Source organism: Grampus griseus, assembly GCF_964374135.1.
Source record: "Grampus griseus genome assembly, chromosome: 18".
Taxonomy (NCBI): Eukaryota; Metazoa; Chordata; class Mammalia; order Artiodactyla; family Delphinidae; genus Grampus; species Grampus griseus.
In genome coordinates, this window is record NC_139012.1 from 77,353,192 (window position 1) to 77,497,370 (window position 144,179).

The window sequence follows — 144,179 nt, forward strand, 5'->3', positions numbered from 1 at the left end:
CCCTCTGCAGGGCGCTGCTGGCTACACGCAACCCCAAACAAAACTGAGAGAACACAGCTATTTCTGTCTTGAGGAGGAATAGTTAATGCCATTAGAAACTAAGATAAAAAAGAAAGAATCCTCTGTCTTCACAGATGAATCATTGAAACCTGCTTCAGAAGACCACCCATGGTTCCGGAGAAAGTATTTTGCTGGTTAAGTTTTTATCGTTCAAGTCTCTTGCAAAGGCTAATTTGAAAGCAGCCAGAAATCACACTACTTCACATGCCACTGGTGGTTTACGAAAGGACCCGGCCCTGGCCTGCTGAGTCTCTACGGCAGAAACCTTGCCACCTTCCTCTGGCTGAAATGTGACATAAGCAATATTACTGAGAGCTGACGGCTGATTGGGATAATTACGTCTTTAGAATCATCCACCGGGTCTTCGTGAAATGTCCTCAAAATTCTAGAAGATTGTGGAAATTCTCAGATTGCCGTTTAGCTTCAATATAACTGAACGATACATTTAAGCTGTACTTTCCTACCTTCTTGGGTGCCAAATACGTTTTTAAAAAATCAGACAACTTCTCAAGTTAAAATGCGACAAATGGACATATTCAGAATGACAAGTGGACAGCTGCAAACAGCCTCGTCATAGTTGTAGCCATGCAAATGTGTCACCTGTGTGATGACAGAATACTTTGGGCCTCCTGTTAGACCCTCCTAGGAGCTGGGCTACTTTCCCCAGAGAGCTGGTGGTCCCCCAAGGCCCCCTGTCCCAAGTCTGCATGGACACTGGGAAAGAGGAGAGAAGCTAATGAGTGTCCTTCCCTCACGGAGTCCACAGGGACATTTAACACCAAGCTGAGAGAATACGGTGACACTTCAAATAACCTATTTTGGAAAAAGAACCTGAAAAAGAATAGATACATGTATATGTAGAACTGAATCACTTTGCTGTACACCTGAGACTAGCATGACGTTGTAAATCAACGATACTCTAATATAAAATAAAAATTAAATTAAAAAAATAAATAAATAAGCCATTTTTTTCCAGGAAGTCTAAATTCCTCTCAAAATCTAGGAACAGCTTACAAAGCTTTACTGAGGGAAGGAAGGGAAGGAAGAGGGGGGCTGAGAAGGGAGAAGGGAAGGAGCTGGGAAGAAACAAGGGCTCTCACGGTGACCAGCGCTGCCCTGTGCGCATCCCTCACTCCCACAGCCCACCTCTCCCAGGACAACGCCCCACTGACCTCAAAAGAGAATGAACGGAAAACTTCTCCTTCTTCAGACCTTCCCTCTCGGTGTCACAAAATGAAGGAAAAAAAAAAAAAAGAGGTCATGATAAAACCTTGATACTAAAGCTTCCCAAATAACTCAGTACATTTTTCAGTAGCTTGACCAGCCTGAGAGATGTAACCAGAGGATTCCAGATCTCCCTCCTAGAGACTGAAATCCAGAGAGGGATACATGGGGAAAGAGATCTTAGTGAGACCCTCCATGGAGAGCAGGAGGGGAACACATACCTGCATTCACACCATCAACCACTTTCTCACCAGACGTGTCGATAAGAATACCAGGTAACAATTTTATTCACAAATAAAAAAAAGGTCTTACAAAACTAGTTATGTAAGAAAACCAACATTTACAAATGTATCAATTCCAGTATGCAAAACAGTCATGATGGGGTCTAAACTGATGCAAGCTGACTGCCTTAAAGCAATGATGGATAGTTTTTCCTTTTCTATTTTTTTTTTTACTAGCACAGACAATAGTGCTTAACCTAGGTAACGGCAACATTAACACTTTAACTAAAGTAGAAAAATCTACATTTGAAAAATACATTCCATACATACAAGATTAGAAAACCCCACGCCTCTATGTGCTTGTTCTCCAACCCTGATCTCATCCTTGTCAGTGAGCGTCTGCAGTGCCGGGAGTCTCGAGCACCCGCACTCCCAGCCCTGTTATTAGCTGATGGCGGTTCCTGGCATCAGCACCCTAGCAGCTGAGTTCTGCAGGATATTGACATGAAATGCCAGCTGGATTGTCCTCTACAGCATTGACAAAGAGTGCAGACTATAACATCATTGTATGCTTCCATAGCACATGGTAGTAAACTGTCTTCCTCTGGATAAAAATAACCGAGGATCGGGACTTCCCTGGCGGTCCAGTGGTTACGACTTCGCCTTACAATTCAGGAGGTGTGGGTTCGATCCCTGGTCAGGGAGCTAAGATCCCACATGCCTTGGGGTCAAAAAAAACCCAAAACATAAAACAGAAGCAATATGGTAACAAGTTCAACAAAGACTTTAAAAATGGTCCACAACAAAATAATCCAGGATTTTTCAAATGCAGAATCAAATGAAATCAATTTTTTAACCCTAAGTGTTTCTCTATCGGTCAAAAGTGATGTTTCAGGATTTGTGGCCAAAGTCTCATTCCCATCAATCTCAGCTTTCTCCTGCAAGGGTTTTTGCCTTTGAAGTTGAAGAGGGCTCTACGTGTGGAAAATATACTCGGGTTACAAAAAGGAGCACAGCCCTGGCCTACTTGGATCACCCCTCTGTCACCACAAAAGTGATCGGATTACAAACTACGAACGGCACACATGTGACTTACAGTGAAACTTGCATTTTCGTGGACCTCTTGTGATCAGGTCCTAAATACCTTACATATATTTCCTAAGGGCAAGTCTCAGAAGAGTTGGTGAGTACCAGAGCTTAGGAACCACTGGTTTAGGCTAAAAAAGGAAGAGAAGAAAGAAAGTCAATCAACTATGACTGGACACCAGGTAGACAGGAAAGGCTGTGCCTTACCATGAGACCCTCTAATTTCCCATTTCAGTCAAAGGCACGGAGGTCACGTGCACGACATACCGTGAGCTCATGTCCGCACAGGGATCCTGAGCTGCAGATGGAGGGAGAGTCCCAGCACGAGGAAAAGGCCTCGTGAGAGCTCACTACTGCAAGAGAGCAAAGCACGGGGCAGTAAGAGGGAAGATAAAAATGTCCTTGGAAAAGGCAGATTCCTATTGCGGGATCTTAATTCCCTGACCAGGGATTGAACCCAGGCCCTCGGCAGTGAAAGTGCTGAATCCTAACCACTGGACTGCCCAGGAATACCCTCTAATGCTCACTTTAAATGTCAGGTGGAAGACTGATTTGGAAACAAGATATCTCAGCATTCTGTAACACAGGGATGTTCAAAGGTCTATTTCTTTCTTAAGTGCAAATGGGACAGAGCTAATAGTAATCACTTAAAAGACAACAGCCAGAGCTGATCACGTACGTTCAAGCAGGAAACAAATAAATTCTGCTCAAATAATTCCTCTCCAGGGTGCAGAGGCGAGCCAACGAGCCATCCCCTGGTTCATGACTGAGCGGGGTTATTTCTGTCTCAGCTCTAGAGCTAATTCTAGTAGGTAAATACCAAGGTGGTAGGGGATGGACCGCCTTCACAGAAGCACCAGACTCTTAAGTCCAGCGCCGTTGGGCTACGGTGGGAATTCCTGTGCTGAAGAAGCTTAGGAGATTGGTGGGAGCCCCGTATGGCAGTTATAATCCATTCACCTAAACGCTGCCTACAAGCTGTGCTTTTTCTTCTGGTCCTAATATGCAGAGTCTCCTAAGACTACTCACCTGGTGTCATGCTTCAGTAGCAGGGAAACCTGATATGTTGTCATTTCTAAAGCCTTTAATATAAAATACGATGCAAATAAAAGATCATTATAAATACCGATTCTCTACAAAAGAGAAATTCTGGATCTTTTAAGCTCAGTCCCAGGGACAGAAGTAACAAATGCTTCCGTATCAATGGATTTTCACATAAATCTGCTAATCTAGGATGCGCACGCTAAGGGGTTTTTAACTCAGAGGGATGGGCAGTCCTTTCCCAAACACATGTCCTAACTCAGGCCCCTCTTGTTAACTAATTCAGCCGCTGTTCACAAGACAGTGGCTGAGGCGAGAAGCTTCAATTCTGCAAGATTTGGTCTCTTCTGATTCCCAGTTAGGACAGTTAACATCATCTAATAAACCCAAGACTCAGGCAGGCCATGTGAAGTCAATTCTAACCTCCTATGCTAATTATTTAGAAGATGAAAAGGTGACCTTCAGGAAATAAAAACACTCCCTTTTGAACCCATGCTACCTAAGAACTAAGGTAACTCGTCTGATGCCGACTTTTAGTAGGATATATGAAATTATTTCTGGAAAGAAAATGTAAATGAAAATTTACACTCAGGGTCTTCAGTCTTGGCAAACCACCTCCACCGTGAAAAGAAGCGTGAATGCATTTCTGTTTCTCGTTATATCCCTAAGCTCGGTGGCTGCAAACTTGGCCCGTCAGTCTCTGAAGTCAGCCTGTAGCGTAGAAGCTTCTTGTGTAGGAAAGATGCAAAGTCTCAGAAGTGCCTGGAGTGTATTCCTTGAGGTCTCAGCTTACAGCTGGTCTGGCTCAGAAGCAACCGGTTGAAAGGCTTAAAATGCCATCAGTGTGGTTCAGATTTACTTTCTTCCCCCAGAAGCCATGCGAGGTCCAGACGGTGCTGAGTCCATAAGCAGAGGAGTGGTTGCCCTTTGGGCTCCATACGACACTTCACTGCAGAAAGAAGCAAGTCCTTTCGGCCTCCTGAAACGGCGACAGAAGGACAGCTTTGAACACAGCGCCTGACAAATTAAAGCCCTAAACTGGGACTGTAAACGTTTACGGTGCTTAGCTTCTACTAATTGCGCACATGAATTTTATAATATATGGACGAGAAGTTCCTGTCAGGGTGTCCCAATATCAGGTACCCATGTACTCTGAGAATAAAAGCAAAGATTTCCTAACAACCCACAGTCACTCCATATGTGCAGACCTTAAGAGATGAAAATGTGCCCCAAACAAACTGTATCAATGAACAATTCTTTTGCTGATTTTCAACCTCAGTCAAACACTTAACGCTTGTTTCTGTGTTGCACTCCTTTAACGCAACTGTAGGTAAAGGTTTTAGGATTCTTTAGTCTATTCTTTAAAAGAACAAAGATGGTTAATAATTAATGCTACTCTTAGTCTTTGAATTTAAAACTTCTGTGAAGTCTTGGAGAAAGTTTAGAAAGAGTCTGGGAATGAGACTTCTCTTATAATGACCTCCCTGGAATATTCACACATACGTCACAGGGCAAACGTCCTCGGGAGAGAGCAGCCTTTAGATCTGTCCCTTATCACAAAAGCACAGTGACCTCACTTTGGCAGGGGGTGAGGCTTGGGTCACCTGCGTGTTATTGTACGTGAGTGAAACCTTCATTCACGTTGTAACCCTTCATTAACTTACCACTAATTTGGCATTAGTGACATATCAGACACGTTTACAGAAAAAATTTTTTTCAAAGGTCTAAGGAGATTATCTAGAAATAGAAACTTCTGAGGTTCTCTCAATAATAAGATAGTTTTATCAAATATGTTGATCAACTGATATGATAATACAACCATATTAATGCTACCAGGAAGGAAAATTATACTTAATTGGCCAATAAGGAAAAAATAGAGCTGTTGATAGACTGAGAAACTAGAACCCAGGTCATCTCATATCTTTTCTAGCATTCCTTCCATTATTTCATGTTGACATTTAAAATGTTGGTTAAGAAACACCACCAAAGAAAACTTTTCCTGTTATTAAACAGGCTGGCTTCCTTCTCCCAAATACCTTAGCAAGTGGTGTCTCAGTATCTTAGACCTGGTTCCCTTCTGGGGAGGTGTGTTCAGGGAACATTTGATTAAAATGGAATCATACAGACTAAAGACAGCTCTCACCCCTATTTGCTTTATCCCGAACCATATCATTATCAGACTCTGGGTGGCATTAAACTACCCACAGGAAGACTACCATGTAAAAATAAATTTTCGGAAACAAATGCATCACACGTTAGAGATCTGAGCCTCACACCAAATACGGACAAAAGTCCCCTGGTGCCCTTGGCAATAAATCGAATCATCACACTGTACACCTCTAACTTCTGCTATGTTATACGTCAATTACATCTCCATAAAGCTGGGGAAAAAGAGTGAATAGAGGTTAAAATACAAGTGAATGAAACTTGTATTCACGTGAAATAGAGGTTAAAATACAAGTGAGTGCCTGGGTAGGAATTTGAAGTTTCACTGAAAATAAAATAGAAATAAATTGTTTAAAAAGGGGTAGGGCTGTTTTGGCAACAGCTGCCCTCATCCACCCCCCGAACAGAAAACAGTGCCCTCCTGAGTTAGGAGTGAGCCCACATCAGGGGCCAAGCTCACTGCACTTGAACTTGAGGAGCCAGGAGTCCTGCCCTCTGGTCCATTAATAGAAAGCTTCCGAAATCAAATTCTTTTTTTTTTTTTTTGCGGTACACGGGCCTCTCACTGTTGTGGCCTCTCCCGTTGCGGAGCACAGGCTCTGGACGCGCAGGCTCAGCGGCCATGGCTCACAGGCCCAGCTGCTCCGCGGCACGTGGGATCCTCCCGGACCGGGGCACGAACCCGTGTCCCCTGCATCGGCAGGCGGACTCTCAACCACTGCGCCACCAGGGAAGCCCTGCTATTTTTAATTATATGGAGAAAATGGAAATGATTTACATTTTAACAATCCCTTTCCTGAATTCAGGATGTCTTATTTAGATTTGCCAAAATTATCTAATAGTTATAAGACAACACATCTTGGAAAGCCTATAAAAACCTTTCATTAATAAATTACATGGAGTGGGGCTTCCCTGGTGGCACAGTGGTTGAGAATCCGTCTGCCAATGCAGGAGACACGGGTTCGAGCCCTGGTCCGGGAAGATCCCACATGTCGCGGAGCAACTAAGCCGGTGCACCACAACTCCTGAGCCTGCGCTCTAGAGCCCACGAGCCACACTACTGAGCCCGCGTGCCTAGAGCCCGTGCTCCACAGCAAGAGAAGGCACCGCAATGGGAAGCCCGCGCACTGCAAGGAAGAGTAGCCCTGCTCACCGCAACTAGAGAAAGCCCACGTGCAACAACGAAGACCCAACGGAGCCAAAAATAAATAAATAAAATAAATAAATTTATAAAAAAAATATTTGGTGATGTCCTTAGCCACTGAAAACTACCTCAAAAATAAATAAATAAATTACATGGAACAAGCAGAATGTAACATTTCCTCATTCATCTTATATGTAATTATAACTTTCCATCAGACTTTGAGTTGAAGGTATCTTTATGTAATCATAATTACCTTGACAACGCTCTATGAAAAGAATTCACGTCATGATGCACCAATCGTACACACTGAACTACGTTTCCACACTTTTGCATCCATGTAGCTGGGACAAAAGGGCTCATCCACCCTACCTCCACCTCCTCCATAACACAGACAGGACAAAGGGCAGGCTGGGTTGCTTCTGACACGACGTGGCTTCGAGATGCTTCATTCCTTAGTTTTAGAATTTACACCACAAGATTGGGGACAAGCTACAAAATTAAGATGAGCAGTAATTCTATTTACTGACAATACTCGGAAGAACTGTAGCTAGTGCGATGGTAGCACCGTCACTGCAGCCACTCAGACTTTCTTCTGACAGTGGATACACGAGAAGGTGAAACAGATAATTCGTGAAGGTAACACAAGCAAGTTTGTCATCAGAACCAAGTGACTTGATGGAAAAGAAACTTCAGCACTTTGTAATGAAAACGTGACTCAGATGAAATAGTAAGTGTCCTAAGATGTTCATTCTAGAGTGCGTGGCAAGGCTTCCGACTGGGATGTTGGGATTAGATGCCAAAGGGCCCCGTATCCTGTCTTCTGCGTCCTCCTCTCACCCGTTCTCGGGGCTTGTTAGCTGCTCTGGGCTGCTGGGGGTTCTCTGTCCAAAGGTCTGTGGGCCACGTCCATGCTGAGACCTATATGCACCTAGGCCAACTCTTAAGTCTTTTCTTATTATCCTCATGAACAGTGTGAAAATCAGCGGCTGGCCCCGAAGAACAAGGTCAGTGAGTGAGCTTTCCAGCCACAGAGCTGCACAGTCTGGGCTCTTTAAACGGCCTCATTTGTTTGATCTTCCTCCGTTCATGGATCTCTTCTTCATTTCCGTTATTATAAGAAAACCAACATGGTTTTTTCTCCAAAGCCAACAAATGTTTTCAGTACAGAATTCCCTGTACATGCTTTATAGATTTTCTTCATAGTTAAAAAAAAAAGTACTGCAGGTTTAGATGCACATAAACCCACATATGCGTTCTTAGAAGGAACGATCTCCGTCCACACTGACTTTAGACTCTTTCTGACTTTATTAGACAAAGACAGGACGTCTCAAGGAAACAGAGGTGTTATCCAGGAGCCCGCGCAGCATGCTTGTGGCCCATCGGCCGCGTCCCTGATCTGGGGCAGGAAGGACCGAGGATGAGAGCAGCCCTGTCTGTGCAGAACAGGGCTTGCGGGGCCTGGGAGCCCCTGTTGCTGTGATTCTGCCCTTTCATACTCAAGGCCGGCATCGTTCTTCCAGAAGAACGTACACCAACAATGTGTGTGCTCACATTCAGGGAACGCTTGTACACACCAAGCCCAATTCAGCAAAGGCCACCTCCTCACCTGGACGAGAAGGCAGGGACAGGGCCCAGGGGCCCCCGGGGTCAGAGCCCACCTCCCTTCAGTCACCACCTGCCCCACCCCAAAACCTGATGTCAGACCCTTCCATCTGGAAGGATCTTCCGCTGTATTGGGTGCCAGATCACAACCAACAATCAATTTCCAACCAAACTGATCAATCAGTCAAAGCAAAGCGATCTAGAAAAACCAGTGAAAGAGAGAGGAGGGGAAAGGGTAGCCGTAGGGGACCTGAATTCTCATTAACTTGACCGTGAATGGACAGCATATAAGTATTGGGCATAAGAACATCACAGGGGAAGACAAAGGTGAGGAACTGCTTCCAAGATGCTCCCATAACTAATTCATCTCTCAGCCAGGATGGTGCTGGGGTGCGGTGCTGGGTAGCTGGAGTGACAAGAGGAGAAAAGAATGCGGCTGCCCTGGATGGCCTTAGAGATAAGCTGTTAGTTAAAAAAAAAAGACTCCTGAAATTTAATTTAAATATATTCTCCTATAACATACAAGAAGTTATGAAGGATGGAAAGACCTCCTTCCCAGGTTCCCCCACATTTAATGGAGGACAGAGTCCTGTTCCCTCTGGGCTTCCTTAAGTCACTGCTGTGCCCACACCGAATCCATCGCTGCCTTACCTGGGGTGACGGCTGAGTGGCCAGGTGATGGGCATCTCCTCTCTCCTGAGCCAGCTGATTTCTGGCAGTGAGCGCGTCCTGAGTTAGCGCTGGTTCTGGCACTGAGTTGTTGAGTCTCGATAAATCAGTAGTTTCTGTAAAGCTTTCAGGGTGAGCTTGAATTGGAACTGCTCCGCCCCCCAGACCCCGACTACTGTTTGAGTCTAAGGATGCTGAACTTGCACTCTCTGGATTGAGAGAGCGAACGTCTTCTCCAGGGAGCTCAGGATAAGAAGCGCAAGAAGAGATGTCGTCACCACAGCTGGGATTCTGCATCAGAGGCCAGGCGTCCGAAAACTCGCCACAGACGGACCTCGAAAGGGACCCAAAGAAAGTCGGCACTGCTTCCCCCGCTGGACCTGTGTCTCTGGACACATGTTCGAAAGAGCTGTAAGTACTCTACTGGGAGAAAAACCTACTACAAAGCAACATTCCAGCTATGCTTTCCAGTTTTCTAGATGAAATAAACAAGTTATTGAGTCAGAATTCTCATGCTTCCTTTGTTATAAACTTCCTTCAATACAGTAAGTTAAATTACTACGTTTACTTTAAAACCGAATTTTTATACCTACTTCTAACCAATATAAACTTAATCCGATGTCTAAAATAGGCAGTTTCCTGGGTCTTAATTGAGTTCCTTTGATTGCTGTTCTAAAATTCTCTGAGTATGTGACATGCTAAAAATTACTTACGGATGATGGAAGTGTCACAAATCATGAATATAAGACAAAAACAAAGTTAGTGGAATATAAAGGATAAAGAATGTTACCCTGGCTATCAGTAACCCTGAGACGCTTACCTAATTCTTGCCAAAGTTCCCACCCCCTACAATGTCTAGAATGTCATTAATGATACTAAAAAAGTGATGTCCCATAGTTTCCCATGAAAATTGGTACACGAGTAGCCTGTATATTTGCACGCGGGAACACGAAATTATATAGATTAGAAGCACCCATTTACCTGTCCTGAAGAATGGCCTTGGAGTGCACCCTACAAGCAGGAGTCTCCCGGCCGACGCTGCAGGCCCCGTCACAGCACGGGGATGGGATGAGATGCACGGGCCCTAGGAAAGCCGGCAGGGCTGTGAGGAGCAGTGCTTGTTTATACCAGTTCAACACTGCTCTCGAAAATTTAGCTATTCCCCTTTGGGTGACTTTCGGGGGGAAAGGGGTTATGAGGTTTAATTTTTTCTCTTTTTTCATATCTTAAAAATGATGGACCACTTCTATGAAGGACCCAGAAGAGTCAAATTCCTGGAGACAGAGAGTAGGATGGTGGGTCCCAGGGGCTGGAGGGCAGGAAGAATAGGGGGTGAGTGTTTAAAGGGGACAGGGTTTCAGTTTCGGGTCGTGGAGAAGCTCTGGGGATGGTGGTGATGGTTGCACAACAATGTGAACGTGCTTAATGCCCCCCAACTGTACACTGAGAAACGGCCAAAACGGTAAAGTTAAGGTGATGTCTATTTTACTACAATGAAAATAAGGATGAAGAGGAATGATGAGAGGGTACGTGAAATGAGACTTTCACCTGTGGCTGACGAGGGCGGAAAGAGCACAGGGTTTCTGCAGAGTGGGCTAGCCACGCAGCACAGAACATACACGTCTAAACCCTTTAACTCCACACACACAACTTTTTGGTTTTTTACTGCTAGGAATGTATCTTAAAGAATAACTATCTACGTCCACACAGCTTTGCAAACTATTATGTTCCCTGAAGCGGTATGTATTTTTGGTTACAAAGATAATACACATTCACTGAAGAAAAAAACTTTAAAAATAGAGAGATTAGATCAGAAATTAAAAAATGAATCTTCCTTAATTCCATAAGCTGCAAGACACTGTCCACATTTCTGAACAGCCTTCTAGACTTCTCTCTCTACATATACAGACATATGTAACTCTGATTTTATAAAACTATAGATATAGTAAAACATACAGACAAAATTAGGAAATGAGCATTAATCACACTGTTGTGTAAGAGAACATTCTTGCTCTGAGGAACCAAGCGCTGAAGTAAAGGGACACCTTATCTGCAACAGATTTTTCTCTTTTTTTGGCTGTACCGCACAGCTTGTGGGATCTCAGTTCGCCAACCAGGGACTGAACCCAGGCCACAGCAGTGAAAGCCCAGAATCCTGACCACTAGGCCACCAGTGAACTCCCTGCCACTGATTTTTAAATGGAAATTTAAAAACTGTGTGCATGTCTATGTAAAGCACACAGTTGGTCCTTGAACAACATGGATTTGCACTGTGTGGGTGCACGTATTGGAGGATTTTCCTCAACAGTAAATACTACAGTGCCACACGATCAGCGGGTATTTGGTTCCGAGGATGTAAGACGGATACGGAGAAACCGTGAACACAGGGAAGCCGCAGATACAGAGGGCCAACTATAAGTTACAAGTTGATTTTTGACTGGGCGGAGAGTGGGTGCCCCCAACCCCCAAGTTGTTCAAGGGTCGACTGTGTACACCCACCATACTTAGAAAGAGATAAAAATGATAAAGCAAATGTGGACATGACATAAAATGTTAATACTGGGGGAATGTAGGGACAGGGTATGTGGGAATTCTTTGTCCTATTCTTTCAACATTTTTGTAAGTCTGAAATTATGTCAAAATAAAAGTGAAAAGAAAACAGGCACTGTCACTAAGGAAGAAGCAATTTATATGATTAGCACACTGAACCTGGGCGGGTGACAGCGGGGGCGGACGCTGTCCAGTCTCTGCATTCTATTTCAAAAACGTGCAACAAAGCCATCCACGTATTTAATCTTTCTTTTCAGATAGAAGTGACGATGAGGCAGAGTTTGCACAAAGCTGTACTTGATCACATTGAAACCCAAGTTTCTCTCTCAAGCAATCCTGTTTGCTAACTCTGATCTAGGGGCGGTGCCTGGCGCAGCATCTAGAAAATGCGGTGCTTGGGCCGCCTTGAGAATCACCAAGGCATCGGTGCTGCCGGGAGCTGAGTCTACGATCTCTGCAGGCAAAGGCAAAGCCAGATCCACGCATGCCATGGCAATCCCACGTTTTGTTCTTAACCCTAAAGCAGAAGACAGTAGTGGCCAGTAGAGAAATACTTACGTTGAAGATGCCTTATCCCACGTATTAAATATTAGACTGAAAAGCTGAACCCTTCAATTTCTTGAAAAGAAAGATCGGACAGTTCTGAGACAATAAGCAATTGAATTGGGACATGTTTAACTTCAAGGAAGGTTACAGGAGACAAAATGCTGCTGCGCTATTGCAACCACAGGTGCCGGGGGACCTGTGAGGGGTGGATGGGGCAGGTGGCGGGCAGGCTTCCGGAAGGGCTGCAGCCGCGTCGATTTTTACTTTGCAGAGGAGGTGAGTTTGTGGGGACAGGGGCAGGAAGTGTGCCAGCTGGTGTGACCTTTGCCCGTTATTGCCCACGTTAGAAACCAAGTCCATCTGAATCACAGGCAGACGTGGCTGTGTCGTGCCTCACAGCTATTGCTTTTTCCCAAAGTGAAGGTTCGTGGCCACCTTGCGTCGAGCAGGTCTGTCAACAGCATTTTTCCTACAGCATCTCCTCACTTTGTGTCTGTGTCCCATTTTGGTAATTCTCACAATATTTCAAATTTTTCATTATTATTATATTTGTTCTGCTGATCTGTGATCAGGGATCTCTGTTACTACTATACTCGCTGAAGGCTCAGACGACGGTTAGCATTTTTCAGCAATAAAGTATTTTTAAATTAAGGTGTATACATTATTTTTTTAGACATAATGCTGTTGCACACTTAATAGACTTCAGTACAGTGCAAACATGACCGCTATATGCACCGGGAAAGCCCAAAATATCACGTGACTCGCTTTATTGCAATATTCACTTTATTGCAGTGGTCTGGAACCGAACCCACAGTATCTCCGGGGTCTGTCTCGACTTCCCTAAACTTTCACTTCTGTCAATAACCCCAGAGGCAATTATGGTTTGTGGAAAACCCTGCAATAGGTCTCGCTCATATTATTTTAAATCAATTCACCCCAAAATAAAGGCAAACTTGCTTAAAAAGTTACTGAGAAATTCTAGAATTTTAATGAGATGCTTCTTTTCTGTTAAATACTTAAGAGACACAAAACACCCAAAACATCAGGGGACAGGGGAGAACGACTGAACTAGATTAGCTTTAACTAGAAAACTGAGTGGGAGCAGTTCTTTGCAGCTTCAGGGCCTGCATTCCTAGTGGCCCCCAAGCGCTGAACTTACCGCAGGTCTGGGCCAAGTCCCGGTGGCACTGACAACAGGCGTGGGGCGCAGGGCCGCTGAGCCGAGGTCTGTCGAAACAGGACAGTTCAGAACCGTTGTACTGCAGGTCCTGTGCCCTCAGGGACCCTGCGGAGGCCGAGAACTCGGTCAGCAAGACAGCTTCCCCAGGAGGAGCCCACAAACATCCCAGTGCAACCAGAACTACCCCGGCTTTTGCAGTTATAAAGGAAAGGAGAGCTGTTGTTCACATCTAAAAATACTTCTTACACGGAAGCAAAGATGTGAAACAATCGGTCAAGACAGCTCGAGATGTAAGGTACTTGTGTTGCCAGAGCTCAGACGAGCTGTGTTTCTGCCAAGGGGCGGGGGTACCCCTGCCTCCTCAGGTCCCCGGGAAGTGATGCTGCCCGGTGGCCACGCCCTCAGCCCTTTTGGCAGGAGGCCTCTTGGGGAGCAGGCCCCTGGGACGCCTGTTTCCACGTGCTCTCTCTGTCCCTTTGGCTGCAACCTGACTCTCCTCTTAGGTTCTCGTCAAACACCCAGATGGCAGTGATGACCAACACCCTCACCAAGATGCTAAGACACAGAAAGGGCTCAGAACTCACAGCTGGGTTTCTTCTCCATAAACTGCCGCTTACAGTATATGACGCAGAGGATGAGCAGGGCCAGAAGGACGGTGGCCAGGGCGCTGCAGATCACGGCAGCCAGGGCCGTGTCCCGTGGGCTGGAGGCCGTGGACGGGATCCTCACCAGGTTGACCTTGCTGGTACCTGAAAACCACGGGGATGGAATCAGCACATCTCGACCACCCAAGGGACTCAGGTGCTCACACTGTACTCGGGGTCCCCTGCAGCAGTGGCCTTCATGCAACATCAATGAGACCAGGGGGAGGTGTTCTAGAGGGCTCAGACTCTCCCTCCGCCTGGGAGATCGCTTGAATACTGCACCTCTCCCTGCGACTCTCCTCTGCTCCCATGACACCAACCACGCGCAGCCCCGACACGTGTGCTGTCGGGCCCGTTGGACCAGAACCATCTGCGAGTTGGGAATCTGTCATCTTGCTCTTCCTCCCCAGCACTTGGCAGTGTGGGCCGCAGAGCAAGCACTCGATATGCACCCTTTAATTGGAATTAGACCTTCTACAGTTTTAAGCAGGCTGAACTAAAGTATGCTTTGGGGGTCCACTTTAGGGGAAAACCAGGACTTGGATCATTCATAACCTCACAGCAGGCCCCCAATTTCTGAGACAGGGAACATTTTTTAACGCCTTAGCTGTTAAATTACTGAACAACACCTAAGTTTTGGAGAAAAAAACCGAACACTGTTGTGATCTCAGATTGACAGCACTTCTCAGTTTGGACGAAGCACATCTTGAGGGCCGTTTGCCCCTGTGGCTCACGGTGATGGTAATGGACTTGGCAGCCCTAGAGATGACGGGCTGGTGTCTGCATCTGTGCTGCACATGGCACAAAAGGCCACCTGGTACTTTCTCCCCACCCCTGAGTGCACAGGCCCCACCCCTGAGTGCACAGGCCCCACCCCCGACTGCACAGGCCCCACCCCCATCCCAACCCCTGAAGCCTGGTTTCCACTGTACGACCCCTGCGGCTAGAGCCAGAGAGAAACTTCAGGGTTGATATTATTGAATCATAAAAATACGACCGCAGGAGCGATCGTTTTGGAATGTTGAATCTTGGTGTATCTACACTCAGTGATTCTGGGCCACCCTCGTACACGTTTCTTATTGCCACTGGGAAAGGCACATAAACCATATGCCTTGGACCTGGATGAATAAGAATCTTAATCCAATCATACATTTTGAAGGATATCTGTTTGTAAACATGTTTTAATATTCATAAACAAATAGCGCTTCTAGCTATGTAGACATAGTGTCATAATCAAATCGCACACGTTAGATGTTCATCACACAGCAAGTTAAACAGATTACACCTCTGACCTGATAGAGATGAAATCTAAACCTGAAACAGCCTCTGTCCGTGGACAAATTCACAAGAGGACGTATGAACACAAGCACAGCTGTGCAAACACTGGTAAGTAAACACACGAATAGGAATTTATATCGAATGCCAGTAAAATCGTGGGCTACGCTTGGGAAACATTAAGTATTACCTATTGCGACCAAATGGTGAAGTTGATTTATGTTTGTGAGAAAGTGGTTTAGTTCAGAGTGAGATGAGGCCCCTTAGCTGAAACTTTCCACCAAATAACCAAGCTCTAGTCAATACCAGGCTTCAGCAGAACTGTTATCAAAATGAGACTGAATACATTATTTGAGTCGAAGATAAAGTTCCTAACTACGATGTAAGGATTAAGTTAAACTCATTGATCAATGGACTATTAGATATTCAGAAAAACCCTACGAGGAACCAGGAATTCAGGTTAAAGTAGAACAAGATTAGAGTCTTCTGGGTTCTTATGGTTTAAAACCTTTCTAAAATGGATGAGTCAACTTCCTTGCCTTCACAGAAAAGGAACTGTTTCTAACATAAATCAGCTGAAATGCCCTCAAATGGGTATATTTTTAATTTGGTGGTTGGTGACTCAGGGCTCATTTTCCCCAAGCCAATCAGGAAAGTCTTGGTAACATGTATCTTTCCAAGGAAGCGCACTAATACTGTGATATCAGTGCTACTGAGTTGTCATAATGACATCCATTTTAAACATAATTACACCAAATAAGCTACTTCTCTATGCATTTCCCAGGCAGGAGCATCTGAAGACGAACAAGAAAATACAGACATTTCACCTCTCAGTTTCTGACACCTATATACGAAAAGGCATCTTGTTAATGCAAACACCCCTCCCAAGAGTCCCCATGGGAAGCACACTCTGAAAGCCACATTCTTTATTCTCGTTTATATGGACAAGTTTATGACAACCCTGACAGCAAACACCATCTTTTTTTTTTTTTTTTTTATGGGAAATGGGTTCATCATTCTCAAGTTCGTCACATCAGCAATGCAGACATAACTACAGAAGCTATGAGAGACTGGGCCGAATATCACTAGATTTTAGAACCACCCTCAGAAACTCATTCACATCAGCTCCCGATAAAAGCCTATCTTCTTATCATTCTTTTGACTTCAGCAGTAAAAACAGAGGGGAGGGAGCGGTACCAGCTGTATGAAGTGGCTTCTACCCTACTAATTTCTGGCTCAGAAAAGGACTTATTGACTACAAACCAAAAAAGATTGCTGCTCTGACCTGTCGTTGCTGCCATGATACTGAGATTCACGATTCTTTCCACCCACGGCTCTAACTCAATTCCCTGGCCAAGCACCTCGATGCCTACAAGGCACCTCACCCTCACCTTGCTAGGATCCTGAGGGTACTTCCGAGGAACCAGGACTAGGACTACCCGTATTCTCTGGAAAGTTCTAACTTTTCTGGAACACAAAGGCACGTCTTACCCTCACCAATTATCAGATTCCTCCCTGATCTCAGCACTACCCTTTGGCAAGTTACTTCAGAGTGAGAGCCGTTTCTTCGCTTAAATTTCACGTTACAGGACACACTGTATGTGGGTTCAGTTTCACACGGAACATTTCAGTGGGCTCAGCTCAACTGGACGATGATGTATGAGTGTCTGCAGTGACTAAGACGTCTCAGTCCTACAAGGCTAAGTGCGGATCTGAACAGATGAGAACACGGGCGTCATTTGCAAGGCCTGGCAAGTGTTTCTATAAGGTCTGCTCCCCGCTTTGGAGTGGGACAAGGAGTGAATCCGAGTAGCTGAGACGCCCTCCTTGCACCTCAGCCTCTAGAGAGCTTCGGAACGCAGCTGGGGAGACGTGTGTGCCGGGGGGAATTGTTGCCGGGCTCCGACTGCTTTCGGGAATGTCCGAGCAAGAGTTCAGGCCGGAGTGGACCTTTCCTCCACCTGACGCTGACATGCACCTCCGGCGACCCCACCCTCCTGACGACGGGGTGAAGTCCGTTGACCACCCTCTATTTATAGAGGAGAAAACCCAGACTTTGAGGGACTTGCTCAAGGTCACACAGCAACATGCAGGCAGCTTGAGAGCCGGAACCTGGCCTTCGGATCCCTTCTGGTGGACCACCCTGTCCACGGATGCAGGTAAAACATCTGTCAGGTAACGACGAGCAGAATGTGGCTCATCTCTGTGGGGAGAAGCTGGCCGGGCCCCAGAGAGACCACAGGCCTCCTGATCACAGACCTGTCCACGTGTCCAGGTGTGCAGGTGTCCAGGTGTGCACGGAAGCTGGTTCCACTTGAGGGCCTCTGGCCCAGCGTGGATCTCAGTGTCGCACGATGAGCTGGGCAGAGGGGCAACTCTACGGAGGGGCTTGAGTCTGGAATGGATTCAAGGGCGAGATGGCAGGAGGGGCCGCGCCCAGACGCCCTCCACTAGTAACTGCAGCTCTGCTTCCTCTCAGCCCCCTGCTTGTTCAACCTCACGCCTGAGTAGGCTGTGTTTAAAAACCTGCTGAACAAAAGCTCCCTCGTCCCAGAGCCCACTCTCCACAGAGGGTGCTAAACAGGGAGGACGGAGCTGGTTGGCACCATCTGGCCCCTCCCTGAACCTCAGCCTCCCCAGGGACGATTACACAGGGGCTCATACGTGGCACCGAGATCCACTGCGAGGGCCCATGAGAACTTCTCTCAGGGCGGAACGAGCTTCCATGCACGCCTGCACACCGGACAGGTCTGCGGTCAGGAGCCCGTGACCTCCCTGTGGCCTGGCCGGCTTCTCCCCACGGAGATGAGCGTGGTCTTTACAGCAAAGAACAGGATTAGGTCAGACGCTGCATGTCACTTCTCTGAACTTTACATTCCCAGTCCAAGCTGCTTTCCCAACTCCAGAGTCACACACCCAACGGCCAGCTGGACGTCTCCACGTGGATGGGGAAGCACCTAAGCCCGGCATATCCAAAAACGAGCTCTCCACCACCCCGCCCCACCCTCTTCCCAGCACCCGCCCTGCGCCCCATGAATCCCTCCTCCCTGCCATGGCCTCGGCCTGCAGCACCCTCCCCGGGCTGCGAGCATCACCCCTCCACTGCTGTAGCTCTTTCCTCAAGTGTCACCTACTCAGTGAGGCTTCCCTGCCGAACTCCTTAAAACTGTCACCTCTCTCCAATGCCCCCCGGCTTTCCTTTCCTCCCCAGCACTTGCCACCATCTGACGTTTCATATATTTAACTTGGGTGCTTCCTTGTCATTCTCCCCTGTGGTGGGAGCAGTACAGCCCACTCTGCTTCCCCAAACCCACCCCCTGCCTTGTGCTGAAGCTGGTCCAGCAAGAGGCTACACTTCCCAGCCTCCTTTGTAGCCAAGTGTGATACGTCCAAATCAGAGTCAAGGGGGCCCGGGAGGACGAGCAGAAGGGATGGGGTGGCATCTGTGTCATCTCCACTTTAGGGACAAATTACTCCAGCGCCCCCTTCGCTGGGGCTGGAGCAGCATGTGGCAGCAGCCCAGTCTGGGTCCTATGGGTGAGGAGGACAGATGAGGAAGCTACCCAAAGGCTGGCAAAGCAGCAGGGGCCAGGCGCTGGGCCTCTGAAGGACACCTGCAGCACAGCTGCTCCACCAGCTGCACCACCTGCACGGTTACAGAACAGAGAGGACCTGCTGCCTTACAGAGGCTGCACTACTGGGGGGCTTCCCTGTTACAGCTGCTTAGCCTTGAGCACAACAATTAAATCCCTCCCCGAAATACAGGCTCCACAAGGGCAGAGATGTCATAGGTTTTGTTCACCACTGTACTGATGATACTTACAAGAGTTCTGGGCACACAGCTGGTGCCCAATAAATATAAACGATGACACGAATGCACGTCTGTGAAAGAGACTGGAAAACCCTAAGCGTTCCCCGAAGTTTGTTAAGTGGCAAACGTCCAGTCACTGAGACGAGATTATACCCACAATGCGTGTGTCCTTCATCCCTCCACCTCTGGCTGGTGACAGTACAGGTGCAAACAGCTGGGGGAAATAACAGTTTCGTCTGCAGGCACTCACTTTACGTTATGTTAACTTGACTCTGGGAGAAAAAGCAAGGGTTGCTCAGACTTATCAATACACAAGCCTTGAAGGTCATTGGCGATAACCTCAGAATGAGAGTGAAACAAAAATTTATCTCTCTCTATTCAATCTGAATTAGCAGCCCATGGACTCGTCAAAAAGGGATCTTATTTAAGTGATTATCCCCCAAGTGTAATCTTAGTTAAACATCCACACTTAGCAACAACTGATTCACAGTGAATTACCAAAGAAGCCAGAAAAGGAGAGGACCTTCAGGGGCTCAGTCACATCTCCCAACAAAAGCTGCTTCGGTGTCAATTTCAGAAACTGACTGTTAGGCAAACTGGATCCAGGGAACGATTAAATCGCATTCCTATCATTTTACCAAATTAGGCATCTTTATCTTACATTTTCACCCACGCCTTCCCCCTAAAACCACTCAGAGGGATGGAGAAAATTACATGAACATTTAGAGATCTGCCAACAACAGAAGCCCGTGAATTTTTTTTGTAGAAAGTCATCCAAATTATCATCAACATTATCACAGACACCACACACCAAACACCTACAGAGGGCCGGCCTCTTGCTACCCACTTTTGGAATGTCATAATAATCCTTCACAGCACGGGTTTTACAGATGAAGATGTCTGTTCAAATCTATAAACAGTCTTTCATTTAAACCACCATTGGGTATTCATATTCTGGAAAGCAAACCAAACTACAGGGCTCCTTGGTCCGTACTGCGTTTGGCTGGCTTCTTTGATTTCAACGTGAGTATATTTTTACAAATTGATTTCTTTCCTCATTTTCTTCAACCAAATTTACTGTAATATAAAGTATTCAACAATTTGAATACAAGATAAATTATTTTTAAAAAATGAAGACATCTGTACAAATCTTTAAACAGTTTTTCATTTAAACAACCATCGGGTGCTTGAATCTAGATTTAGGCCCGATTTGTCCGTCTGCTCTTTTTAAAAAAATTAAGCTATGCTCCTTCCAATATTCCAACAATATTGCTTACAGCAAAAAATATACTATGGTGTGAAGGACTGCTAGTTCAAATTTTGTACAGACCAGTAAATTCTACTTAATTAGCTAACATATACAATATAACTTGACCTAACTTAAAACAAACAGAGCTTCACAAATTCAACCTCTCTTGCCCCAAGATTAAACAGGCTCTTGCATGTTATTGCAGCGAAAAAGAACACATGGCTCCTTAAATTTATTTTTTAAATGTTCTCTGTAAGGTCTATATGGTAGAACTAGATGAGTGTCAGATAAATAGAGTAGGGAAGAACCAGTTGTAAATGAACTAATTATGCTTTCTGTCTGGGCTTCCATGTTTAAGATCTCACTGATGCCTTGTGTTTTCATCAGAGAGTTCACATAAGAAAATAATACAGCAGGTGTCACACTATGTGACAGATCACTGTGGAAACTCCAACAGAATTGGAAACGTGAGGCTTTTCACTTGTCGATGACCATGCTTTGGCACATGCAACTCAATTAACAATTAGTTCAGGAAGATAAACTTACAATTTAGACGTTTGCTAATAATTTTCAGTAATATATTTTATCTTTGACTTTTATATTTCTTTCAAGTAGAGTACACATCAATCCATTGCCTTCTGTGCTCTTTCATCACCACAACCACTACCAACCAAAAAACCCCATGTTGAATAACTGTTTAACAAATTTAAAACCTGATGAATCGATTTCTAGCTATGTTCTTTCATTAAAAAAATATATTAATAAACAGCATTTTGCAATCTTAACTGAGGCAAGGATACAGTCCTGGAGTGTAAGGTTTATCTTGTTAATCTAAACTGGTTAAACAAAAATACCTACGGTAACACTCAATGTATGAATTCCAGATGTACTACAGAAGTCTGCCAATAAGCAAAATAGTTGGATTTTTTTCCCTCTTCTAATTTATTTGTTTATTGAGGTATAGTTGATGTGCAGAATTGTATAAATTTCAGGTGTAACGATGTAGTGATTCACAATTTTTTAAGGTTGTATTCCATTTATAGTTATAATAAAATATAGGCTATATTCCCTGTGTGGCACATTATATCCGTGTGTCTTATTTATTTTATGCATAGATCCTCTTCTAATTTAGATGAGGGTATTGATATGCAATTATGATTTACATTTTTTTTTCACCTCCTCCCCTTTCTCTTGCCCTGCCTGCCCCTAGTTACAAGGGACACACACATTAAAAGAAAGCTTCTATTCTTTTTTTTTTTGGCATTTGAAGTATCCTTGGTTTTATTTAAAATAATAATAATGATGATGATAATGATGATGAAGGAGGGGCAAGAAGCCATGATTACATTTTATTTGACATGCTAGAATAGCACTGTTCCTTTTTCTTTCCAAGTGGAATCTGCTGATTATGGATAACAAAGGAACATGTAAAGAAATAATATCAGTAATTTATTTCTGAGAAATGAAGATAGAGAGTATCAAAAGTGTCCCTGAGTATTTTCTTCTAATTTTTTTATAGACCTAATAAAACTATTTCTTACTTTTCTAAATGCAAAGTATAAAGAATATAAGTAAATATAAAATATGGTTCTTAGCCTCAGGCAAGTTATAATCCAGCTGGGAGGAACAAACTGTGTAATTTTTATTCATGGAGATATCCTTACCTGAATGTGCCCGGGTTGTTTTTTTTGGCCAGCCATGGGGATAAAAGTTTGTTAATGAGGACGTTGGAGTACATTGTAGAGGAGGCTTGAATCCTCAGTGATGTCAAATACGAAATGGAGTATCTAAACTGAGGGTGGGCAAACTTTTACTGGGAAGGTTTGCAACCACTCAACTCTGCTATTGCAGTGAAAAGGAGCCACAGACAATGTGTACATGAATGGCTAGGACTGCATTCCCATAGAAAGAGCAGTCGTTTACTGATCCCTGCTCTACATCCTCTGCACTGCCTACCACCAGATTTCATTTATCTGTTGAGATAAACCCTTTGGAGTTCAAGCCACCGGCATATTCCTCTGAAATAAACAATAAATAAAACAGTCAGATTTTTAAAATCCATTTTATATCAAGCACTCTGACACTGGATGTAACGTAATGTAAAAGAGTGAGTCTTCATCTTTTTACTTATCTTTCATTTTAAACTTTGGTCTTTGAACTATGTGGTTTGTTTTTCAATAACCGATAAAAAAAACATTATTTGAAAATGAGATTTTTTTCTGTTTGCACAGAAAAAAATATATTTTTTAAACTGAATTGATTTTTTTTTATTGTGGTGAAATATACGTAACATAAAATTTACATTTAGTGACACTGAGTATATTCACAACATTGTGAACCATCGCCACTAAAGTGATGGTTGTCCTCCCCCTTTTTGCCCGTGTCTTGGTAAACACTAACCTGCTTTCTGTCTCTATGAACTTGCCTACTCTGGGTATTTCATATAAATGGAATCATAAAATATCATGTGACCTTCTGTGTCTGGCTTCTTTCACTTAGTGGAATGTCTTCGAATTTCACCTACGTTACAGCGTGCATCAGAACTTCACTCCTTTTTATGACTGAATAACATTCCACTGTATGGATGGACCACATTTCGTTTACTCATTCATCAGATGGTGGATATCTGAGTTGTCTCCACCCTTTGGCTACTATGAATAATGTTGCTATGAACATTTACGTTCAATCTTTTCCCATATATGTTTAAACTTTTCACGAAGGTACACAGCAATGGTTCCACACGCTATCAAAAGGTACCTTATTGGTATTTCACTAAAGAATTCAGTTAATCAGTTTCTCACCTATTTAATGTTACTACACTAAAGCATTAAGTTAATTAGTAAGTCAGGAAATAAAAATAATTCCTGGGCAAACCAAGAGAAGAGTGGAAGGAGACAGCGCCAGAGAACTGGTCAGGATCGGTGCATGTAGGGATCTGTAAACCATAGTGAGGAGTTTGAATTCTAGTCTAAGAATAACAGGAAGTACTCAACGATCGCAGAACACATTTATAGCAGCAAATGTCTACATTTAAAAAGATCTAAAATCAATAACCTAATGTTTAACTTTGTGACATTAGAAAAATAAGACCAAACTAAACCAAAAGCTAGCAGATGGAATTAAATAATAAAGATTAGAGCAGAGACAAATAAACAGAGAAAAACAATAGAGGCAATAAAACCAAAAGCTGGTTCTTTGAAAAGATCAACAAAATTGATGAAACTTAGATTGACAGGAAAAGACGGGAGAAGACTCAAATAACTAAAATCAGAAATGAAAGAGCAGACATTGCTATGGACTTAACAGAAATAAAAAGGGTTATAAGAGGATATTATGAACAACAAATTGGATAAACTAGGTAAAATAGAAAAATGCTTAGAAATACACAAGCCAACAAAACGGACACAGAAGTGACAGAAAACCAAAACAGAGAGACTATTATCTCATATTCCATCTCATGACAAAGAGATGGAATCAGTAATCAAAAACCTCCTGACAAAGAAGAGCCCAGAACCAGATGCCTTCACTGGTGAATTCTACCAAATATTTCAAGAAAAATCAACACCGTTCCTTCTCAAACTCTTCCAAAAAATGAAGAGGAAAGAAGAGTTCCTAACTCATTCTGTGAGGCCAACACTACCCTGATACCAAAGCCAGATAAAGGCACTAGAAGGAGAGAGAACTACAGATCAAGATCCCTTACAGATATAGATGAAAAACCCCCAACAAAAATAGTAGCAAATCAAAGTCAGTGCATATTAAAGGATTATACACCATGACCAAGTGGGGTCTATCCCACGAAGGCAATGATGATTAATCATAAAAAAAATCAATCAACGTAATACACAATAAAAAAATGAAAGGGAAAAAAACCACATGATCATCTCATTTATGCTAAAAAAGTACTTGACAAAACCCTAACCCTTTCACAATAAAAACACTCAATATATCAGCGAGAGTCCTTGCCTGCGTCTGCCCCAAGCCGGCGGTTCTCCGTACACCCAGAACCCAGCACCCAGAGAGACGTGCCGTGTGCCCACAGAGCAGATGCGGGCAAAGCGGTGGTGGCCAGGCTCAGACTGGGCTGCTCCGATCCAAGCAGATTTGTTCAAATCCAACAACTCTTGTAATATTTTCAGGTCCTCCTCTCAGAACACCACAGCTGCCCCAAATCCAGCGAGTGCCACCACGAGGCAAGTGGCCGTGCTCTGCAGTCCACAGCCGGTCTCTTGGGGATCTCCTCCCCCCTTCCATATCTCTGCTGTTAAGAGACTCAGGCCTGGAAACATCTCCACTCCCCCATCTTCTAAACCCAAGACAAACGGCATCCAGACGTCCAGTATGGCAAGGATGAAGCAGGTCTTCATCGAATCTGCTAGTTCCACACCTTATTTTATTGACACAGAAATGTTGAGGATCCCAAATTTGATTGCTTTGAAGAGCATGATGAATGCCAATATTAAATTTGCTGGAGTTTTATGTACAAGATGAAGACAGACAACATTTAAAATTACTTAAGATATGATTTCTTTAAATGTGGCTTAAGAAATATGGACACTTAAAACTCTACCTTGAAATAAGAATAGATTCTGTCTTACCTAGAGATAAAGGATGGAATGTGGAACAGAGATTCAGTTTTCATTCGGTTCATTAAATCTGTAAGGCCATAAGACAAGTAATAGAAAAAGCTTCCAGGATTCTACTTATATGCACATTGGAAGGAACGTCCAGGTGTTACTGCAAATCTTCAAGGTACTGTTTCAGCAGTGCTAATTTAATGCTGATACACTCTGGACAAAGTTTTACACTGTTAAGCTCTCACTGCTCTCTTGGGGACGGAACTCTTTCCTCTGAGGCTTTGGATTTGACATTGCATTTGATGATTTATGTGCCAGGGCAATGATGGTTTGGAATCTACCCCAAATACAAGCATAATGAGTAAATTTTGCTCATATACTTCTCACCTATTTCTGGTCCACAAGAGCACTAGATTCATTTGAGCAAACTGATTCCAAAGAGGTTGCACTGACCTAACCCTAACTCTAACTCACACGTGTATGGTCAACTGATTTTTAACAAGGGTGCCAAGACCATGCTCTTCAATAAATGGTGCTGGGAAAACTGGATATCCATGTGCAAAAGAATGAAGTTGGATACTATCTCATACCATATTAAAAAAATTAACTCAAAAAATGGATCAAAGATCTAAGTTTAAGAACTAAAGCTATAAAATTCTTAGAATAAAACATAGGGTAAAATCTTCATGACCTTGGATTTGGTATTTGGTTCCTTAAATACCAAAGCATAGCATAATAATAAAATAATAATAATGGGAAGGGATTGGAGGGTTTTAAACATGGAGGGTGACAGACGCTCACACTTTAGAAAGATAACCACCTGCTGGATGCTGAGGTGAAGAGAGAAGGACAACAGGTGAGGCGGTGTGCAGTGGTCTAGATGATGATGATGATGGCTTGGGTAAGACTGTAACCACGGAGATGTTACCAAATGGTTACGTTTGAGAAATATTTGTTGTAAGAGCGACTGGATGTACTAGTTGTGAGTCATGTGCCGGGAAAGATGGAACCAACAATGATATGAGGTTTTGGAGTGAACCCAGAAGAACTATGGTGCCATTTACTAATGAGGACGGCAGAAGCTTGAAGGGCACTGCGTTTGCTGGGGGTCGGGAAGGAAGGGAATTCTGTTTGGGAGATGTGAAGCTTCAGGTACCTGGTACCTGTCTACCCGGAACTGCTGAGCTGGCAGCTGGACATCCCAACAAAGCATGGAAGAGATTGCAACTGGAGACACAGAGGACTGTAAGATCACCTACATGCGCAGTGTAGATAAAGAAGAGCGCCTAGGACAGAGCTCAGGTACACTGTGAAATTAGGAAATCTGATGGAAGAGCAGGAGCTAGCCTCTGAGATAAGAAGAAGAGAAGCCTGAAAAAGAATGCATTTCAAGAAAGAAGTGGTAAACAAAGGTTAATGGGATGAATTCTTCCAATTCTCAAATAACTAAGCAACATCAGGATTTATTTGGGGGATTGGTTACAGAAAGCAAATTTCAACAATTCCAGGGGAAAGTTAAAACAGATCTGTGATTTTTTGCCCCCTGACTCCAGACTATACTACAAAAGCTACAGTCATCAAAACAGTATGGTATTGGCACAAAAACAGGTACATGGATCAGTGGAACAGCACAGCCCAGAAATAACCCCATGCACCTATGGTCAATTAATCTACAACAAAGGAGGCAAGAATATACAGTGGAGAAAGACAGTCTCTCCAATAAGTGGTGCTTGGAAAACCACATGCAACAGAATGAAATTAGAACATTTTCTCACACTGTATACAAAAATAAACTCAAAATGGATTAAAGACCTAAATGAAAAGACCATAAAACTCCTGGAAGAAAATACAAGCAGTACTCTCTTTGACACTGGCCTTAGCAATAGTTTTTGAGATCTGTCTCCTCTGACAAGGGAAACAAAAGCAAAATGAAACAATTGGAACCTAATCAAACTAAAAAGCTTTTGCACATCAAAGGAAACCATCAACGAAACAAACAAACAAAAAACCTACTGAATGGGAGAAGATATTTGCAAATGATATGACTGATAAGGGGTTAATATCCAACATATATAAAGGACTCATACAACTGAATATCAAAAAAACCCAAACAACCTGATTAAAAAATGGGCAGAGGACCTGAACAGGCATTTTTCCAAAGAAGACAACAGATGGCCAACAGACACATGAAATGCTCAACATCACTAACCATCAGGGAAATGCAAACCAAAACCACAGTGAGATATCACTTCCCACCTGTCAGAATGGCTATCATCAAAAAGACAAGAAATAACAAGTGTTGGTGAGAATGTGGAGAAAAGGGGACCCTCCTGCACTGTTTGTGGGAATGTAAATTGGTGCAGCCACTATGGAAAACAATAAAATGGAGGTTCCTAAAAAATTACAAATAGAGCTACCATATTTTTAAAAAATTACTGACCTTGCCCATTGCAGCTGCCTACAAATTTATTGTTGAATGAATCTCTGAATTAAAATGAAACTAAAATGTGATTTCAAAATACGATATCACAAAGTAAAAGAAGAGGCGCGAAGCTCAGTGGGAGTTTGTAACAAATAGTAATCACAACTCAAGCAAGATCTCATTACTCACTAAGCAAGATTATTTACATTAAGAAAGTATCATTTTTCAAAGGAATGATAGAAGGATTACACTAGGATTTGCATCTTTTTTTAAAAGGAATCATTCTGACCTTACTTTTGAAGCTTCACCCAAATCATTTAACTTGACGTTTCTGTTTACCAGAATCTGAGCCTAGTAAACATTGGCCAGACCATCTTCTAACATCTGTATTTGGGGCAGTCAGTTGTGTGCAAGTGAAACCAAAAGTTCCTCGTGTCACACCAGTTTTCAAACATGCTCTGAGTGCTGAGTTCCCAAGTTAGTGCCCTAAACTGTTTTTATTGATTTTCCTTTTTGAACTGAGAGCACATCAAAAACAGTGCAGCTAGGCAAGCATTTTTCCTTTGTTGAGCAATGTTTTAACATTTGTTTATAAATCCAGAACTTCTGAGCTCGTTTCCTTCTTTTAAGTTCCCTTGCAGGCACTGCCCTAATTACGAGTCCTTTCATGACTTAAATGCAAGTGAATCAAGGCAGAACCCCAAGGTGGCCTCGAGCTTGCTTTCTTCTAACACGAATACAGATGAGTCACAAATATGGTATTATCATAAGCAGAACCCACCTCTGAGAAGTCAACTCTTGTATCTTTATTTCCCACTTGGCCAAGTTGGGCTAACCACTGAGGATAAGTAAAGTGACATGTAAAAGCTGAAAGGCTACAGAACCAAAGAAACCCAGGGTACCCTGTGATGGCACAGCTGGGCGCCCTGGTTGTGGGATTATGGGATGGCGGCTCCTCAGGTTCCTGAGAGCAGGAGACCCTGAGACCCCCGTGGAGGACCTCTGAGCCCTCTCTCCATCTGCCATTCTGCCTTGATCAATTTCTGTTTCCCTCTGGGCTGCCTGCCCATCGCTGCCTTATTGCTATTCTCCGCTTGTTAGCATGTTTGTTGGGAGGAAACTATGAAGAAGATGTGAAGTGTCCTGCTGGAAGCTGGAGGGAGCGGGAGGGAGGTGGATACAATTCTATGCATTCTTAAATTTAAAGCCTTTAGAAGTGTCCTTCACATTCGTGTCTATTCTCATAATCTTTATATACAGTCTTTCCTTTAGATTATTAATACACATTACTCTCTATTACAAGACATTTAAAAAGATACGATTATAGTCAATATTCCAAAATGGTTCCAATTATTCCATTATTTTCTTTTGAATTGAAGAAGGAAAGTCCGAATCTTGCAATGAAAACACTAGTGATATGAATCAAAGTTCCGTTTTGTATTCTGGAAAGCTTTCATCAAAACATTTTTCTGAATTTCTTACCCCAGAAGAGGTGTGTGATTAAAAGAAGAGGTGTGTTATTTAAAGAAACTTCTTTAAATAACATGCCTCTCAGTTCTTATCTGCAACATTATCTCTGCTCTTAGAAAATCTTTTTTTTTTTTGTTCTTACTTTTTAAAATATTTTAATTTTAACGGAGCACTGTTGATTTACAATGTTGTGGTAGTTTCAGGTGTACAACAAAGTGATTCAGTTATACATATGCATATATTCATTCTTTTTTAGATTCTTTTCTCATATAGGTTATCACAGAATATCGGGTAAGTTCCCTGTGCTATACAGTCGTCCCTTGTAGAAAATCTTAACTAAAGTCAGTGGAGAAATGAGGTAACTGATTGGTAATAGTTTGGAACTGACAGAACACTATTACCAATCAAAGGGTTACAGATGAGAAGAACGCAGTATCAGGATTTTGATTATGTAGAGCAACTGCATGTAATTCGGCCTACTGATGGAGAAGCAGAAAATAGTAGCAGTGACCATGCAGATAAGTTAATACACATAATAACAGACAACTAGCAGATTCTAGTGGACGTCAGCTCATATAAGTGGAGCTCATGCAAGTCGTGCTCACATGAACCTGATTCTACTGAGAATTAAAATAGCAAACACACAGCTCTTTCTCCTAGAGCTGCCGTGCAGGTGGATGCTGCTGGAACTAGAAGCACTGCTGGTTGATGAATTCACTTTGCTGCTGACGGTCCAGAGCTCAACTTTTAAAAAGGATTGGACAGAAGCCTCCCTCCACTGGTCCAAGTGTGGTACGTGGACATCTGCGGGCCTTTATCCTTTTTTCCTCCTCTCTTTTCCTGGCTTTAACATTTACTGTAAAATGCTGCACATACTCTTTTATTTTTTTCTTTTTAACATCTTTATTGGAGTATAATTGCTTTACAATGGTGTGTTAGCTGCTGCTGTATAACAAAGTGAATCAGCTATACACATACATATATCCCCATATCTCCTCCCTCTTGCGTCTCCCTCCCACCTTCCCTATCCCACCTCTCTAGGTGGACACAAAACACCGAGCTGATCTCCCTGTGCTATGCGGCTGCTTCCCACTAGCTATCTACCTTACGTTTGGTAGTGTATATATGTCCATGCCACTCTCTCACTTCGTCCCAGCTTACCCTTCCCCCTCCCCGTGTCCTCAAGTCCATTCTCTACGTCTGTGTCTTTATTCCTTTCCTGCCCCTAGGTTCTTCAGAACCGTTTTTTTTTTTTTTAGATTCCACATATATGTGTTAGCATACGGTGTTTGTTTTTCTCTTTCTGGCTTACTTCACTCCGTACGACAGTCTCTAGGTCCATCCACCTCACTGCAAATAACTCAATTTGGTTTCTTTTTATGGCTGAGAAATATTCCATTGTCTATATGCCTGCATATACTCTTGTATGTAACACTAGCTGTGTTACCACCGGCAAATGACAACCCCAGTTTCCTTATTGGTAAAATCAGGAAATAACAGTATCTACCTCATAGGATTTTTGTGAGACCTGAACGACATGATGCACATGGAGGGTTAGCATGGTGCCTCCCACAGAGAACCTTCTATGTTAGCCATGCTTCCTCCTGTCATTACTTGGAACCAGACATTATACTCTAACTGTTATTATGTCAGAATCTGGAGTGTCTTTTAAACCAATTGAACCACCTACATAGTGGGCAGGCCACTGAGTACACTGATGGGACCGCCTGGGTCCTTGTGACACGGCCCTAGAGGGCAGGAAAATTCAGAAGGAAAATTCACAATGAAGACAAACCAACATGACTCTCCCCAGAAGTTTAGACGCGTTTCTTACAAAAGAAACAGCTATCACTACTTCTATCTGAGTACCTCAAAGGGTCCCACCATACGATCTCCCAATGGTAACAGAAGCAGTGTTATATAAGAATAAGCGACCATGAGCAAAATAACTCAACCTCATGGAATACTGTGAATGAAATGGGAAAGCTATTACTAAGAAAAGCCTTTGGGAAAAAGAACTTTAGGCAAATCAGAAAAATATGAATGGTCAGGCACAGAGATAGTTCAGAGAATACAGAGCAGGGGTACACCTGCCAAGACTCTGAAGCAACCCTCTGGTCCCTCTCTAGAGGCATGTGGCACACAAGCTACAGGACCTGCCCTCACTGCTTCTTACGTACACTGGCGGAGCGTTCTGTGTGGATGAGACACAAGGTGAGAGTCCCAGCTGAGTACAATGTTTGTCCAAGATCGCCAAGCCTCTCGCAAAGCCTTGCATTAAGCACTGTTGGTACAGGATCTGGAGAGAATAAACTAAAACAATCTGCTTCTTTCTATTCCAGCTCCTTGAGCACTAAGACCACAGTTTGGACTTATTACCGACATACAGACAGATAAACAGAAACAGACTCTAAGCATAAACAATGATACATATTTAAATTCAATGCATAAAAAAGGGGCATTGCAGGAAGAGGGATTAATACAAATGACTGTCTGAAATCTGTATTTTGTCATGTATGTACCTGCCTGGTTCTATTGCCAATATTTAGATGGTCTGGCCTCACTGTGAAATTATAGCAGAAAAAAAGGCCAGTTCCATGGGTGTGTGACAACTGTCTTTGTGGACAAAGGAATTTAAATTATCCTTTCCCGAGGGTGGATGGTCATGCTCGGTGAGCATCTGCAACCTGGTGGATAGCCAGCGTGGGAAGAGAGACCCTCTCATGTGAGAGGAAGAGGGGTAAAGGGGAGACAGTGAAGAGGAAGCAGGCTGGACCACTACCTGGCCGGCACAGCGTCCACGACCAAAAAGACATGCTGACCGACGGGAAATTCTACCCAACGTCGGGGAGGTTTCACCCTCTTGTCTCTCCTCGACCTTACCCGTGACCTTTTAGCTGAGAGTCACTCTTGCTCCCGCCTGGGGACACCTTAGGGTCAGGAAGTCGGTGATGCATGTATTTGCAATAAGCTGATGGTGTGAACTGAAGGAGGAATGTGGCGGGTTCAGATTCTCACCAACACAGCTACCCAACTACATTTTCTGACTTCAATTACTAACCTGTGTGGTTAGAAAACATGATTTTTAAAAATCGGCGGAAGTCACCAAGTCTCCGCTTGGTGTGTGTAGAGATGGGCTTGGTTCCCTGTCCAACTGAGGCCATATTCTCCACTGCGAACCTCATCCGCCTAAGTAAATGGGCTCCCACAGCATGTCTGAAGGGAGTCTTGGGAGCCCAGCACCTTCTTCCTGAGAGACGGCACCAGCCAGAGCGTCTCCGTTGCTCCGTCCATCACCAGCCGTGTGTTCACCGGTGCAGACGCCCTCGGAGACACCGAGTGAGCTGACAGCCCTCAACCCCCGAAGGACAAAGCACTGTATCCTGCCAGCAGGGCTCTGTTTTGTTCTAAGCTGAGAAGCCACAGTACCATCACTCCCTCTGACCACAATAATGAGTACTTTGTCTTTCAACGGCCAGAAGAATAATGGTTTAAGGATGTCCTTTCTCACCCAGCAGGGTACGTACTGCTTTGAAAACTGGCCTTCCAAATACCTGGATCTCTGTCGTCTTCTCCCTCCCACCAGCCTCCACTTGATTCTCACCCACCATCTCCTCTGCGCCCTGCAGACCCTGCCCTGCTGCCTGAATCTGCCAGCAGTGGTTGCTCTGCACTGAGCCACCAGCTTCCACCGACCCCGGCCGGGAGCCCCGAGGCGCCAGGGGAGGACACCCCAGCCGGGGGTGGATGCACTGAGCCCCGGCGTGGTCCTGGCGGGAGGGCTGAGGAGCAGCTGGGAAGCGAGCCTCGTCCTCACCAGGCCTGTTGTTCCCCAAGGGCTCTGGTCACTGAAGCTGGCCAGTCACTGCTGGTCGGCTGTTACCAACAGGGAGCGGTAAAGGTTTTCCTTTTCTCGTTTCTCTAAGTTTGCTTTGGATCTTATTAGTACCAAAGGTCAATGTTTCTATCCAGAAAATGAAAATTAACTACCTTTATAAGGCGTTGAGGACTTCCCTGGTGGCACAGTGATTAAGAATCCGCCTGCCGATGCAGGGGACAAGGGTTCGAGCCCTGGTCCGGGAAGATCCCACATGCTGCAGAGTCCCCTGGTTTCTGTTCTTAATCTTGCTTCCAGATCACTTGGCTTAGAGACCTGTCCCCCACCAGAGCTGTGCCACATATTATCATGCATATCTTTGTGGGGAAAAGAAGGGAAGGACAGACAAGGCAACTGTCACAGCAGAGTGGCTGGTGAGACTGGGATGTGAACCCCAGGCCACCACTGCCCGCAGTTCAACCGCGCGATCGACCAGCGACTTTCACCGCCTGGTGCTGTTTGGAGAAAGTCTGTGATGCCCAGAGAGAGCTCGGTACTTTAGACTTGTCTTTGGCACCGGGTGGATTATAACTGTTTGGTACCGTAATTATGATAAATACCATATTTAACACTGAAAAAATTATAAAGCCCACAATGGCCGCAGATTGTCTATAGCATTCCTCTGTAAACAGAGTAAAGAAAAAGATTTTTTCCTGCGTTCAAGGATGTTTTTCTTCCTTTTATTGTCCCACAGTCCCATAAGGTCTTGCTGCGTTTATTTGACTGATGAAACAATGAAGCTTTTAAACTTCTACGCCAAGAAACAGAAAAGACACCATAAAAGAAACATATTATTATGGCCTCAACCATCTGTGCTGTAGGATACACAGGCTCAAAAATAGTTTTGCTTCAACTGCGACTAACAGACCGGGTTGCCATCTGGGAATTGGAACAAAGACATGAAACTTGGGCCCCTGCCCTCCTAGTTCCTGCGCAGGACTGTGCTTAACCCCTTGAGTGCCAGGCTCCACTGGGGGCCCTGGACTCCGTGTTCCCGTGAAAGCACGACCTTGTTCGTTAGACCTCATCCTCGGGAAAGGCAGCGTCCAGCTCAGCATGCTTCCACCTAAGGCCTCTCCTCCTGAACTTCTCAGCTTCCCTGTTATTAGTAAAGTGGATAATTCTTAGTTACCTCACTGCAGTATTGAAAGAAGTAATTTTTTGTTTTTGGCTGCATTGGGTCTTCGTTGCTGCATGCGGGGTCTCTCTAGTTGTGGCGAACGGGGGCTGCTCTTCCTTACGGTGCGCGGGCTTCTCATTGTGGTGGCTTCTCTTGTTGCGGAGCACAGGCTCTAGGTGCGCGGGCTTCAGTAGTTCTGGCACACAGGCTCAGGAGTTCTGGCTCACGGGCTCTAGAGCACAGGCTCAGTAGTTCTGGCTCGTGGGCTCAGTAGTTGTGGCGCACAGGTTTAGTTGCTCCGTGGCATGTGGGATCTTCCCAGACCAGGGCTCGAACCCGTGTCCCCTGCATCGGCAGGCGGATTCTCAACCACTGCGCCACTAGGGAAGTCCCTGAAAGAAGTAATCTTCTGTGAAATTACTCTAAAATGATGAAACTCAAATTATTTCCACCCATTAACTTCCAACTAAGAAAAAAAAAACGTGTGTATGTCTCTGCCCAGTTTCATGTGGCTGGCTCTAGACTGAAGAGAAAATCTGGATTTGGACTGTGTTTCTTGCTGTCTCTGTTACAGCACAATTGACCCTGCTCTTAATTTATTTATAACCTGACAGTTGACAGACCTTATGGTAAAGAACCCAAGTCTGGGTTAGGTTGGAAAGAGCACATATGTCTTGAGGTTTGGAATGTGAAGCAGATTCAGGACTTCAACTGGGGGGGCTTTATTTCCTCTTTTAAACCTATAAGAATCTTCCTTTGGTACATGAAAAAACTGGGACACAGACAAGTTAAATAATTCATCTGAAAGTTAGCTGTTAGGACCAGGACTCAAAGGCAATCTCTTCATAATGAAGATTAAATGAGCTAATCCACAAAAACATCAAGTAGATATTGGTTGGCATTAGTCTTGGGATGATCAAACGAGGTAGTTATGTGAGTGTCCTTTCAGTGCTCATGAGCAGTAGAAGTAAGAGAGAAACTTCCAGGATCTTATTTTTTAGAGCCTTCTTGTGTCCCCAGGGCCTAAAGTAATAGAAAACATTTATCGTGCAGTAAAATCTTACGATGTGATAGAGAATCGTAAGTCCACCTCTTCAAAATTTGTGTTTTGCCCAAGTTTAGAAAAAAATCAACTGAACGCTATTCTTCTGTAATTTGCTTTGACATCACAGAGCAGGTAGAATATAACAAATATTATTACATTGTTAATACACGCAGCCAAAAAAAATTAACTCTTGAGAAACGGGTGGAAAGCCCGTTCTAAGTGCACCTTTTTATTGAAGCAGCTAACCCGTTGCATTGAACTGGTGCCCCGCCTCTTCCCTTGCTCTCCTGAAGTCCGCCTCCCAGACGGTGAAATGCAAAGCCAGATGGTGTCGCTCCTGTAGTTAACATTCTGCCTCAGAGGACAGCGTCCTCCTTGGTCTGCACGGTTTCCCAAGGCCCTGCACCCACTGGCTGGGCTCCCGCCTCTGCCCATGCTCTGCCCTCCTCCCTGCATCAGGGACCCTGGGACAGGCCTTCTTCTGACCACCTTATCTTACATAATACTCCCCTCCCCCGGAGTATTAGGGCGTCGACTCCTTGATCACCGGGAATTTAGTCTGTGTTTTTCACTGCAGGGTCCCTGGTGCCACGTCAGTGCCCAGAGTAGGATCCAGTACATTTGTCCGTGAACAAGAGGACAGACCGGTCGACAGTTATCACATCAGAGAGCTGTCTGTATGTCCTCTGCTTTCCAGACTAGCATTAGGCCCCCAAAAAGGACTCCCTGGGAGACTTCCTGAGCTAAGCAGCCTAACACCAAAAATTTGAAAAAGTAATTTTCCTCATTTTAAAGAAAAGCCTGCCTCTATGACCACTGGAAAGCTTTCCAGGGATGATGGAGTTTCAGTGCACTTCTTAACTTTGATACTGGAGATTTTGCAGAAAATCATTTAAACACAAAATTCGACATTTCACACCATAACCCTTTGGTCTCCACATAGAAAGGGAAACGTGGACAGAAAACAGTAATATATGCATACATACATTTTTTTTAAATGCAAGCGAACAAAAAGATGTCTAAACCCTATCTTCAAGACAATGGTAAGTATGATAAAGAGAACCCTTCTGAGGTGACTCCAGGCTCTGCTTGAGATGACTCCCCTTTGGGAAGACTTTCACATCTTCCCTGGGGCAGATGATAACACAGCTGTGCACATCTGTCAAAACCCACTGAACTGTGCATGTAAAATGGATGCCTCTCCTTGTACGTCAAGTACATTTCAATAAAGTTAAAAAATTACTTTGGAACAGTTAAAGACAAAAGAAACACTTCTTCCTTTTCCTTATAATTGTACAGTATTGAGAAAAGAAGCGTCCTGAATATTTAAGAAAATGGATACATGATTAGTATATAGACAGAACCCTCACAAACGCTTAATTTCTCTGATATGGTCAAAATAATAAACGAAGCAGTTAAAATACTTGTTTAAACACCTGAAATGGTATATTATTATTTTTTAATTCCTATTTGATATCTGAGTTTAAGCTTCCAAGTTTTACTTTCTACTACCTTTTCCACCCTTTGAGTTATTTTTAAAAAAATTTTTTTAACTTTTTATTTTCCCTTTGAGTTATTTTACATTACTTTTTCAAGTAGGATGACTCAACTACATTTCAAGTATAGTTTCAATGTTTTTTCCTTAAGTTTGAAATTAAACTCTTACTCCTGGTCCTTCCGACCTGGCCTGGAGACGCAGGCCCGACTTGGGCGCCCGTCCTGCCTCTCTGCCCTGAGACCACCTCCTGGCTCTGTGAGGGCAGCACAGGCTGCGGGACGCGGATGGAGTGTCGTACCCTCCGGAACTCAAGCCCTGCTTGCTATTTTATTTATTGATTTTAATTAATTAATTTATTTATGTTTGGCTGTGTTGGGTCTTCGTTGCTGCACACGGGCTTTCTCTAGTTGCGGGGAGCGGGGGCTACTCTTTGTTGTGGTGCGCGGGCTTCTCACTGCAGTGGCTTCTCATTGTGGAGCACGGGCTCTAGGCGTGCGGGCTTCAGTAGTTGTGGCACGTGGGCTCAGTAGTTGTGGCACATGGGCTTAGTTGCTCTGCTGCATGTGGGATCTTCCCGGACCGGGGCTCGAACCCGTGTCCCCTGCAGTGGCAGGTGGATTCTTAACCACTGTGCCACCAGGGAAGCCCCCCTGCTTGCTATTTTAAACTCTCCTGATGTTTCTCTTTTCCCTCCTCAAAGCAATGTTCCTCCAATGACATCCCTCGTCAAGCAGTTGGCGTGGGAGGCAGCCGGGCGCTCACCCACGTTTAAAGACAAAAAGACCCCCCCTCTATGGGGGCAGCTACGTATTCCAGGCGCCCTTGGAATGTGGCCCCTGAAGGACCAAGCGCTGGTTTCCAGGCAGCAGGAGCCCTGGCACAGCACCTCCTGAGAATAAATACTCTGCTCTAAGAGAGGGAGTCATCGCTAAGCTGCAACTTTGAGCGTTTCCACTACGGGTCCGGCATAAACTGTGAGACGGCTTTTCTCCACACCTATTTATTTCAAGCGTTTAATGGGTACACACACAGATCACTGTACCCTTTGTAAAAGTCCACAACCTAATGAAACAGGCCTGTTGGATTTTATATTTTTTAAATAAACTGCACTTAATCTAACATGCATTTAATTTAGGGATGGCCTTTAACAAACCACAACCTGTTTCTTCGTGAGCAAATATTTAAACGAGTTCATTGACTTTAAATGTCTGAAAGAGACTGAAGATAAAGGCGGAGAAGCTAGATTTATAGCCGACTGGGTACTAATCAACCGCCCCGCTCGTAGGGCGGGACCAAAGCCTTCAGCGTCTCCAGACCAGGACTCTCCCACCTCCCGGACGGCAGCCAGCTGACCAGAGCTCTCAGAGCATCTCCAGACTCAGGGGCCACGGTCCACGGACCCAGCGGAGGCAGCTAAACTGCCCCTTCCTGTTCTTCTTCTTATGCGGGACCAAGTGAACGGCTTACAAATATTTGGCAATTTTGTATCGGGAGAAAAGAATGCACACAGAGCGCATGAGTGTAAGAAACATCTTTCCCTTGAAAGTTTTTGATTTTTATAACCTTAATGAAGCTAGGGCTAAGGAACGATAAATACCCGCAACAGCTAAATAATCGTTCAAAGCAGCTGCAGTTACCGTGCACTTTTTTCTCTCTAAAGAGGCCAAGATGTTAAAACTGCCCTGCTACTTTTTCAATATCCTTGGAAAACGAGGAGTTTGCTATAATGAACTGTCAACCTATGTTTAGCAAACAGTTGTTTACCTCCAGAAGCAAATCTGCTTAAAAAACAGGTTAACCATTAGCAATGGAAATCATTTCAAAGAAATTACAGCAGTTTTTCTGTTTTCTGAAAAAGATTTCAACAAATGTGATGGGGTCTCCCCTCCCTTACCCTTTCTGGGTCCAGAGCAATAATGAAAACTGCAATGCCTGTCGTGAGTGGCATTAGAAAAGCCCAGGGGGGTCAGTCGTTGAGGTGGAATTGGTCCCTCTGCTCTACACTAAATGGCACAAAGTCACGGCGTGCTCGGCGCTCTGTGGCTGCCCCGTGGGGTCCTGCGTCCTCCCTGCTACAGGCTGCCCTTGAGCTTCTCCCTGCGTCCATTTCTCTGCCTGTCTCAGCTGCTCCCCCACTTCCTGCCCTCTGCCAGGCTGGCTGGGCCGACAGAGCGTCACCCACAGTAAAGCCTAGGTGGACCCCACGGGGGCTCACGAGGCGTCCTCAAGGCAGGACATTCGTGCCGGGACCCTGCAGGGAGCCCTGGTGGATTTCTGTCTCTTTGGTTCCCCCATAAGCAACCTTCCGTGACCACTGTTTTAGACGGTTTGTCAATAAAGTAAGGGAATCACATAATACTGAGAAAAAGAAAGGGAGGAAAAGCAGACAACTAGGGAAAGTGGAAGGAAGAGAGGAGAATGGTTCCCTAAACCAAAGAATAAAGAGTGACCAGCACGGGGAACCTGCTTCAGATGCCTGGGGAGGCTGTCCTGTAGCCCAGGCTGTTTTCTTTGATCTCATTGTTCTCCTATTCTCCACCCTGTTCTGTTTAACAGGAAAGACCCAAATCTTGAAGAAGCTGCCCTTCTCCACCATTTAGGAGGTCCAGGAGCCCCCATCTGTCCTGAAGCAGTCTGGAAGCCGGGCTCCACCAGCACACCCAGGGCACCAGACCCCCCGCCCGACACTTAGAGTCACAGCCTGAGGACCAGAGACTCCGTGAGCATCCTCTGTAAACTGAACCCTTAATTAGCACAGGGCGGCTTTGTGGGCCTGTCCTGCAGAGGATCCAGGAAGGACTCCAGGAAGTCAGGCCACTAAGTATTAGCAAGCCCAGGAGAAGAACTCTCTGTTGCAGAAACAGAAAACACACACAGATGCAATAACATCACATGGTGTTTCCAAAGCAAATGGATTCGCTATAACTCTTTTGGATTGCATGCATCTCTCTGCATCTCATTCTGTGTCACTCACTCTGATCAGATTCAGTGAGTGTTTTAGTCCCCGGTAGTATGAAGAGTCCTGGGTGCTGGCAGGATGGCAGGAACTGGCTTCTGAACCTCAGGGGTTCAGCTGAAACACAGGTGGCAGCTGAGGTCGCCTGTGTTTCACCACAAGTAACTGGAAAACCCATACTGGCATCGATTTCAGGACACTCCCCATTATTTCCTTTTAAATTGGTTTTCTTTAAAAGAGGTGTTTACCAGGCACCCTTACTTCAAAACAATTTAGCATTGCAGATCAAGAGAGAAAAACATCAGTGCCTTTGGACACACAAACACCTGTGGGCATCCATCCACCTGCCCACCTGTGGAAGGGCTCATGCACACGTGGACAGAGCAATGTGTGTGGCAGAGACAGCCCTGAAATCCAATCCACCTGAAGTCCAAAGCCCACGCCATACTCACTCGAAAATATCATTAACGTTTAGAATAGTACGTGAAAAAATATACATCTCAAGTGGAAAAAGGACACAAAATTCTATGTACAGCATCATTACACCTATTTTAAAAAAAGATCAGTAGTAGAGATAGAAGAAAATAAATGAAAGCCGTCAGAAGGCTGTATTTTGTTTTGTATGTGCTAATGCTGGAAATGTTTTGTTTATGATGTTCTCCCCTTCTTTTTTTCTATTAAACTTTAAAAACTATCTTTAATGAGCAAATAATTCTTTTAAAAGTTTACTCTGAAATTAGTTTTATTCGTTATTTACAAGACAGTTTGAGTTTCCTTTGGAAAACAATCAATCTTTCCTAATGTGATGTATTACTTACTGGTGCAGAGATCTGCGGGTTTTCTGAGAGTACTGAGTCATGTAAATTCCTAAACAGTTGCAGGTTAGCACAGCTCCTGACTTTCCTTCTCCCCCACCAGCGACTTATCTGATCGCTTATCTCTTGGGAATCACGTGGCTCGTTGAACAAAGCAAACATCTAGGTTAAACACCCTTAAATAAAAACCGCTTTGAATTTTTTCAAAACCATTTGTTCCAACTACAGTTCCAAATTAAGTAAACAGGTCTAAAAGAAATCACACCAAATCTGCATTTCTTATCAGGCCCGTGGCAGGACACAGTTCTAAAATTTCCTGGTGTTTTCCTCTATTTCTCCTAATGCTCTAAACAGCTGCACCTGATCAGGAGGTGAAGCTATGATGAGGGGCAAAGCCTGAAGCAGGGGTTTCCACGTAAAGGTCGCCACTTACTTATCTGCGTCTACAGCGATGTCAACCAGACTTCCTCATGAATTAATGCTACAGGCAGACTAGCTGACGTTCACGCGTCCGTCGTTACTTTGTGGGGAGGAGAGCTTCAGGTCATGTTGGCCGGGCAGCGGGCATGAGGCCTTGCGCCATGGGACAGAGAGGAGAGCAGCCGGCCGGAGTAGGGACTCTTCGGCCAGCCGAGTAACCAAACGCAAAAGTCCACCGCAGCCCCTTTCTAGGTAACCTTCACTGCTCAGCCCCCAGTGCAGGGGGAGGACCAGCAAGGCAACATCACAGCCAGCTGCATCTGAGACCCTCCCCGAGTGGGGCAGTTCCCAGCCCCCATACCCCGTGAAGGGTACACCTGGGGTGGGCGGGGCCGCAGGCACCATCGGGAAGAAGGCTGGTGTGCTTCTGGACGCGAGTCCGTTCAGTTCTATCTAAACTCGGCCAACATGGCATGCTTAGCCCCATTTCCCAAGGAGAAGTGGAGGTTCAAAGTGGTGAGCTGACTTGCCCGACGCGACACCATCGGTCCAGGCGGAGCCTGGTCTCAGGCTGTGTCCTACACTCTGCTGCTGGTAGACGCCAAGTTTCCGAGGACTCCTTAAGACTGGGCCAATATAAAGAGTCAGGGGGGATAGAAATTTCCTTCTAGCTTTTTTTTTTAATATTTATTTTATTTATTTATTTTTATTTTTGGCTGCGTCGAGTCTTAGTTGCAGCGCGCGGGCTTCTCTAGTTGTGTCGCGCGGGCTCTGTACGTTGTGGCGCACGGGCTTAGTTGCCCCGCGGCATGCGGGATCTTAGTTCCCCGACCAGGGATGGAACGCACATCCCCTGCATTGGAGGGGGGATTCTTTACCCCTGGACCACCAGCGAAGTCCCTCCTAGTTTTTGAAATCAGTTTACAAGGAATACAGGTATGCCCTACAGAGAGAGAAACGCCTGTTGAGACACCCTTGATCACAAATTGAAGCTGCAGAGAACAGATCTGTCATCTGATGGCTAACGTGTCCTCCATCTCCTGTCACCCCCTGTCCAGCTGAGCGGGGCGGCTTCCCACACTCACTGCTGGTCTTTGAACCACTGCCTCTGCTAAACACCAGACCCCCGGGCAGGCCCGCGGCCCTTTCCCCAGGCAGCAATTTCTCCCAAACGCTAGGAGGTGAGGCCGAGGCACCAGGAAGCACCGCATGGTAGGAGGGGCAGGGAAGGGGCTGAGAGCTTGGAGCTCCTGCCCGCCCGGACACCGCACAGAGGATCCCAGACACCGACCAGCTCCTACTCACATCAGCCTTAGCGGGGGGGGGGGGGCACCCCATTTTACAGACATGAAACCCAGCCCCCGGGGAGTTCAGTCACCCGCCACAGTTACACCAGCCAAGACAGGGACGGGCCTGGGTGGCCCTTCGGAGAGTTGACGGAAATATGGGAAGTCGTCAGTCTTGTGCTTTCTGTTAAGTTTTCTCGTAATCTCGCGAAGCAAATCTTCGGTTTGCTTCAGGTATCATAAAAAAATGTCTTTACAGTCATTTAAAATTATTCTGGTGTTATTAACACAGACAGTCATCCTCTTTAAGGACTCCTTTGTTGCTTGCTATAAGCTGTGCATTTGGGGTACAATTTAGGTATGTCTTGTGGCAGCAGGACCCCTACGGATATCACAGCAGAGGCAAACAAGGTCTCACCAGGACCACCAACTCCAGCGACCTCGGTGCTCCTGGGAAACCCACCGCTTAATCTAACCTAGTCCGTCCACTGTCTGGGATGAGACCCTCGGCCACCTGTGCCTGTCCAGCCTCCGCCGGCAGAGGGGCACCTCGTGCTTGCCGCACACACGGCCAGGAACGAGAGCGCCTCGCGGGACTCTGGACGCACAAGCCCGGCTTCTCGCCCACCTGCGCCCCGCCCAGCCCTGGTTACAGCACGGAGCCCTCGCCGCCACCAGAGGCCGACCCTTCTCTGGATCCTTCAACAAACCTCACGTGACATCATTCTTTTGTTCTCTCACATAGAACAGTCAGCCTCTCTCAACTGGACCTTCCCCTCAGCCTGCAAACAGGCAGATGTGTCTCCTGCCTGCGAACAACATAAAACAAAACCCCTGCCCTGCCTGCACCCTCCCGCGCGTCACCTTCAAGCCAGAGCTCTGGACCGAGTGGCCTACCGTCGGCTCTGCTGCTCTCCTTGCACAACCTCCTACATCACCGTCATCTGGCTTCTCTTTCCATCACTCCCTAAAATGGCCGCCAAAGACCTCCGGGGCCAAGTCCAAGGGCACTTCCCGCCTCGGCGACCCACCCCGCCCCTGCCCCAGCTTCCTCCTTCTCATCCTCCCCTGGCCGATCCTCAGGTCACAGCTGGAAAGTCACAGTCGGGGCAGCCCCCCTCCGGCTCCCGAGCCATCACCCATCACTTCTTCTTAAAGCCGCGCATCCTCCCAGGTGGGACTGATCCACCAGGTGCATCCAGGTGTGCGGCGCCTGAGTGACTCGACAGCTAGCCGCCTGCACCCTACGCTCCATGAAGGGAAAGGCTGGGTCTACGTGTGTCCCGTGGTGTGCACGCTCCCAGCAGGAACCCAAGTATTTGTTCAGCAGGTAAGTGGGAAAGGCTGCACCTCCCAGGACGACGGTGTTTACCTGCACCGATCGGATTCTCTCCTCCAGGAGCCTGACCAGGGAAGTACACACCCCAGCAGCCCGCTGAGAGTGTTGGGGGGGACGGGGGACTGAAGCAGAACCTGAAACAGTAGCTGCGGGGAGCGTGCTGCTGCAGAGGCCACAGCCCCCAGACTCCAGGGCTGCCGCTGGGCCTGGGGAGGCCAGCCTCCCGCTGCCACGTGTATCACTGAAACAAGCCCCATCGCTCCAGGTGGCTTGAGAGGCGCCACCACCTTCGAGCTTAGAGTCTAAATAACACAGCAACTCCCCGGGGAAGATCACCGAAGGAGCAGTTTTTCGTGGTTGAGTGGAAAAGCCCGAAGTAGAAGAAATGAAAACATAAGGCGCCTTACATAATGTCCCCCAAAGACCTCAAGATCTCTTTTGAAGAGATTAGCTGCGTTCTGGAATTATTCCCAAGAACTGTGCCAAAGGCAGCAAACTATCCTTCCAAGTGATAAGCATTAAGGCTCAGGAAAGACCACCAGACAGTGGTTTCATAATTCCAAAAGCTATCAGCTGTGTGTACTGCATTTCTGACTCTGAAAAATAATTTGTACTTCTTTGCTTTCTAAAAAGTCTCATATAGGGAGAAACATATCTATACACATAAATTAAACTAGCCAATTTTCTTTTCAAATTATAACTTACGGCTCTACAAGACATGAAAGGTTAAACGTGAAATCTACATTGACAGGCTAAGTTATGATGTCCAAGCTACGCCAGACCCCCAAGGCAAAGGATTCCAGTGCCTCAGACTTACGACTAGATTACATTAAATTTAAACTCAATAAATTAAAGGGGAAAAAAACCCTCTAGGACTTTCCAACTCTAAATTGGGCAATACTGATTTCTTCCCTAAATCTTTTTATGGGCGTTTAGCAGGAAGGGCATAATCTTGGCCTTCTGGCCAAAATGATGGCTGAGCTGAGCCATGGGCCAGACTAGGTTGCGGCCACATTTTAACTGGCAAGGGGACGTGTCCTTTTATGGGCTGTGTAGCAAAAAGAGACTCTTTCAGTATCTCCCCTATGTTAGATGTTTAGAGTTTTTGTTAAGTGACAAACCTCAAAGCAAATAATACAGGAAAAAGTCAACATGGAGTGGATTACACCAGCCAACAGAGGACAGACTGGACAGCTGGGTTTTTCTAGCGAGACAGGAGGGCGTGGGGGGGAAGAACGCAGTATTTGGAGTTAGACCTGGGATTGAATATTGTCCCTGCCCATCACCAGCCAACAATGGGAAGTTATTAACCCTCTGGACCCAGTGTCCTCCATGACGAATGCGAGCTGATGAGGACATTGAGAAAATTAAGTAACACAAATTGTCACCAATACATAACAGGTATCCAGTACCGCATCTGTTCATTGCAATGAGTTATTTGGCGAGCGCTGACCTGTTACAAAGATGGGGAGTCAGGGTGCGTTTCTATAAAAGTTGGAAAGGGTCAAGTTCTTTGCCTTTCCGTCACTTCAGATGTAGAAAGTAATGTGCTTTGGCAAAGGACGTAATAGTAGGGGCTGCAAAATGCCATGATGTTCTTGGAAACAAAAGTACCATGTGACCTTATCAAATAATGCAATGACTTTCAATGGATTAAAGGGGGCTTCTGTCACAAAAAGAAGCAAGAGGTCAGATCCCATGCATGGAAAATTATACCAGACTAATCCCTAAATAAACATCTGTATTACTCATGCTCCCCGAGAGTGAAGAGCAACCCATGCAGGGATGGCGCCCTCCTCCAGCCTTCCTCCTGGACCTCGCTGCTCCCACAGCTCAGGAAGGCCCTGCTCAGCGGAGACAAGCCTGCCCTGAGCACACCTGGGGGCCGGGGTTGGGGGGCGCCTGCCCTCTGACTTCTCTCCTGGCCCCTCACCTGTGGGTTTTCATTGGCCAGATTTGTATTTAGGATTAAGAAGAGTGAGGAATCACTCTTTCTTATTCAAAATCAATGCAGGTTGATAACCTGAATCAAACGCCTTTTCCATCTAAGGAAAAAATATGGTCAAAAAGTTCAAGTAATGTTAATACAAAGAAGAAAAGGCACAATTTTCTCTTTACCAGCATGTAATGGGTTTTCTCTTTTTACTTATTTGTTAAATGAGAAAAGTGAAGGAGGGAATGAAATGAACTAGGATGCACACTCATTCGGCAGGTGATTGCCATTCCCCGAGGGGGATGTCTCCAGAAACGCCTGGGAGCCACCCCACGACAGCGTCTGGGGCCTAGGAAGAGCCCGGCACAAAGACACGACGCAGTAGGATGTGGACCTCCTAGTTAACTGGAGTTGCCTGAGTTATGATCTAGAATGAAAGATAAGAGTCTGGGGCTTCCCAGGTGGTGCAGTGGTTGAGAGTCCGCCTACCGATGCAGGGGACACGGGTTCGTGCCCCAGTCCGGGAAGATCCCACATGCTACGGAGCGGCTGGGTCCGTGAGCCGTGGCCGCTGAGCCTGCACGTCCGGAGCCTGTGCTCCGCGACGGGAGAGGCCACGGCAGTGAGAGGCCCGCGTACCGCAAAAAAAAAACAACAAAAAAAAGATAAGAGTCTGAATGGGACATGGCAGCAGCAACGCCTCTGTGCTTCACCCGAGATTCTAATCAATGGATGCAGTTTGCTGACTGAGACGCACAACAAAAGGGCTTTCTGTCCTGCTGGACTCCCGATAAAAGGCCACGCACTCTAAGCCCCGCAGTAGAGAGAGATTTTGTTCCATTTGTCCACTGAAGAAACGTTTTTAAAAAGGCCCAGAGCCCCTCTGCTCTTTGTATGGCGTTACTCACAGTGTGGCTCGTAGGGGGGCGGCGGGTCTCCGCAAGGCACACACTCCATGTCTTGAAAACCAACAAGTTTGGTCTTCCTGTAAAATCTAGAAGAGAAAGGGAAATAATCCTTGTTAGCATTTTCATCTAAGCTCACAGTTGCAGCAAACAGACTTATGTGATAAATTACTGGCAGTCTCCATTACCAGTTCTAGCGTTTCAAAAAAGGTTCTCAAAGGCTTAACTATAACAGCAGACAGACACATCCTTAGAAAGGTCTCTGAGCATGCAATGAACGCTTAAGAAGTAACAATTCACTAAATGTAACTTTGTAGGTTCTACTCAGTCCCACTTTTCGTACACTGAGGTGGGGTGCCCGTGAGGGCGTATGAAATCTGGACATTTCTATTGTCATTTAAATGACAAAATGCCTTGTGAAGTGCTAGTTTTTAACCTTTGAAATTCGAAGGCCAAAAATGCTAAGCAAACCATAAAACCATTGGAAAAATGCAGGCAGATACTGATACAATCGTGATAAAAGGGGGCATGTTTCTAGGCATGACAAGAAACCCAGGAGCCAGGACGATAGAGATTAACAGCTTTGAGCACACACACACACACACACACACACACAAATACTAGAGGCATCTGAAGAGCAAAAACAAAGCATCATCAACATAGTGGGCAAAAGAAAATTGGAAAATAGTTCTAGTCATGGTATTGTCTATAACTTAAGACTATAAGATAAAACTTAAAAATCATTATGGTGAAGTGAACAAGGCAACTGAAAAACAGGCAAAAACACTATTCCCAAAAGAAGAACATTTCATAATTTTAAAACTTCACAATTAAAACTAAAAAGATGATGCAATTAAATTTTAAAAATTAACAGTAAAATGTTTAACCTCATTACTAACAAGTAAGTGCAAATTGCAGTGAAGATATACCATTTTCACTTAGAAAATTGGGAAAGTGTTGGCGTGAGCCTAGGTAAATAGGCACTTGTGTTTATTGTCAGTGGGCATATAAATTGACACTTTAGGAGGGCAATTAGCTGTAGGCCATCAGAACTCAATAGAATAGTTTACATTCTACCCAGTAATTTCATTTTTTGAAATTTATCTTCAAAAAATAATCAAGTGGGTGAAGCTGGATGTAAAGAGTGTAACCACCGCATTGCTCATAAAAGAAAAAAAGCCAATGAGGCACAGTCCCATACCCAAAGCAGACATGACCAGCCATGGTAGACACAAGGCTGTGGAATACAAAGGGGCCTTTAGAAACAATGATGCAGATCTACATATCTATTTTTTTTAATTCATTAAATATCATTAAGTGGAAAAGAAAGAACTGTGAATTATATAATGCCATTTTGCACAGACACACGCTTTTGTATAGATTGTTTCAGATCATTTATTTACCAATGCAGCTAAGAACAATTTTTGTGCATATATTTGCATTGTAAACAGTTTGGAAGGATATTCTATGCCACATATTAACTGATTATTTCTAGATGGTGGGAATTCAAGTGATTTTACATGTATGTATATCTTCCAACTTTTTCATGACGAAAATAGTGACATGGAGAATAAATTACAGATCACGTTCATAAAGACAGGTAGATGCAATTATTTTGTGGAATTGATAATGTAGTAGCAAATCTGTGTGATCTGTGGTTGAAGCAAAATTTGCATTTGAAACTAGATAATTAGACCAAATGTCCAGACACACCCAGCACTTGCTCAACCTTCCATTTTCATCTGACTGTGAAAATCTGTTTAAATGATTGTAATATGGTGACTTTCCACCAGAATTTATAAAAAATATTTATTTTGGAATTTATAAAGTAAAAGTTAAAGAACAAAGTTGGAGGATTCACACTTTCTGATATCAAAACATATTACGAACTCCCAATTATCAATACTGGCATAAATGCAGACATACAGACCAATGGAACAGAACAGAGAGCCCAGAAATGAACCCTCACACATATGGTCAAATGCTTTTTGACAAGGGTGCCAAGACCACTTAATGGCTATAGACAGTCTCTTCAACAAAAGGTGCTGCAAAAACTGGATATCCACGTGCAAAAGAATGAAGTTGGATCCTGATCTTTCACCATATACAAAAATTAATTCAAAATTAATTAAACATAAGACCCCAAACTACAAAACTCCTAGAAGAAAATATAGGAGAAGTTTCATGACATGGACTCTGGCAATGATGTCTTGGATATGACATCAAAAGGCAACCAGAAGGCATGTAATAAATAGGCAACAAAAGCAAAAATAGACAAGAGGGAATATATTAAACTTAAAACTTTTGTGCATCGAAGGATACTATCAATGTATACTTATTCCCAAACTCATGGAGTTGTATACAATAAACATGTATAGCTTTGTCAATCATACCTCAACGAAGTGGTTCAAAAAATGCCACAACCAAAAACAAAAAGTTTTAAATTATAGTAATAATAGTTTCTTTGGTGGTTAAAAAAAAAAGATACAATGAAAACAGTGAAAAGGCAACCTACCCCTGTGGGAAAAAATATTTGCAAATCACATATATGATAAGGGGTCAATATTCAGAATATATAAGGAACTCCTACAACTCAACAACAAAAATCAAATAACCTGATTTAAAAATGGGCAGAGGACTTGAATATTTCTCCAAAGAGGATATATAAATGGTAAGCAAGCACATGAAAAGACGGTTAACATCACTAATCATCAGGGAAATGCAAATCAAAACCGCAGTGAGTCATCACCTCAAACTCATTAGGATGGCTGCTATTAAAAAAAAAGTGTTGGTGAGAATGTGGAGAAACTGGAACCCCTGTGCACTACTGGCAGGAATATTAAATGGAGCAACTGCTATGGCAAATGGTATGGAGTTTTCTTAGAAAATTAAAAATAAAACTAGCATAAGATCCAGAAATTCCACTTCTGGGTATATACCCAAAAACATTTTTTTTAAATTCTTTTTCTTATTCATTTACTTATTTTTTGGCGGTGTTTGGTCTTTGTTGCTGCACGTGGGCTTTCTCTAGTTGCGGCAAGCGGTGGCTACTCTTTGCTGCGGTGTACAGGCTTCTCATTGCAGTGGCTTCTCTTGTTGCAGAGCACGGGCTCTAGGCGCACAGGCTTCAGTAGTTGTGGCACGCGGGCTTCAGTAGCTGTGGCTTGCAGGCTCTAGAGTGCAGGCTCAGTAGTTGTGGCACACGGGCTTAGTTGCTCCACGGCATGTGGGATCTTCCCTGACCAGGGCTCGAACCTGTGTCCCCTGCATTGGTAGGCGGATTCTTAAACACTGCTCCACCAGGGAAGGCCTAGCCAAAAGAATTGAAACCAGGATCTTGCTGAAGAGACTGTCTTTTCTCCATTGTATGTTCTTGCCTCCTTTGTCGTAGATTAACTGACCATAGGGGCACGGGTTTATTTCTGGGCTCTCTGTTCTGTTCCATTTTTCCATTTCTTTAATAATCTTCAATTTCCTTTATCAATGTTTTCTAGTTCTCAGTGTATAAGTCTTTCACCTCCTTGGTCAGGTTTACTCCTAGGTTTTTTTTTTTTGGACACGATTTTAAAGGAATATTTTTAAACTTTCTCTTTCTGATATTTCATTGTTAGTCTAAAGAAATGCAACAGATTTCTGTATGTTAATCTCGTATCCTGCTACCTTGAGGAATTTATCAGTTCTAATAGTGTTGTGTGGAGTCTTTAGTGTTTTCTACATAGAGAATCATGTCATCTGCGTATAATGACAACGTGAATATACACTACTGAACTGTACACTTAAAAAATGGTTAAGATGGTAAATTTTATGTTACATTTTTTTACCACACCTAAAAAATGCATTAAAAAATCTAAAAATAGGTAAAAAACCATACGACAATATAAGGGAGCTTTCTTAGATGTACTTCTTGCTAAACATTGTAATATATACGGACTAATTCTCTTTATCTCAGACAGAAAACATGCCAAATTATAAGTTGATTAAATTAAATATTGAGATAGTCTAATATAGTTTTTAAACAGAAAAACTCTTTCTATGTAAATAAGCTAAACAAGTGCTGGGAATCAAATGTGGACATTATTGAACTTTTTTTTTTTTTTTTTTTTTGCGGTATGTGGGCCTCTCACTGTTGCGGCCTCTCCCGTTGCGGAGCACAGGCTCCGGACGCGCAGGTCCAGCGGCCATGGCTCACGGCCCAGCCGCTCCGCAGCATGTGGGACCCTCCCGGACCGGCACACGAACCCGTGTCCCCTGCATCGGCAGGCGGACTCTCAACCACTGCGCCACCAGGGAGGCCCCTGAACATTTTTAAAATAATGAATTCTATTTGTGACAAAACAGTTTGGAGGTCTGAGCTCTCCCTGAAATTGAACAAAATATATTTGCCAAAAATATAATTATTAAAATATGTGATCAGTTTGGGGGCTGTAACACAAATGAGGCTAGCAGGTGAGAAAATCCCATGTTTTCAATGACCATTAAGTCTAACTAGAAACCCTAACTAGATAGGAAGTTGGATGGGCCTGCCTTGTTGCCACTGCTCACAGGAGAGGCGATACTTGGGCATGATGCTCATAGCAGCTATCAGCAGCGGTACAGAGATTATCCAAAAGCATTCAGGACCTGCTCTGCCAGCTTCGTCATTACAATGGCTGGACGGCAGAATCTAAGATGTTTTTTAACTGCTACGAAATTTTCAAAGCCATCAACCGACTCTCACTTTTTCCACTTAGTACAAATGAGATTAAGGTCTGAATCCTAAAGCACAGAATAATTACTGAATCACCAATTATGTATTAACGATCAAAGACATTGTTTTTTTATTTTTAAAAAGTCTCCTTAAAATTATCATCCAATTTGAAGATGAAGATACAGAAATTAGAGTTTTAAGATGTGACAAAAGATTAAGTGGGTAAAGAAATCTATAAATCTTTAAAAATTATTCTTCTCTCTATTTTGCTTAGATTGCCAAGGTTTGGGGGACATAGATAGATTTGCAACTCTGCTCCTGACCAAATGAGACAGGACACAAATTTTAAAAAATTAAATAAGACAAAAGAGAACAGAGACATATACACGGTGTCTGGTTAAACTGCTTTTTATCGTTGAACTTTAAATTTTACTCCGTGCTTTCAGCTAATGCAAAGAGACAAAAGGAAACCACATTGAATTTTATCTAATTTACTGTCTGATGAGATGCAGCATATAAATACATCTATCCACCCAAAATATTCCCCAACACTGAATGTGAAGAGGCGTTTTTAATTGAGCTGAACCCAAATAATACTACTTAGTCTAATGAACACCAGCTTGATAACTGCTATTTTAAGAAAGCCTGGTTGCAGACACTAACTCTTCCACCAATGAACGCTTTTCTGCAGGGGGATGACAGACCCCAGTCCAGCCCTGGTTTCAGAACGATCTCCCTTAATACAGGTTTGAATGCAGCTGCCACGTCCTGTGTGTGACATCAGGTCCCATTTCCTGCAGCGCGTCTGCCGGGGGCGGGTGACAATTCTGCCCTCTCCTACACACCCGTGGGCTCCGTGTTTGTGCTGGAGGGTCAGCCCCCTGTTCACAGTTCTCGGCAGCCAAAGCGATGGCCCCAGTGACACTGAGAAGATGCTACTGAAAAGATGACCGTCAGGGGAAGAGCCTGGTGTTGCCTGGGGCGCTCGGGATGGGCAAGGGTTGCCAAGTGCCACTGTAAGCAGAAGGACGGAGGACGGACCAGGCGGTTGGGGAGCAGGGCTGACGGGGGTTGGGGGGGGAGTGGGTACAGAACCGGCAGAGGCCATCCTCAGGGGCAGCGAAACAGGGCTCGAGCAAGTCATTCATCCGCTCCAAGGATGGACTTCCTCCTTTGTAAGGAGGGGGTGATGTTAATCCCTAGTGTTAGCCATCCCGGTTACTAAAAGCAGCAAAGAACTGGCAGGGGCTGGTTTACTCTTCCAGGGCGGGGCCCCAGGTCCCCTCGGCAGAGAAGGGAAGGGGGCGTGGGCCAGAACAGGGGCTGGAGGCCCTTTGGCCACTTTCAGCAAAGCTTTCACTGGCCCCCAGCAACATTAATTGGCAACAATGTCAATGATTTATCTAGTGCTTTCTGTGTACTAGGCGCTCTGCTAGGCGCTCTACGTGAGCTATGTTCTTAATCCTTCTGACAATTCTGTAGGCTGGTATTATTATTAGATGATATTTTTATAGGTGAGAAGAATCAATGTCAGAGAAATTAAGTAACTGGCCGAAAGCTGTTGACCATATTTGGGAACGAGGGCACTGAATTTCCCTAATTGGTCAAACTGTAGCACAGAGGACAGACTTTCCACACCGGTGTCTGGTGGGGGGCTGGGCCTTTGGGCAGCAGAAAATCCTGATCTGAGTGAGGCCTCGGCCGCAGAGGGCAGGCGTCACACCAGGAATAAACTTGCCCACCTTATGCCTGACCTTGGCATTTTTCTGGAGGCAATACGCAATTTATTTATTTTCTTTCTGCCTCCATTTTCCTGTCTATCAAACGGGTGTCAACTATTTTCCACTTTCACAAAAATACAGTCAAGCTGGGTGAGCACTCTGAAAACACCCTGGAAGACCTGGAAGAGTAGAAGTCACTCTGTAATCGCTGCCTGCCTCACACCTTCATGCTTGCTTAGAAAGGATGTAATTTTAAACTAATCATATAACTAAACTACGAAACACCATTCAAATGTCTACTCATTTCTAACCTTCCCACATCTAAGCATCTATTTACAGAACGAGCAAACACCGTGACACTAAAGCACTGGGCTCAGGTGACAGCACGTTTGGTGAAGCACGAGGAAGCACGTGTGGCGGGGACTCCCTCTCACGCTCCAGCAGCCCACGCCTGGGTTCCCCCTTGTAAAAACCGAGTCCTGGGTCTCTGGGCACTGCCCAGCTCAGCCTGGCATCCCCCGTGGACCCCTCCTCTCCCTGACCCCCCATCCTCTTCCCCGGCGGAGAGGGCAGAGGAGTCAAGACCCGGTTCCGTCAGAACAGGAGCAGAGAGGTATCGGGTGCCCAGTGTCTGTCCTTCCATCAGATTTGCACAAGCTCAAGACGCTGGGGAATAATACTCACAGCTCTCAGTGTCTTCTGAGATTACAGGCCACTACTTTCTAAAAACGTAACAGATAGCTGAGATATACTTCACATACCACGCAATCTACCCCTTTAAAGTATTCAAGTAAAGGGTCTTTCGTACACTCAGGGAGCTGTGTAAACATCAGCTCAGTCACTTTTAGAACATTTTCATTGGGAAGAAAAGAAACTCTGTACCCTTTGGCAATCACTCCCCCTTCTTCTCAACCCTTCCCAACCACCAGCCCTAGACAACCACCAATTTACTTTGTGTTCTTCAGATCTGCCCACTCTGGACGTTTCACACCAATGGACTCCTACAACATGTGTTCTTTTGTGATTGGCTTCTTTCTCTTAGCATAATGTTTTCTAGGTTTCTCCATGTTGTCGTATGTATCAGTAATTCATTCCTTTTTACCGCTGAAAAATATTCCCTTGCTAGATACACTCCATTTTGTTTATCCATTCCTCAGCTGATGAACATTTGGGTCATTTCTTCTTTCTGACCCTCATGTATAAGGCTGCTATGGACATCTGAGGACAAGTTTTCGTGTGGACATGTTTTCAGTTCCCTTGGTTACACGCTCAGGAGCAGAAGTGCTGGGTCGCATGGTAACTCTACGTGCAGCTTTCTGAGGAAACGCCGTACTGTTTTCCGAAGTGGCTGCACAATTTTACGTTCCCAGTTTCTCCACATCCTCACCAACACCTGTTACTGCCTGTCTTTGGTTATAACCATCCTGGTGGGTGTGAAGTATGTGGGTCTTTTTTTTTCTTTTTTTGCGTTTGCTGATGACTAATTGACGTTGTGTATCTTTTCATGAGCTCACTGATCATTTGTGTCTCTTCTTTGGACAAATGTCTATTCAAATCCTTTGCCCGTATTTTAATTGGGTTATTTGTCTTTTTGTTATTGAGTTGTAAGAGTTCTTTATATGTGCTAGATAAGATAGTCCCTTATCACATATATGAGTTACGAATAGTTCCTTTAATTCTGGGGGTTGTTGTTTCAATTTCTTGATGGTATCCTGTGAAGCACAAAAGGCTTTAATTTTGATGAAGTCAAATATAGCTATTTTTTCTTTGGTCACTTGTGCTGCTGGTGTAAGACCACTACTTTCTGCATCTGTTTGGGTTCTGAGTCTTCGCATAAGGACTTGCTTGACCCATGAGGCTATTCCCTGCCCTGTTTCTGGCCTTCAGCCCCAGAGCTTTATCTGCCCTCTGGCTTCACTAAAAGCCCCAGAGTGGGCACCCAGCATCTGTCAAATCCCTGCTCCCGTGGGCACGAGCCGGCGGGGTGCAGTCAGCGTCCTCTGTCTGCACTGACTTGGAGCGTGGATTCTGGTGGCAGAGTCCAAGCCACACTGCGCACTCCTGTGCCATCTCGCCTGAATAACCTTAATGATAGGCTCACTTTCTTCGTTTTTAAAACACTGTGAACGTCACAGACAATAATTCACGTAAACTGCTTAGCCACTACGTAATACAGTTTGCTGCTCCCATCATGCTGCCGGCCCTGGTTGCTTTACTTCTGCAATAAAGCCTGGGTTCCAGGAAAGCTCCGGGAATCCTCATCTCTCCTCTGGCTCCACTAGATACTAATTAGGTCCTCCTGATGCTCACTTTGTCCCCTCCCCTCCTTACTTCCTGCAGCAATGCCTCGTCCCTAACAGACCACCACACTGGCCCCACCGAGTCCCGGGCTTCATCAGGACTCTGGCTTCCAACTGCCTGTTTTATCTGGCATGTCCGGCCAACCGTTACCTAGAAGCACTTAAAATGTTAAAGTTCCTCCTCCTGGGCTTTGTCTCCCCACCTGGCCCAGGTGTGGTCCCCTTGCTGTCCACGGCCTGGGTTCCTTTTCAACGTGCCCACTTCAGGTCTCCACCGGTACAGCTGCCCACCCCCCACTGCTCGCACTGCCTCTCCCTCTTCTCCGCTCTCCCTCCTCCTGTGGCTGCCTCGGCCTCTCGGCAGTTTCTGAGATAGGCCAGGCCGTGTCCACCCCAGGGTCTGTGTCCAGAGACAGCTCACCTTTCCAGCATCGCCCATCCTGATGACCCACCTTGATCCTGCAACCTGCATCCCCTGCGTCCCCCAGGGGCATGCCCAACGCCCTGAGCTGCTTGCGATTTTCTTTTTTTCCATAGCAATCATATCTTCCACCTTTTTGTATAACTTATCATTTACTGTGTAGGTATTTGTCAAATCTTATTAGGATATAAGCTGCCTGTGGGTGGGGATCTCTGTCTCCCTCCCCAAAGTGATGCCTTACAAAATACGACTGGATGGCAGTATTTGCATTTCTCCGATCATGTTGAGGATGGACATCTTTGTATGGTCACAGGCCACACACGTGCCTCTTTTGTGAACTGTCTAGTTTTTTCTTTCGTCCCTTTGTCCATGTTTTCTGTTTTATCGATCTGCAGGAGCTCTGAGGATTTTCGGGACACGGAGCCTCGGTCACCACGCTTATCCATTGCATTCTAACCACGCCTGTCGCCGTGCAGGGCACACAGGAGGCCCAGAGACTAGAAGAGCCACGAACCTCGGCAAGTGTGCAGGTTAATATCAGCGGGCATCTGCACTTGGAAGGGAACCAGAGAAAAGCCTGTTCAGACTAACTGACTCATTACGCGGGAAGGACGGGCCACATACCCGGGCAGGCAGTCCCCACAGATGGCGTCGCGGGTGGCAGAGCAGTTGGCCTTCTGGAGGCGGCTCAGCAGGGCGCAGTCCAGGCACGGCTTGCACTTCTGAAAGCCCCAGTCCTCCTTGAACCTGTGCGGCCAGCACCTCACACACTGGGCATCCTCCCCGTAGCCAAAGCCACATTCCTGCGGGGATGAACAGGCAAGAGACAGCTATTCAGACCCCGCGAGCGTGAAAAAGGGGGACGAGGAGACAGCGGAGAACTGGGCTGGTGACTACCCAGCGCCCGCCTCTCTGGACACAAAGGCTGCTCTTTCAGCGAGTTCCAATGTGTCTCCCCCTGCTAATAATCTCTCTTCCGACCTAAGTATACTTACTCATCCACTTTATTCCAGGAGCAGGAGCATTTGAATAAGAAAGGCTCTCCCCCTCCCCCGCCTCCCCCGCTGCTGCGGCATTACCGCCAGCTGAGGGCAGAATTACGGTACTTTCTTCAACTCAGCTGGTCATCTGAGTGCTCAGAAGCTAGAGTCGGGGAAATATGTAGACACCTAGTCACTTAACAAGGCAGAAAGTAAGTGCTGTGATAAGTAACAGAACACAAGGACAGCTGCGTACGAAACGTCAGAAGCTTACAATACCCTTAGAGAAACTTGGAATGGTTAGCTGTTTATTACTGTCTGAGAGAGGGAAGATGCTTACACAACGCTTATAAGAACACTAAATCCTTGTTTGGATCAAACCCTGTGATACTAAAGGTCTCAAGCATCTCTAGATTTGGCCATCAGAACCCAGAACTGCTTTCCAAGGATGGGCTTCACAGACGGCTCTTTGACCTGCATTCGAGTTCCAGCACTAAGTCAATCACAGCGTGTCATATGATGCCGTTATAAATGCAGTCACAAAAAGAACGCCATAGACCAGTGTTCATGATAGTTTAAAAAATAAGTTACAAAACAGAATGAGAAACAGGATCCCATTTCTTACAACAACATTAATAGTAAGTGCTAACATTTATCGGGGGCTTCCCCTATGCCAGGATCTCATTAATTCCTCCTCCCCCACAATGAGGAAAGCGCTTCCCATGCTCCTATTTCCTGGATGGGAGTATGGGGTTTCCCAGAAGGCATGCACCTTAACCAAAGAGACACTGCTAATGTCAGAACCAGGATCTGAACCTACACGTTTTTTAAATTAATTAATTTATTAATTTATTTATTATATAGCGCTTTACAATTTTCAAAAGTTTCACACACATGATTTCATATAATCCCATAATAATGCTTTTTAAAAAATCCTCTATCCCTATATTGCCCCTCTTCCTCCCTCTCCCCACTGGTAACCACTAGTTTATTCTCTTTTATCTGTGAGTCTGCTTCTTTTTTGTTTTACTCACTAGTTTGTTGTATTTTTTAGATTCCACATATAAGTGATATCATACAGTATTTGTCTTTCTCTGTCTGACTTACTTCACTTAGCACAGTGCCCTCCAAGTTCTTCCATGTTGCCACAAATGGCAAAATTTCTTTCTTGTTTATGGCTGAGTAATATTCCATTGCATATACGTATCACATCTCCTTTATCCATTCATCTGTGGATGGGCACTTAGGTTGCTTCCATACCTTGGCTATTGTAAATAGTGCTGCTATGAACACTGAGTGCACGTATCTTTTCAAATTAGTGTTTTTGTTTTTTTCAGATGTATACCTAGGAGCGGAATTGCTGAGTCATATGGTACGAACCTACATGGTTTAATTCCAGAGCCAGACTTCATACCACTACACTCTGGGACTTTCAGGCACTTTATGTGACATATACACAGGAAGATGTCTGAAAGATTACATATCAAATGTTAACATGGTTATCTGCACTATGTGATGGTTTCTATAGAACGCTGGCCATTAAAAAGAAAATCAGACAGCAGCTCTCGAGCTGCAAACAGAGCCCCACGTGGAGGGCATGCTGGGAGCCCACACACAGCCAGAAGGGCAGCGGGGGGGTGGGGTGGGGGCGCGGGCAGGGCTCCCAATCACACCTCAGCTTCCTCATTGGGAACCACGGAAGCCAGAACACAGATCCAGCGAGGTCAGAATTCTCGCTTCTCCATAAAATTTATATATTTAACTTCTTCATCCATATTTTTATACAAAGTCAACTAAGCAGTACTTATTGGCTGAAAATTAAATCAAAACCAACACACACACACACACAAAGATACAAATGAACTTATTTACAAAACAGAAATAGACTCACAGACAAATGTATGGTTACCAAAGGGGAAGGGTGGGTGGAGGGAGGGATAAATTAGGAGGTTAGGGTTAACATATACACACTACTATATATAAAATACGTAATCAATAAAGACCTACTGTATAGCACAGGGAACTCTAGTCAATATCTTGTAATAACCTGTAAGGGAAAAGAATCTGAAAGAGTATATATACATACATATATATATATATACATATATATGTATGTGTATATATATATAAACTGAATCACTTTGCTGTACACCTGAAGCTAACACGACATTGTAAATCAACTATACTTCAATTAAAAAACAAAAACACAAAGAATAGTATTCCCTGTACGCAGTAAGCCACTCAATAAAGGATATTAGCAACGATACTTCAATCCAGACCTCACTAATGAACTCACTCACATTTGGGAGGGGCTATCCCTTCCTTTCCCCCTTCAATTCCTCTGCCAGTCTTTCAAATGTGTGTCTTGAACAAGCACAGCAAAGAGCAGGGGAGAAAAACAAAGCAGAAGGTCAGCACCTTCCTAACCCTGAGGGCTCCAGCTAGACAATGTTCTGAACCAAAGGCACAGACAGAAGCAGGGGGGAAAAGTTTTAAATACTAATTCACAAATTAGAATTTCTTTAGAACTGTTAACAGGGATTATCTTTTTTTTGGGGGGGGTAGTGGAATTATGAGGTGTTTTCAGTTTTTATACTTCTGTAATGATTTGATTTTCGTGCAGGAAGCATCTCTAGTAATCAGGAAGACAATACAGACACACACTGAGAAAGAATTTCTTAGGATGTGTACTTGGTCTTGGCGGGAAGGAGACCACTGCTATTTTGGGGGGCTGTGCACAGCAGTGGGATCTGCACCAGGACAGTGTTAGCTGCTGAGAGAGCCCCAGGCATCCGAAGGCTTTCTTTAGGCACAGAAGGGAGCCTCCCACCCCGAGTCCCAGGATCAAAGCGTGTGCACATGACATCCGGGGCAGGACCTCCTCACTCAGGCTGGGCATATCCCTCAAAGTTCCTGCGGCAGCGATTTCAACATCACGCTTTGATCCAGGCAGCTGGGACTGTAAGGGTCTCATATACAGGTTAACACACAACAGAGAAGGAAAGAAAAAGGGAGGGAGAGGAAGATAGGAAAACAAAGGGAAAGAGGTAGGCGTCTATGAACTGGTAGCAAACGTCAGAAATGTTGCTTTTCAAGCCAGGCTGATACAGGGGGAAAGTGTATATTTTCCTGCATTGGAGCAAAAGACACATCGGCCACTTGCCAGCTAAGTTATCTTGGGAACTCTCTGACCCTCAGACTCTTCATCTGTGAGATGGGATAACAATGCAGGCCCTACAGGGTTACTCTGAGGAATAAAAGGGAAAACATATGAAGCCTCTAAACTCTAAATCAAGCACAGGTGTCCGTAAACAAATGATATCCATGGCCATTACTGTTTTGGATTCTCTACAGCCCAACAGACCGATTTTCTTGATTCCAGTATAATAAAGCTTCACTGGGGAATAAAGGGATCTGCAGACCCCAATTTTTTCTAGGCTACTTCAAACATCACTTTCCATCTAAAACATTTTTATTGAATAAAAATTTTTCTAAATCGAATCCCAAGTACCTCCTTTTTTTAAAAATTTTTTTTTTTTTTTTTGTGGTACGCGGGCCTCTCACTGTTGTGGCCTCTCCCGTTGCCGAGCACAGGCTCCGGACGCGCAGGCTCAGCGGCCATGGCTCACGGGCCCAGCCGCTCCGCGGCATGTGGGATCCTCCCGGACCGGGGCACGAACCCGCGTTCCCTGCATCGGCAGGCGGACTCTCAACCACTGCGCCACCAGGGAAGCCCCCAAGTACCTCCTTTTGAAAATGGGTACATAAGACAGAATTTAACCTTTCCTGGTTGAATCCACTACTGCGTTGCGCCGTCATACAAAGAACTAGGCAGTCCTGGGCCTGTGGGGCCGTTCTGCTGCTCTAACGCCCCTGCCACGTGGTCAGCGGGCCTCCCTCCCTCCTGCCGAGCCTCGCTGTCTATAGCCACTCACTTCCCCTCTCCAGTCCTGAGAAACTAGAGAAATGACCTGACTAGAAATGAACTTGAAAGAATATACACAGGTGTACTGACAGTTCCATCTCTTTTGAGAAAACATATACTTCAGTGTTGGGAAATCTTTGTGCTTCTGTTTTGATTCCTGGCCGTGTCTAGAGTTTATATTGTACATAAGCACCGCTTTGACCAATGAGTTTTTGCCATGTATCGTTGTGTGTGATTTACATGTCATTAGAGTTTATAGAATGAGGATTTCATGAAACTTTTTTTTTTTGGTTCACTCTGCACTGGACCAAATCACGTACAGAAAGAAAACAAAGCCAGGCTCCAAGGGCATCACAGCTTTTGCCTTTATTACCTGGATACCGGCTTACTATTTCTGCCTGCAGCTTATATGCGCTGGGGGCAGCTGCAGCAATTCTCTTTGGGGTAGATCCAGGTGAGGGGTTGAGATAAGGCTTTGTACCATCACCATCACAAAAGAGTACCAGAATGTACAGAGCAGGTACCATGAGCCATACTTGTACAGAGATCGATTATTTGGGGGAATTTTATTCAAAATATATTTTCTCTCAAACAGACTCACAGACACAGAGAAGAGACTTGTGGTTGCCAAGCAGGACGGGGGGTGGGGGGTGGGGGAGGGATGGAGTGGGAGTTAGGGATTAGCAGATGCAAACTAGTATGTGTAGGATGGATAAACAACAAGGTCCTACTGTATAGGGAACTACGTTCAATATCTTATGATAAACCATATGGAAAAGAATATGAAAAAGAACATATGTATGTATAGCTGAGTCACTTTGCTGTGCAGCAGAAATTAACACAACATTGTAAATCAACTACACTTCAATAAAATTTTAAAAATATATACTTTCTCTAAAGTATTTGCCATTTAAAAAAAGATTATTAGAAACACAGCCTAATATTATTTTTAAACTTTTAAGAATATCATCACTTTCAGTTCATGAGAGTCTAAGAAGTGTATGAAGTGCTCATTCCACATGTTAAATTAACTAGACACCTTGAATTAACTAGAAATTCAGAGCAGTTATTTCCGAAGAATTACTGTACAGCATCCATGGCAGCAACCACATTTAGAGCCGATTTACCACATTTCTCAAGCACCATAAACGTAGAGACGCCACAATTATTTGAAATCCAGGCTATAAAGTAAAAAGCATATAAATATTAAATTACCCCCCATATAAATGTCTACCTTGATGTTTTTATTTCATTCACTAAAACAAGGTGGTTAAAATGCCTTGAAATCTTCCATATTAAGTTCAATAAACAACTACCAAGAGAAACGGAAGGAGGCGAAACAACGGAGAGAGAGAGACAAAGACAGAGAGAGTGACAGAGACAGAGAGAGAGACGGGGGCGGGGGTCACCAGCCCCTGTCCCATGGTAACCTGTCTTTCCATCCTCCGTCCCTAACTTCCCACTCCGCCACTGTGCCAGGTCTGGGGAAACCTCCCAGACACATCCTCCTCGTGTGTGGACAACTATTCTGCATCTCCTTTTCGTTCACCCCGCTCGGCGCACTGTGGGGAGCGCTGGCATCAGCCCCTGAGTGCGGGTTCCTCCGCAGGGATGCAGGTTGGTACCCCACGGGAGCTGCTCTTACTCATCACTGCACCCAGGTGCTGGGGCACAGAGGGTACCCTTCGAGCGCGGCCAACTGAGCTGGCAAGCATCACGTGATCTAATTGGGCATCTCATGAAAATACCAACAGTATTAGATCTTTTAGTTTTTCCCATGTGACCTTGGGGCACAAGGGGGAGAGCTCCCAGGCACAGTGCTTCCTTTGGGGACAGAAGCAGAGGTGTGGACAGGTCCATGGTGACAGGAGGAAGGGGCAGGCTGCCCACACTGGCTCTGCTCAGTCTTTCCTTTGACAGACTCTCTGCTTGACCAAAGTCTGCAGGCGTCTCTGAGCCACTTTTTCGACTGCACCCTGTTCCTAGGTCTGGTCTTGAAGAACCCGGTTGTCCGAGGATCCTGTCCAGTTGGTTTAGCCAGAATCCCCCATCCTCAGTACCTGCTTATTCTCCATATCTGACCTCCCAAGCCACCCACCCTACCCCCTGCCCCAGGTGAGGCCTGGTCCCCTGTCTGCCTGCAGCAGGAATCCTGGCGTCTGTATAGCCAGGATCCCCCTTCCGCCGCCGTTTCCTCCTGGTGAGCGTCCACCCTGCCCCCCGCTCTGCTCCGGGGCTGTAACCCCCATGTGTCCACGTTGGATGTGGAGCTGAATGCGGTTCTGGAGCGAGGTCTCTCTTCTCCTGTTGCAAAAGTTCCTGAATAGAATTTGTTTTTCCTGCTGTAACCTCTGTCCTGTTCTGTTTTTCTTTGACACTTTCCAGGTTGTACTGAGTTCGCCCTCTCACCAGTTAGTAGAAGGACTCTGTGTGTGTGTGTGTGTGTGTGTGTGTGTGTGTGTGTGTGTGTGTGTGTGTTTGGTGTGGGAGGCTAAGGGAGAGGGAGGAGAAGGGGGAGGGAAGAGTGAGTCAGTCACTGGCCTGGGCTCCAGGATTAGCTACGTGTTTTATTTTTATGGAGGACGGTCTGCCATTAACATCAAGGCTAGAAATGCATTGGGGCTTCAGAACGATACGGCAGTTCTTCATTTTTGAAATTATGACCTGGTGCCTGAAAGCTAGAAGGAAATACCGAGGACTGCCCTGAATCACCGGGAAGGCCTTTTTATTAACAAACTTTGAGGTGGGAAAATACACACATGGATAGAAAAGAATGCACGGCCACAGGGTTCCTACTTACTTCCCCAAATCATAAACTAAGGGACTAACCCTTGGCATCTGACATCGCCCCCTACCCCGCCTTCCCCAAAGCCCACATCCCTGAAGCTGTCAAGGGTTCTCTGCGTGACCACGCTTGAGTCGGCCTCCTGAACCTTCTCCCGGCCCATCTGCACATGGCCTCGTGAAATCTAGTTCCAGCAAGAGCCCTGCGGGGTCAGTTTAGCCAGGGCCCTCCCCCCCAGGGTCCTCAGCCTCCCACCCCCCAGGTGACATCCGGCCGTCCCATCCTGTGTCCAGCGAGAACCCGTCGGTCGGCTTCGGTCAGAAACTCTCCGCCTCTGGTGTCTCCTGGTAGTAACTCCCACCACGGACTCGACCCCTCCTCCTCGGCTACGAACTCCCACTCATCCAGGCTGTATTCAGAGGTCAGCCCCTTCCCTCCCGCTGTAAAATCCCCATGCCTACTGCAAAGGTTCTGAACGACGCCTGCCCTGCCCACTTCAGCAGGTGCCACTGAGTATCTCTTCTTTCACCGCAGCTACGCCAGTGCGTGATGAAGAGCTAATGCTGGGTAAACAGATGGACGAACAAATATTGTGTGAAGCAGTATTTGCTCAAGTTTATTATTAGTAGCAGTATCAGTATTAGTACAACTACTATTATTTTATCCCAGGGAGCAAAAGCCTGTAAGGGCCACAGCAACATCTCCTAGCTGGTAAGGCCAAGCCTTCCCCCTGGGCGGGCGGAGGTGTGAGCAGCTTCCTGATCTTGGCTCCAAAGCAAGAGAGGGCTGGGCCCAGCTGGGCTTCTTCCAGCCGAGCTGGGGGCAGCCGTGGCTCTGTCACTCTGCCCAATATTTTTAAGCCACATTTGGTGGCTTTCCAGTAGCAAAATGACCGAAAGTAAACAGTGCTCATATCCCCTTCCTTCTTCTCTCCCTCTGCAAATCCAGAACTGAACAAAAAACACCACTGGATCTCACCTACATGCTGGGGGAGCAGGCCCGCCCCCCCGACAGGGGAGATCCTCACAGACCATGAATTATCCAGGAAACACATCCAGGGGCCTCCGGTCAAAAGCACTATTTATTTGTACAGCCAATAAGTATTAACTTGGGTTCTTTGAATTTTGAAAGCTCAAACTGGATGGAGAAGAAGTTATTCATAAAGAAAATCTAGGGCACACAAATGGAAACGACAAATGAGATTCAGGTGCGGCTGGTGTGCAGCAATCAGCTTTTTAATTTCCTTTAAGAAAACAACACCAAAGACATAGCCCCCCAGCTGTTGGTTTGTGAAAACCCAGAGTTGAGTTTTCTAACGAAAAATTACAAGCTAGAGCTTGTTAATACCTGCCAAACACCACTGGGCTTGATTAGGTATAATTAGACACAAAGTGAGTGACACTGTAATTAAATGGCAGAAATGAATCTTTTTTATGCTTGAAAATTACATTAATCTTTGTGTGATTTTCTTCCTAAGGATGTAAACAGTTTTCCAAAGAGGAGATGTCTTTAGAAATAGGAGCCCCGCGTGCACCCGCGGGGAGGGAAGGGTGCTGTTGTTTACAAGAATTAACTTTTTTCACATTAACTAAAGTCATCCCAATAATTGCTTAGCAAAGCTTACTTTGAAAACCGTTCCAGAGTCTTGAAGTCTGTTTCCAGAGGCTCATGCAAAAACTAGTTTCCTGATTTACTGCCGGGAGGCGATCGTGTTAAAAGCACACTGTTGGCATTAATGCTCGGTGCGGAGGAGGGGCCGTGGGCGGGCAAACTCTAGACGGTGAGAATTCAAGTCTAATGTGGTCACTTCGGGAAAACAAAAATCATCTCCCGCTCACTCTCACGAGCCCCCAGGACGCCACCGAACGCTCACGCACACGGTCGTGGTCAAAACGCCCAGCGTAGCTTGCTTACAGAGCCATGGAAATCATACTCGGTATTTTTTGCCTCGGAAATAGGAAAAAGACATTATTCATTATCTTTATCATAAACTTTCAAAGACTAAAAATTAAACCCTGCAGTGGGGGAGAGAGTAAATAGGGCTCAAGGGGATAAAGTCCTCAACACAGATTCTAAATGGCTCGGTGACCCGTCACGTATTTCCCCAAAGATTCAGGAAAACGACTTCCTAAGCTGAGTTACTAAAAAAGAGCCGAAATGACAGAGATGGTGCTTGGGGCCCTGTGGGAGGGACCTGGGAACCGAAAGGGCTGCTGAGATGCTACCGCTCTGCGTGGCCCCAGGGCAGCGCTGGTGGGCGGAGCCAGCGGAGTGGGAGGGACAGGTGGGGACCTGGACAAGCGCACTGCCCGGAGGAGGAGGGCGGGGAGAAGGCTGCTGGGAGCAGCTCCTGCATCACACACGCTGGGATATTTGTCTGTGTTTTCAAAGTTGGTCCTAAGCCACTGCTTCTGGAGGGAAGTCGATCATTCTAGAACAACACTGTCCAATATGACAACCATAACCTCACATGGGGAAACTTAAATTTCATTACTTAAAATGAAATAAAATAAGCAACCCAGTTCCTCGGTGACACCAGCCACAGTTCACGTGTTCGATAACTACAGTGGCTCGTAGCACCCGTGTTGAACAGCACAGGTAGAGACCATGTGCATCAGCACAGAAAGTCCTTCCAGGTGCGCTGTGCTCGGGCATTATCAAGGCGGGAGGCAGACGGTGACCCCAAGAGCCCCCCCTCCCCCCGACACTGTCACTTACTTACAGTGATGGTGGACACACCGACTAACCTCTAAACAGGGGTAGTTATATATGCTCCCCACTTAAGACGTATGCTGTAAGAATTCCTTATGTCATACAAAGATCACATAGAACCTGGCTCACTATAATACATGTTGGCCAATGTTAGCTATTTTCATTGCATGGTATGTATCACAGACTCACAATTAAAGACATTTTGAGAGAGAGTCCATATTTTTTAGGTTAAGACACACCCTGCAGATGAACACACGCAACGTATCCAGGGTGAAAGGTGAAAATAAGTACTCGTTTAAAAAGTGGCCAAAGATGAGAAGGGTACTGCTCTCAACAAGCATCAAGGGTCTTATTGAACCTGGAGCTGCTGCGTAGGCTCCTTACGCTCTCACAACTGAAAGGAAGGAAAAAGCGGTCGGGAAGCGCTGACCACACACCACAGGTGAGCAGAGCACATGCTGCCCCTGGAAAGCTCTTCCAGCACCTTCCAACAAGCCCAACTGCATGTCCCAATGTAGAGACCTAACCGTGGGAGAGTGAGCCATACCTCGTGAAAAGGCAGGACTGAATGCCTTCCAAAGAAAATAATAATTAGGAGCAATAAAACCACAGATGGAAATTTCAACCACACCTGCTTACCCGAAGTATTTGCAAGCTTGAGTTTTAAGGTATAGATATACGTTTGTAATTTGAAGAACCTCATGACCCGGAATTTATTTTGGATAGACATGATAGTAGAAAAATGGACAGAAGTTTTCAATTACGCTTAGTACAGCAGAATAAGTTACATAATAATGTTAGAATAAAGATGATTAAAAACTCTATGTTTGGTGAAAATGCTCTTTTAAAAATTCTTAATATAAAGAAAACTTTAGTTGTGGATATCAATAATTTGATCCAGCTTCCCTACTTTTTCATAACTAATTATAAAATATTTGCTATTTATTGTGCTTTCAAAATTTCAAACACCACTGGTAGCCGAAATGGTACACCTCAGTTAAAAAAGTAAAGACTCCTGTACTCATCTGCTTCATTACAAATTAACAGGTAACCCCCCTAATGATATAGTTAGTATTCCAAGCAACAAGCAAATAGACTATTTATAAATGTAGTTTCTAACAATTTAACAAAAACTTAGTCTCAGTGAAAAGAATAAATTTTGCCTTGATTTGCAAAGCTTGGAAGTGACAATTAACCAGTTGAACATACTTGTTGATTTAAGTGATTTATCTGATTTTAATATACTCAGAACTTACTCTTCTTTCCTTTGAAAGATGTATGTTCTTGCTAAAAATTTAATAAAGGCAGCCTGGAAGGAAGAAACTGCAAATTCATGAGTGGACAGTTTAGAAACTTCCAGCTCCAAAGTAATTATTTATAAAAAACTCACATCTTTGCCTTGATTAATTAACTAGAAAATAAAAATGTATTTTTACTTCCATAGGTGTATTTGACTCCTTTGCCTTTCTTATGTTTTACATTTTAGACCCTGAGCGAGGCTCACTTGCTAATTTTATTTACTAAGAGCTAAAACCAAGCTAAAAGACTTGGCAAAACATTATTTGCAACACACAATCACACATTCGTTAACTTTTATATTACTAGATTTAACTGTCACCTTTTTTTCCAAAACCTATCCAAGGCTGACAGATTCGTCCACTCCTTGAGCAAAGATTCGCTAAGTGTCTGTTACAAGGAGCTGGGAGGTCTGTTTAGACAGTGAGGGTGAAAGCTGAGGGGTTGCCTGCCTGCAGGGTGGACACCTCAGGACAGGCAGGAACACGCTCTACATTTGTAAGTTTGTGCTTCTGAGTGGGTCCTGAGAATCTAATATTTCAGTGGCGTCGTTACCTTTACTTTTACTCTTTCTCACTCAATGTTTTGTCCTGGTTTTTTTGATGAGGAAAATGATCATAAATATTAATAACTAAAATAAGTACACACAGGCAGGGTTATTCAGATTGTTTCCTTTTGGTTGCTCCAGTAAAGTTGGACAGCTACTGCAATACTCGGGGAAAATTACTACCTAATGAAAAATACTTCTTATGGATATCTGGGAAATTATGAAATACAGAAACTGTTATCAGATAATCTCAGAGGATGGATTTAAAAAAAAAATACTGCGAGCTAACAGAACCTCCATCTTCATTCTCTAGATAAAGGATGAAGGTTAGGGAGCAATTCCTTAGAAATGATTCACTCATCTCTTCGAATCTGTGATTCGTTCATATTTTCACAGAGATTTGACAAAAGAACTCTGAGGGGTAGAAACATCACTGCTTTCCTCGCGGGCACAATCGCATTCTTAACTACTTTGTTGACAGATCCTAGATATGCAGCCCTCCTGTTATAAAGGACCTTTTTACATCCAACAGAGCAAAACCTATGTCTGAAAACTCATGTTACTACAATCCACAGGGATTTAAAAAACATCGGCCAGGGGGCTTCAGCAACTAGACGCCGCAGAGTTCAAAATTCAGCCAGTTCCTTCCAAGCGGCCGGCACAAGAAGCTGAAAGCCGACATATTAAACACAACACCCAGAGAGGCCATCCACCAGGAATCGCTTGTGGAATGCATAATTCTTTGTTTCCTGCTGTTTGCAGACCATCGATCAAAAATCTATGAATGACAAGACTCAAATTCAGAGAACAGCAGACTGTAGGGGAAAGGACTTCTCTTTGAAAAGTCACTTAAAATAAAAAGACACATCTTTTGTTCCTTTTCTAACAGGAAGACCTTGGTGCATTCTTTAGAACAAAACGATACATCAATTGTCCACAACTGGTAACGTCTTCAAAAGGTCAGAAAATAAAGCAAATGCATGTGCGGCTCTGAACACGCTCACAGCAAAGTGCCCAGGAACACCCAGAACGCTGAATCCACCCAGGTGGAACACAGCTGCTTCACAAGCAGTGGTGAAGATGAATACATTGAAGATGCTCCCGGGAGTAGCATCTACTCAAAGTGGGAAAATTAATAATCATACTGGCACTGTCAAAGGAATGTTCCAAACCCCGGCTTGGAAAAGAACTGCGACCTTGGAGCCTGGTTACTTAAGACACTGCTGGGGCTGTTCTTCTTGACTAGTAATTGTAACCTTAATTTTAAGAAAAAGAAGGCCCAGTAAATAGTATTATTACCATTTTCTGTTATCAATGCTTTATTTATAAATCTTTAGTAGAATGCTGATTCTTTTTAATTAGAGCAAATAAACCTTAATGATTCTATTCTTTTTTAAAATTTATTTTATTGAAGTATAGTTGATTTACAATGTTGTGTTAATTTCTGCTGTACAGCAAAGTGATCCCATCATTCGTATACTTTTTCATTACAGTTTATCACAGGTCACTGAATAATTCCCTGTACTATACAGTAGGACCTTGTTGTTTAATGGTTCTATTCTTTCAATAAAATACAATAAACACTAAATTATACACAACAATGACATTTATTGAATTACGGTTATTAGAATCTATTTCTTTTATCTCAGTAAGACACATGAATCGAATGTATTGAAAAGGGAATTGTGCAATATTTGGCTAAAGGGACATGACAAACCAAGAAATCTTCACTAGTCATTAACTGAAAGAATTTAGCTGAAAAGAACGCATTTTAAAGACAGATCTACAACTTTCCCACACACCCGACAGTTACCTTGGACAACTCCATGCCTGGCCCACACTGCTTGCAGAGAACACAGTTTCCTGACTGATTCCTGAATTCCTGTTGTCCACAGTCTCCTGTTTCACAGATCACTCTACATGCCTGAAATAAATGTTTCACAGCACGTTATCTTAAGGGAAGTTAATTCTATTTCTCACAAAAAAGGAATAGTATCTTCAGTGTTATTCGCATAATCACTGAATGTAAACATTAATTCAGAGTGAGGCCAACTCAGTTTTCACTTCAGGAAGAATAACCACTTTCTGGAAAAGTCAGTGGAACAATTAAATCAACAAGCCTGATTCCTCTCTGTATGCCTTGAATGAGAGCTCTCTTTTTCTGGATTTAACTGCTATCTTCTTCTGACACTTTTCTGAGTACCCAAGGTAAAAACAGGTAGAAACTGCTCTCTTTTCTAAGTAAGAAGATGTATAAAAGAACAGTTATGTAGAGACCGAGGTCCTTTTGCAACCTGAAAAAGTCTGAATTCAAGAATTATATTTTTGCTCTTTAAGAAAACATATTCACCCATAATGAGTTGAATAAATAAGTAAATGGAATACATATACTAGTCCCAAGAGCTCTGCTATTATCCTTTAGACATATCTGATACCCAGCTTTGATGCAGAAGTTTTTCAGCTGAATTCCATTTACTTAGAGTTCATCATTCAAAAAATTCTGACAATCGTGACATCAGTAAAATTCTTGATAATGATGAAAATAACAATGGCCCAACTCTCTGAATGCTTCAGAGTAAAAGTGTCATGTAAACATGAACTTACTTTCCTACTGACTGCCATTTTGCCACTTAATTTGGACCTAACAATATACTTTTTTAAAAAATTAAAGTATAGTTGATTTACAGTGTTATGTTAATTTCTGCTGCCCAGCAAATTGATTCAGTTATACATATATATACATTCTGTTTCATATTCTTTTCCATTATGGTTTATCTCCAGATATTGAATATAGTTCCCTGTGCTATATAGTAGGACCTTGTTGTTTATCCATCCTATATGTAATAGTTTGCATCTGCTGACCCCAAACTCCTAATCCATCCCTCCCCCATGGCAACCACAAGTCTGTTCTCTGTGTCCTAACAATAAACTTTGGTTCACAGCATAGGACTTAAATGCAAAGATTATCTGCTTTGCAAAAACAAAGGTTGTAAGTCATTTTCAAGATATAGTCTTTATTTCTTATTTTACCTAAAAATGTAAGTTCATCTTATACACACCATCCTACAAAAGTATGTATATCTGCTTCTTAACAGACGGTATTTCATTAAAAATGTTGATATTAACAGAATCTCAGACTGGTGACAACATTCAGTTCAAACTCTTACATCAAGCAGGGACTCCCTCAGTAACATTCCTGACTATTGACACAATTTTGTTTCCCTAAAGGAAAACTGAGAACCTCAGGAAGCACTGGGGGAACAGAGGCTGGTGTGTGTCATGTCCACGGCACAAGTGCACAGAAATGGTTTTTGACGGTTATAACAATGGGAGGTTATTCAGTACAAACTGTCTCCACCTTGGAGCAAATATCTATAATGAAGTCAGCCAACCTCCTTAAATAAAATCACAGCCTTAACCTCTAGAGCAGGCAGGAGGGAGAATCCAAGGTGGGGTTCAAGACCAAACCATGATTTGGGGCTAAAGGTCTAGTAATCACCTCCCACCTTTCTTAACCCTCATTAACAACCAATCTTAGAGGAGTTTGGTTTTATTTAAAGGAGAGAGAAGATTCCCCTCCACCACAAAGACACTGCATCGCTTTGAGAAAGAAATGCCTCAGCTTCTCTTGTGGACCATTTCTTCCAATGTTTAACAACCTCAGCTCCAGGAAGGGATGTTTTCCTTACATCTATCTGCATGTCAGACTCCAATCGGACCCCATTTCCTCTTCCTTTGTCTTCCAAGAAGACTTCAGGAACTGTCTTCAGTGTAAATAATTCTTTTTATATTTGTAGATCATGACTGCATCTCCAGATTAAATGTTTCAGTAATTCTTTTGAACACCTACATAGATGTTTTGTGTTAAAGCTTTCAAACATTACAATTCTCCATCTGTCTTTGATGCTTTTTGAAACCAAGAAGGATATAAATAACTATGTAAAACAATAGCATTTAAGAAATGATTCCTAATTTTTCACAACCTGTGAAGTCGTGGGCTCCAAACTAGAATCTAAGGTCTTGTTAGGCTGTGCTGGGAGCAGCATCTGCCTACAAACTCGATGGAGCAACATTATCACGCAGCAACGAGCGATGCTGTGGTTTTATGATTTCATCTAGATTTAAATAAATAATTGCGACCACTGTTACACAAGTCAAGACCCAACAGCAACCTCTGACTTATTAATTATATGCAACAATGATAAAATGAATTTGAAAGAAAATTTTAAGATATGGGGTTAGAAATAGAAAATAGATTGGGTACTAGTTCTATGAATTCTTTCCCCACATTATGAAAGTAAAGAGCTGACTTACCAAACAGGCTAGTAAAACTACAACCGTGCAAAATGCTTTCTGTTGTTCTAGTAGCACTTTGAAAGCCATTGCTCTCGTTAAATGTATTTCTGGTTGAAGAGCTCTAAAAGATAAGAAGATACAGTTAACATTAATAACATGAGTGACTGCTTTCTGTATTTACTATACAATGTTACCATTTACTATATACACTAGTAAACCATAATATTATTTAGTATGTTAGTAAGACATAACACTATTTATGTTTTAAAAGGAATCACCTTTTAAAAGGATACCATAGACAAGTACGATGTAATTCTTTACAGATTTAGGTTATGAGAATTGAAGCTTTGTCTACCTACACAGTATATACAAAATTCCTGCTGGCTCTGAGTTCCCAGGCTACACATGCCTTTATTTTCTTTCTATCCAAGTCTCTACAGTGTCCAGTCGACTTCACCCAGCAGAGAATCACATTCAAACTGTGACTTATAGAAACCTTCCATTTATACGGGTTTAGTCATACAGGATGATAACAATGATAAAATAACAATTAACACATGCTAAGCACGCCATGCCAGGTACTATTTTTAGCAGAACTCATTTCATCTTCACAACTACTCTAAAAGGTGGATACTGTCATTATCCCCGTTTTAGAGATGGGGAGACTGAGGCTCAGAGAGGCCTGAGTCACTTGCCCAAGGTCACATCGCCAGTGAGAGGCAGAGCTGGATGCAAACCCAGGTGGGTGGCTCCAATGTCCCCGTGTCACATACACCTGAAAACAACCTGCTCCGTTTAATAAAAACTGTGTGCTTGGGTATTGGGCCTTCAGCTCCACTAAGAAGCAGAAATAGCTAACATCTGGCATTTGTGAGCTCTTCCCCAAAACCAGTGCAGTGCAAATCATCTACGAGCAGAAAAATGAGCATTTGTTTAAAACCATCTAAAAATCATTTACAAGTGATGAATTGGAGGCAGTATCCTGACATTTCAAGAAAAGATAAACTAAGCCTCTTTGTCTTTACCAGGAATGATCGAAAATGCAGAAATGAATCTGTTTTGTTTTGTTTTACAGATTCACACAATGTCAAGAGAAGAGATTTATTTGAAAATGTTTAAAAGGTGAAGACTCACCTGGTTGCTCCATTGATCAGACAGAGAAAAAATGGTTCCGTTTCTCTTTAACAGAAACCCAGAGCAGATAACCTGACTAACTGGAAAGAAACCAGAGCAGAGAACCAGAACCAAAGAGCTCAAGAAAAACAGCAACAATAACAAGAAAGGAAGCGGGCTGAGCAGGCTGCTGTCCTAACCATGGACCAAGCAGCCAGCCAGGGGCGTACCCCTCCCCCGCCTGGAGACCAACCCAGGTGGTCATCCCAGCTGCCCCAGCAGCTCCAACCACCAGGGCAATGAAAAATCATTTGTAAGCTTGGCTGAATGAAAGACCCATTTTGAGTGAATTCAAACGGCTTTTTTTTTTTTTTTTTTTGCTTTTCCAGCTTCTTGGTCATAACTTTTTTTCCCCTTGCATATCTCAAAATCATCCAGCAATTACCCAACCATGCAACCTGCTGCTGTGTAGACAAAGGATTGGGGTCAGAAGATAAAATCACATTCCCTGAAAGGTATGCTTTAGGCTATCTCTTTCCCAGCGGGGTCTTCAATTTTTTTTAATGTGTTAATTTTTTTAAAGTAAAAAACATAAAATCTACATGGAAGTAAACTAATATGGAAAAGAGGGTATAAATACCAAAGCATTTACATAAAACATGAGAAATAAAGAGAGCGATAGAGTCTGTCCATAATCGGTCGATAATCGAACATCCAGTTTACACAGAAAACTCTCCTGGGATACGGTGCAGGTTACTGTGTAAGGCACACAAACACTGCCGCCTCTTCTTGGAAAGGCACATCAATCTAGAAGTCATGGCGCTATGCTTCTGACTTTGTAAGATACACCCATTTTGTGTACAAAAATAAATGTGCCAACATATTATCAATGGTTTAGGTTTATACTGTGGTGATCCAGGTGAATTTTTTACCCTCTTTACCCTAAAAAAATCTTTGTAGTGTAAATATTTCATGGAAAAAATATATGAATAGTGCTCTTGGGGCAAAAAAGGTAAGTAACATGATCCTTTTTGAAAGTTTATAAACTAAAAAAGATGATGAGATAAAAACCACATATACACTACCAAAAAAAAGGAGAAAATTTGAACAAAGTGTACTATGATTTTTGCATCACAAAGATTTTGGGTCTTTTTTAGATGATAGGGTAGAAAAAAATTAATGGAACTAGATCCAATGTGCTGATTTGTCTTATCGTCCCAACACACATGCTAAATTGAGTAGTTTGAATGGGAAATACAAAAGGAGCATTGCTACACCTAAATTTCCAGGGGTCCAGGTGGGTTTGTCCCTGCAGTTTATCTTCTGAACTCCTCGGCCCGGCACCTATGCCCTGTACAATCTCACCCGCCGGCCTGCCGGTCCCATCACGGGTCACTGCTCTCACTGCCCGCCCAGCTCAGCCGTACCCCAATACCCACAGTTCTTCTGGACACCCGTGATCCTGCCCTCTTGGCCTGGACAGCCTTTCGCTTTTTGGGTCCCTCTGGGAACCAGCTCAACTATCACTCTGCTGAATGCGGTCCACAGCCAAGCAGAGTGAAGAGAGGTGCTCCCTGGGGTTCCACAGCCCTTTCCGCATCCATGGACAAGACCCATCACATTGCAGGTCAGTTTCACTCCCAGACTGAATGTTCCTTTAAAGCATTCAATTTTAGGATCACACCTAGAACTCTCTGTGTTCCCAGTGTCGAGCACAAAGGTGCTCAGTGAACGCTTCCGGAATTAACTAAGTGAATGAAGAAGCACAAAACAATGAAAAATACATTGTGGGAAACACCTGACATTTGTTTGCACGTAACAGATCTAATTCTTCTGTGGTGAACAGGATAAAATAAACATTCTGTTTCGGATTTATATAAAATCTTATTGCCTTCTCAAGGCATTCAGTGCCTTAGATTAGGACACAGGATTAAATGATATAGTGACATATTTTTAAAAATCCTAATTGGCTTAAAATACGCAAGCAGCGCTTCACAGAAGATTTCTTACACTGGGAGCTGGGGATTGAACTGTGCCACTGAAATACGCCACTTCTGTTTTCTGTGGCTTCTTGTTTAACCTGGCTTTTTACACCAAGAGGCTGGGATGTAATTTAGACTTGGGTGGGTGATCCTGAGAGCCGTCAGGGTGATATAAAGGCCAAGTTCCAATAGTCTTCTGCAGGTAAACCCACCATAACTGAAAACAGCCTGGGCGTTATTGAGAATGGTCACAGGAAAATGGCAACCGGAACACCTGGGTTTTCAGTCCCATTTCTTAGCAAAGTCACTCTGAGACCACACATCTACAGAGACAAAAACAGACCCCTTTTCATGGGGTGAGCTGAGGGTCTGCTGAAATAACACAGGTAAGATGCGTAGCCCAGGGCCTGGGACAGACTAAAAGCTCATGGCTTTACCCACGGTGAAAGCTGATGTTGCCGTGGTTCCTGCTGTTCTTGGGAGCATCACTTACTCGCTGTGGACCTCACCCAAGTCTGCTTCCTTCTCTCTGAATTGGGCGTCGTGACAGTACCGCCTCCTGGACGGCTGTGAGGAATAAGTGAGCTTAACAGCTGGAAGATGTGACTGTTCCTGGCCCAGAATAAGTGCTCAATACTCATTAGCAATGGTGGCCGCCACTGTTAGTGATATTATTCTTGAGGAGCAAATGGTCCAGTTGTGTGTGACAGTCCCTGAAGGCTGCAACCTTCTGGACAAATGTGGGACATGACGCAGACTGTCGTAATCGAGGGGCAGGGAGCGTTTCAGGCCTCTGGATTGAGGCTGTAGAAAGCGTTCGAAGACTGAGAACAGGGTCAGTGTGAACTTAGCATTCATGGTACCAAGTACTGTGTCAGTGCTTCAGAAGAAGTACAGCTTCTTTCCTTACTACCTACCCTCTAAAGCAGATCTTTATCCCCACACAATGGGGAGAACGCGGAGGGCCGAAGGACACATGTACTAGAAACAGTGGAAACCAAAGCAAATTCACGCTTGGTGACCCCGAGGCAGGGCCCTGGCGCTCTGCCAGCTTGACTAAGGGCTGTACCCTCCACACTGAGCATCCAAGTCCCTTCCACTTAGCACAGAAGGACTACATCCAACTGGTCAACACGAACAAAGCTATGTAACCACGTAACATGTTGAATGAACACCAACTCTGATGAAGCGGTTATTAGGTGCCTGAAAGGAGGTGATGCCACCTGGGGGAGGACGCCGCACAGGTGTGCTTTGCAGGGACTCCCAGGTAAGCAGGGCTGCGGAGACTTTTCATGCCACCTGGCCACAGACTGTTTAGAAATAAACAATTTAGCCCTCGCAGTGTTATAAGCGTGACCTTGAATTTCCTGGAAACAAATGAAATACCTTATGAAATGCTTTGGCATTCATAAAAAGAAGGAAAAGTTAATGAAATAACAAGCATTTAAGTAATAATATTTAAAATAAAAACAAGGCCATAAAAAGGTATTTACTGAAATTGCTTTTAACTTCTGGGTCTGGCCAAGGTAAAGAAATGCTTTTATAGATGGAATTCCGGGTTCTGTTTATTTGGGGGAGGGTTTGTCGAGCACAAGATACACACATTATGAGATCACGTACGATGGGCCCACAAGGGTTTTCAGTTTGCCTAAATATCAGGAGAAGACCAAGGATGCTGGTTTACAGGAATCTAGGTGTGTGGCATTCCTGCCTCACCATCTGCTCTACAGCAAATGCAAGCGGGTGTCAGGAGAACCAGGCAAGCAAAAAAGAAGAGGTGGGAGCCCAAAGCACAGAGCTGGCAAACACTCTGTTAAGCGGCAGAGAAAGCGGCTGCTTACCAAGTTAACCTGCTTAGCCTGCGCATCTGAACGAATGGTAACTAACAGGGAGGCGTCCTGATTGGCCAGCCTCTAGACGGGGTAAATCCAACAGATGCTGAAACGAAGTGCAGCCCCCTTCCCTTCCTCGTCCAGATCCTGAAGACCTGGGCTGGTGCGTCACCAGGCAAAGCTCAGGGTTTCTGGGAGCAGCTGCGGAGGGGCAGCGCCCTGGATCTGAACCGCGGTGGCGGCTTCAACCTGCAGGTCCCTCCACTGCCGCCCGTCTTTTGCCTTGGGGCTCTCCTATACACTGTGCCTCATCTACCATGCCTTCCCTAAATCTGTCAAACCGGGGTCTCCCTACATCTGGCACAGGAACCCTCCTTGGTGCTTCCGTAGCACCCTGGATATCTCTCTGTCTCACAGGATGATTATCTAGTTCCTTCTCTCTCTTTGTAGCTCTTGCATTGCATCTTGCCAGGAGGCATCGTTTCCTTCTGTCAGTACAGCACTTAATTTTAAAAGTAAGTTTTCAATGGGCTTCCCTGGTGGTGCAGTGGTTGACAGTCTGCCTGCCGATGCAGGGGACACGGGTTCATGCCCTGGTCCGGGAAGATCCCACATGCCGCGGAGCGGCTGGGCCTGTGAGCCATGGCCTCTGAGCCTGCGCGTCTGGAGCCTGTGCTCCGCAACGGGAGAGGCCACAACAGTGAGAGGCCCGCGTACCGCAAAAAAAAAAAAAAAAAAAAAAAAAAGCAAGTTTTCAATATTAAAAATGAAGCATTTTCCTGAAAAATTAGAAAGCCTGGCATCCATGAGTCCCACATGAAGGCAACATGAGCTACAGCTGAGCATCTGTTGTCCCATCCACAGAAGAACATAGGCGTCTGGTGCTCCAGTCTCTACTCCTCCCTATTGTCACAGGGGGCAACCTTCCTTCATTCATCATCAACCAAGCCGTTTGAGTTTACCGTCAGTTAGGGTCTGAGGACTTCATGACAAGAACTGCGATTTCCCTCTAGAACGGTAACTCACCCAAAATACGTGCCCAACGTATGCTGAATACATGAAGAAATCCATTAGCTAGGGATAATATTTTTACTCTTAGGGCTTTTGTAAGGGATAAAATAACATAGGGGAAAATCTGTGCGACCACAGCTCGAGCTTGAACTGTAAGTGTTGGCGGTAGCACACAATTCAGGTGAGGACCCCATTTCTGAATACAGGTCTATAATATCAACAAAGATCACCAAGGAGGAAGATCTGATATGTATCTTTCTAATTTTAACAATTCAGTAACCTTTTTGAGAATAGTCTTTATTTGTGATCTTATCAATGACCAAAATATATGAATCTGAAATAACTCAAAAAATCTGGATAATTCGTTTCACAATAAGTTGCTTAATTTTCTTTTATTTTTCCCCCCATCCCTTCAAAGCCATTTGATTTATCATCCAGCACACAGGGCATGCAACATGTAAACATTTTCATCTAGCAGAACTGTATGAACATTAGGTCATGAAGCTACAACCAACTCATACATTTTTCCAATATGCAATAAGCTAAAATATTTTTAAAGAAATCAACATTAAAGTACACTGGCAGGCTTACAATTTATAAAATCAGCACTGAAATGACGCCAATGCCACACATAGAGCCTTTTACATTTAATGGTGGAACAGAATCATAAATGGCTGCGAATAATGTCAGTCCCATATGTGAAGAGAATAAAAAATTAATTTTCTTTTTTTTAACATCTTTATTGGGGTATAATTGCTTTACAATGGTGTGTTAGTTTCTGCTTTATAACAAAATGCATCAGTTATACATATACATGTGTCCCCATATCTCTTCCCTCTTGCGTCTCCCTCCCACCCTCCCTATCCCACCCCTCCAGGTGGTCGCAAAACACCGAGCTGATCTCCCTGTGCTATGCGGCTGCTTCCCAGTAGCTATCTACCTTACGTTAAAAAATTAATTAGAAATTTAGGGTACTGCTATTTCCAAACGGGGCAATAACCCCTAGCCTCTAGCTGTTCTTTATCTCTGTCTTCAATTTCACTATATCCTGAAAATTGTTCTTCCTACACAGTAGGGTTGGCATCCCTTTTTGTAGCCTAGGAAGCTCACGAAGGTATGCGGTAATAAAAATATACATATTGTTGTTGGCTGGGAAATGAGAATGATTTCCCTTTTCAAGTCAAGAAATATCTTCTACTAAAAACTCTACAAGCTCTAAAACGTTCTGTTGCCAAATACAATATCTTCAATTCCTCCAAAGTTCAAAAACATTAGGGGCCAGTCACTGTCAGGCTCCTATAATTTTTTTCAACAGAACTTAACCTAGGATATGGTTTTTTGAGACTAATTCTTTTCATTTCTCTGAGTTGTAGGTGCTGTCATTTTTGCTTTAGGAAAATCAGTCATAGTGTTCTCAGAATGTTCAATCAACAAGCGTCTTGTAACTAATGTACTCTTCCCCCAATTCACAAATGTTTCTCAATCCTAAAATACAAATAGGACAATTGTGGCATCAAGGTCTGAGGGGACCCCAAACATTGACACAATCTATTCTAGAGAATTGTGCATAATAATGTCTACAACACAGCTGTTGAAATTTTTATTTTAGAAGCCTGGATAGATTCCAAAGTCCTTCTTTGTAACATGTGTAATGTTCTCCATTATAAGAGGCCTCCATTCTTTTAGAATTTCCTCAGATTAGAGCCATCCGAGCAGACGGAGGGGAAGAGTTGGCTGAATAACATCTAATCTTGAGGTGGACAAGCTCCTTTGTCTTATATAATTGCTGAGGTTGGTTGCTCTCTTTTTAAAAACCCAGGTCTTAAAACGTCAATTTAAAAGGTACCTATTCTGTGATGTGTGGACTAGACGATAACCCAATACTGTTTAAACATCTTACTTTTAAATGTAAACATTTGAGACAGATAAAATACGATGAATGAATTCACTGCTCAGCCGGTAAATCATGAAAGGAAACTGCGTTTCTACTGCTTGACTGTTCTTTCTCTTCAGCCAGAAGGTCATTTTAGACAGGCTCTGACCATTTAAGAATCCGCTGCCATGAGACGGACGCCTTGAACTGTTTAACTGTTCCTGGCTCCCCTATCCCATAAGCAGCTGTCTCTTTATTTGGGGTGTACATTTATTCGAGGTGGGTATTCTTATTCAACCTGTTGTCAACAGACAGAGCATGCTGGCCTTTTCCAGATTTTTAAATGCTTGACTTTAAATATTGATTCATCAGATTTAAGAGGACTTGGCTTTCTTCATTAAAGATGCCTTCAGTTTTTTGTGCTGTGTTATATTTTGAATGGTTGAACTGGTTGCAGAGGATTGGGTTAAGCTTGGGTTCAGAGATTTAAACAGGTGAAAAAGGAGAATATTCTCCTCATGTCAGCAGAATTCCTCACTTAGGTTTCAAATGTCCCCAACATACCCTGGATTCACATATTAGAGCTACAACTAGTAAATTAAATGAACATATTAAGCACAGCATGTGATTATTACATGTATGTACAAACACATTATATATAAATTAAATTTGATGACCATCTAAAGTAAAAAAAAAATTTTTCTTTCTGTTCTTTTAAAAAGCCTCTTCAAGGTTACTTAAATTTAGCAGTGTTCCTTATTCAAGTCTTCTGGATAGGAAAGGCACTTTACATTGCAATTTCAAGTGCATAAAACGTCTTCCTATGTCCTTACCTTTCAAATTCAAAATCCAGCCTGGACTCAGAGCCTAAAAATACCCCCATCAAAGAAACAAATAACAAAAAAAAAAAAAAAAAAAAGAAACAAATAATTTCCATGAATGTCCCAGAAAATGCTAACACAACATCCTAGAGCTAGCACTTAGTATGGAAAAACATTCCCAAGTTAATAAAGCCATGTGGCCTCAGTAACAAAGTAGATGTCATGAGACACTTCCATGGGTTAAAAAGGAACAAACATAGAGCTCATGGTAATGCACTATGTATTCACGTCAAGGCAGTATTTTCAAAATGAAATTGCATTTCTGTGTTTTGTATTATCCTCAAAACTTAATAAATATTATGCGAAGAAAAACTCTTTTTAAGTACCGACATCTCTGTGAATAACTGTCAAAAACTGTCTTCCAGGGAAGGACTCTATTCTCACCCCCTCTAGTTGCGTATGTTTAAATTAGATAATAAGCCGTGCTTGAAATAAACATGCTTTTAAACTACACCTAAGGTGAAGCTGTACAACAGAAAACATATGGAGTAAATCCTGAGCGAATGCAATATAATCTTCCCTTTTGCATACAAGTATCTGGTCATGAAATAACAACATATTAAAATAAATCCTTCTGTTTGCGGAAGTCATGTTTAACAATAACTGTTTCCTGTTTATATAAAGAAATCGTCTTCTAGTAAAGGAAAACTGTCATTGGAGTAAAAACCACCCATTCATAAGTAGTTTGTTAAACTGTTTCAATTAAAGAAATATCGAACAACGCTTATGTTTTTTCGTTGTTTGCAAATTGAGTCCTTTTATTAAAATGCAAAGAAAAAAAAGTGACCTGGATTTCTTACAATGGTAACTGCAGGTTTGACGCATAGTTCGCTACCATCAAAACATATCGCTGTATTTGGATGGTTCCAAACGTCATCCTCAAGAGTGTATGAGCTAAATTTCTGTTCCATGAAATGGCATGAGACCCTTGACCAGGGCTGTGAGAGCGGCCCTTCCCATCACTGTGTCTACGGGCTGCTGGCACATCCTCCGAGTGCCCACCCTTCCCCTCCCCAGCTCCCTCCGGCCCGGCCGGCCTGCAGACCGCTTCCCGCCAGGACGGGCTGGAGCGCCCCCGTCCAGGCCCCGGGAGAGACTCGAGCACACACACACTCACGCACCTTCGCCTACATGCAGCCTTTCTATTTACAAGATCCCTGCACAGCGGGGCTCAGCGCGGCCACTCCCGTCGCCCACGGGGGCCGGGGGGTGCTCACACCCTCCGCTGCCTCCAGCTGCAGCATCTCGGTGGCCTTGCTGTCAGTCTTCCCGGGAGTCGCCTCCGCCGGCCCTGTCCTCCCGCCCCCTACTCTGCACGCGAGCAGCCCAGGCCGGCGCCCCCTACCTCCACCCGCAGCTGGCTCCTCTCCGCGCGCGTCCCGTGCGGATCCGCCGCGCGGCGCGGCGCCACGGACCCGGGGGCGGCGAGGCACCTACCTTCCCGGGTGCCTGGAGGCTGCTCCGCAGGTCTCGGCGGCGATCTGACGCTCCGGTACGCGCTGAACCGTGCTGAGCGCGCGGCACTCGGTGCGGAGCTGGGCCGGGGTCCCCTCCGCGCGCGCACACCCGGCACGTCCAGGCGCCGCGGGTCCGCGCTGCCCCGTAGCCCGGCAACGGCCACCGCCTCCGGCCCCGCCCACCTGGAGCCCCGCCCACATCGGAACCACCGCCCACCACCCACCCTCTGGGCTCCGGGCTGCGTCCCCGCAGTCGCCCGGGTGCCCCAGGCCGCGGTCCAGCCGCTGGTGGCCCCCGGGCTGCGGGAGCTGCTGACTGCATCCCGCTGGCGGACCTGGGTAGGAAGGAGGGGGCTCACCAAGACCACGGAGAGCGGGGCTGTGTCGGGGACCTGCCTGCGGCTAGGGGGACGCCTTCGCGTCCACCTGGACCTGTTTCCAGGCCTTTGTGCCTCTGCGCTGCCGGTGACCTTCTACCCCGCGCCCGCCTCTGCGCCAGGAAAGGCCCGGGAAACGATGTGACACGTGTGCGCGGCGAGTGCGAATCACCAGGACCCAGCCCATCAGCCGCCTCGTCATTCGCAGATGCTTTTCCCGGCGGGTCCTCCCCATTTCGCTCGCCGGACACTGGCCTCCAGAGGTCGGGGTGCGTCCACCGCCTCGGCGCGGGCACAGCCCGGTCCGGCCCAGGCCCCCGGGGATCGTGGGCCGCGCAGGTCCGGGCTTCGTGCGTCCACACGCGGCTCGAGGACGGTGTCGAGACTTCTCCACTTTGCGCGCTTACGAAGCAAGGCTAATGGTGCCCGCTCCACAGATTTAGTGGAAGGAGTAAAAGAACCATGTACAGAACAAATAGGTTTCCGCACTACAATGCTGCAGGAATGTAAGCAATTGTCGTTCATCCGTCCAGTGAGTAAGTGGACAAACTTCCCCCCAGCCCAAGAGACTGCGCACGCACCGCATTGGTGCAGGGGCGCCCACCACTTCCTGTGTTGGTTCTGATTTCCCCGGCACACCTGCACGTCTCTTTGAATGGAACCAAATCCCATGTTTCCTTTCTATACCGCAAGGCCCATGGTAGCGGTCAATAAATGTTTGTTGAGAGAATGAATAAGTTGTCACCGTTGGTCACCAATCCGCCCGTCTCATGACCCCGCACTGAGAACGGGGAATGCGCTACTAGGTACTTGTAAAAAATACATTAAAAATATCCTTCCAAGTGTCAGCCTCAAGGCTGTCATGGCCGGAACAGAAACCGCAATCACGACTTATTTTTCACCATTTACAAATGATACGCACTGTCCTACCTGAACGTCAAGGCGAGTGTGCCTGTCCCCAGCCTACCTGTCAGCTGTGATCTGGGACCACATCACAGCCCAAGGTTCCCTAACAAGCTCGCCCTTAGATGGAAGTTACCTATTTGTCTAATTAGACCTCACCTTCCCGAGGGCACAGCTTATTTCCTTCATAGCCCAGAGCCCAGCACACAGGGCATCCTCCAGCCACCGTGGTTAAGCTGACTTACTGCTGCTTCTCTGTTAAGGTCTCACACACTCACCCCTTCCTCCTCGTTTTCTCTTCATCCCACCACCCCGTCCACTGCCAAACAGGCCCTCCGCACCCTTCCCCTGAATGCCCCGCCGTCAAACCTCCCTTCGAACCTCCCTCCCGGCTGCTCTGTTCCACCCGTCCTGCTTCCCCCTGCCTTCATCATGGTCACTGTCCAATGAAAAGATTTACAAAGATTCCTCACCGTGAAGAATGGCTTCCAGTCAGGGATTTCCATGTTTGGGCTCCACCCACATCTCCAGCTCTATCTTTCCTGCCTCTAGACGGGACACTGGGAGTTCTGGCCAAACTGGTCTGCGTGCCTTGCCTCCTGTGTGCCCTGAACTTGCCCTTCCTTTGCGCCCCAAGCTTCCTCTTTATGCTGCCTCCCCTGAGTTGGTAAGGGACCAGCTCAGAAGCCACAGCTCCCAGGAGTCACGGCGAGGTCTGAGGCCTTTTTACCACAATGACAGCACCCTCCTGTCCGGAGTTCCTGTGACTTAGCTTTCCTCCTCAAGGACTTAAAAGGAGTCCTGCTTTCGAGAAGCAGCATATTTTGCTCAAACTTGCATCCCGATAGTATCAGACATTCACACGAATGTTCAGTAAGTGTTTTCTGAGAGGAATTTAATCTGCCAGTGCAGGAACTACTTTGTCTTTTCTCTGGCCTCCCTTTCTACTTAGAGACAGCGGCACAGTATGTAGTTCACTCACTCTTGCAGCATGTCATCTGTACGTGACTGCTCTTCCCCGTGAGCCCGCTGCTAGCTCTCTGCGGACAGATCCTATTAACGTACACAGCTGGCCTTGGAGGCCAACTGGCCGTTGGCTAGTTGCATGCCCTTGGAAAAGTTACTTGACCTTCCCAACTTTCTGTATCTTCTACCGTTGAAATAAGTTGTTTCATTGGTCGCTGTTAAATAAGATGCGGTATTTAAAGCGCTTGGCCCAGTGCCTGGCACACAGTAAGTGCTCATTAAATGGCAGCCACCGCTGGCAGGGCTGTGCCTTTTGTCAGGCACACAGCACCAAGCATCAGAAATCGATAACTGAAATGGTATTCGACAGCAGAGAGCCACTGAACCTCTGCACTGTAGCTGTTAAGTGCCTCTTACTCTTTAAAGAAGAGGCCGCTTAAGTCAACAAATGCTCCCCACTTACCTCACTTTGAGTGTAAGTGACCTGGGGACAGTGTCTGAAGGAAGGAGGACACAGTGGTGGTACAAAAAGAATCATATGACTCCCAGGCTCTTTCAGAATGAAACCAATGCTTAGAATTAGGGCTTCAACCATTCTCTCCCTTTAGAGCACTGACTATCATGAATGAATTGAAATTTTAGTGAAAGGCTAAATTTTTCTTTTTTTTTCGTCCGCTGTGGCTTGAGGGATCTCAGTTCCCCAGCCAGGGACTGCGCCCAGGCCCATGGCAGTGACAGCCCGAAGCCTCAACCTCTGGACCGCCAGCGGATTCCCTGAAAAAGCCAAATTCTTAGGAAGATCTCGGCAGAGATGTTGTTTTTAAGACTATGTTATGGGTTGGTTTTCTGAAGCTAGTTTTAGCAATATCTAAGCTGATACGCAGTGTATTTGTTTAGAATGTATTCCTAAAAAAGTTGAACCAATGAAGTAACAAACTTCTTGAGAAAATAATTTCAGTGATAAGCTAGCTCACTGGAAGCAAAATTAATGGAAAATTGTTTGACTTTCTAGTAATTTCCATGTAAAGCACTATTTCATGGGAAAAAGGAATAGAAAGCAAGCTACATGAGACTCCTGAATTCTGTCCCTTTGTTCACAGTGCCTGGCACGTGGTAGGTACTCATTAAAAATTGGTTGAATGAATGAATAAATGGGGGGCCACAATCTCAAAGAGTTGTAAAGTTTGCCAAATATAGTTAAGAAAATAAGGGGGAAAATAACGAAGACCCAGCTATTGAAGTAATTCCCAGCACCCACTGCTGCCGATCAGACTATCAGCGCAGGGCTGGGGCCTGATGGGAAGCCACTTGCCCAAGGCCACACACCAAGTTAATAACAAAACAGGATCCAAAATCCAGGCTTCCTGAACCCTAATATAACCATCACCGTACCACGAATGCTTAAATTAATACACATGAAAAGTCCAAGGAGGGTATTTATTTAGTTGATATAATGTCAAACTCATGACATTTATAGAGCAAATGTGCTATAAGTTGCAGCACTTGCACTGACCCTGGTGAGTTTATGACACTGCGTTGGCCAGACTCTTCTCATGTGTTTACTGAGAGGAGAAACGACCCATTGACTCTCCTTCTCTGCTTCCCGATAAATCCAGGGGACTCTTCCGCACGTGGCAGAATTGAGGAACAGGCTCGCAGGGCAGCAGCCCATGAGGCTAGGCCATAGGGCTGTCTAGGTCCTGGGGACCATTAACAGGATGGGGAAAGCTGTACTTCTCAGAACTCTTCTCACAAAGGGAGTGGGCTGTGTTGGAAGAAATGGTTTCATGAAGTCACTCAACACCCCCATCTCACCTCCCTCCACCTTCTCACCAGAGATCTAAGTCACAATGGATGATGCTAAAGTACTTCTCAATCGAAGGATGTGAGACTTGGTCACTTCAGAGTGGTGACTTCAGCAAGTGGGTGGATCTGCGGGGCAGCTTGGAGCAAAGCTGAATGGCTTGTGACAGTTGAGGAGGAATGAGGCATGGCCACCAGGGAGCCTCCTCCTGCCCCCCCTTTCATAGCACGTTCCTCTAAACGGTGCTGACATTTTAAAGAATCACTCTTTAAAGGCACACCAGTTTCTGAATGTTTCCAGGGTGCCTGGGACCAGCCCTGCCATCACAGGGAGTCTGACCAGCCAGACCAATGGTGGATGCTTGAGTGTGGTCCAGTCCTGAAGCAGAGGAAGAATGAATTACGTCCTGAGGTCCTTTATAGTTGAAGATTCTAGGCCAACTGATGGAAAACCCTATCAAAAAATTCTAATAGTGCTCATGAAATATACCAAAAGAAGGAAAGAAAGAAAAACAGAGCACGTTTTTGCCAAATTTTGGCTGTAATGTTTGCTAACAGTTAAGTTCAGCTGTATGTAATTCTTACAATAGAAGGAATTAACTGCCCAGCCCTAGAACAAAAGAACCCGAATTGCAATCAGATAGACTCTAGTGGTGCCACTTAACCAGCCCTGCGACCCGTGCACTTGTTATTTAATCCCTCCGAGCCTCACTTTTCTCATCTGTATAATTGGAATGACAAACTTAATTGCTGGAAATTTAAATGAGATGGTGTCCTGAAAAATACTGTCAGAGTGCCTTGCACACAAGAACTCAATAAATATTATTGAATTAATAACTAGCACATTAATAAATATTAGTGAATGTTACTAAGTAATAATCTGTAAAGCTTTATATGAAACCTTTATGAGGGTGATAAGACATGAGAGATATTTGGCCTTGAGAGCAGTGCATATGTGTAAAATTTATAGTCAATAAATAAATTTATTCACAAGAAATATATTCCTTTTTTTTTTTCAAGAAAAAACCCAGAAGGAGTTAGTGAAAACATGTTCAAGGATTCTTAACATAATCAAATGTAATAGGGAATATATATCATGTACCAGCCCATATTGAATATGTAAACTGAAATCTCACAAAATCCCACTGGGAATCTCCCTGGAGGAATAGCAGCCTTTAATTAACTATTGAACTTTTCATGCACACCACTGACATCTTCTAAGAAAGTGTCAATTCCTTGGAAACACAAAAAGATGTGCATATAATGTCAAAAGATGTACATAATATATATATATGTGCACACACGTATATATACATACAGACACACGAATATATATAATTCCACATTGCATTGATATATTAAATTTTTGTGAAAATTATTTTAAATGTCATGGTAAACTATGTGTAGCAGTAATTGTGTTCAGACTGGTTAGAAATACGGAAGCAAAAGCAACTGTTGGAAGTCAGCGGACTAATCCAGTTGACTGACACATCTATCACAGAAACAAAAACTGCATAGCAGAAGGAAGTGGTTATCTTGATCTTTCAAACTGTTCTCCAGTCAGCAGTGCATTTGTTTTAGCAGGTGTTGGAAAATATCCATGGTGAACTGGGAAGGACACAGGACCAGGACTTGGAAAACAGGCCATGTAACTTAGTTAAGAAAGTCAAGTGACTTTTCTGCAATCTCAGTTTCCTCATCTGTAAGATGGCTATAAAAATTCCACCCTGCTTATTTCAGGAGGATGATCTGATCCACTCCCTCATTTCCCATATGAGAACACTGGGGAGTAAAGCAAATCCCTTAAGGTCACATAGCTAATCAGTGACAGAATCAGGACTAGAAATAAGTCTTTTGAAGTCTTGGCCTTTCTGCAGTAACAAAGCTGCCATTGAAGCAACAGATAGGAAAGTGCTTAAAAAATGTAATGTAAGGGTTCCGTTCAGTGGAAGTCTTATGGAGTATCCCCTCTTAAATCACAGTCAAGATCTTCAGGTAGAAATTCATTCAGAGACAGCTTTTGAGACTGTACCTGTACATTCAGCAATAGGCATCTTTCTTTTAAAATCAAATACAATCTGTTTCATTTCTCAACCAAGACACAAGAAGTAAACAATTAACTGAATTAATTCAGACACTGAAGTGAATTTTCAATGACTTGACTCGCCCAAGCTAGTTTTCTACAAAACCTAAATTAATCAGATAATTGCTAATTCTCCCTTTTGTTTTGTGTTGAAGGAAGTCTGTTTGTTAGAATGAACCTAGTAGCAGAATAAACAGTCATAAAAAAATTTTTTTAAGTCCCAAACATGAACTAAATGACGGAGTTCTTAAGCACACTATTTCTTTGGGCATCTTCTCCAGTCATTATCTTAAAAGTTTAATTTTCTTTATCCTAATGTGAACATTGCTACTGCTTTTGTGATTTAAAGAGGACTTTTTCAGCAAATAAATGAAAAAAATCAACCTAAGCTGATAATTCAGGATTTTGTGAACATGCTTTGTCACATTGTCAGTAGAATAAAAATTTAAATGCCTCTCTTGGCATGACTAAAAACAACAGTTAAATCTTTCAAATTCTCACTGACACATCTTAAAAATATAGTCAGTTTGGTATGGTTTTAAATAATCTCCACTTAACTGCTATCAGTTTTAAAATTAAGCAAACAATGCTAATTATCCTCCTTAGAATATCAGGAGGAAAGTTTAGAAAGTAATTTAATTAATTGGCTCTGAAAAATTAATTACACGTGAAATGAGACTCATTAGGCCCTTCCTGTCTCATCAGAATTTCAGACTAAAGAATAACCCATCTCTCTCATCACTTACACTTTCTCTGTGGTTCGGCTAGCATTAAAATAGACTATTGTGATGATAAATATCTTACCCCCCCAAAATTAAGACCAGAATATTAAAATGAACTAATGTGAACATGGTGCTCTTACATTTCCACTGTATTTTCTTGCATCTCGATGTAAAGACTTCACTCTGTGTGCACGCGTGCACGCATGTGATCACTGAATTGACAAAACAAGTTAACTTTCAAATTCAGCACAGCAATATATTTTGGTTTTGCCATGTTGAGCGTCAACTAAAGTAAAAATGTCGCTAAAAACTGTATGTAACATCATAACTGTTGATTACTCAGTTTCCATAAAGAGTTGGCAAATTTTAACTCACAACAGCTGTCACTACATTGAAAGTACATTTTAATTTAGGAATAGTAACTTTGTGAATGTTTCTGTACATGAGGCTTGTGCTATTGCCAAAGGTTCCAGAAAACCACTAGAGGATTTTTTTAAAACAAACTTAGCACAACTTCAACCTCCCTGTTTGAAAATTCTTCAGTTTTACCCAGAAAAGGCTTTAATCATACTTGAATGCCTCTCCAGTGATTCCTTTGAGGATATACACTGCATAAGGAAATGTATTTGATAGGTTGTAGTCTTGGAGGTGAGAGAATAAATAAAGAAACAGTATTGCCAGAGATGCACTGTACTCTTTTCTATGAGAAAACAAGGAAAACATTGGCATCCAGTAGAGTTCCTCCGCCCGTTTACTAAGTAAAGCAACCTGTAAATACTTAGAGCAATTACAGCCTACAGACCTCGGGCTCTGCAGCGGCGGGTGATTGCTAAAGTTAGCTCTCTCCCTTTCTGTCCTGTTGGAACAACTCATTTCCAAGTAAAATGTGCGCGACAGATTGCAAACCCTTTGTACAAACTACTAAACCGGCACCGAGTATCGTGCTTCCTCTCATCCATACACATAGTCCTCAAGCACACAAATGCTCGTGCTCTCTGCACTAAAACCATCTTTTCTGAGGACACGCAGGAAAAGCGAACTGAAAGCCACAACGAAACATGAGCGCGGTGCCTTCAGCGTGCTGAACTCTCTGCAGTACTCACCCTTTTCGGCAGCTGAGCTTCTCCCTGGCAGCGCTTCTGGGCCAAAAGCTCTACCTTCCCCAAAATGTATGTCAGCGCAAGCCCAGACGAATCTTCCAATCCAGGAGAAGAAGAAGAACCCTGCAGATCAAAGGCAGACGAGCAGCGAGATGAAATGCCCGTAATCTGATCGGTGATCAGTTGCAGCACATCAAAGGCAGGCCAAGTTTGCGTGTGTGCGCGCAGGGCTCTTGGAACGCTCCTTTCAGCAGGTAGTCGCCCTCCCCCCTCCCCGTCCTCGGATTCTTTTGTTTGACCCGGATCACGTTGCTTTCCTCCTTTTTTCTTGCACCCAGTTGGCCCGGCGGTGCCCCCAGCCCGGGCTGAGTGGCGGGACCGCAGCGCTCGGGTCCCCACGCTGCGCCCTGATTGCGCGCTGGAAGCTGCGCCTGGTGCCAGCGGGCCGCGCTGGATCCCTTTCATCTCGCCGAGCCGCGGATCCCATGACATCACCGCGCCGGGCCTGGCAGGAAGGCTGCACCGCCCGCGGGGAGCGCGCCCCGCCCCGGGAAGCAGGGCGGCCCGGCCTCTAATCGCGCTGCACGCCTGCGACTCACGCAGCGCAGCTCTGTCATCTGCTGCCCAGCTGGAAGGCCTGGCGGTACTGCGGGGTGATTCCAGCGGGAAAGGCCCCCTCATCCACCCTGGCTCCAGAGGACAGCACGTAATAATTGCCTCTCCCTTAGAGAAATCACAGTTCTTCCCGAAGACCGGGGGTCCAGTATCCAGAATGGTTCGGAGAAGCACCAGGACACTGCCAGGGGGAGAGCGTGACTTCTTCAAAGTGTGTTTTGTTTGAAGTGTGACAAGTCCTTAAGGATTTTAAGTAAACTGTCTTTTCTTTGAAATTTACATTGTTAGACTTTGCCAATTAAACAGCGGTACTTTAATTAAAGTAATTAACGAGCAGATAATCAAGAGTTACCTAGTGTCTGATATCTGTCACCCTCTCACTTAAGGCCCTGGGCGGACACTTAATCTTAGTCGCGGTCTTAGTTTGGGATTCAGAAAATCAGATTTTAAAACAACGTGTACTTCTTAGATAGGTGCAATTTATTAACACTTGTGAAGCATTGAAAATCCACAAAAGAGAAGAATGACGTAGAGGATTGTCTTGCCCCGTGCTTACCCCAAAGCTGTGCTCCTTGCCTTTTAGGGCCGTTTCTGCTAAATCCATAGTTTGAACTCTTTACTCACTAAAAATCATCACATTAGTCTATTTATCCATAATTTAAATTTTGTACTTCCCTGGTGGTGCAGTGGTTAAGAATCCACCTGCCAATGCAAGGAACACAGGTTCCAGCCCTGGTCCGGGAAGATCCCACATGTCGCGGAGCAACTACGCCCGTGTGCCTCAACTACTGAGGCTGCGCTCTAGGGCCAGTGAGCCACAACTACTCAACCCGTGTGCCACAACTACTGAAGCCCGCGTGCCTAGAAGCCTGTGCTCCACAACGAGAAGCCACCGCAATGAGAAGCCCTCGCACCAAGCCCGCATGCACCAACCAACGCAGCCAAACATGAATTAATTTAAAAAAAAATATGCTTCAAAAAATAAATTTATTGCACATTATCTAGAATTGTCTTGCTACCCTTCCTTAACAGTAGCAGATTCAATAAAATAAGCTTACTTTATTTTTAGTATTTATCCAAATAGAAAATAAAAAAATTCATCTTCTTTACGATCTAGGTTGCAGTGCATTTCTGAATTCCAGACCACTCTTTTACGGCCTGAAGGAAAATTTTCTACTTTCTAATGGCAACTTGCCAACTTTTAGAAGGCCAGTTAAAAATATTTTTGCAAAACTTAGAAGACAACAGAATTTAATTTATATAACTTACATAACTTCCCCTCCTAATTAGTTTCATCTAATTTTTTCCTGATGTGATATTTGAAAATGTAGTTTATGGTGTGTTTATTTCCAGACTTCTATGATTCTCGAACAATTTTTTTGTTTGTTTGTTTGTTTTGCGGTACGCGGGCCTCTCACCACTGCGGCCCCTCCCGCCGCGGAGCACAGGCTCCGGACGCGCAGGCCCAGCGGCCATGGCTCACGGGCCCAGCCGCTCCGCGGCACGCGGGATCCTCCCGGACCGGGGCACGAACCCGCGTCCCCAGCATCGGCAACAGGGAAGCCCCTAAAGTGACTATTTAAATGTTATACTGAACTCATTAACTGTTGAAACCAAAAATTTTGCTGTCAAAATTTGTTCGAGGGGCTTCCCTGATGGCGCAGTGGTTGGGGGTCCGCCTGCCGATGCTGGGGACGCGGGTTCGTGCCCCGGTCCGGGAGGATCCCGCGTGCCGCGGAGCGGCTGGGCCCATGAGCCATGGCTGCTGAGCCTGCGCGTCCGGAGCCTGTGCTCCGCGGCGGGAGGGGCCGCAGTGGTGAGAGGCCCGCGTACCGCAAAACAAACAAACAAACAAAAAACCGGTTAAGGTGGTAAATTTTACATTATGTGTATTTTACCACAATTTTAAAATTGGGGGAAAAAAAGCGTCAAGCAGAATAAACCCTCCAAGAGAAGCTAAGTTCCTTTTCCTTCTCTGTGAGGATCAAAGAACAATATTTAATTGGGATATCGAACTCAAATTTGAGTTGGGGTCAGTAGTCGAAAGGGAAGGGCAGGCTATCACATAGCTCCTGGGTCTGGTTAATCTGAAGCCTGGGTGAGTCAGGTGTCCTTAAGTTCTCCAAAGTCCTGGGACCACTTTGGCATGATCTGGGACCACGCTATACGTGATTATAAAAAGAAAATGATTCAAGCCTGTTACGAGTTGAATTGTATCCCCCAAATTCATACGTTTAAATCCTAATCCCCAGGACCTTAGAATGTGACCTTATTTGAAGACAGGGTCTTTACAGAGGTCATCAAATTAAAATGAGGTCATTAGGGTGGGCCTGAATCCAATATCACCGATATTCTTATAAAAGGAGGGAATTTGGACAGAGACACACACAGAGGGAAGATTGTGAAGACACAGGTAGGAGACGACGGCCACCCAGTAGGGAAAGAGAGAAGCCTGGGGCAGATTCTCCCTCACAGCCTCAGAACAGACCAACCCTGCTAACACCTTGATTTCAATTTCTGTTGTTTAAGCCGCCCAGTCTGTAACGCTTTGTTTGGGCAGCTCAAGAAAATCAATACAGAGCCCCGATCCAACATCTCAGAAGGCTGACAGTCTCCTGATCAATACGCCCTCCAATCTGCTTCCTAAAAATTCCTCTCACCCCCTGCTCTGGCTGGACTTGTCCTCTCTGGTGGCCAGAAGACTCCTTCCTTCTCCCAAAGTGCCAGCCAGGGGTACTGTTGAGTGAAGCAGAGTATTACTGAAAGTCACTGAAGAGAGGGATTAAAGCACAATTTTTGGCTATTATAAATAAAGCTGCTATGAACATTTGTGTACAAGTCTTTGAGTGGGTATATATTTTCATTTCTCTTAGGTAAATACCTAGAAGTACAATTTCTGCGTTCTAGGGTATATGTTTAACTTTTTAAGAAGCTGCCAGATTTTTCAAAGTGATTGTACCATTTTACATCCCTGTCAATAATGTATGGGATTTCCATTTGCTCTACAGCCTTGACAATACTTGCTGTTGTTGGGACTTCCCTCATGGGCCAGTGGGTAAGACTCAGCGCTCCCAATGCAGGGGGCCCGGGTTCAATCCCTCGTCAGGGAACTAGATCCCTCATGCATGCCGCAACTAAAGAGCCCACACGCTGCAACGAAGATCCTGTGTGCCACAACTAAGGCCCGGCACAGCCTAAATAAATAAATATTTTAAAAAATTAATTTAAAAACTCGACTTGTTATTGCCAGTCTTTATAATTTTAGCCATTCGAATGGAGTCTACTGGTACCTCATGATGGTTTTAATTTGCATTTTGCTGATGCTACTGCTTACATTTTTATACATATAGACTTCAGTTTTTAAAATAGTTTCAGATTTACAGAAAAATTGAGCAGTTAGTACAGAGATTTCCCATATACCCCCTGTGCCCTGTACACAGCTTCCCATTTTTAGCATCTTATGTTAGTGTGATATATTTGCAATAATTAATGAACCAATATTGATACATTATTATTAACTGAAGTCCTTAGTTCACACTAAAGGTCACTCTTCCTGTTGTACAGTTCTTACGGATTTTAACAGATGCATAATATCATGTTTCATACAGAATAGTTTCACTGCCATTATGGTATTATACAGAATAGTTGTATCGATTTTGACAAATGCAATGTCATGTATCACATGTGGGATTTTGACTGAGATTCCATTGAACCTATAGATTACATTGGGAAAAATTGACATCTTAACAACAGTGAATCTTTCTATTCAAGGACATAGAATATCTGTCCATTTGTTTAGATCTTCTTTGATTTCTTCAATCAGAGCTTTGTAGTTTTCCTCATATAGATCATATATTTTAAAAAATTTATACCTAAGTATTTTTGGTTTTTGGGGGGTTGTTAATATAAATGATATTGTGTTTATAATTTCAAGTTTCAACTGTTCAGTGATTGTATATAGGAAAACAATTGACTTTTGTGTATTATATCTTACAATCTTGCTGTTATCACTTTTTAGTTCCAGGAGTTTTTTTGTTAATTATTTGGGTCAGTTCTTTGGATTGTCTGTAATCATGTCATCTGTGAACAAAGAAAATTTAATTTCTTCCTTCTCAATCCGTTGATTAGTTGTAAATGTATATTGCAAACTCTAGGGCAACCATTAAAAACTAATCTAAAACCACTTTCATAGAACACTATGCTGGCTCCATGGGTAGTACAGTTACCTTATAACCAAGCGTTCCTATTCCTCTCTCACATCTCTTATAACACTGCTGTCATTTTTTTCATGTATCTATATGCTATATCACTCAATACACTGTTGCTGTTGCTACTTTGAACAGTTATTTTTTAGATCCATTAAGAATTTTTTTAAATTTAGCCTTTATTTTACCTTCATTTACTCATTCTTGCCTTATGTAGATTTAAAGTTTTGACCTATATTACTTTCCTTTTCTTTGAAGAATTATTTGGTGATTTTTTGCTTTTCTTTCAACATTTTAGATATTTCTCTCCACTCTCTTTTTGCTTTCATAGTTTCCAATGAGAAGTCTGATGTAATTCTTATCCTTGTTTCTTGATAGGTAAAGTCTTTTTGTTGTTTTGATTTTTGTTTTTAGATTTCTGTCAAGATTTTCTCTTTGTCTTTTGTTTTCTGCAGTTTAAATAGGATATGCCTATGTGTAGATTTTTTTGTGTGTTTATCCTGGTTGGTAGTTTCTGAGTTTCCTGGATCTGTGGTTTGGTGTTTTTCATTAATTTTGGAAAATTTTCAGCCATTGTTATTTAAAATATTTCTTATCTAGGGCTTCCCTGGTGGTGCAGTGGTTGGGAGTCCGCCTGCTGATGCAGGGGACACAGGTTTGCGCCCCAGTCCGGGAGGATCCTGCATGCCGTGGAGCGGCTGGGCCCGTGGGCCGTGGCTGCTGGGCCTGCGTGTCCGGAGCCTGTGCTCCGCAACGGGAGAGGCCACAGTGGTGAGAGGCCCGCGTACCGCAAAAAAAAAAAAAAAAAAAAAAATTCTTATTTAAAGTATTTCTTCTCTTTCTTTCTCTCTCTCTCCCTCCCTCCCTCTCTCCTTCCTTTCTTCCTTTCTTTCCTTCCTTCCTTCCTTCTTTCTTCTCCTACCAACATTCTCATTACTTGTGTGTTATGCCTTTTGTAAGTATCCTGTAGATTTGTTTCATTTTTTTCTCTGCATTTTAGCTTGGAAGTTTCTACTGATATTTCTTCAAGTTCATTGGTTCTTTCCTTCACTGTGTCCTGTGTACTGATGAGCCTATCGAAGGCATTCTTCATTTCGGTTACAATGTTTTTGATTTCTAGCATTGCTTTTTTATCCTCTCTTTTAGAGTTTGCATCTGTCTGCTTACATTACATCTGTTCTTGCATGCTGTCTTCTTTTCTCCATTGGAGCCCTTAATATATTAATCACAGTTAGTTATGTGATAATTCTAAAATCTGAATCATGTCTGAGTCTAGCTCTGATGCTTGCTTTGTCTCTTGAGACTGTGTATTATCTTGCCTTTTAACAGGCCTTATGATTTTTTGTTGAAAGCTGGACATGATATATGAGGTAATTAGACTGCTAATGGAATGGTGAGAAAGTACAGAAAGATACAGTAATGAATGTCTTCAGAACAATACTACAGAGAGAGAGAGAGAGAGATTTTGGCTTCATTGCGAAGTACAATGTTAGATAAAGAAAAGCCTGCCCTTAAAATCTACTTTAAGAAATGCTGATCTAAATCAAAACATTTAATGATGCCATCATTTATGAAATGGAAAAGCACCTAATACATAGTTGGGGGCATAAAACACACAGAATAATTATAACTGCTGAAAAAAATCAGGAAAAGGTAAAATTTATTTTTAAAAAGAAGTGTAATAGAGCAGTCCTGCAAAATAAAACTGAATTGCAAAGTAAAGTGTTAGAGTAGATGGATAATCATTCACTTTCTCACACTTTTTCTTGCCTTACTGCTCTAGCTAGGGCTTCCACTAGGATGCTGAATTGGAGCAGGGAGGGAACACATCCTTGCCTTTGTCCTAATATCAAGGATAAAGCATCCGTCTTTCACCACTACGTACAATGGCAGCTGTTGGGATTTTTTTCTGGGATTTTGTTCTTCATCGAATTGAGGAAAGCCTCCTCTATCGTTAATTTTCTAAGGTTTTGTGTTTATCTTAAATGGATGGCGGCTTTTGTGACATGCTTTTTTGTGCATCTATTGAGATGATCATATGGTTTTTCTTCAGTTTGCTTATGTGGTGAATTACACTGATTAATTTGTAAATGTTGGGTCAGCTCAGTCTTGCATTCATGGGACTTGGTTGTGCTGTCTGAGCTTTTTAATATATTGCTGGATTCAACTTTTTTGCATTTATGTTCATGAAAGACAGTGATCTGTAGTTTTCTTCTCTTGCAGTGTCTTTGTTTGGTTTTCGTATAGAGTAATGCCAACCTCATAAAATACTGATAGGTTGGGAAATCTTTCTTCCTCTTCTATTTTCTATGAAAGTTTGTGTAGAATTGGTATTATTTCTTCCCTAGATATAAAATTACCTTTCAATAAAGCATACACTATGCAGTTGCTATTTTTAATTTGTAAAAAATGACTACATTATGGATCTTTCCTAACTTTATTCAAGGTCATAGCCTATAGGTTGTATGAGCCTCAGAGTTTAGCCTCTATTTATTTTCCATCTTCACAGATCATTAAAAGCAAGTAAGAGATGCATACATTGTTGGAAGTAGATATAAGGAATTTTGCAAAAAGAAACTGTTCTAGTCAACTTTCAACTTTCTAATGTCTTAGCTGGAGCCACACTGCTTAGGTGAATGCTTGCTTGTGCCAGGCTGTGTTGGCTTGAATTCCAGTATTTCCACATGAAATTCCGAGTGTGCGTAAGTCACTTTAAACTTCAGATTCCTTATCTCTAAAATTTGGGACAATAAGTGTACCTACTCCCTAAGGTTTTTGTCAACCTTAGAATAGTACTGGCATATAGTAACTATGGCACACATCTTAACTCCCAGCTATTTAAAGTATTGCTAAAAGAAAGTCATTTCTGACTGTATCACGTAAGAAAAAATTCTCTTTGGAAGAGAAAAGCACCCTGTATTCTGCTTTTTCTAAGCATTTCTCATGGTGAAGTCAAAAGATATTTTGCATTTTGTCAAGCAACATGTTTTACAGCATTTGAAAGTGGACAACTTTGATTTTTTTAAAACTGCTACTGTGATATTTTATATTTAGTATTATATTTAGTATTACACTATACCATCAAAAACTGCAAAGAGTATTATGACAATTTTCAGAGGGGATACTTCATTCACGTTCGAGGTTAAGGATTCACTACTCCTTAGATAAATGTATAAGATTATAAATAACATTCTCTCAAAATAAGAAATGAAGTGTATATTGTATGCATAAACTTCAATGATTTAAAAAGACTTTCATATACAGGCACAGCTAGACAGTGAGTAAGTCCTCCACTACTGGAGGGGAGGAGTGCCCCCAAACAGAGAAGGATGTCTGGTCTTTCACCAGCTAAGGGTATGGTGGAGGGCAGGAGTCACCATGGAGACAGGGAGGAACGATGGGAAGACAATAGGAGTGGCCTGTGTGTGCTGGGCTTGGGGGCAGCATTTTGTGAGCCTGCCATCCTGGTGTGGTGCAGGCTGCCTAGAGAGAGGGCACAGACCTTGAGATGCTGGGAAGGCCCAGAACTTCTTGTGCTAAGACTAAAGGTATGGTCTGGAGGGGCTGCACATGACATGATGAATAGCAAAGACCTCAGTCCCTGAAAGATGTAGCAAGTCCAACCGGTAAAAAGTCAGAAGTGAAGGACCCTGGGGCCCAGTGCACCTGAGACGCTGCCAGGAGAGAGTCTATGATCAGAAGCAGGAAAGTGTCCAGTTCTCCTCAAATGCCTTGATGATCTGACAGCTCATTTGGGGTCTCCAAGAGGTGGGGAACATAATGGAACACTCAGTTTTCATGTGCATTCTGCAGAGCTATTAACAATAGTTCCTGGTTAACCATTTCCCTTCAACCTGGTCCTCTGCTAGGCTCATAATCAACTCCCCCAGTTCACAGGCCAGGAGACCAAGGGTCTGAAAAGATATATCAACCTTCCAAGGTCACATGGCTAAAATCAATCTCAGGAGTGTATGACTCCAAACCTGTGTTGTTTGCACTCTTTTTTCTGTTAATTAACTATCTTTTTAAAACACTGTTTTCGTTTTCGTTTTCGTTTTCACAAGTAGGGAGCCCTGGCAACTTAAGTGTTAATAGCCTCCGTAAATTAACCTTGGTTTCTTGGACTACAGAAATCCCCCGCAGGAGGCTTATGGGTACCCCTATTAAAAATGTTAAATTTCAAGGACTGGGTTCTTTTTTTCTGATTACAAAAACAGTATATATTTATTATAGAAAATTGGATAAGTACAGAAGAACAAAGTAAAAAACATTATCCATATCACCCATCATTCTAATTTATTCTTTTTTATAAAAAATTATATGGATTCAAACGATTAAAGCAAAAGCTTGGGACTTCCCTGGTGGCGCAGTGGTAAAGAATCCACCTGCCAATGCAGGGGACACAGGTTCAATCCCTGGTCTGGGAGGTTCCCACATGCTGCAGAGCAACTAAACCCATGCACCACAACTACTGAGCCTGTGCTCTAGAGCCCGTGAGCCACAACTACTGAGCCTGCGTGCTGCAACTACTGAGGCCCACACGCCTAGAGCCCGTGTTCCGCAACAAGAGAAGCCACCGCAATGAGAAGCCCGCGCACCGCAACGAAGAGTAGCCCCCGCTCGCCTCAACTAGAGAAAGCCCACACGCAGCAAAGACCCAACACAGCCAAAATAAATAAATAAAATTTTTTAAAAATTTAAAAAGCAAGAAGCTTTTCATTACTGGCAAATCCTGAACGGAGAAGGCAGCTAGCAAGCTGGTTTCTGACAAGCGTGTTCTTCCACTCATGTTTGTTTAACCTTCTGGTCGGTATCTTAAGTGCTACTTCAGTGTGCTCTTTAATACAGGAAATGCATTGCTGCTGCTCTATCTCATGATCACACCTACATGCAAAGCTTTAGGAAACAAATATCTCTGAAAATCACTCCCTTTATTGGGAACCTCTGACACTGGGGGAGAGGCTGCAAAATAACACACTGTCCTCAAATGAGGTTGCTAAGAAAAAGGTCTCTTGTGCTGGAATTTGAATAGAAATTGCACGATTTCCTCTCTAAAGGTCTAGCATGAAAAGAGAAATGTGACTCAGATCAGAACATCGGTACAGGAATCTGTAATAAAAATTCAAAGTACACTGAAATGTGTACAGTGAAAAGGAACTCCCTTCCTTCCTTCCATTCTAATCCCATTACACAGGCCAACTCTGCCAGCCCTGTGATGGGAGCCCTTCCAAACGTGCGTCTTTGCAGGTGCACACGCTGCACACACACCACACCAGCTATACCATGCACACACACTGTGCACACACCACACCATGCCTGCACCACACACACTGCACACACACCCGCCACACCATACACATATACCACACATGCACCACACCGTGCACACACGCACACACAGTTACTTATTTTTAAACAAAAATGTGGTTTTGCTATATTCTGCTCTATTGTTTTTAAAACTTACCTTTTGTACACTAAATATATCAGAATGCTAGCATGGTATTTCCTTATTAGTGGATATTAAGTTATTCCCAATTATTTTGTTATTGTAAACAGTACCATAGTTAATATCTTTGCCAGAAAATGCTAGTATTTCTTTAGGAAAGGCTCCTAGAACATTGCTAGGTGAAATGATACAACATTTTATGGTATCTCTGCATTACTCTCCCAAAATGTTTTCATCATTTAGTATTACTGCCAGCAGCATATAAAAATGAGCTCTTTTACCCCAGCCTTCACCTTTGCTTCACACAGGACTTATCGGTATTTTCCACTTTTTTCTTGCCAGTTAGACAGGTGAACAGTATTGTGTCAGTTTAATCTGCATTCCGTATTAACTGCAAGTGAACTGAGGCAACTTTTCCCATATTTATTGGTCATTTGTGTTTCCACTATTGTGATTTCCTGTCTTTTTCTCTTATTTAATGTGTTCTGATTGATTTGAAACAATGATTTTGGTATTATAAATAATAATTTATGTTGTATATGTTGCAAATATTGTCTCCAAATCTGGTACTGCACTTTAAAATGTTCCGTGTTTGTATATGCATTTAACACAATCAATCGCTATTCTTAGCTCCAGGCACACTATTATCTGCTTACAGACTCTTCTGACGTGTTTTACTTTCTCCTATTTTGTTTTGCCGTATTGTATTTTACTTTGTTTTATTTTACATGTTTTCCCTTCTATCCTCATTTCTAACTTCATTTCCTATTCCCTTCCTCCAGTATCTACCCTTGCATATTAATGCACAATGAAACAATTTTACATTTTATTTTGCCCGATTTCTAGATTTTGTGTTATGATGAGGAAGCCTGACTTCTCCGAGCTAGTCTCCTTGATTTTACCAGCAATGTCAAGCTAGCAAGTCACCTCCAGAGTAGTTTACATACTAAAGGGTTTTCAGCATTTGTATGTATAATGTGATTTACAATAAGAAACACATATTCCGTCGGCAAAAACACATATTCCGTCGGCAGTACTCATCTCTGTGGGACTCTCTATCTCTACAGCACGTGCTGGCCCTATCATAGCTCCCCACCACACAGTGCTATAAATTGGTCTCTGTTTCCACTTTGCACATCAGACCCTGAGCTCCTGGAAGGCAGGAACCACGAGTCACTCATCTTGGCCGACCCCAAGACCAGCTCAGCGCCGAGATCCAAACAGTCAGTGGAGGGTGAGATCAGGGGGTGAAATGTATCACGCATCACTGTGCGATGCAGTTCGCTCACCACAATCATCTCGCCACTAGTCAATTTCTTAGGTAGAAAGAAAGAACCATAGTCCCAACCTTCAACACTTCCCTTGGTAAGACTGTCCCAGACTCTGGGGAGACTGTTACAGGGTTCTTGGCAACTCGGTCCTCCTACGTCAGACTTAGGTGTGCCCAACGGGAAGCTCTATCTCCATAGAGAAGCTGCGCGGAGCAGGGCTGCTCCTCTGCGTTGAGGGAGAAACCATCCCTCTCGGCTCCAGCTGCTCGCCGTGTGGAGGACCGTGATGGGCCGACACTCAGGGAAGTCTTGTCCAAAGTCATCTTCCCACTAGGACAAGAGCTGTACTGTGAATGAACCTAATGTGCAAATTTAAATAGATCTCTTCTTAGCAATAATAAAAGTGGGAGAATTTGGAAATCTGGCAAAGAAACATTTCCTAAAATTTCCTAATTGTAGCTTTAAGAAAAATGAAATTGAGACTGTCATATAGAGTCAGAGAGCACTGCATTTTTGGAAAGAAAAAGTTTTTGCCGTAGACTGGGAATGAGGCCCCACGATGGTGAGACCTGCTTCTTTTCTCTCCTCAGTCATCAGGCGGGTGCATTTTAGAGAAGTCAACCAGCCTCTCTGATGACAGTGGTTCCCTCAAGCTTGCTTCTGGTTCTTAAAACCCTGTGATTCTAACCTTTGCCTTCCTTGATTAACAAAGATGCTACAAATGGAACCATACAGCGATGGCCACTTTAGAAGCTTCTTATCTGTATATGTCTATATAACTTGGCTCCGTAAATCACATTCTGCCAAAAAGTAGGTACAACGTCACTGATGGGATCTCTAAGGATATGAAAGAATTTGAGCAACAGGTAGAAGAAGGTGGGTTAGTAAGCATCCAATGTTGGGTAATAAGGTAAGAAAGACGATGATTCTCAAACAAGGGAAGTTATTCATGGTCAGTTTCTACTATGGGCATAGTGGATCTAATGTTTGACATTTTTCAAAAACTTCAGTTGTTATTCGTAGGAAATATTTCCTGATATTCTGGGTACTTTGTTCTTTCTTTACTTTTACCTTTACTGTTTCACATTATGTCACCTCCAGGGAAGCAGAATAAGGACTTGCCTTCACGGGTGTTAACGCCATTCAAATATCTGTAGAACTCCTATCGAGCACCCAGGCAGCATCCCCTCCCTCTCCACCATTGCTCGGCCAGTCTACACTCTGCCAGGCCTTTTGACCTCAATGCACAGCCGCTCCTTTGATCATTCTGGTGCCTTGCTCTGGACCCTCTCAACTATATCAACTTACTCCTGTTAACAAACACTGCTCTGCGCAGCCCAGCGGTCCTCTCTGGAGAAGCAGACTGCAGAGGAAATATTCCTTTGCTGTTCCGTGATGTAAATCCGTGCAGCGTTGGATCCAGCTCAAGACTTTCCTTTTCACTCTAACTGAGGTTACTTCAAGCACACGGTTAAATAAACTGGCCTTTCAAGTTCCTGACTATAATAAAATGTGAGACAGTTTACCTGGGGGGGAGGGAGTAACAGAAAGGACCTTTTATCGTCATCGTCTGCTGATGGGTTGTTTCTACCTTCTTCTGATTTCCTCTACTGGAGCCAGTCAACCATTTTAACTGAAGCAGATAAGCTTTAAAACAGGAATACTACTGGGAGAGGACAGTTGACCTAAATTCCCACTAAGACGTAACTATTTATGTATTCAATTAAAATAGATGAACTTTAAAACAGGAATACTATTGGGAGACCTAAATTCTCACTAAGACACAACTACACTAACTATATATATATTTCCTATAATAAATTTTTAGTTCTGGTGTCTGAAGTTCAAAGATGAACCACAGAGATGGGAAAGCAGCTGGGAGAAGCTTGCAAAAGAAGATTAAGAAAAGCAGTGGTACATGTTGTATTGTATATTTCATAATGTGGCTCCAGGCCAGCCCTGCCCTTTGAGCTCCTTTAGCGACGGGATCAATGCCTTTTAGGAGCTACTAGTAATTCTCAGCATCTCACGTGGGGTATGGCACAGTGGATGGCCGATAGATAGTGGCTGAATAAATAAATGACTAATTTCTGTTAGGAATGACCTGTTTCTCAAATTTGATCCCCTTGATGCTATTACTCTTTTGATGCATAGATTAGCATGTATTCTCTTTTCTAAGCTATGCCTTATGCTGTACTATGTTATCTGTTTTTCCTCTATAAATTCTGTGGTATTATTCTCCAAACGTGAGTGTGTCCGGGCCGCGCCGCCTCTCCACACAGTTTGTCCCAGCATTTATGCCCCGGGGACACTTTTCAGAAACTTGGTGGGGCGGGAGCAGCCTGCCCTGTGCAACAGCACCTGCCACCCGCCTGCCCTTCCTTTGGGGTGCATGGGGCTGTGGGGCTGCGCGCTGGGCCTTCACCCCCACTCCCCTCCAGGCCTGCGTGTCCCCAGTCCCCAGGGAGGAAGACCTGCCTCTGCCCCCAAGGAAGGCTCACAGGGGAGAGGGCAGAGGGGAAGGAGGGGAGGGCCGCAGACAGCAGGAAGAGCTTACCCTCCATGCTGATCCTGGAGTTAGAGACAAGTCATAGAATATATAGCAAATGAAGGAAGGAAGAGAAAAAAGGAAGGAATACAGAAGGAAAGAAGGGGAAAAAGGAAGGAAGAAAAGGAAGGGAGGGAGGGAGGAAGGATCCTTCCAACCATATGTTCTAACCGGGAGGAAAAGGAAAAGGCCCTTCTCTCTTTGTTATTTTTTTTTATTTTTTATTTTTTGCGGTGCGCAGGCCTCTCACTGTTGTGGCCTCTCCCGTTGCGGAGCACAGGCTCCGGACGCGCAGGCCCAGTGGCCATGGCTCACAGGCCCAGCCGCTCCGCGGCATGTGGGATCTTCCCGGACCGGGGCACAAACCCGTGTCCCCTGCATCGGCAGGCGGACTCTCAACCACTGCGCCACCAGGGAAGCCCTCTCTTTGTTATTTTCAATTAAAATTTTTAAATTACAAAATATTTTAAATATACAAAAACATGCAGGTGGATCTTACCAAGATTCTAAATTTCTAGTTACCAAAAAACATCATTAAGAACGTGGAAAGCAAGCCAGACTAGGGAAGGATATTCAGGATATGAGGACCTGAAGAGCCTGTCTCAGAACAGATGAAGAATTCTTACAAATGATAAGAAAGGCAAACAACCTAATTGTTAGATGGGGCGCTTCACAAAAGTGGGCTCCCAAGGCCAACAAGTAAATGAAGGTGCTCAGTGCTATTACTCAGAATTTGCACAGCAAAGGAACCCATACACAAAACAAAAAGACAACCTACAGAATGGGAGAAAATATTTGCAAACAGTGCAACTGGCGAGGGATTGATCTCCAAAATTTACAAACAGCTCACGTGGCTCAATATCAAAGAAACAAACAACCCAATCAGAAAATGGGCAGAAGACCTAAATGGACATTTCTCCGCAGATGACATACAGATGGCCAAGAGGCACATGAAAAGATGCTCAACATCACTGATTATTAGAGAAATGCAAATCAAAACCACAGTGAGGTATCACCTCACACCAGGCAGAATGGCCATCATCAAAAAGTCTACAAACAATAAATACTGGAAAGGGTGTGGAGAAAAGGGAACCCTCTTGCACTGTTGGTGGGAATGTAAATTTGTAAAACCACTATGGAGAACAGTATGGAGGTTCCTTAAGAAACTGAAAATAGAGCTACCATATGACCCACCAATCCTACTCCTGGGCATATATCCAAAGAAAAACATGGTTTGAAAGGATACATGCACCCCAATGTTCATTGCAGCGCTGTTTACAATAGCCAGGACATGGAAGCAACCTAAACGTCCATTGACAGATGATTGGATAAAGAAGATGTGGTACGTATATACAATGGAATATTACTCAGCCTTTAAAAAGAATGAAATAATGCCATTTGCAGCAACATGGATGGACCTGGAGATGATCATACTAAGTGAAATTAAGTCAGACAGAGAAAGACAAACATCATATGATATTGCTTATAAGCAGAATCTAAAAAATGATACAAATGAACTTATTTACAAAACAGAAACCGATACACAGACATGGAGGACGAACTTATGGTTGCCAGAGGGGAAGGAGGGGACAGACAGATTGGGAGTTTGGGAATGACATGTACACACTGCTATATTTAAAACAGATAACCACATACATGCATTAATATACGATATTTGTTTTTCTCTTTCTGGCTTACTTCACTCTGTATGACAGACTCTAGGGTCACCCACATCTCTACAAATGACCCAATTTCATTCCTTTTTATGGCTGAGTAATATTCCTTTGTATATATGTGCCACATCTTCTTTATCCATTCATCTGTTGATGGGCATTTAGGTTGTTTCCATGACCTGGCTATTGTAAATAGTGCTGCAATGAACACTGGGGTGCACGTGTCCTTTTCAGTTACGGTAATACAGATGGCTAGTGGGAACATGCTGTAAAGCCCAGGAAGCTCAGCTCAGTGCTCTGTGAGGACCTAGATGGATGGGCTGTGGGGAAGGGAGGTCCAAGAGGGAGGGGATATAGGTATACATACAGCTGATTCACTTCATCGTATGGTGGAAAATAACACAACATTGTAAAGCAATTCTATTCCAATATAAATAAATAAATAAAATAGATAACCAACAATGACCTACTGTATAGCACAGGGAACTCTGATCAATACTTCGTAATAACCTAAATGGGAAAAGAATTTGAAAAAGAATAGATACATGTACATGTATAACTGAATCACTGTGCTGTACACCTGAAACTAACACAACATTGTTAATCAACTGTACTCCAGTATAAAATAAAAATGTAAAAAATAATAATAAAAAAAGAAGGAAAATGCACATTAGAACCTTAATCAAGAAGCTGCCACAGCCACCGGAATGGCTAAAACCTAAGAAGACGGACAGTGGCAGCAGGTGCTCGTGAGGACTGGAGAAGCTGAAACGCAGACACCACTGGTGTTGATGGTGTGACCACTTCAGAAGACCACTCGGCAGTTTTTACCAGATCCAAGCATATCCCTAACCTAAGACTCAGAAATTCTAGTTCCAGGATCTATGCAAGAGAAATGAAAGCATATGTACACAAACAAATATGTTCCTGAAATGTATAGATGCTTTATGCATAAAGGCCCAAAACTAGGGGAAAAAAAATCAAACTCCCACCATAGAAGGTCAGATAAATAATTGTGATCTATTCACGCAAGGGAATACTATACATTTTTTTAAAAAGTGATCTACTGCTACATGCAAGCACATGGATACATCTCAATGAAATTAAGTTGACTAACAGAGCATATGCTGTATGAAGCCATTCATATGAATATCAAGCACAGGCAGATTTACTAGTTACTGAAGTCAGGATAGTGGTTGTCTGCGTCAGAAGTGGTATGAACCTGAAGGAGCACAAGCAAACTTCACAGGGTGCCGAACATGTGAATGTTAATTGAGCTGGTGGTCACGTGGGCATACACGTGTATAAAATCTCATCAAGCTGTACATTTGAGATGACTGTGTTTTGTTATACAGATATTATTCATCAATTTAAAGAATATGAAAAATTATATAACAGACAACAAGATGTGTCACTTAGATTTGTTTAATGCCAGCATTTGCCACATTTGCTTCTATTCTTTTGTTGTTGATTAAAACATAGAACAGTACAAAATATACTTGGAGTCATCCCCACATTCCACCCACATTTCTCGGTCCCCAGAGGCAATCACTGTCCTGAAAGAGGTCAGCCTCCTGACCGCTGTGCCTTTGTATTTCATTCTGAGCCTACTCTGCACCAGGCAATGTTCCAGTTTCTGGGGATTCAGCAGCAAATAAAACAGACAAACATTCCTGCTCTCCTGGAGCTGACATTTGACAGAGTGCAGGGACAGACAGTAAATACAAAGTGAAATATATGGAGTGTTAGGTGAGAAGACGTGTGCTTTGAAAGTTACATGTATGGATTTATGCTCCACAAATTCTTCTGCAGTCTTTTCTCTGAGATTCATTGATGTTTTTGCATGTAGGTTGTTTTATGTGCTGTATGACACAAGACGGTGTGAACGTACTAGAATTCACTTACTCGTACATATAACAAGTATTAATTGAGCATCTACTAAGAGCTGGGCATGGTTCTAGGCGCTGAGAATCATCTCGGCCATGTAGATCTTAATGTCTAATATTTATTCATTGCCCTGGTGCTGAGCATTTAGGTTGCTTCCAGCTTTTCACTGTTACAAAATGCTGCAATGGACATCCACTAAACGTCTTTATCTACAGCTCTAAGTACGCATATACGAGAGCTTCACAAGGGGATCTAAACGTGGAATTTAGGGATTTGTTAGCTGTTGCCAACTTGCTTTCCAAGAGGCTGTTCTGGTTCCCAGCACTCCTCAACCAATGCTTGGCTTTAAGCTTTGGCCAGCTGATAAGTATGAAATAATATTTCATTATTTTTAGCTTCATTCCCCTGATTACGAGTGAGGTTGAATATCTTTTCAAATGCTTACTAGCGATTTCTATTTCTTCTTCTTTGAACTACCCATTCATATACTTTGCCAATTTCTGCCATAGTTTGTCTTTTACTTATTGATTTGCTGAATGTTACACGTAAATTTTGATACTAATTTGTGGTCGGTTGTACGTGTATCAATTACCATTTATCTTTGCCTAAGTTATTTTTTTATACTGAAGTTAAAGAATGTTAATGTAATGAAGTTTATAAATCTTTCTGATGAATGGATAAGGTGTTTGCTTTTTCTGTCTTGTTTAAGGGATATTTAACCTATTCCAAAGTTATAAAGATATTCTCTAGTGCTTCCTTCTAGTTTTCAGCCTTTTACTTTTTACACTTAGATTTTTAAATGCATTTGTGCATGGAATGAAATAGATGCATTTTCCCCCAGGGGACTGCCAATTATCCCAGTATATGCAACGTAACTATTTGCACACAATAAGATTGTATCTGAGATATTATTAGTAAGAGATGAGGTATTCAGCTTTTTAGTGTTGTTAAAGTAGTTCAGACTCTTTAATCAAAGATTGCGAGGACCTTAAGATTACCACAGAAAAAACAAAAAGTCAATTCCTTCCAGGTAGTAAAAGGGGCAAAATTGGTTGAATACTTCATACTTTTCTCACTGATTCGTAAAGCTACATCTATAGTATCACATATACATTAAATATTAAAAAAAAACTGTTCCTTGGTTTTCATTTTATTCTGTAAGTTTATTTAATCTTAGATTTGGGTATAATACTTTTCAAGTTAAAGAAGGTCTCTTCCATTTCTTGTTTGCAAAACTTTTACAAAATCATGAATTTGTTAGAAATTATATGTCAAAGCTGTGATACATCTTCTAACATGATCATGAGATTTTCCTCCTTTTATCTACTGATGAGATGAATCACCTTACTAGATTTTTCTTAAGTTAACTTTCTTCGGAATAAATCAAGTTGGTCAATCACAAACTGATCTAAGTGAATTTGACTACACATAACTCTTAGCTACTATTTAGTAGAAAGCAGGAACCCCTGAAAAGTTTGTGGTGGGAGAAGGTTAGCTATTGCCCCAAAACCTCCCTACCAGCTATTATGAAAGCATATCTTAGGCCAACTTCTGCACACATACTAACATTTACTAAACAGATACTGATTAAAAAGTAGCTATGAAACTGGTTCTCTAATCTAGATGAAATTCCAGCTCTCTGTACATTTGAGTGCTCTGCATAAAATGCATGACAACATTCCATAGTTGCTGTCAGGCAAACACATTTGCCTAGAAATGGCTGGAGACAGGACTGTTTAAAGATTAAGCCTCAGGCTTCCCTGGTGGTGTAGTGGTTAAGAATTCACCTGCCAATGCAGGGGACATGGGTTCGAGCCCTGGTCCAGGAAGATCCCACATGCCGTGCAGCAACTAAGCCCGTGTGCCACAACTACTGAGCCTGCAGTCTAGAGCCCACAAGCCACAACTACTGAAGCCCGGGTGCCTGGAGTCCATGCTCCACAACAAGAGAAGCCACTGCAATGAGAAGCCTGTGCACCGCAACGAAGAGTAACCCCCGCTCAATGTACTGCAAGGAAGAGTAACCCCCGCTCAATGCAACAAAAGAAGGCCTGTGCGCAGCAACAAAGACACAGTGCAGCCAAAATTAATTAATTAATTAAAAAAAAAAAGATTAAGCGTCATACTATCACTAAGGGTTCAGACTACAGCCTCACTGAATTCTTATGTCCTATAAGGGTGAGGAATGTCTCTGAAATATGCTAGCCTATCCCCATATTCTGAATACCTTTAATTTCACCAGTGAGAGCCCATTTTTCACATACATTTTGCTAATTAGTGACGCTTCACATGCTGACTGATGTCATACTAGCTAAACACCCCTGAATGTGGACTCATGATCACGAATATGGACCGTGCCATGTCAAAACCTGAGTTTACTGGAACAAATATAGTGTCATTCTTTCTTGGCTAAAGTACTTCAAAGTGCATAAAGAAATAAATAACTGATTCAATAATGTAACAAATATTTATGGTATATTTTAGGTAATGGAGATGTAGCAGGAAGGAAACAGACTGAATTCCCTGACCTTACAGAACTTACATTCTAGTAGGAGAAACTGAAAACAAGAAAAGGTGGGTAAGGGGAAGAAGGTTATATAATTAGTGTGTTAAAAGCTTATCAACAACTTCCGCTTTCAGTCATGCTGTCATCGTTGTCATGGACTTGGCCTTCTGCCATGGAGAACCAGAAAAGGAGACAAAATTTTTGAAACAACTGCTTGAAGATGTTGGACCACAGCGAGTACAGGGGTGTGATTCTGGATGAAGGGGAAACCAACAGTGTGAGTCCTACTGTCTTCTGGGCTTTAGACCTGGAAGAACTTACTCAGATGTACATATATCGTATTACTTCTAGAGTTGAAAATTACAATACCTGGAAAGGGAAAACTCACTGAGATTAACAGCAGATTAAACACTGCAGAAGGAAGTAAGTGAAACTGTAGACATAGCAATGGAAACTCCAAATTGAATCATGGAGAGAGGGAAAAAAATGACTGGACAAAAATGAACAGTGCTTTAGTGACGTGGGAAAATAAGTGATTTAACATATCATTTGAGTGAGAAGAGGGCAGGAAAAATTTTTTTGAAATAAGAGTCAAAATTTTCAAAATTTGATTAAAACTATAAACCAACAAGCTCAATAAATTCCAAGCAGAAGAGACATGAAAAAAAAACATACTAAGGCACATCACACTCAAATTACTGAAAACCAATGATGAAGAGAAAATTTTAAATGCAGCCCCGGGGTGGGAGGGAGCATTATGTACCAAGAACAAAATTAAGACTGTCCCATCCTTCTCATCATAACCAGTAAAAGCCAGAAAACAATGGAAAGACATCTTTAAATTGCTGAAAGAAAAGTGGGAACACAGGAGTATATATCCAGTGAAAATATTCCTCAAAAATAAAGACAAAATGGTCATTTTCAGACAAACAAAATCTGGAAAGACTTTTCCCCAGCTTGTGCTGTAAGAAATGTTAAAAGATATTCCTCAGGAAGAAGTAAAATCATATCAGTAACTTGAATTTTAAAAAGGAGAGAAAAACATCAGAAATGGGAAATGTATAGGTAAATGTAAATGACAGTTTAAAGAAGAATGTATTGTGTAGTTTGTAATAAATGTAGAAGTAAAATGTCTGACAACAGCAGCACAAAGAATGCGATGGAGTGAAAGGGAAGTATCCTGTTATAGGCTCCTACATTACACATGAAAAGTTACAATATTATTTGAAGAAAAGACAAAAATTAAAGATATTTATTGAAAATATAGAGTAGCTAATAAATATTAATACTAATAAAAGGTGAATAGCCAATAAGTCAATAATGCAGATAAAAGAGAATATGTAAAAAATACTAAATTAATCCAAAAGGAGGCAGGAATAAAAGAATAAACAAGCAAAGAACAGATGAGTTCTGAAAAAATAGACGGCAACATGCCAGATTTAAACCCAAATGGGCAGACTTGTAAAAAAAATTATCTAAACAACTGAATTAAAAGTTAGAGATTGCTAAACTGAATAAAAATGCAAGGTCTATAAGTATTTGGAACAAACAATACCCATGGTACTGTTGATAATGAAAACACAATATATAAAAATTTGTAAGGTGCAGTTTAAGTAGTATTTAGAGGTATTATATAGGCTAGAAAAAGAAGAACAAATGAAACCCAAAGTAGAAGGAAGGAAAAAAAATAAGGACCAGAGCACATATTCATACATTAGGAATCAACCAAACGGTAGAGAAAATCAGTGTAAGCAAAAGCTATTTCCTGTAATTATCAGTATAATCTACAAATCTCTAGCTAGAGTGGTTAAGAAAAAAAGACAAATTACTAATGTTAGGAATGAGAGTGGGTCATCATATAGATCATGCAGATATTAAAAGGATAATGAGATATTGTGAACAACTTTATGTCAATAAATTAAAAAACTTTAAATGGACAAATCACTCAAAAGACACAAACTACCAACATGATTCAAGAGGAAACAGAAAATATGAATAGGCTATGCTTATTAAATATTTTAATCTGTGGTTAAATCTCTCGATAAAGAAAATTCCAGACTCAGATCGTTTTGGACTGCTGAATTCTACCCAAAGCCTTTCTATTAACCTTTGAGAAAATACAGAAGTGAATACTTCTTAATTTTATGATGTAAGTATTGTCCAGATACCAAATCCAGAAAATGACATTACAAGAAAAAAGACAGCCATTTACAAAGATATATTGTGAACACAGAGGCAAAAAATCCTTAGCAAATGTTAGCCAATCAAGCACATTAATACATAAAGAGGATAGTGCATCATGGTTAAGTGGGTTTCCTGCTGGGAATCTAAGGATGGCTAAAGATCATCAAGATACCTCACCATATTAACAGAATACACATAACTTCCAGATAATCTCAGTGCACGCAAGGAAAAGTATTTGACAAAATGCAACACCCTCTAATAATAAATACTCTAAACAAACTAGGAATAAAAGGGAACTTCCTCCATCCGGTAATCTGTGAAAAGCCTAGCATTAACAACATACTTAATGGAGAAAGACTGAACATTTTCTCTCTAAGACTGGGAGGACGGCAAGGATGCCTGTCTCCCCACTTGAGCTCAACATCGCCAAAAAAGAAAGAAGAGAAGGAAGGAAGGCAGGATGGAAGGAAGAAATACAAATTAAGAGGAAGTAGTAAAACTGTCTTCGAACAACACCATTTACAATGACATCAAAACCATGAAGTGCCTAGCAATAAATTTAACAAAATATTGTAAAATCTGGTCATTGGAAACTAAAAAACATTGCTGTGAGAGGGCTTCCCTGGTGGCGCAGTGGTTGAGAGTTCGCCTGCCGATGCAGGGGACACGGGTTCGTGCCCCGGTCCGGGAAAATCCCACATGCCACGGAGCAGCTGGGCCCGTGAGCCATGGCCGCTGAGCCTGCGTGTCCGGAGCCTGTGCTCCGCAGCGGGAGAGGCCACATTAGTGAGAGACCACAACAGTGAGGGGCCTGCGTACCACAAAAAAAACCAAAACCACCACCACCAACAAAACATTGCTGTGAGAAACGAAAGAATATCTGAACAAATAGATACACTGTGTTTATAGACTGGAATACTCAATATATATTTTTAAAGTATTAATTGTGGTAAAATACACAACAAAATTTACCATCTTAACCATCTTTAAATGTACAGTAGTGCTAAGTATATTCACATTGTCATGCAACCGATCTCCAGAACATTTTCATCTTGCAAAACTGCAACTCTGTACTCATTAAACAATGTAAGCAAACAACCCCTCCCAATAAACTTCTCTCATATCCTTGACCAGAATGAGTAACATCCCTACCCTTAAACCATCAGTGGCAAAGGTGACTGGGATCACCATGATGTCATAGGGCAATCAAAGGTAACCACCTGGGCCTAGGAGAGCCCACCTTTCCTGAGCATGCTGGGAGCTTCCTGAACAGACAGGGTTTTTGCAAGGAAGGTGAGGGAATGGATATCGGGTGGGCCAGCAGCAGCAGCACCTGCAAAGGAAATCTAGACCATTAGAGCACTTGTTTAAAGAGTCTCATGTGAGACAAGACATGATAGGAAAACATCCTGCAGATAACCACAACCAAAGCTTTATTTGAATTGATGAGCTCTAGCAGGCTTTGTACTTAGGAGAGGACCTTAAAATGCTTGCACGTCTTGAAGCAGAGCCTTTAAAATCCAGTGTGCTCTCCCACGGATTTGCTAAATCTTTTATAATAAATTAAACAGTACTACTTTTCCTCACCACCAGGTTCTGTTTTAGAAGTTTCTTCAGGTAGAAATTTTCCTTAACTTATACTTTATGACCTCAGCTTTATCTCTTGTATCTTCCAAGAAATTAGGAAAATTCATTTGTTTCTCTGAAAGGTTATATCTCTCCCTTTCTTCTTCTCTCTTCCCTTCTGTCCATTTCTCAAACAATTAAGCACATCCTGTATGCAAGACTGTGGAGAATAAACAGTAAAATCCTGACCTTAAGGAAATCATAGTCATATTGGCTGCTGTGTAAGGTTTAAATAGAGGAAATAAGGCTAGAAATGTTGTCTGGAACTGCAACACGAATGTCAGGTACGCCCACTGTCACACTCGCCCCTCAAGACTTTTTTTGTTTAATTGAAGTGTAATCAATTTACAATGTTGTGTTAGTTTCAGGTGTACAGCAAAGTGATTCAGTTATACATATATATATATATTTTTTTCTCAAGTTCTTATAGGTCATTACAAAATATTGAGTAGAGTTCCCTGTGCTATGCAGTAGGTCCTTGTTGTTTATCTGTTTTATATATAGTAGTGTGTATATGCTAATCCCAGACTCCTAATTTATGCCCCCCCTTCCCCTCTGGTAACCATAATTTGTTTTCCATGGCTATGAGTCTATTTCTGTTTTGTAAATAAGTTCATTTGTATCTTTTTTTTAGATTCCACATATAAGCGATACCATATGGTATTTGTCTTTCTCTGTCTGATTTACTTCACTTCGTATAATAATCTCTAGGTCCATCCAGGTTTCTGCAAATGGCATTATTTCATTCTTTTCCACGGCTGAGTAATATTCCATTGTATGTATGTACCACATCTTCTTTATCTGTTCATCTGTGGATGGACATTTAGGTTGCTTCCATGTCTTGGCTATTGGAAATAGTGCTGCTATGAACACTGGAGCGCATGTACCTTTTCGAATTATGGTTTTCTCTGGATATATATAAGCCCAGGAGTGGGACTGCAGGATTATATGTTGGCTCTATTTTTAGTTTGTTAAGGAAACTCATACTGCTCTCCATAGTGGCTGAATCCCCTCAAGTCTTACTGTTTTATTTCTTTTTAACAAACGTTAACTCTTAGAAATATTTGAGATTTAAAGAAAAATTATGAAGATATTGAAAAGATTTCCCATATACCTCTTACCCAGTTTCCCCTATCATTAACATCTTACATTAGTATGGTACATTTGTCACAATGAACGAATCAATATTGATGCACTGTTATTGAAGTCCATACTTTGGACAGATTTCCTTAGTTTTTCCTAATGTCTTCTTCTGTTGCAGGATCCCATCGAGGACACGTCACATTTAGTCCTCATGGCGCCTTAGTCGATCCTGGTCTTTGACAGTTTCTCAGATGTTCCTTATTCTTGCTGACCTGGACATCTGAGGAGCACTAGTCAGGCATTTTGTGGTCTGTCCCTCTGATGGGATCATCTAGTGTTCTTCTCACGATTAGACCAGGGCTATGGGCTTTGGGGAGGAAGACCACAGAGGTGAAGTACCCTTTTCACCATATCGTATAAGATCAAGGGCATGTGCTGTCAGCATGCTTTATGACTGTTGACGTTGCCCAGGGTCGCCTGGCCAAGGTCGTGTTTGTCACTCTCTCCCCTCCCCTTTCTGTGCTGCACTCCTCAGAAGGAAGCTTGCTCTTCCTTTTTCTGTCAGTTAAATTAATCTGTGAAGCTGAGTGAGGACAGGGATGCTGCTGGTATCACACCAGGCTTTCCTCCTCCGAAGTCCTTCTAGGACGACACTGCCTCTTTGCTTTCTGCTTGGTGTCCAAGTCCCAAACGAGCCTTTCCTTTCTGCTGGGCAAGCAAGGCCAGCACTCTGAGACGTGCCGGGGGCCCCACTTCACCAAAAACACTGTTCTCAGGGCTGTGAGGTCATCTTCTCTCCTCCCTATCTGTCCTAAAAATTCCCTTTAGGAAGACACCTGGGCAGGGTTACATGGCATATGGTACGAATGGTGCCCCCTGCAATTGTGCGGTGTGATGAACCACAAAGGTGGAGATCTGTGTCCTAAAGGAAACCATTACAACGTCCCTGTGGTTTCTGGCATCAGGGCACGTGCCCTTTCTCACATTGTCATATGTTCTGGGAAAGCAAAGAGAGCACCTCCTCTGCCTCGAGGTCTGCGCAGGCCTCACGGAGGAAGGATGGGGACCGCGGCGCAGGGAGGGGGTGGTGGGGAGTCCCCAGAGCCAGGAAGGAGGAGGGGTGAGGGAGGAGCCGGAGTCTGGGTGAGTCGCTTTGGGCTTGACTGAAAGCCAGGAGGGTACGGAAGCCAGGGCGCGTCAGAAATAGATGTTTCCAAAGAAATAAGTAGACAGTGGTATAAACTGCTTTAGAAAAGAGAAGCCTTACAGAGACTGCATGATAACAGTAGCTAAGGTTTACTGTGTGCTTATTAGGACGTGGCTTAACTTGGTGGTTCTCGAAGTTCTGTGTGCATCAGAACCACCTGGATGGCTTATGATCTAGTGCGTCTGGGCAGGGCCAGAAAATGTGCATTTCAAACAGTTCTCAGGTGATGCTGCTACCAGATTGTGGACCACACTTTGAAAACCACTGATTTAACTAATTTACTTCTGACAAATACCTGTGAGGGAGATGCAGTTATTATTCCCATGCTACACACAAGGAAACAGAGAGATTGAATCAAGTGGCTACACTCCCACCCTCCAGTGTTAAGGCTGAACATGAACCCAGGCTGTCGGACTCTGGTTCTGGATTTTAAATGCTACACCACCCAGTGTCCTATATAATTAGCTCCACCACGGAAATCTTATCCACCTAAGACAGCATCCTGGCAGACTTATTGTCATCTATTATAGTTTTAAAGATATTATCCCCCAAAGGCAGCAAATACTTGAGAGTTAGTGAAATCAGCTACATATATTGGCAAAATCGAGGTTAAACACAAAAGAAAACAAAACCAGTCATTGTAAGAACTGTCTTTCAAAGCAATTAAGTTAGATACTAAAGAAGGTAGAAGTTAACATAATAGGTAGGTAAACCTTATAAAACCTTCAAATCTTTCTGGAATTTCAAGGTTTAACCCTGAATGTGAATTACTGTTTGCACTGAATCATAAAACTTTTAAAATCTATTTACGGTTTTCTCTTCTGGCTTGCTGCTAGGCAGAGCTGGTCAAAACATGTTATATAAACACAACAGAAAACATTTCCAAGTTAAATTTAGTTATTATGGAGCCTACAATTTAAGGCAGAGTGGGCAGATGGAACACAAGTCAGATCTAATGATGATCGCGGTTACTCACCTCAATGACATCTGATACCCTCTAAATGGCTATAGTTGCTTTTAAGACCTTAAAACCAGAGTAAAGACAATATTAATCTACAGTCAAGTCAGTTCAGAAAATGAAGAGAAAAAATATATCCAGACCAGAATGTCTAAAATTACCTGGGTCTCTAGAAAACCCTCTGCAAGCCTGCATTCCCCACAGTCTTGTCAAAGGGAAGAGCAACAGTGAAGGGACGGATGTACATGCAATCATGGAGCTATTTCTCAGCATCAGCAACAGGTGAGAAGAGAATGGCAATAAGCATCACCACACCCTTATGCATTTTCTCTGTCGCAAGATTGGGAAAACTCCCCTAGTCTTGTGGTTCAGAGACAGGTGTGTGGTGGTCAGGAAGGTGTCAATCTCACACAACAACATTCTTTTGCGGGGCGGGGGGGCTGTCCCCTGCACTGCAGGATGTTCAGCCACACCCCTGACCTCTACCTGCTACAAGAGAGTAGCAGCTGCTCCCAAGCCCCAGTCAAGATAATGAAAAATATCTCCAGACATTGCAAATGTCCCCTGGGAGGCAAAGAGCCCCCTCGACTTGAGAACCGCTGATTTTGACCATTCATTCTCTTCTGTCTTTTTTTTTTCTTCAATACGCGGGCCTCTCACTGTTGTGGCCTCCCCGTTGCGGAGCACAGGCTCCAGACGTGCAGGCTCAGCGGCCATGGCTCACGGGCCCAGCCGCTCCGCGGCATGTGGGATCTTCCCGGACCGGGGCACGAACCCGTGTCCCCTGCATCAGCAGGCGGACTCTCAACCACTGCACCACCACATCCTCTTCTGTCTTAAAGCATTGCTACTAAGGGTGAGGCCGGCTTTACGGGACCTTGGAAATAATTATTAAGTAATCCCTTTGGGGTTTTTTTTTCCCTCTGGATGAGACAACTTTAAATCAAAAGAGGTGCCTTCCCCTACCTGTGGGCCCGTGTCTTCGGAACCGGAAGGATTGTTCGAGATCCCGTACTCTAGACCCACATTTCAGATTAGCCTCGTGAAAGAATACATTTGATCCAGTTCTGTAAGAGGATGGATAGAAAACACGGTTCAAAACTGTTTGAAAAGGGAAATAATGAATGACAGAAGAAAGACGGCTGTTTCTGGTCCCCTGAGAAAAGCAACACTGTGATTAGGTGACGGCAGAGGTGGACGGGCCCCAGCAGGAGCCCCAGCAGGAGCCCCAGAAGCATTTGGCTGGTTTCCACGAACTCAGGAACTCCATTTGCTAGTTGTTTCCCTGTGAGTAGACACGGGCAGCCTGCCTTTCACGGAGCAGCTTAGAAAGGATCAAATCAGCAACATTGTGGAGTCACTGAACTGAGGCAAAGACATTAGAGGGAAAAAAGACAGTGATGAGAGATTTCCGAGGTGCACAGAGCTCACTAGAGAGGATTTCTGTTCGTGATAGGAATGCAAGTCAGGAAGGAGGGAAAATATACTAAGTCGGTGGACATTTTGTTTAGTCACAGGAGAGACGTATTTGTGGGCTTGATGATGTGTCTACTATTCAACACTTTAAATGAATCCAACGTTAATCAGTGTTTAGCAAGAAATAAATCGCATGTTTCAACAAGCAGTCAGGAAACATGGACCGCACACTTGCTCCCGGCAGGAGTGATGCTGGGGGCTGGGGTTCTGTGGTTTGCAGAGGACTCAGCCACTGTAGCCAGAGAAAATGGCAGTGGTTTCACTAACTCTGTCCCCAGACTGGCATTTTCAGGCCTATATGTGGCAGAGTAATACTACAGCAAGTTCTTTTTGTTACTTTAGGTATACTGAATGCTTGCCACGTTTTAAAGGATTCTATTAGATCCAGGTTTCCAGCACTATTGATTTAGCTTTACAGTGACTGTGTAAATGGATGAGAAACTCCACCTGCCCCAGGACTGCATAACAAAGGAATTTTACAAAATTTTGATCAAGGATAATGGTGTGAAGTGGGAAAGAATGGCTTTTAGTAGGTCAGACAGATGACAACTCTGACACATATTAAGTTTAGATGTCTCTAAATCTCAGTATCTGCACCTGAGATGAGCATCACAGTAAGAACACTTGTGTTTGTTACCTCCATCCTAGGCTTGAACAAGTTAAATTGTAGGGAAGTGCTTTTGCAGACTATTAAGAACCATACCAACTCTATTTCGTACTATTTACAGCATAATGGTATTATAGAGATCACATTTTTATTTTAAAAGCACCTGGACACCAAGCACTGTTAAGTCATATCATAATTTTAATTATGAAAAACCATGATTATGAGAAACCTGAATGGGGTTCTCTACTTCTAGTGTTGTCTTAATCAGTTTGGCTGCTGTCACAGAATACCATCTACTGGGCAGCTTATAAACAGCAAACACTTATTTCTCCCAGTGCTGGAGGCTGGGAAGTCCAAGATCAAGGCGCCAGCAAGCAGACTTGGAGTCCTGGTTCACGGACAGTCGTCTTTTAGCTGTAACATCACATGGTGGAAGGGGTGAGGGAGCTCCCTGTGGTCTCTTTTAAAAGGGCACTAATCCCATTCATGAGGGCCCCACCTTCATGGCCTCATCAACCCCAAAGGCCCACCTCCTAATACCCCCACTTGGGGGTCAGGACTTCAACATAGGGATCTGGGGGACACAATCAGTCTGCAGCAGACCTTTTAAGGTGAAAGTGGTGCAGCGAGAGGTCTGTAAAATTCCCAGGTTGTGGTCCAGGAGGGAACTTCAGCTGCTTCTCTGTAGCCTTCTCAGCCACACCCCTCCCTGGAGCCCATCACTGGGAGGGTGGCCCTTGCTCTGAAGGGATGAGCAGGTCCAGGTAAAGGTGAGAAGTGGAATCTGAGGGCAGAGGGCTGTGCTCTAAGAAAACGTTTTCTCTTAAGCCTGTGAGAATCCCTGTTCACAGTGGAACAGTTTGCCATGCCTGTGACCCTCACCCAGCTCCTTGCCAGGGGCAGAGTTACCCAAAAGGAGACAGACGTCTCAGGGCCACCCAAAGCCAGCCCTTCGCCACCAGCAGCACTACCTGGAGGAAAGATGTGCTTTGTATCCACAGACCTTGAAGTGGAATGAACTTGTATCTGTGTTCTACCCAATGCATTTATCCTTGATTCAGTATATATTTAAATCGACTCCACTATGTTCCTAGATATTCCTTGCATGTGTGTGGTATTTTAATCCCATTATTCTCTTTCAGCAGAATGGTCCTAGTGATTGCCCATGACAGGTAGTTTTTAAAATCTCAAGGATGGCAAGAATGGGCATAGCCGTCAAATAATCATAGAGTGTCTTTAAACAAAATGATGACAAAATAAACAAATCCATACATCAAAGCACTGGAAAGATGAAACATTAAACGAACCAACTGTGCATTAGTAGAGAGCTTCAGAAGCCCTAAGTTGTATTTAGCTTTCATGAAAATGAGAATTATCACCACTGGTTAAGGTAAGGTCCTGAGTGAGATGTTTCCTACTGTTTTGGCAACATTATTTAGTTTGAATCCACAGCTACTAAATTACCATTTGCTTCTTTCTGAGAGAAGCAAACCTGCCCTGTACCATCTTGAACAATTCTGAGGTAATTTCCAGAAATGCTCAGTGAAATAACGTATGTTTACTGGAGCTTTCCAATAAGATTTGTCATGACCTTTAAATAGCACTGTCTTTGAAATGAAACAATTACGAGTGCCTCCAATGAAATGAAGAATGTGGTTATAAACAGCCCATTGGATGCGCGTCTGTAACGTCTGTCTGTTCTGTGATTTGGAGTTAATGGACTAAAGAGAAAAAAAATCTCAGTTTTTAAATTTTTTAACTAGATGGAAGCTCTCTATTCAACACACACACACACACACACACACACACACACACACTTCTATTAAGTACTCAATTTCATGTTACACTATGATAAATGCAGGAACCTCCTGGATCAGGTTTTAGCCTTATTACCATCATTTCCATTTTGTAGATGGGATAAGTTGACCTAGACACTCAGTTTGTGCTGACAGAGCAGAGACCCTCTGAGAGGCTAGACTCATCTCCTGGAGCAGACCCCGCTCAGAGCCCTTTCTGTGCTGGGTGATGGCAGGGCCCCAGCTTGCAGTGTATCCTGGGTTCCCTGAGGCCCTGGCTTGGCTCCCCCGCTGGCTGGCCGCAGCCAAAACAAAATCACTTCAGGACTTGAAAGGATCTGCCTGGTCCACACGGAACTTCAAAAGACACCCCAGATAGCAGCGCCTTAATGGATGCTAATGGCTCTGACCTTAACTGATTAAATCCAGTCTGGGCTATCTGGCCCCTGCAGGTATTAGAGGAAAAGGCTTTTAGAGAGACAATAACTTCCATTTTCCCTGCGCTGAGCTTTCCTTTCATAAACGAGTAAATGGAACTCCCTGTGCTGTCTGAGCGAAAGCGAGCGCCTGGTGCCTCTGAGGCAAGCTCGCCCGTAGGTGGCTGTTCTTCCTGGTCAGGAAGTCAAGAGACCACAAGGAGGTATGACTTGCTGTGTGTCCTGCCTCTGTGTCCTCAATGCTCTACTCACTGCTTCGCCTTGTAACATGACTTCTGCCCTGTCCTGACAACTACTGACCACTGAACACCATTTCGGCATCTGTCCTCTCCCCCCACTGCCCCATCACTCTGGCCTGGGTGCTGGAAACTGGCTGCCTCCAGGGCAGGTGGGATTTGTCTGCCCCACAGAGCACTGGCCGTCACATTTTTATTTTCTGAACTGGAGTTAGTTGCTGAGGTTTAATATTCACACGCGCATCTGCATTCGGGCTTTCCTTCAGAACTCAGAAGACTTGGATCTACTGAGCCCACGTCCCCTGGATGTCGGCCCCCCATACTGAGGCCGCGGTCCTTCCCCCAGCCCCTAACTGGTGTATCTCCCAGCCACCTTCAAGCGTCCTGGCACCCACAGCGTTTGTGTTTTCCTTCCCTCTCCTGTGCCTCTCTCGGCATGATACCACTGACCTCTCTTTTTTCTAAATCTCTCCTCGTCTCATCCGAGGCAGCACTCTACTCTCCAGCTACCTCTCCTTCTGGGCCCGATTTTCACTGCTTTCCCCACTTTCTCTTACCTTTAAATGTAGGCGTCCCCTAAAGGGGAGATTTACCCTTGGTCTTCTGTTTCCTCTTTCTTTTCACCGTCCCTGGGAACCTCATACATCTCTGCGATTTAAATTAGCAGCACTCTAAAGACGATGTTTATATCCCTTTGTCAATTCAGCCAAATACGGTTAAAAAAAAAAAAAAAAGATGAAAACAAGACATGTTACTTTCCTTAAGGAGCTCAGTAAGCTACACGTATAAACAAATACAGCGCAATTTGATAAACACAATAGTGTCCACAGAGGGGGCAGCTACATTTTGAGGACTGAGTGGAGATTCACCATGCGAATAATAGTAGAGGGTAAATCTTATAGGTTTTGTTTCTCCTGTGTTTTGGGAAGCATTTGAAACTGCTTACTCTGTACCTCTATTTGGGGATTCCACTAGTGACCAAATTAAACACATCCAAGTCCGATCCCATCTTAATCACCCACCACACATCCTCTTCCTCCAAACAGGGTTTTTTTCTTGTGCTAGTCTCTAGCACCCCATTCTCCTGACAATCTAACCTTAGAGACGTCGTCCTTGAGGCTTCACTCAGATAGCCAACCCTGTCGAATTCTGAGATCCTCCCTTTAAGTATCTCTTGAATCCACCCCCTCCAGTTTTAGGTCACCTTTGTGTCCTCCCAGCCTACGATGACCTCAGCAGCCCTGCCTGGCCTCTCACTTGTGCACCTGCCGTCTAACCTGCCTGGAGCCCAGATCTGAAGGTGTAACTCTAAGCTCAGCACATGCCGGGCCCCCCTTTGCAATGTTTTACACGTGTTAACTTAGTTAATCCTCACTACAGCTGGACGAGGTGGGACTGACGACTATCCACCTGTAACTGGTCCAAGCAGACAGGTCCAGTAGATAAGGGACTGGGGTTCAAGCCAGTTTCTAGGGCCCACCCACCACTCACCACCCTGTGTTGCCGGAGCACATCTTGCTGACAAGCCACCACGAATCCCCTTTGCCTCTGAATCCTGTCTCGGCTTCGTAGAGCCTTGGAGGCTCTTGGCAACCTGGCTCTCAACCTGCTCTTTCATTTCCTTCTCTTCTCGGTTTTCTTGGGGAGTTCGTCCTGAGGACTCAGCATTAACACACGTGACACGCTTGCAACAATGCCCAGTGCTTAGGAAGGGCACTGCTGAGTCCTGCGGGCACATGGGGCACTTGTCGAATTCTGAGGATCCGTCTCTGAATGCCTCTTGAATCCACACCCCCTACCCTTTTCAATTCAGTGCTACTGATGGTCTCTGCTCTGTTCCCTCGCCAACTGCAGCTGCAGTAGACGTCAACTGCTGGTCCCCTCTTCTCAGTTTTGGCCATTCTGCGCCTCCGGCTGATATGAATGCCGTTATCCTCAGATGCACAGACCCCCCCAGCCCCCATCCGATCTCCAGCCTGCCCTCTGCCAGAAAGACCTCTCCCTTGTCTGTTTCTAGACCACTTTGTTTATGCCTCTGAGATAGGCGTGCCCTGTTCTGCTTCTTAGCAGAAGTGTGTGTACATTCTTAATCTTTTCCCTTTTCAAGATAATAAACTCTTTGAGGACTGAGAGCATTACTTTTTCAGTTTTTTCTTTCCTGGAGCTAAATTCAGTGACTTGTATTTGGTTTATACTTAATAAACATGTACTGAATAATTTGGCTAATATGATAAGTGATAGGTGGTCTCTGCTATCACCTGGATCACTCATTTGATAAACTTAGTGCAAAAGTTGAGTACAAAAATTAGGCACAAGTAGAATCAGCAATAAAAAGGATAAAACACAGATCAAACATCTACATTCTTAAGTGTGATATCAGGACATATTAGGATCAACACATGTCTTAAGGTCAGACAACTGCCAGTATGATGAGAGTCAAGGGGATAATGCGAATCCGTAAAGAACATGCCATCTCACACAAGTTCACAGGATTATACAGAAAACCTACAAATAAAAACTGCATTCATGGAGCATATAAAGTTCTGTGTTTGGTTAGAATTAGGGGGATGAATCTGAGCTGCTCTAAATCCTCGTGAAAAGTAAGTGCACATAAACACAGCCATAGCTAAATAAAGTGGGGTTCGTCTGGGAACCTGGGAGTCCTGGAGGCTGGGGGCGGGACACTGTTCGGGTCCCCTGTGCAGCTCCCTTAGGGGCAGAGGAAGGTGGCAGAGTAAAGGAAGGGAGGAAGCGGGTTGAGCGAGTTGCCTGGAGCCAGCCCACTGGGAGCGCTGGAATGCAGGTGCAGATAAGGGAAGAGAGCTGCCTGGGAACTGAGCCTCTTGGGCATGGTCCAGCTGGCGGTGAGATCATGTAAGGCCTGTCTAGGTTCCCCAAGGATATCTCTGGCTATCACAGAAGAGTGGGGAATGAGGGGAAATTTGTCTTCTCTCCTACTTGAATCTGGGTGCTTAGTCCTCTGTTGAAAGGAAACAGATTATTCTCAGGCAGCCAGCCGTCTCGGTGACATAGGGCAGAATGTCCCATCTTTCTAGTAATTTAAAACTGGGGTGCATTTTAAAGTGAACTGTGTGTGTGTGTGTGTTTCTGGGAGGGGGACCTTCTCCAGTCAGCATCCCTGTGACAGCGTGTCCTCAGCAGCCAAGGAGGACCACAGCATTGAGTGTCACGTTCAACCTGGGGCCTTGCTCAGACCTGAAAACTAGAGTCTGTAACCTAAGATCAAATTAGCATTTATGGATCAGTATATGAAGAGAAACACATTGGGAGACCCAACTGGATTTTGGATTTAAGTCCTGGAACTATCCCTTAGTAGCTGTTTTTCTGAAGTTTGTGGAAGTCCACAGCACAGTGCCTGGTACAGTGAATAAGAATTAAATTTGGGTCTAGTTTATTCTTTTTTCTTGAGTGCTTACAATTCATTCGACTTTCCCTGTGCCCTCTCTTGTCACGTGGCCAAAATAAGTAAATAAATAAATAAATCGAGGCATGGAACAGGTAAGGAATTTGAAGGAGATCATATAGGAAATAATCAAGCAGATTTTAAACTATTCAAAATGTCTACGAGCAAATTCTTTACATTTTTAACTGGCTTTGTTTGTTCTCCACAACACATCCCATGGTTCACTATTTCTGTCACTAAATAATCATAGTCATTTGCTTCGGACCAGTTTTGATGGTGCAGAATCTCATCTCTGATTGGAAGCAAAGAATGAGGTGGAGGAACGGAAACAGAAGCTTAGTAGACAGAGTCCATCGGACCTAGGGACCCCAATCTCATCCGGGGCCCTCCAGGTGAGGTGAGAAGAAGGAGTCACGTCACAAATAACCTGCCTCTCTTGGGAATGGCTAACGGTCTTGGGCTGGTCTGGTTATCAACCTCAAGGAGCTGGAGAAAGCAGAGGAAATGCAATGAGAGCTGATGAGTATGAAATTTGTCATGATGGCCAAAATGGATCAACTCTGTGTCCAACCAAAGGTGTGGAATTAGCAATCAACTCTGTGTCCCACCACTTGTGGTCGGGTGGGAAGGGGTGATATATTACGGAAGTGGCACCTGCCAAGGTTACAGAAGGAGCTCCACCAGCAGGGTCCATGTGTACCTAAGCTCCCAACTTGAGACGTCCGTTTGTTTTTCTGGAACCATCTCTACGATATGGTTTTTGCACCACCTGCTGGCAAAGAACAGTGATCCCACCTCGCTGAGGGAAGGTACGCAATTATTTAAACCACCAGTGAGCAAGGAACTGGGGAGATCAAAATCGACTTTGTGTATTGGAAGCATGTAGCGACCACTGGTAAACGGCACCCAGTTCCTTGTCACCACCTTGTTAACAAGTTTTAAATTGTGCCAGGTGATATACACAGGTGTTTTCTTTCTGAAAGTGTCATAATAATATAAGGTTATTTGGGATTAAGTTAGTGGGAAAGGAGGCATTATTTTCAGTGATTAAGAAGGACAGTCTGTCTAGTACATCTGTCTAACACACAGACTAATCTTTTTTTAGAAAGCATTTTCAGGCTACCCACCACTTAAAATGCTGAAGCAACATAATTTACATATTTGTTTATTGCCAAGGAACCGTTTAGATTTTTGTGATTGAGCAACACTTCTGGAACAATCCAAGAGTATCATGTTCCACCTAGAGCTTCGAAGTGGCTTTCCTGGGTGAGATTGTGGAGAACATACTGAGACATTTTCATTGTGCTCTTTTTGCCACTTTGGAAGGAATCTGGCTTTTCTTTCTTTCTTTTAATTTTTTTCTCCTTAGTGATGAGACATCCGAGCTAAATTAATAGGGGGTCAAACAGGCTGAAGCCTTCACCCATAACTGTTTCAGATTCAACTCATCGCCACCCCTGCTCTTTGATGCAAGAGCATCTCCAGCTGGAAGACTGGGCTGAGGTAGGCAGCTGGAGTGTAGACAGAGCTGCAGGTGCACCTGGAGTTCGGAACAGGAGAATCTCTCCCTCCTGACTCCACATACAAACCCTTATTTTATACGAGGGAGAAGTGGTTGATGAGTAGATGTGGTAGAACTCATATGCTTTTCTGTAGCAGGATAGCCATTCCATTCCCTGTCAGCTGCACGGAATAACTGGAACAAACTTCTTTGTTCTCTGCATACGTTTTTGTGGACTTGTTTTGATTTTGAGTAAATGTCTCAAACTCCTCCCATCTCGTCCTTGGTCTCTCCTTTACCTGTTCCATCCACTCCATCCCATCCTGTTCCTCTTCAACTCAACATTTATTGAATTGTTACCACAGAGAGGGACTGTATTTGGAAGACACCCAGGGATATACAAAGTGAAGTGAAGATGAGGTTCATGTCCTCAAAGAACCTCACACTTAACCGTGCCCAAATCTCTTTAGTACACGATATCATTCCCTGCAGAGGAACAGTTAAATAAAATGTCCCTGGAATGTTGAGAGAGGCAGAGTACTTTGGCTGAGTGAATCAGAGAAGGACTTAGAAAATAAAAACACGCAAAAATACTTAAAAGGAAATCTGTACCTCGAATCCTCATTTTTTTTCCTTTTAACTGGCTTCCTTTTATCTCTGTTTTTGTTTTTTTTTTTCCTAATGAAAGTATCTTTTCCAGACTCTAATTCTTATCTGTTCATGTCACTGGTTTTCTTCTCCTGAGCCACAGGCCCAGGAGGGTGGGAATTTAATAGACTCTGTTAAACTCTCTTTGGGTGGGTACAAAATATTTCAGTGGCCTTTTGAAAAGAATGGATCAATGTTTTTAATCCGCAGAAGCAGGAGATGTGAATGATAAGCATTGTTCCAAAGGCTGTCTCCACTGGGAAGTAAGCTCTACAGCTCTGTTTGCTATTTTGAAGTGGCATCTGCAAAAATACTTTTGATCTAATATTGACGCCGTCTTCTCTGGCTTAAGTTGTTCCACATGGCACCATATGCACAGAATGTGTCTGGGAGGCGATTTCAAAGACCGAGGAATTGAATCCATGCATGGTGGCAGCATCAGTGCCTTCCAGGCTCTCACAGCCCTTTTGTTTTCCAAGTAAATCCATGAAACAGATGTGACTAAGGGATATGGAAGAGATTGCCAGTGTAAAGTGAGCTAGCCATGTTACAATAAAAGCGCAAGGGGCTTCCTTCGGAAATGATGCTTTGGTTTGTAGTTTTAGATCTTGTTTAGATCAACTGCAATTCCGTCAGAAGTAAACGAAGTCATACTTAGTGCCTTTTAAAACAAAGGAACTAATATAAAAGGTGATGGTATTTTGCAATAGCTTATACAAATCTGAACAGTGCAAGGTGGTGGAGAATCCCAATAGTTTTCTGACACAGAAGTTACATAATTGCGAGGAACATATTTTCTCTCAAGATATATGTTATATTCCTAATCAATTAGAAATTCTCAGATCAAATAAAATCTTAACTGACTTTAAATGAATGAAAAAATTGTTTAAGGAAAGAAATATAAGAAGATTTTAATTTTTTCAAAATGTTTACATTCCAAATAACTCATCATTAGAGAATAAACATATAGTCAGCTAATTGATAAACGTAAGTTAGCCTAAGAAATGAGACTATGAAAGAGGGTGATCTGCTCTAAATGCTTAAAAAAAGTTAATATTGTTGTCTAATTACATTTTGGGGTATAGTTTGGTTTAGTTTTGTGAAACACCTATCCATCTGGCTTATTTTTTCTTCCAAATGTGTTTCTTATCTGACAAAGGATTGGCTGATCTTTTCATTTTAGTTGTAGAATTGTCATTCACCTCTTCTCTGGAGAAGGGTTTGGACTAGTTGGCTTCCAGAAACGCATTCTTGCTCTGTCATTCTCAGTTGCAGAAGAAACCTTGCAGAGCTGGCCACATAAGAGTATCAGACAGACTTTGCTCTATTCCACTAACAGAGAGGCATCAATTCTAAGTGAGTGCTTTTATAAAAGATGGGTCCTGCCCATGCTGCTCTTTCAAGGCGATCCATCACCTCCAAGCTGGGCACAGTCCTACCCCCTCGGAGGATGCCCTGGCGGCCCCGGCAGGCAGGGCCGCGCCCACCCCTGACCACTCTCACTGCCAGTCTCAGCCTTCGGTTCTGCGGGGTCCCTGGCAGATCCTCAATTAAAAAGGTATGTGCTGAGATTGGTTCAAGATGGCAGAGTAGAAGGACGTGCCCTCACTCCCTCTTGCGAGAGCACTGGAATAACAACTAACTGCTGAGCAATCATCGACAGAAAGACACTGGAACTCACCAAAAAAGATACCCCACATCCAAAGACAAAGGAGAAGCCACAACGAGACGGTAGGAGGGGCGCAATCACAGCAAAATCAAATCCTATGACTGCTGGGTTCTGGAGAACACTCATACCACAGAAGTCTACCCACTGGAGTGAAGGTTCTGAGCCCCACGTCAGGCTTCCTAACCTGGGGATCCAGCAATGGGAGGAGGAATTCCTAGAGAATCAGACTTTGAAGGTTACAGGATTTGACTGCAGGACTTCGACAGGACTGGGGGAAACAGAGACTCCACTTTTGGAAGGTACACACAAAGTAGTGTGCACATCAGAACCCAGAGTGACCCCATGGGAGACTGACCCAGACCTACCTGCTAGGGTTGGAGGGTCTCAGGCAGAGGCGGAGGGTGGCTGTGCCTCACCATGAGGACAAGGACACTGGCAGCAGAAGTTCTGGGAAGTACTCCTTGGCATCCGCCCTCCCAGAGTCCACCATTGGCCCCACCAAAGAGCCCGGGTAGGCTCCAGTGTTGGGTCGCCTCAGGCCAAACAACCAACAGGGAGGGAACTCAGCCCCACCCACCAGCAGGCAAGCAGATTAAAGTTTTACTGAGCTCTGCCCACCAGAGCAACAGCCAGCTCTACCCACCACCAGTCCCTCCCATCAGGAAACTTGCACAAGCCTCTTGGATAGCCTCATCCACCAGAGGGCTGACAGCAGAAGCAAGAAGAACTACAGTCCCGCAGCCTATGGAACAAAAACCACATTCACAGAAAGACAGGCCAGATGAAAAGGCAGAGGGCTATGTACCAGATGAAGGAACAAGATAACACCCCAGAAAAACAACTAAATGAAGTGGAGATAGGAAACCTTCCAGAAAAAGAATTCAGAATAATGATAGTGAAGATGATCCAGGACCTCGGAAAAAGAATGGAGGCAAAGATCGAGAAGATGCAAGAAATGTTTAACAAAGATCTAGAAGAATTAAAGAACAAACAGAGATGAACAATACAATAACTGAAATGAAAAATACACTAGAAGGAATCAATAGCAGAATAACTGAGGCAGAAGAACAGATAAGCGACCAGGAAGACAGAATGCTGGAATTCACTGCTGTGGAACAGAATAAAGAAAAAAGAATGAAAAGAAAGGAAGACAGCCTAAGAGACCTCTGGGACAACATTAAACGCAACAATATTCACATTATAGGGGTCCCAGAAGGAGAAGAGAGAGAGAAAGGATCCGAGAAAATATCTGAAGAGATTATAGTCAAAAACTGTCCTAACACGGGAAAGGAAATAGCCACCCAAGTCCAGGAAGCACAGAGAGTCCCATACAGGATAAATCCAAGGAGAAACATGCCGAGACAGATAGTAATCAAATTGACAAAAATTAAAAGCAAAGAAAAATTATTGAAGGCAGCAAGGGAAAAATGAAAAATAACATACAAGGGAACTCCCATAAGGTTAACAGCTGATTTCTACAAGAAACTCTACAAGCCAGAAGGGAGTGGCATGACATATTTAAAGTGATGAAAGGGAAGAACCTACAACCAAGATTACTCTACCCGGCAAGGATCTCATTCAGATTCAATGGAGAAATCAAAAGCTTTACAGACAAGCAAAAGCTAAGAGAATTCAGCACCACCAAACCAGCTCTACAACAAATGCTAAAGGAACTTCTCTAAGTGGGAAACACAAGAAAAGAAAAGGACCGACAAAAACAAACCCAAAACAATTAAGAAAATGGTCATTGGAACATACATCTCGATAATTACCTTAAATGTGAATGGATTAAATGCTCCAACCAAAAGACACAGGCTCGCTGAATGGACACAAAAATAAGACCCATATATATGCTGTCTACAAGAGACCCACTTCAGACCTAGGGACACATACAGACTGAAAATGAGGGGATGGAAAAAGATATTCCATGCAAATGGAAATCAAAAGAAAGCTGGAGTAACAGTACTTACATCAGATAAAACAGACTTTAAAATAAAGAATGTTACCAGAGACAAGGAAGGACTCTACATAATGATCAAGGGATCAATCCAAGAAGAAGATGTAACAATTATAAATACATATGCACCCAACATAGGAGCACCTCAATACATAAGGCAATGGCCTAACAGCTATAAAAGAGGAAATCGACGGTAACACAGTAATAGTGGGGGATTTTAACACCTCATTTACACCAATGGACAGATCATCCAAACAGAAAATTAATAAGGAAACACAAGCTTTAAATGACACAATAGACCAGATAGATTTAACTGATATTTATAGGACATTCCATCCAAAAATAGCAGATTATACTTTCTTCTCAAGTGCACACAGAACATTCTCCAGGAAAGATCACATCTTGGGTCACAAATCAAGCCTCAGTAAATTTAAGAAAATTGAAATCATATCAAGCATCTTTTCTGACCACAATACTGTAAGATTAGAAATCAATTACAGGGAACAAAACATAAAAAACACAAACACATGGAAGTCAAAAAATACATTACTAAATAACCAAGAGATCACTGAAGAAATCAAAAAATACTTAGAGACAAATGACAATGGAAACAAGATGATCCAAAACCTATGGGATGCAGCAAAAGCAGTTCTAAGAGGGAAGTTTATAGCAATACAATCCTACGTCAAGAAACAACAGACATCTCAAATAAACAATCTAACCTTACACCTAAAGGAACCAGAGAAAGAAGAACAAACAAAACCCAAAGTTAGTAGAAGGAAAGAAATCATAAAGATCAGAGCAGAAATAAATGAAATAGAAACAAAGAAAACAATAGCAAAGATCAATAAAACTAAAAGCTGGTTCTTTGAAAAGATAAACAAAATTGATAAACCATTAGCCAGACTCATCAAGAAAAAGAGGGAGAGGACTCAAATCAATAGAATTAGAAATGAAAAAGGAGAAGTTACAACAGACACTGCAGAAATACAAAGCATCCTAAGAGGCTACTACAAGCAACATTGCCAATAAAATGGACAACCTGGAAGAAATGGACAAATTCTTAGAAAGGTATAACCTTCCAAGACTGAACCAGGAAGAAATAGAAAATATGAACAGACCAATCACAAGTAATGAAATGGAAACTGTGATTAAAAAACTTCCAACAAACAAAAGTCCAGGACCAGATGGCTTCACAGGTGAATTCTTTCAAACATTTAGAGAAGAGCTAACACCCATCCTTCTCAAACTCTTCCAAAAAATTGCACAGTAAGGAACACTCCCAAAACCAGATACCAAAACGAAAGATACTACAAAAAGAGCAAATTACAGACCAATATTACTCATGAATATAGATGCAAAAATCCTCAGCAAAATACTAGCAAACAGAATCCAACAACACATTAAAAGGATCATACACCATGATCAAGTGGCATTTATCCCAGGGATGCAAGGATTCTTCAATATACGCAAGTCAATCAATGTGATACACCATATTAACAAACCATATGATCATCTCAATAGATGCAGAAAAAGCTTCTGACAAAATTCAACACCCATTTATGATAAAAACTCTCCAGAAAGTGGGCACAGAGGTAACCTACCTCAACATAATAAAGGCCATATACAACAAACCCACAGCAAACATCATTCTCAGTGGTGAAAAACTGAAAGCACTTCCTCTAAGATCAGGAACAAGACCAGGATGTCCACTCTCACCACTATTATTCAACATAGTTCTGGAAGTGCTAGCCATGGCAATCAGAGAAGAAAAAGAAATAAAAGGAATACAAATCAGAAAGGAAGAAGTAAAACTGTCACTGTTTGCAGATGACATGATACTATACATAGAGAATCCTAAAGATGCCACCAGAAAACTACTAGAGCTAATCAATGAATTTGGTAAAGTTGCAGGATACAAAATTAATGCACAGAAATCTCTTGCATTCCTACATACTAATGATTAAAAATCTGAAAGAGAAATTGAGGAAACATTCCCATTTACCATTGCAACAAAAATAATAAAATACCTACGAATAAACTTACCTAAGGAGACAAAAGACCTATATGCAGAAAACTATGAGACACTGATGAAAGAAATTAAAAATGATACAAACAGATGGAGAGATATACCATGTTCTTGGATTGGAAGAATCAATATTGTGAAAATGACTATACTACCCAAAGCAATCTACAGATTCAGTGCAATCCCTATCAAATCACCAATGGCATATTTTATGGAACTAGAACAAAAAATCTTAAAATTTGTATGGAGACACAAAAAGCCCTTATAGCCGAAGTGGTTTTGAGAGAAAAAAACGGAGCTGGAGGAATCAGACTCCCTGACTTCAGACGATACTACAAAGCTACAGTAATCAAGACAATATGGTACTGGCACAAAAACAGAAATTTAGATCAATGGAACAGGATAGAAAGCCCAGAGATAAACCCACACACCTATGGTCAACTAATCTATGACAAAGGAAGCAAGCATATACAGTGGAGAAAAGACAGTCTCTTCAATAAGTGGTGCTGGGCAAACTGGACAGCTGCATGTAAAAGAATGAAATTAGAACACTCCCTAACACCATACACAAAAATAAACTCAAAATGGATTAAAGACCTAAATGTAAGACCGAACACTGTAAAATTCTTAGACAAAAACATAGGAAGAACACTCTTTGACATAAATCGCAACAAGATCTTTTTTGATCCACCTCCTAGAGGAATGGAAATAAAAACAAAAATAAACAAATGGGACCTAATGAAACTTCAAAGCTTTTGCACAGCCAAGGAAACTACAAACAAGACGAAAGGACAACCCTCAGAATGGGAGAAAATATTTGCAAACTAATCAACGGACAAAGGATTAATCTCCAAAATATATAAACAGCTCATGCAGCTCAATATTAAAAAAACAAACAACCCAATCCAATAATGGGCAGAAGACCTAAATAGACATTTCTCCAAAGAAGACATACAGATGGCCAATAAGCACATGAAAAGCTGCTCAACATCACTATTAGAGAAATGCAAATCAAAACTACAATGAGGTATCACCTCACACCAGTTAGAACGGGCATCACCAGAAAATCTACGAACAACAAATGTTGCAGAGGGTGTGGAGAAAAGGGAACCCTCTTGCACTGCTGGTGGGAATGTAAATTGATACAGCCATTATGGAGAACAGTATGGAGGTTCCTTAAAAAACTAAAAATAGAATTACCATATGATCCAGCAATCCCACTACTGGGCATATACCCAGAGAAAACCATAATTCAAAAAGATACATGCACCCCAATGTTCACTGCAGCACTATTTACAATAGCCAGGTCATGGAAGCAACTTAAATGCCCATCAACAGATGAATGGATAAAGAAGATGTGGTACATATATACGATGGAATATTACCCAGCCATAAAAAGGAACAAAATTAGGTCATTTGTAGAGACATGGATGGATCTAGAGGCTGTCCTACAGAGTGAAGTAAGTCAGAAAGAGAAAAACAAATATCGTATATTAACGCATATATGTGGAACCTAGAAAAATGGTACAGATGAACCGGTTTGCAGGGCAGAAATAGAGACACAGATGTAGAGAACAAACATATGGACACCAAGGGGGAAAAGTGGTGGGTGGTGGTGTGATGAATTGGTAGACTGGATTGACATATATACATTAATATGTATAAAATGGATAACTAATAAGAACCTGCTGTATAAAAAAATAAATTAAATTAAATTTAAAAAAAAAAAGGTATGTGCTCTCTGTTTGACAGTCTGGGATTTGTGATACCAGAATTTAAGTTTTTAATTATAAACATTTGACTTCTGGTATTTGTAATTTAAACTATAAAAAATTGTTCCAGAAAAATTTGTAGCATGTGGTGTGGCCCTTAGAGTTACTGTATTTATAACTTTTTTATTAGGAAAAAAACAGTCATCTGCCATTATTTAAACTGGAGACTACTTGCTTTAAAACTTTAAACAGTATAATTTTTGTTCTGTACAATCTTGTAGCAACTTTAGGAAAGCTGGTTAATCTCACTGCTGGACTAGGATACTTCAAATGGACATTTTGCTTGCTTTCTCCAGGCATATATAATACCATCCAGAAACAGTAACCCTCCAAGGACAAGTTAACATAGAAAATAAAGACAATTGGAAAGACGATGATTAGGAAAGACACTGTTATAAAGGCCTCCATAATTTGTAAAAATAACTTTCAGGAAGGTACCAAGGCTTCATTTTTCATATAGACTTTATCATATATTTTCATGAATCAAAACACTCAAGAAAAAGTACGAATCTGTCAAGTACTGATCCAGACCAAACAAGCTCGTGGTAACGTCAGAGCCCATATCATGGGGCTAAGATTAAATTACTTGGATTGACTGTGTTGATATAATTACTACGCATTAATTATGAAAATGATTCATCTCTATTTCTCTTTGTAGTATGTAAACCTTATGTGTTGCTTTTCAAAGTTCCTGTTGTGAAAATTTATGAGATCTTGCAAAAATACAGCCCTGATGTGAAAAGTGATAACTACATAGGAGGCTGTGGTTCTCCACCCCGTGGTGTAATCTGATTTCCCATCAGGACGGCTGGTTACCCAGGTGCCTGGGCATGGGACTAATAAACCCAGGTCATGGGTTTGATCGGAATGTGAACCCTGGCCAAGGATCAGAGCCCGGGCCCCAGTTGGACGTAAGGAAGGCAGGAGGGGATGGGAACCATGGCTCCACAGCTGAAGGGTGCTCGAAGAACACCCAGTGGTGATTTAGACTATCACCTTGGTGATTCTGCTTCTACTTAGGATGTAGAAAACTGCAAAAGAACATCACTCCCACCTTAGCAACGACAACAAGCTGGATAATCTACCAAATCATGACTTTTCTGGAGCCCATCAGAGAGCCGAGGTTACAAGGTCACCAAGTAAACAGAATTTCAAAGAGGGACCAGCCCTTCCAGGAGAGGCCAGATCACCCGCAGCGCGAGGAGGAGGTGGCCGCATACAGACACGTGAGAAGGCAGATCCCCAAGGCTCACGCGGGCGAGCATGTCCCTCAGCCGGGAGCCCAGACGGAACAGGAGCTCCCACCCCCGACGCAGGAGGCCGGAGCCCCTCAGTGCTGGGACAGAGGAGGGCAGCTGCCCCTGGGGACCAGACCAAAGCCCACCCACGTACCCTCTGCCCCTGGAGGTGTAAAAGCAGAACCAGCTGCCTTGGGGGAGGGACGGAAAACTCTCCTCTCCCCAGGACACAGACAACACCCCGTGGCTTCCCAGGGAGGGGAAGAAACGTAGTCTCCTGCCCCTGGGGGAGGAACAGGACACCTTGAAATCATGGATCAGTTGACATAACCCACGTTGCCACTTTTTTACTTATTTAACGATCACTGTCTTTCTAAATTTGAGGCAGCTTAGAATAAAATACAAATAAACAATAAGTTTAATAAACCAAAACCAGAAAAGAAAACACTCTGACTGCAAGGCCTTGTCTCGTTACTGCTATTGAATACAGTATTTGGTTCTGATTCGGCTGCCAGGGCAAAAAGCTAAGCTTAGCAAGTTAAATAATTCTGATTCTAATGTAAGATGCTTATAACTTCCTTAAAAGAGACGACATCTTCCTGGTGGCAGACTCTGAGAGGATCACGTTAGAGTTTACACAAGAGACTTTGGGTGATAAAACAGTGTAGCTTATTCATGCATCAGGTTACGCCTGAGCTGGATTTGGGGATAAAAAGACATAGTTCTTCTTAGGAAGTTTCAATCAAGTCATTAAAAGAATAGGATACGTTCTGGTTACCAAATGAGTGAGTGACCTCTGGTTATAAATGCTGGAACATCAGGCCAGGGCTCTGGCTGGAACGGAAGTCCACACAATCCCAGCACATGGTGGGCTGTTAGGGGCAGTGGCAGCAGAGGTGGGATTCCCCTCAAAGTTAAGCTTTGAATCCATCCAAATATCTCGGCAAGGATTTGTTTGCGACTGTGGAATTCCTGCCGTGGTGCATGGCAAAGACTGTCTGCATCTAGAAACTTTTCCTGGTCCACGTCACCAGTCATTTCTGTAGTTAAAAAACTACTTAGCCGTCCCCATGGGGATATCTGGTTCTGTTCTCCATCCAGGGGATGGAGGGATGTCTGCAGGGATGAATCAGCTGTGAACGTTTCCATGTAAGTTGTGCTCTCGGTGTGAGATAAGGAGATAGCCCTTCAGAGTATCTTACTTGTGGTCCCAGGATTCAGCAGTTCATATTGGAGAATGATATTTAAAAGAGAACAAAGTCAATATTTCGGTTAGGATAAATTTAAAAAACTATATTTTCGTAAGAATGAAATAAAACTTAGCTGCCACAGGATGCTCTATCACAGTTATGGAAACATTTTGTCTTCTCCGTGGTGAATTAGTACTTTGGGAACATTAAGTCTGGTTCTCTCTGTCTGTCTTTGTCTGTCTGTCTGCCTCTGTCCTTCAACATCTCTGAAGACCTTGGATGGAGAAACTGCTGCTGTGATTGGAGCTTATCGGTCACTCTTGGAATCTGGTGCCTAGGGAAGTACAGGTGTCCTCTCTCCCTACAAACCATTTTCCAACCCATGAGAAACATTCAGGAAACATCTTGCTCAGTAAATGTCCTTTAAGTTGGCCCTGCAGAGAATCCTTGGGATTCAGTACTCTAGGAATAAAAAGCCTTATAATAGAATATTTATCCCTGGGTAAACCATCTCTAGCCAGAGCTGTTCTGAACCAGTTCATTGTCCCCAGAGGGAGGTGTCTAAAGAAACGTACCACTCGCTGTCACCACTGTGAATCAAGGGCTTTGAGGTTCATCCAGAAAAAAGGCACCATAACCACGTTTCAGCCTATAGTTACCAATTACCAGCACAGGGACTTATTATCCCATCTCAATACCTAATTTTTGCATAGTACCTCTAGCTATCCAAATAGTTGCTTCCTATTTGGACTTCGAAAGAGAATCTTTTGCATTAATCAAAACGTTTTATCACTTCAGAGAGTGAAATTTCTTATGGGCCAACTGTATGAAATTTACTGTGGGAGCAGATGATTATCTGCAGAGCTTCTGGAATGTCTCCCGGGGTGACCTTATCAGCAATCTAGTCATCAACAACTCATTTTGCTTATTTTTAGTTCAAGGAAAATTTCAGAACTTTGACATGAGGTTTTATTCATGCACCTTTTGGCCAGTGAACTCACATGGCTGTTACTTTTTGCTTCCTGGAGGACGAGCTGGTTTTAATTCAGTCAAGTGAATGGAAACATCCAGATGATCCTTGTGCATAAAACGAAGCAGAAGGGTTTATGTTGTTTTTTGCAGTATTCATTTTTCAAAAGTGGTTTGTAATTCAATCAAGATAGTACTCAAGCCAGTGTCTTAAAAACTGCTTTAGATATTATAGGAAGTATCAATAGTTCTAACAGATATTTGATTTTTTATTTAAAATTAAAGTTATTTGTATACTTTTAAAATTCCTCACTGGGCGTATACCCAGAGAAAGCCATAATTCAAAAAGACACATGCACCCCAGTGTTCATTGCAGCACTGTTTACAGAAGTCATAGAAGCAACCTAAATGCCAGGTCATAGAAGCAACCTAAATGCCCATCGACAGATGAATGGATAAAGAAGATGTGGTACATATACACAATGGAATATTACTCAGCCATAAAAAGGAATGAAACTGGGTCATTTGTAGAGATGTGGATGGACATAGAGACTGTCATACAGAGTGGAGTAAGTCAGAAAGAGAAAAACAAATATCGTATATTAACGCATATATGTGAAATCTAGAAAAATGGTACAGATGAACCGGTTTGCAGTGCAGAAATAGAGACACAGATGTAGAAAGCAAACGTATGGACACCAAGGGGGGAAAGTGGAGTGGGTGGTGGTGATGGTGTGATGAATTGGGAGATTGGGATTGACATATATATACTAATATGTATAAAATGGATAACTAATAAGAACCAGCTGTATAAAAAAATAAAATTCAAAAAAATTAAAATTCCTCAAATTTAACATTGCTCCATTACTAGCTAAAATCCAGACTTTATTAAAACATGAATTCAAACACGTTTTCCCATAATCTCTTCTCCCTGTTCCGTGGTCCCATCCTGAACCCCACGTTGCTTTCACTGTTATGTCCCCTGAGATCCTCAGCTCTGTGACAATTCCTTAGCCTTTCCTTATTTTCATAACCTTGACAGTTTTGAGGAGTACTGGGAAGGCATTTTTTTAGAATGTCCCTGAATTTGGGTTCATCTGATGTCCTCCAAATTGGAGCAGAATGATGGGTTTCTGGCAAGATTATCCCCGAGGAGACGTGTCCTTCCCACATATGGTACTGAGGGCACAGATCTCCACGTGACATTGCTGGCGATGCTCACTTCCACTTGGTTCGGGTGGTGTCAGTCAGGTTTCTCCACTGTAAAGTCTCTGTTTTTCTCTCCCCATTTCTTTATTCTTTGGGAGCAAGTCACTAAGCCCAGCCCACCCTCCAAGGAGGAAATTCAACTCCACTCCCAGCGAGGGGAGTGTCTGTGTGTATTGCTTGGAATTCCTGTGTATGCAAACCATATCTCTCCCCCTCATTTAGTTATTTAGTATTTGTTTATAGAGTTGTGGACGCGTGCACATCGTCTTCACTTTGGGCTGTCGTCCAGTACGCGTTATTCTGTCGTTCTGGCTGTCGGGAGCCCTTTCAGGTTGGATCCTGTGTCCCTTGCAGATGCTCCTGCTCGTTTGTTTTCTGAGTACTTTCTCACTTCCTGGCGCTACAAGATGCTCCAGGTACATCTTGCATATTTCCTGCCCCAGCCTTAGAACCAGCTCTTTCTCCAAGGATCCCTGGTTTCTTTCATTGCAGGATGGTATTCACAAACCAAGCTCTGGAACGTGGGTGCGCTTGTAGCTACCGGGTGTTGTGGTCTTTAGAACTTCTCAGCAGGTGGTCATAATGCTCTCAGTGCTTAGAATTTTTAAAGGTTTTAAATGGACCCTACATAAAAGTTCTACTATGATGTCGGCCACACGTGCACATTTCTGATTCCTCTTTCTTATTATTTCGTGCCCCTCTTCTCCCTGCTTTTTCCCTGTTTCCTTCAGAAGCTGTCTTTGCCCCTCTCTCTGCCTTCTTTCCTTCCCTTCACACCTTTCCACCTTTACTGCTCCTTCAGGAGGTTAGAGAAGGTCCAACCCCGTCATCAGAAGGAAAATAATCTGCTAAAAATTTTTCCTTAGAGGTGCATGACTGATATTGAAGTGGCTGGTTCTCAGAACTTTATGTGCAATGAATCACTCACTGAGCTGTTGAAAATACAACACCCAGGCCTCTCACTCCAGGCCGAATGGGAATCTTGTGGGGCAGGGGGTTGCTATGACATCCATATTTGTATAACATACAGTGTTTTGTGTCTTCATGACTCTATGCGAACTGAGATCGCTTTGGAGGTACAAAGATGATTAGTCCGTGTGTGTGTGATCTCTACATACGCATGCACGCACATGTTAGTATACATACTTTTCAAGCTTCTGAAAAATCAATCCAGGTGTTGTCTCAGCCGACCATTTGGCTCACGTGCCAGCTGTGCTGCTTTCTCCTCATTGCTTCCTTCCTCCCCACCTTCCCCATCCATTCTTCTCTTCGCTCTGAATCCTGGGAGACTGATCCCTGTGAACTCCCTTTCTCAGCTTCTTGTCAGCCAGCTTTGGGCCTGGCCAGAGGATGGAGAGCAGGAGGGAACAGAGCCCAGGATCGTCCTCCCCTGCTCTCCCCCTGTCAGCCCACCATTCAGGTAATAACTGTCCCTCCAAGAATGTAGCCACTGGGCTCTGGTCACCTTCCCTTCTCCTGTCTTCCCATCAAACCGGGGGAACCTGGCTTTTTCCCTAATGATGCTCACCTTGGGGTCTCTTCGCATCTTTGGTGGAGCCCTTGGGGTGGCCCACAGCTCTGTGAAAGGTCTCTGCATTGATGTGTGTGAAGTGGCGCCCCTGGGTGAACTGCTGCTTCCGCAGGGGCTCTGATGCATACACGAGGGGTCAGGGCTGCCTCTTCTCCCCCTGAGGGCCCGCATGGCTTGTGGGGTCAAAGGAAGAAGACAGAGCCTCACTATTTTACTTAAGGACTCCAAGCGTCATGATCTGCGAGACACGAAGAAGCCCAGGTTTTACTGAAGGACCCCCTCCCCACATTTTTGTTGTTGTTGTTCAAGGGACATGATTAGGATTTATCGTCCAACTTTATAGCTGCAGTTGCCTTCATATCAACTTATAATTCAATCAACTGAGAATCCAGTCTAGCGCTTCTAATGACATTATTTTAGGATAATCTGCTGTAGCGTTTTGGGATTAGGAAACTGGCACAGGACATTATTTCCAAAGGCTTTTGGGGTTGGGACGCTTCTGGGAAAAGGAGAAAGAGACATGCTGTCTTGGGAAACTCAGCAAAAGTTTACTGAAGAAGTCAACCCTGGCTCAGAGATGTTGGCTTTAAGTTTTTACAGGGTACACCCCAGCATTTCCATGAATTGGTTTATTATATTCCCTTTCTGATTATACTGCCTGCCTGAGATGGGATGGAATTATTTTTATGCATTTCCCCAACTCTGCTGGCAAAGGACAGCTCAGTAAACCCAAACAGATGGGCGCAGAACGCGCTGCCAGTCACGGCGGGACCAGTCTTTTTGTCTTTTGTTTCTCACTTCCACTGCCTATGTAAGGCTGTGCACATCTGATCTGTTATTTTGAATTCCAGTGTCTTGGTGGTACGAACACCTTCTTCCTAGCCACCAGGCGACTGCATTTCCCAAGTGGTTTCTTCTTGAGCCTTCTCCTCTTCCATGACTCCCTCCAGACTGTTTCTACACTGAATCTTTTTCTTGAAAACTGAGGACAAGGACGGCTGGAGATCCCCAGAGCTTAGACAATCTCCATCACTGATTAGAAGTAAACTGGAGAACGATCACATGTAGCCAACCTCCCAATATCACCCCTTCTTATGTGACCCACAGCATGGTTTGCCCTGTGTGAAAGCACAGGCTCAGACACTGAAGCTATAAGCCTAAACTGGTGACGCACATCTTCGCAAAATAATCTGAGCTCTTTAAAGCCAGCCCTCTGCTTCGTAATGTAAACCATTTCCCACTTCTAATATCTTTCTTATTTCTTATTAGTTCTAGAAGGTTGTAATTCCAGAAAATTCCACTAATTTCTGACTACAATGACTCCAAGTATATATGTCTTTTTTTCCCCTAATTGAAGCCAGTTTGGATAATTATTTTGTCACTGGAAGCTTCAGGTTTCCACAGTTTTATGGTATCAGAAGCAACCCATCTTGGTGCCAACCCCTTTGTTAATTGGATTGTTTTTGTATGCATCTGTCTTAGCTTTAATATTTATCAAAGTTATACATGCCCTTAGTTTAAGCTAACAAGCTGGTTGTGAGAAACAACAGGCTCCACCCCTTTCTCACCTCATTTTCTACTCTGAGACAGCTGTGTTTACCTGTTTTAGGGTATAATTGGCATGCTTCTATTTCTACTTCTCAGTTGTTCAGCTGTAGGTTATCTTCCTACTATAAAAGAGGCTTACTTAACTATGCCTCTCCTCCCAGTTCCAAAAATAGCTATGCTGTAAAATAATTAGCTCAGTATTCAGTATTTACATCATTATGACCAGGTAAATGTTATCTGTAGCTGAGCCATGTAGTAAATCATGATTACTTTTCCCTTTCTGTGCAAAGTTTTGTTTTTCTTGGAGTTAATAATCTTTTTCTCCCCCCTTGATTTTTATGTCTTTTTTGCTAATTCAACCACAAACTCTTCACAAATTGTCCAAATCTTCCCCCAGATCACATCAGGCATTCGATCAATTTCATTTTTTTTCAGGACAAACCTCTTCTACAACCTCCCAGTTTCCTCTAGTTCAGACCTCTTGTCCTCCAGGCCTGGTCCACAGCTGTCCTCATGGGATCTCTCTTCACCATTTCTTTGCCTGTTCCTGTGCTGATTTCTTATTTCTTTTGTTCCTTGTCTTCCTTTATATTGGTGAAACTCATCTTCCAGTAGCTTTTAGTAAAAAAAAAAAGCTCAGCTTTTTTTTAGCTTTTTGATGTAAGGGACAAAAAATTTTTTTGAGAACTTGTACGTTAAAAAATACCATTATTATGTCCTCACACTTGATTTATAGTTGGGCTTGGTATATAATTCCAGGATGAAAACATTTTCTTTAGCATTTCAAAGGCATTGCTCCATTGCTTTCTGGCTTCCACTTAACCGCATTTTCTTTCCTTCGTCTTTAGGAGGTTTTAGGAGCTTCTCTTCGTCCTGGAATTCTGAAAAATTTTGACAACGTGCTCTGATATGATTGTGCGTATTTGCTTGGTTACTTGGTTGGCTTTTCAATACAGAAACTAGTGACTCGTAGTTCTGAGCAATCCTCTTGCATTATTTCTTTGATGAGTCCCTGTCCCCCACTTTGACTTTTTATGGAACTCCAACTTTTAAGTTTTAAAGGAAAGGGAAAAGAAGAAAACAGCCTTCTTTACTCTGGCTGTTTAGATAGTCCAAGAAAAAGAAATGGTGGGCAAATATGTCCAATCAAAGTGAACATAAGAAAATGGGGTCCAGGGAAAAATTATGTTAATTATTCCAATTCTTTTCCTTTTTTTGAAGTATAAAATGATTGGGCTGGAATAAAGGTGAAGAGAGATTTTGAGTATCTTTCTCTAACTTTCTATTGAGGGTGCAGAGGAGGGAAGGTCCAAAGGAAGAGGACCACCACCCCCACCTGCATTTAGGGCTTTATAGCTGGATTACGTGTGTCCCAATAGTGGACTTGGGTAGTGCTGGATTAGGTGCATACTGTCAGGGAGGCATTGTCTGTGGTGAACTTGTTAGATCTTTGAGCTCAGTAATCACCCTGACCTGGGGTAAAACATGAAGAGATGCAGCTTACTTAACATGTGAGCAGATAGAGTTGGAAAAGGGGGGATAGATGGATGAGGGGAGAGTGATCATAATTTAGTCTCATTCATATTTTCCTTTCAATGTTTAAGATGTTGAGTATCGTCTGCATCCTCCCGGACACACACACACCTTCATACACACTGATGGTTTCACGTACCCAACATCAAAGGACCTGAACAAAACTTGACACACACACACCATACAACACCCTATATGCTGGTCTCTATTGCTAGTTACCGTTTTATTAATTTGTCCCGTGTAACTCAGGAAGGTCGCTGTTTTATACCCCCCTGAAGTTCTGCATCCTGCCTAGCACG

At 43.4% G+C, this 144,179-nt stretch overlaps 1 protein-coding gene across 2 annotated transcripts; it reads right to left on the minus strand.

Annotated features, from left to right (window-relative positions):
• Nucleotides 1–1,623: 1,623 nt before the first annotated feature.
• Nucleotides 1,624–90,292, minus strand: TNFRSF19 (TNF receptor superfamily member 19). Of its 2 annotated transcripts, XR_014298087.1 has the most exons (11): nucleotides 89,908–90,292; nucleotides 71,820–71,922; nucleotides 69,319–69,429; nucleotides 55,885–56,063; nucleotides 46,135–46,220; nucleotides 14,074–14,238; nucleotides 13,469–13,594; nucleotides 10,195–10,297; nucleotides 9,196–9,601; nucleotides 4,219–4,611; nucleotides 1,624–2,944 (listed from the first exon to the last, which is right to left on the minus strand). XR_014298087.1 is itself a non-coding variant. In XM_082675795.1 (10 exons), exons 2-10 carry the CDS (start codon nucleotides 71,886–71,888, stop codon nucleotides 4,579–4,581), a joined length of 1,278 nt encoding a protein of 425 aa, XP_082531921.1. In that variant the 5' UTR covers nucleotides 71,889–71,922; nucleotides 89,908–90,292; the 3' UTR covers nucleotides 1,624–4,578. The 2 variants fall into 2 exon arrangements, 1 of the variants encoding a protein (XP_082531921.1); XM_082675795.1 differs by having other exon boundaries at nucleotides 1,624–4,611.
• Between the last annotated feature and the right edge of the window lie 53,887 nt (nucleotides 90,293–144,179).

Excerpts from the sequence above, each read along its gene's own strand:
- TNFRSF19 (XM_082675795.1), bottom strand. The coding sequence starts at position 71,888 with ATGGCTTTCAAAGTGCTACTAGAACAACAGAAAGCATTTTGCACGGTT. Across the intron at positions 69,430-71,819 it reads TAGTTTTACTAGCCTGTTTG|GCATGTAGAGTGATCTGTGA; the intron begins GTAAGTCAGCTC and ends CATTTATTTCAG. Across the intron at positions 14,239-46,134 it reads GCCCCCCTACGAGCCACACT|GTACCAGCAAGGTCAACCTG; the intron begins GTGAGTAACGCC and ends CGTGGTTTTCAG.